The 144,179-nt window shown below is 40.2% G+C and overlaps 1 protein-coding gene across 1 annotated transcript; it reads right to left on the bottom strand.

The window, feature by feature from the left end:
• Positions 1 to 50,142: 50,142 nt before the first annotated feature.
• On the bottom strand, positions 50,143 to 126,723 carry LOC126436886 (membrane-associated protein Hem-like; the record flags this gene model as incomplete). The annotated part of the gene is made up of 12 exons (XM_050090476.1): positions 50,143 to 50,391; positions 52,687 to 52,776; positions 54,624 to 54,847; positions 63,915 to 63,999; positions 72,667 to 72,848; positions 80,909 to 81,002; positions 89,937 to 90,165; positions 95,287 to 95,389; positions 100,373 to 100,620; positions 105,176 to 105,312; positions 110,384 to 110,503; positions 126,591 to 126,723. Coding segments are annotated over 12 exons (1,759 nt in total), but the record flags the coding sequence as incomplete, so codon positions are not given.
• Positions 126,724 to 144,179: the final 17,456 nt, after the last annotated feature.

The following is a 144,179-nucleotide window of genomic DNA, read 5'->3' as shown; positions in this document are numbered from 1 at the left end:
AGCGGCAAGATTCGTGACTAGTACATTTAGCCATCGCGAGAGCGTTACAAATCTCATAGAAAGTTTGAAAAGTTTGAAGTGGAACACACTTGCAGATAGACGACGCGCTAAACGAAAGGGGCTGCTCACTAAATTCCGAAATCCGATCTTCGCCGAGGATGTAGCGCATATATTATTACCACCAACTTTCAAATCGCACAATGAATACCATTCAAAGATAAGGGAAATTAGAGCTCGTACTGAGGCGTTCAGACAGTCGATTTTCCCTCGCGCGATCCGCGAGTGGAAAAGACGGGGGGGGGGGGGGGGGGGAATATGACTTTGACGCGGATTGTGCCCTCCGCCACACACCGCTTGGTGACTAGCGGAGTATATATGTAAATGGTAAATGTAGGTATGCCAGTGCAAAGATTAATCTGACAGCCTTATGTTGTTCCTTATGTTGTTCCTACAACATTTCGTTAGCCGCCGATTTTCGTCCATACCTTCCTTTCTAGTTGAGACGACGACGAATGGTTGACCTCCTCACATTTAGGTGGAGGATGTTCCTAATTTCTGTGCTAGTTCTGAAAGGGTTTCAATCACTGCGGTGGAGTTTACCGTTGTCCTGATCCCTCACGTTAGTCCGTGGAAGTCCAGGGTGACGACGACGGTTGACGTGGCCTTCCTCCGCCATTCTCTTCACCCAGAAATGTATCGTAGATAAGAATGCGACCCTTATCAAATTTCCTGAGCTTTTAAATTTCACAGTAAGAGCCTACTGACAAGGTAGGAGGAAACGAAGTGCGATACAAGGTGGAGAGCACTTCCTTTGCTTCAGAAGTCAAAAATGGTTCAGATGGCTCTGAGCACTATGGGACTTAACATCTGAGGTCATCGGAACCCTAGAACTTAGAACTACTTAAACCTAACTAACCTAAGGACATCACACACATCCATGCCCGAGGCAGGATTCGAACCTGCGACCGTAGCGGTCGCTCGGTTCCGGACTGTAGCGCCTAGAACCAGAAGTCAAATTCATTCACAATTAGTTTAGGAGGACAACGAGAATTATTAAGTATTCATACATTAGTTCCTTGTGATTATTGTTTAGAGTGTCATATAACTGTATTTTGTCTCCAAACATCATCCGTTGCAATATTAATGACACCGTTTTCAGAGATCAAAGGTAAAATTTAAGTTCACGTTGTGATGCAGGTCATGTTGCTCCTACTACCGTATTTTAGTCGCCAGTGTTACCCCACAGATCACGCCAAAGATGTCTGTAACAGCGTTTCATACAAGTGGTAGGATAGTGGAGTAGGTAAAGCACTGAGTTTGTGCTATCTTGTTATCGGATTCTAAATCTGCCGCTTCTACAAATTTTAATTCGTTGTAAACAAAGAAATGTTAGTTTAGGAGGAAAACGTCAATTGTAACGTTCGAAGTACTCGTAGTATTGTAAACATTTGTGTATATGGCTTACAATGCTTGATGCAGAAAGATGAGGATAAACAGTCTTCCCTGGTTACCCTGTTATAAACACACCTCAGTGTGAGGATGAACTCAGCCTCCCCTTGTTAATCCTTTTATATTTTTAGCAGTACCCCCCTCCCGCCGGAGGTTTGAGTCCTCCCTCGGGCATGGGTGTGTGTGTTGTTCTTATCATAAGTTAGTTTAAATTAGTTTAAGTAGTGTGTAAGTCTAGGGACCGATGACCTCTGCAGTTTGGTCCCTTAAGAATTCGCACACATTTGAACATTTTAGTAGTACCGCACTCTTAGATGTTAAACTCGATTTCAACTAATGATTTCCACAGTTACAGGAATGCCTCTTAGTCAAAGTACAATGCGGTGCTATCAGACGGAAACATTGACCAGGGCCGACTGTGCAAACTTTGTTGTCTGTGAACATTGCCGCTTAAGACGTTTTAAGATTAAACTAAATTCCTCTGTCTAAGACAGCGTTAAAAGAAGTCCTCTTAACAGCACTAAACAGCGCTTGCTGAAGCGCTTACTGGCCGCTCTCGGCGGCATTTCGCTGGTTAGAAGGGAAAAAGCTCACTGACAAGAAAACTAATCCTCCAGAAGGAAACGAGGCACGAAATGAAACCTCTAATGTTGGGAGGTCATGTGACTTTTATTTCAGTGATTATAAAATCATATGAAACGAAAAATGAAGTTGGCAGTGCTAGCACACTGTTTGCGTCAATATGACGTTGCAGTAGCCGCGCGGGATTAGCCAAGCGGTCTTAGGCGCTGAAGTCATGGACTGTGTGGCTGGTCCCAGCGGAGACTCGAGTCCTCCCTCGAGCATGGGTGTGTGTGTTTATCCTTAGGATAATTTAGGTGAAGTAGTGTGTAAGCTTAGGGACTGATGACCTTAGCAGTTAAGTCCCATAAGATTTCACATTCATTTGAACATTTTTGGACGTTGCAGTACCTAGTACAGAGCCAGTTCAGGTCAGGAATACGCAGCATTGGAAGTAACAGCACTATTAAGTTCTGCTATTCGTATGCTTTGCTTGCTCACGAAATTACTGTTACAGTATAGTAATAGAGTTCAGTGATCAATTGCATGTTTTCCGGAAACAAAGTCCAGTAGTAAATAGTCTTCGCTACATCATTTTACTGAAACTCGTGTTCCACAGAGCTGGAATTTCTGGTTGGCGATTAAGTGTAAGACCTCTGAGTCGGATGTGAGATGTGCAAAGTTGATATAATTTTCTACATTGGTGAAGTGTATACCACAGTTATAGTTATTCCCCAAAAATGTGAACCTGGACCAAGTAGAATGAGTTTATTGCAAACGAAAACAGTTCCACTTCTTTAATATTTTCTTCCTTGTTCTACTTGAAATAGATGACGTCGACGAAGCCATCCGGATAGAATGATCGTGACATTTTACAAAAGATACTAACATCCGCTTTGAAAGTAGCGTTTACCACCAGTTTTACAAGCTTAGTTGCTAAGCGCATGTAAATGAAGTAACACAACGCAATATCTGTAATGAAGTAATGTCTTTATCAGTTAATTTAGTTTCAATGTAAGCTACTAATAATTGGATGTGCTCGATATTAACCTAAAAAGCATTCCTCAACATGGAAAGAACTAAATAACTACACTCCTGGAGATTGAAATAAGAACACCGTGAATTCATTGTCCCAGGAAGGGGAAACTTTATTGACACATTCCTGGGGTCAGATACATCACATGATCACACTGACAGAACCACAGGCACATAGACACAGGCAACAGAGCATGCACAATGTCGGCACTAGTACAGTGTATATCCACCTTTCGCAGCAATGCAGGCTGCTATTCTCCCATGGAGACGATCGTAGAGATGCTGGATGTAGTCCTGTGGAATGGCTTGCCATGCCATTTCCACCTGGCGCCTCAGTTGGACCAGCGTTCGTGCTGGACGTGCAGACCGCGTGAGACGACGCTTCATCCAGTCCCAAACATGCCCAATGGGGGACAGATCCGGAGATCTTGCTGGCCAGGGTAGTTGACTTACACCTTCTAGAGCACGTTGGGTGGCACGGTATACATGTGGATGCGCATTGTCCTGTTGGAACAGCAAGTTCCCTTGCCGGTCCAGGAATGGTAGAACGATGGGTTCGATGACGGTTTGGATGTACCGTGCACTATTCAGTGTCCACTCGGCGATCACCAGTGGTGTACGGCCAGTGTAGGAGATCGCTCCCCACACCATGATGCCGGGTGTTGGCCCTGTGTGCCTCGGTCGTATGCAGTCCTGATTGTGGCGCTCACCTGCACGGCGCCAAACACGCATACGACCATCATTGGCACCAAGGCAGAAGCGACTCTCATCGCTGAAGACGACACGTCTCCATTCGCCCCTCCATTCACGCCTGTCGCGACACCACTGGAGGCGGGCTGCACGATGTTGGGGCGTGAGCGGAAGACGGCCTAACGGTGTGCGGGACCGTAGCCTAGCTTCATGGAGACGGTTGCGAATGGTCCTCGCCGATACCCCAGGAGCAACAGTGTCCCTAATTTGCTGGGAAGTGGCGGTGCGGTCCCCTACGGCACTGCGTAGGATCCTACGGTCTTGGCGTGCATCCGTGCGTCGCTGCGGTCCGGTCCCAGGTCGACGGGCACGTGCACCTTCCGCCGACCACTGGCGACAACATCGATGTACTGTGGAGACCTCGCGCCCCACGTGTTGAGCAATTCGGCGGGACGTCCACCCGTCCTCCCGCATGCCCACTATACGCCCTCGCTCAAAGTCCGTCAACTGCACATACGGTTCACGTCCACGCTGTCGCGGCATGCTACCAGTGTTAAAGACTGCGATGGAGCTCCGTATGCCACGGCAAACTGGCTGACACTGACGGCGGCGGTGCACAAATGCTGCGCAGCTAGCGCCATTCGACGGCCAACACCGCGGTTCCTGGTGTGTCCGCTGTGCCGTGCATGTGATCATTGCTTGTACAGCCCTCTCGCAGTGTCCGGAGCAAGTATGGTGGGTCTGACACACCGGTGTCAATGTGTTCTTTTTTCCATTTCCAGGAGTGTATATGAGCCAAACGACAGCTATGTCATGCGACTGATGCATCCTGACACATCAGCAGAAAAAATGGTCAAATGAATTGCGCCAACATATCCATTCCTCTCTAGAATGCATCATCAGTCTGCCAATAAATCGTACCTCGTTACAGCTCCATCGCAATCGACCACCCAATCCATTCGCTGTTATCCTTTAATGCAGATGCTGAAGAGTGTAAAATGCAGTAGTCAAATCTTGTGTACCACTGTTACCTCAATAGACGTACAGTTGATTGTCGCCTCAACAGAGGACCCACAGTAGACCTGAGTTAACGTTCAAGTGTGGATCCGCCACACGTTATATCCGGAGCAATGTTGAGAAGTGGATCCACAATATGCTGTGCAAGGTATAGGGTTTGAAGGTGGATCTGCCACACACAATGTCAGGTTCCAGAAAGGTAACTCGTTTCAAGATATGAGAGTGCCATAAATATGATTCACTTGTTGCTGTAATCATTAAATGACATTTCCATAGGATCGAAGACAGGTATGTGGTTGAATGGAAAGACATGATTCCAAATCCCAAACAGCATTTCTAGCGGATAGCGTAGCATTACGGATCTGAAAAGCTAGTCTACATTTCTTACGATCTCAATCAGCACACCATCTACTGTTTGTGATCCTTCTGAATCAACCATTGCCTATAGCCCAGTAGATATATCACCTAACCTTAGACATGGGATTGAGACAGAATCCGTTACAAATACTGTAGAAATATCTAGCTGCATTGGCATGAGGGATTTGCAAATATTGGTTTCCTACCACATTCCTTAGCCAAGTCAATCTCTAAATTGGGTAATTTTATTATGAGGTTGCACTATTGGCGACGTGTAAGCGCACTGTAGGTCTGATACTATATACTCCAGCGATCGCCGTCACGGTATTTGTCTGGACAAAACACCACCTCATTCAGAGGTACCTCGATTTGTAAAATGGGTATAGCTTTTAACATGGATACTTGTATGCACCTGCAGAACCAAGACTGCTTGTGACAGTGGCATACAGTAGTTGTTGGGATCGAGTTTTTTAACTTCTGGTGGCTTGTAAGACGAATAAACCTCTCTTTCTAAGACTTATGAGACATGTCCACCCATGGTTGATTTCCTCTCAGTATTATTACGTATCGACAGCGATCAGTTATTGACGAAGTATTATACTGTACTTAGTAGTAGGGGGTGCGTGACAAGTTCGCATTTGAACATCAGGCTTATAAAATATGTGATTGTGTTCCGACATGCGCACAGGAAACGACTACGTCCAGTCGTAAGGAAGGTATGGATTTGACGTGGAGTACTGTAATGGCAAGGGAGGAGTATGTCAAGTCATAAGAATGGGTACCGATATTTCCATTTCCAGAGCCACAGCCGAGAGCAGGACGTATTTCCGATACTTCACTCATTGTCGATTGTCATTTAACTGAGACCGCAATGGTAAAATTTAGATGTAAGTACAGGGATCAAATATATATGTCAACGATTTCATAGTATCATTCTGTTTATGCGTGCTTGGCCTGCAGCGATAGTGACCTCTATGGGAATGATTCACGTTTCCCATTAATGGCAGGAGCCGTCCGAATGCAGAGGCCTGTTGGAATGTAGTTAACTTTGTCGTCCTCTAGATGACAGATTAGCGAACTAATACTTAGTATGTGTTGAGCAGTTTTGTGATCGCGTGGAAAATTGAGAAGACTGAATAAGGACATGTGTTTGCGCTGGACCATTATTCCCTCCCATGTGGTTCAGTTGATTGCTTCTGCACATTTCGCGCCTTTATTTAGTTGTGGGAACACGGATTGTGGTGTGTGCATCTAGCAGGTGAAAGACATGTTTGCTGGTTCTCTAGAGATTAGTTTGACTTTGTAAGTTATAGGGATGATTTGGAATCTATTACAACACCGACATCGGTATTAGCGAGTGGAGATTTCCTTTATTTTTCTCTTGTCGAGTTTCTTTCACATATAGGTCTTCGCAGATGGGATAAGCGCTAAAGTTTCGGGTTTATAGAGAAATAATTTCCAGTCTCTATCTTCGGAATTCTGTTGCACGAGCGATCGGTAGGCAACTGCTGTATGCTTGATATCGAGAAGTACCGCGAAAATGGTATAATATCTCGCAGGGAAATATCTAGTAGTCCGAGGAGTATATACGGTGCTCTCTCTCTTCATGGTATATGTACAAATGATGTCAAAGGGATGTTTTTGTATGGTGAGGATATGAATTGTATGTTTACTACATCGACGGTATAATTGAGTAAGAGTCTTTCCGTATTTGACGATATGTGGGACACTTTGCAGCGCTTAATTATAATATGGTGATCTGTACAAAATACAATCACAATGCTCTATTATTTCACAACATATCCTTTGTGCCAGAACACAGGAGTGGCTGCAAACTACTTCGAACAAGAGTGTAGGTCAGGTGTGTACGGAAAGTTCTGAGAAAGCAAGTGCTCAAAGGCAGGTTGAAGCAGACCATCCATCTCTGGCAGGGGTGCCATCACCCATCTGCCACTGTGCTATTAGTACATCTCCAGACATGTGGCTGTAGGATACAGAAAATTCGGGAGATTTTTCTCTTCTGTATGACAGTGCTTCGAATTCTACTTGCGCAATTGTTCTGATTTCCCCCCGACTGTGCTTAGACAGTGATCTCTTTCCAAACAACAAGAATGCTTTTATGATTAATGGTATTTTTGCATGAGTGCACAAGCCTTATAGCGGTGTGAACTTTTAACATTTCTGAAACGTATATTCGCAGCACGACGAACATTTCGCCGCAAAGTGTTAGCCGCGCTGGGTACATGTGCACGCTAGACGCAGCTCGCAAGTTCTGTTTCGATCCCGAGGAACAATGTACCCTGTGCTATTCTGGGAATTATTGCAACATATCTCTCTCTGCGCTGGACCCTATGCATCATCGCGCCGGCAACTGTACCTAGATGAATACGTATTTCGACAGCAATTTCTCAGGTGTCAAGTATGAAATAGATTCCGGCGCCTCATTCTTGTGGGACCTGAACGGTTGCATCGTAGCTTCCCGGGGACCACCGATGCACTCCAATTCCAGTGTTGGTGACGGGCGTCAGGTGGCGGGATGTGTTTGTTATTAGCGATCTTTTGTTTAAACTATATTCCTTCTACGTCTATATCTGAATATATACTCCGCTAGCCACCAAGCGGTGTGTGGTGGATGACACTATTCATGTCAAAGTCATATTTCTCCCCCCCCCCCCCCCCCCCTGTTCTACTTGCAGATCGCGCAAGGGAAAAACTACTGTCTGAACACCTAGGTACAAGCTCTAATTTCCCCTATCTTTGAATGGTGATCATTGCGCGATATGAAAGTTGGTGGTAATAATATATGTTCTACATCCTCAGCGAAGATAAGATTTTGGAATTTAGTGAGCAGCACCTTCCAGTTAGCGCATTGTCTATCTGCAAGTGTGTCCCACTTCAAAGTTTCAATGAGATTTGTAATGCTCTCACGATGGCTAATTGTGACAGTCACAAATCTTGTGGTTCTTCTTTCGACCTTCTCAGTCACTTGAATCAAATCCATCTGGTAAGGGCCCCCCATATCGATTTAATCAATTTACATAAATTTTTTATCTCAATGTGGTGTTACCAGTACAATAATTAAGGGGAAGCTGTGTGTGGGTGGGTGACATGGAGCAGAACAGTAGGCAAAGTGCAGAACACTTAGTTAATTTGAATAATTTTTATGTAAAACGCAGTACAGTAGTTTAAGGAGGTGGATCAGAGGGAAGAATGCGCGAGAAATGGCGTTCAAAAGCAAGTGAAATTCGAAAAGTATACCAGAATATGGTGGGAAGAGATAACTAATTACTTAATTTGGTATCAAAGGTGGTACAATAGTTTAAGGAAATGAGGGTGGCATGGAAAACCACTTAACAGAACAATAGGTTAAGTGCCGACAAAGACACAAAGACTATGTTAAGACACCCAGAGTAACATTAGTTTATGCAACATGTTTGTTCCATGTAATTGCTTCTTGTAAGACCTAGATGTTTCCAAACAGCAGAGAATGATGAGCAAGAGAAATCCAACCCCCACTAACTGAATTTTTTATAAATAAACGATATATCCTTTCCATATATTCCATACATTGTGTAAATTGTTTAAACAATATTCCATTCAGAGCACTCGATTTCCCTCCAAATGACTGATCAACTGAGTCTTTTTCCCACCGTTTTGCAGTAGGGAGGAGTGACTGGGAGGGGAGGGGGTTTACCAGAGGGGGAGAGATTAAATAATTGATCAACTTAATTAAGTATTCAATCAAACTGATAGTAGTGCCAGGGGGTATTCCAGTAACTCAGGCCTGGAAGTGTACCTGTAGCAGCGAGGGTAGGTTTCCTGGGGGGGGGGGGGGGAGTGGGAGAGGGGGGGGGGCAATAGGTGAAGTGTGGTGACATGGAAAACCACTTAACAGAACATTAAGTTAAGTAAGACTTATGTCTGCCCTATCCAGGACAGGCTGAGTCTTTTTCCAGCCAATTCCTAGGAAGAGGAGGCAGTCGGATGACTTAGGTTAGTGGAGGTAGCTCAAGTGCCCTTTTTTCCCGCCATTTTCTTAGGTTAGTGGAGGTATCCGTGGTATGTTGCATTGTCCTGATGAAAGTTGGATTTCCCGACATTTTCTGGGGGAGGAGTGGGGGGGAGGGAATTTACCAGTGGGTGAGAGGTTAATTAATTGATCAATTTAATTAAGTAGTTAATCAAATTGATAAGAGTGAGAGGGGCTATTCCAATAAGGCAGACCTGAAAGTGTACCTGTAGCAGCGAGGGGGCAGGGGGTTGGGGGAGGAGGAGGGGGCAGAGGGAACAACAGGTTAAGTGCCTGTTAATCAAAAGGAAATGGGGGTGATATGGTAAAGCACTTAACAGAACAATAGGTTAAGGACCTGTCAGTCAAAGGAGAACAATAGGTTTGCCCCCGAGTGCACACCTGCACCTGATGTAGGCAACCCACACTAACAAAATGCACCAGAACATAGCTTGTCCCACTACTTCTGTCAAGTCTGTTCCTCATTGAGCTACTGTTCTTTTCAGTTTTGACAAGAGTACGTGTTGTGTTCAATCTGGCTCTTTAGAAATTCATGATTGGCTGGTTGATGTTATCCGTGTTAAACCTGATCAGGTAGATACTGTTTACTTATGATTTGTATGCATTCTTTGTGAAGTTTTATGATGCCATTCAAGTAGAGCGGATTCCCTCTCAGGTTGGTTCTAAAGGGTTGTTTACACTTCGAGATGGTTCCGTTAGTCAAGACCTCCTTGAAAAGGCGGCACTAGAGTACACTTCAGTTAGAATTTATAACCATCCTACTGAAGTGGACGATTAATTTCTTAAAACAGCATTGCTTCCGTTTTGAGTAATACGGCATATCCATTGGGAATGCTGGTCAGCACAACATCGCTTCCAGTGTTATAATGGTATCTGGACTGTGGACACGTGCGTTAAAAAGAACAATCCTTCCCACTTAACTGTTTGTGGTTACTGGATCCATGTTACGTATGCAGGACAAGAAGTAACATGTTTTCTCTGTAACGAAAGTGGTCATCTCAGATCTGATTGTCCGTGCCGTACTACTGTTCTGGTGTTGTCTTATCAACAACGTCTTCCTTTAACATTAGCAGACATAGTGTCATCGCAGCCAGCTGTCAGTCAGTCTCCAGCTATAAGCGATGTAGGGGCAACATTACCCCCAACTCTTCGCGAATTTCCACCGTTACCGGCGCGTCCATGAGGGGACGACGGCTCCTGCAGCGCAAGTCAAACGCCAGCGGACAGAGGACAGTACAAATTTCGAGAACGCCCCACTCCAGTCTTGTTCTTCTGATACGGCGTTGACAGAGGGTGTACCTTCTGGCGTTAATGAGCTGTCTACTGACGTTAATTGTGATTCCAGTATTACCAGGGATGATGTAGCTGCTTCTGTCGATACTGAAATTTGTGCTGAATCTGCGTCCCCCACTTCACCCATAGACATGACGGCTCCCGTGAGTTCAAATGTTCCCGCAGAGACGTTGCCTGCTGGCCAGTCTTTACAGTGTTCCAGTGAAATACCACCCCTCCTCCACGCTGAGACGGTGGAGCAAAAGGATTCTGCGGGTTCTCTTCCTGATGATCAGGAGATGCAATCCGACACTGGCACTGCATTACCTGTCTCTTCTGTACCTGATGTTAAAAAATGGTTCAAATGACTCTGAACACTATGGGACTTAACAGCTAAGGTCATCAGTCCCCTAGACTTAGAACTACTTAAACCTAAGGACACCACACACCCATGCCCAAGGCAGAATTCGAACCTGCGACCGTAGCAGCTGTGCGGTTCCGGACTGAAGCGCCTAGAACCATTTGGTCACAACAGCCGGCTACCTGATATTGCTGTTAGTCGTTCTGAGTTGTGTTCCCGATTTCCGGTGAGTGCAGTGGCGATGGCTCCTCTATCAAATTAGAGCTTGACGTGCCCCCAACCCTTCCACATCAAGAGTGTATATTTTCACGGAGTGGTGTGAAACAGCGTTTTCAATCTGCAAGTGCAGCGGCGCGTCGTATAAAGAAAAACGAGGATTCCTCGGCTTCCGGTGGGAAGGATTAGAATTCTTTCCCCCGCCTCCGGACGTTGAGGAGAGCAGAAGGTGGTGAGTGCTTTTTCCTTAGTGTTGTTTCATTGACCTTACATGTGCTAACGGATGCAGGCATATACCTTTCTAACCCTCATTGTTAATACGAAATGTTCCCAATTACGGCTTGCTGCGTTACACCAGTTTATTTACGATTCCCAAGCTGATATCGTGTGTTCACAAGAGGTGTTATTTTATGCGTTTCGTCTTCCTGGATACTCTATGTTTTTCAATGTCGCGCCTGAAAATTCTACCGGTATGGCTTTGCTTTATCGAGATGGAATCCCGCTGATGGACTTCGCAACGCTAGATGATGGTTGCGGTATAGGCTGTAGTTTTTATGACCTCACCTTAATTTTTCTTTGCGCTCCGTCTGGATCTGGTCGTTCATTCGATCGCGCGCGGTTTTATAAGGAAGAAATAGTTTATTTACTCCGACGGAACCCGCGCAAGGATTTGTTGGGGGGGGGGGGGGGGGGTGATTTTAACTGCGTCTTACGTCGTGTAGATCAGATCCCCAACTATACATTTTGTCGTGAACTTAATGATATGATGACGTCCTTGCATCTCCAAGATGCTTGGGTTTGCAGATATCCTACATTGGTGAGGTTTACGTTTTTTACAGCTACTTCAAGAAGCCAACTGGACCGCTTTTATTTATCTGACCCCATATGTAGTCAGCTTCTATCGATTGATGTAATTCCTGCCAGTTTCGCCTATCACTGTGCTGTTTCAATGACTTTTAACCACGTCCCGAAACGGGTCCATCTTTCGCGCCCTTTATGGAAGCTAAACACTCTACATCTCACGGACCCCGCTCTGGAAGGCATCATCGCAGACGTATGGCGGCGGACAACCCAGTCCCAGGCGTGTTATTCCTCACTTCTAGAATGGTGGGTTACCTTTGCTGAACCCTGGATTCGAAATTCGCTCAAGCATTTTAGCTCTGAAAAAGTGGCTGAAATAAGGAGAACTAGGGAATTTTATAATGCTGTCCTTCGCGATCTTTATGATAATGCTCGTGATGTCCCCTTGAGAGTCGTCGACATCCACCGTGTGAAGGCAAAACTTCTACAACTCAAACGTAGGCAAATGGATGGTGTCCGATTGCGTGCCCAGCCTCGTTCAATCGTACAGGATGAATTGACCTCTCTCTGTCATCTTCTTCGGCTTCTCAAGCGATCTCAAAGGACGTGTCTTTCTACCATTAGTTCTCTAGATGGGCGTGAGTGGTCCTCTCAATCTGATATCATGCGTGAACTTTACCAGTACTTTTCCGAACTCTATACTGAAGTGGATTCAGACGGTCCACCGTCTGTTGATCTTACCTCCCTCCTTGATAGTGTTCTTACGCCAGCTCTCCAGGAAGAGTTTTTCTCTGTATTCCATCGCGATAATATACTTGATATTGTGGCTCGTTCTCCCTCTCACAAATCGCCTGGCTTCGATGGCCTTCCCAAAGAATTTTATATTCGATTTTGGCCCCTGATAGGAGATATGGTAACTTCTATGGTGAATGAAGTATTCCACGGATGCCTTCTCCCGCCCAGCTTTAACGTTGCTAAAATTGTCCTGATCCCCAAATAGCCGGGACGTTTGCGTGTGGATCAGGTCCGCCCGATAACTCTCTTCAACTATGATTATAAAATAGTGGCGCGAGCGGTAAATGGCCGACTATTGGTATTGTTGGCTACCATCACCGCGAGCCATCAAAGTTGCCTTCCGGGCCGTACTCTCCTGACTCCCGTTGCTGAATGTCGTGATTTAATTTAGATTGCTTCCACCATTCCCGTGCCAAGCGCTTGCTTTTCATTGATTTTCACCAAGCGTTCTACCGCGTTAATCCGGATTCCTTACGCGAGTATTGATGACTGTTGGTTTTAACGATGCTGCACGACGGCTGTTTAGCTCTCTAATTACTGGTATTCGGGCGTCCATTGACGTAAATGGCCGTCTTACTTCCCCCATCGCGGTGTGTCAGGGCGTCCTTCAAGGGAATCCATTATCTATGTCGCTCTACGTGCTGTTTCTGGAACCCATATGTCGGTCTATAGTTGCTCGTTTGGGTGGCTGGTCGCTGTTGGGAGAAAGGTTTATCGTTCGTGCATATGCTGACGACGTTGTGGTTCTTCTCCGTACCCATGATGATATACTAATGCTAAAGCAAGTTTTGGATGCCTTTTGTCGTCTTACGGGAGCGTGGGTTAATGACCAGAAATGTCGTTTACTCAGTTTGCGAGGATCTGACGCTGTTGAAATTCCGTGGGCTTTGAAGGTCACCCGATATCGAAATGGTTCAAATGGCTCTGAGCACTATGGGACTCAACTGCTGAGGTCATTAGTCCCCTAGAACTTAGAACTAGTTAAACCTAACTAACCTAAGGACATCACAAACATCCATGCCCGAGGCAGGATTCGAACCTGCGACCGTAGCGGTCTTGCGGTTCCAGACTGCAGCGCCTTTAACCGCACGGCCACTTCGGCCGGCCACCCGATATCGATCGTTAGATGTTATAATTGACAGTTGTTCGCTAAATATGGCTACGATAAACTAGAAGTCTGTCACGGATAAGATTCAGGGAGCAATCATTGATCACGAGCGTCGCACCCTCTCACTTCTTCATAAGGTCCGGGCCATGGAAACGTATGTGTTAAGTAAGGCTATTTTATTGCACAAATCTTTCCGCTTCCCGCGATGATGTACGGCAAGTTGCAAAGTTTAACTGTCAGGTTTATCTGGCGCAACTCTATATTTCGCGTGCGTTGTGGGGTCATGGCGCGCCCCTGTCTGCTGGGAGGTTTGGGCCTCCCTGACATTCGGGTTAAGGCTTCTACCTTATTCATCCGTCGCACCGTTTTAACATGTCTACGCGCCGCCTGTCACTTACAGCTCGCCTTCATGACTGTATCCGACCGGCGAGTTTTACACTTCCAGTAGATATTGGTAGGATTAGTTATAAACTATGGCCTGTTAAGGAATTTTTTTCTTGAAATCAGTTATTTAGGAATAAATATTCTTTCCCAAGCGAATCTCTCCCTCAAAATGCTGTTAAGCCGCTGGCCAAATCCTCATAGTATTCCCTCTGTGGAAGCCCTGTCGCCAGAAACGAATTGGAAGATTGTTTGGTCTAACTTTAGTCTCCCGATTTTCCCGATGGAAGTGACGTCCTCGTGGTACCAAGTTGTTCATGATATTGCACCTACCAACGTGCGACTTTTTCGTATTAGTCTCAATGTGACGGGTCGTTGCGATCGTTGCCATGAAACTGATACATTTTATCATTGGTTGATCTCCTGCGGTCATGGCCATTGGAAATGGCTTCGCCGACAACTGGCTTTTCTCCTCAGGACGTCGGAGGCGGCTATTTCGGGGGAGATTCTCGTGCGTCCCGATTCAACCTTCTTTCCCCGATCGAAGAGCAATGCCATAGTGTGGCTTGTTGGTCATTATGTCCACTACGTGATGGTGAGTGGATATGACGTAGATCCGTGTGTCTTTTCCCAATAATTGGCCATAGTCATTGGACGTGGCTCAGGATGCCACGTTATCATGAGCTTTTTTTCTAATATGCTGTATCTTGTTTTTCACCGACGATGAGTTGGATGAGTTGAAATCCCCCTCTTCTTTATGAACACTCTTGTTTGGATTTAGATGTTCCACGATGTAGAAGTGACGGAGGAAAGAAGATGTGGGCACGTTAAAATTAACGCCATATTCCTTCACATACGTTTTTCTGATTTAACCCTTTTGTTTTTTGTCGAAATGACTTCCTTTGTTTTATTTTAATTGATCGCCTTAAATAAGTGCTTTGGAGGGGAAAAAATGCAGTGGACAGGGTTTTGGGTTGGCATGCGGGAGGTCGAGGGTTCGATCCTGGGTTGTGTTGCATTTTTTTATTTGGTAATTTCATTCCGATATTTTAAAAAGCTTGGAAATTCCTTCGTCGTAAAATTCGGCCGCCTGCGCCTTCAACCACGTGGTTACCTCTTTTGGGACAGAAAAGGTGTGATTTTTGTGGATTTCCTGGAAAGAGGCACTACAGTAAACTCTCAAAGGTGTTGCCAAACTCTGCACAACCTCAGAAGAGCAATACAAAACAAGCGCAGGGGAAAGTTGGGCTCAAAGATCTTGCTGATTCACGACAACGCCCGGGCCCACACGGCAAATGTCACTCGTGAAGTTCTCGAATCTTTTAAGTGGGAGTTGTTTCCTCATCCGCCGTACAGTCCCGACGTGGCACCGAGCGACTTCCACTTATTCCCAGCAATGAAGAAGTGGTTGGCTATGCAGCGTTTTGATGACGACGCACAGCTTCAAGAAGAGGTAACCACGTGGTTGAAGGCGCAGGCGGCCGAATTTTACGACGAAGGAATTTCCAAGCTCGTCCATCGCTACGATAAGTGCCTTAATTTAAATGGCAACTATGTAGAAAAGTAGTATTTAAGCGTGGCTTTCACCTGTACATAAAAAAAAATTCAATACTTTATTTATTTTTAATTCCAAAACGTAATGTACTTTGTGGATAGCCCTCGTATAATACGTGTAATCGGATGAACTTTTATTAAATTTACAATGTTATTTGGCAGTCTACAAATTTTTATCATCACAAATAATATAATATTCATAACTATCGACTAGTAAACGACCAAACGCATAAAGTGATACTGAAAAATAAGATGGCTGAAATGGTTAAGGCAATTGCTCGCAGCAAGTTGGAAATCCATGTTCCCGTCCTCGCTCGGCACTAATTTTCGTATGTCAGAAACAGTTGACATCATTCCAGATTCACAAAACATGAATCCATTTCATAATATTTGCAACTACTCCTGCATCACCAGGCTACAAAACTCAAGTAATGATGATGAAATGAACTTAGATTTCAATGTGGAATCTGAAGAAATATATTGTTGTTGTTCTTCAGTGATAAATGTTAGTGGAAGTTCTGTTCTGAAAGATTGTGTTGATCAACTTGCTCTGCAGAACATTTCAGAAAGTAAACATTAAGATCAGTTAAATGCTCCACAAGCACAGACGTCAATTCTTCATTCAACTGAAAGTCATCATCTTTTAAAATCATGTGAGGAACAGGGAAAATGTAATTTAAATCTTTATCATCCAACATTTTCTTCCACAATGCTAGTTTCTTTCAAAAGCCTGGCATTTTGTTTTCCAGCTGCAAAATGTTGGACTGCTTACCCTGGAAGGATGCATGAATTGAGCTTTTCAAATATATCACAAAGATACATTAGTACTGTCAACGAACTTCTTGGAACTCAAAAGTTTCTCTTGAGTAACATAAATATAACGTTCATCCCTAAGTTCATACACCCTTTTCAAGACATTCCAAGTGAAAACCAATGAGAGTTACTGTAATAAATTAGTGAAATTACCTCAACCATGCGGCGCTAGGAGCAATGTGGCCTGTGGTACTCTGTCATCAACGGTAAAGACACATGTTGCCCAGAAGCGTCTCGTGTGAGTGCGCTTTGGAGTTCTGTGATGTCAGTATATAATAGTAAATGTATACTCGAAAACAGAAGCAGCTTTCACCTGCGTCCGGCGGCAGCAGCTCATGGGTGTGACAGTGCGTGTGGTCCTAAACGGGCGTCTGTGTGTGGTTTGACAGCTGACGGCTGCATCACTTCGCGGGGGAACCGGGCGTGACAGAGGGTGCTTTCGCGTGTCTGCTCCAGGTCTGTAGACTGTGCTATGCATTATTTCGACAGTTTATGAGTACTGAGTGTGTCTACACATCACTGTGCTGCATTATTTAGGATGAGTCTGCAAGTGTGTACTGAAATTATTTCGTTAATTTAGGAGCTGTTTGCGTGTCTAGAGAGCGTTATTTAGAAGTAGTTTTCAGGTCTGTAAGTTGTGTGAGATGGCCCCAAGCATGTCAGAGTGTTTTGTATCAGTGTGATAAATGTACTCCATCCATGAACAAAATGTTGCAAAATAAATAGAGTGCACTTCTTCCTTACTCCCCCCAGCAGCACAGAGCAGGCTGAGTCATCTTCGCGCCATTTTCCCCTACAGACCACCCTCTTGGATTACGTCACTGGAGGGATGACAGCACCATCTGGTGGCATTACTGTGTGCTAGGTCAGTTAGACTCTAGATCTCGTGGTGGAGACACTGCCTGCAAAATAAAAACTCATGTTCAGCACAGGCAGAGTCGTTTTCCCGCCATTTACACCCACCATATAGGGTTACGTCATGAAACGGACGATAGCGCCCTCTGGTGCTGCCAATGTGTTCTAGGCCTCGTGGTGAACACACTGTTTGACGCCATCTTGGATAATGGTACTTGCGTCAACACCTGACATCATGGCCGCCGTCTTGGACGACAGTGCCCTCTGGTGGTCGCACTGTGTACTGGGTCAGTTGGAGTGCAGACCTCCTGGCGAACACACTGGATGGTGGTGCTGCCTCTAATTGTTTAAATAAAGACTGGTGCATGATTTGGACAGTTGACGATTAGCAAGCATGTTTGCAGAGTCATTTAAATGGATTATTATTTTTACAATTTACGAGTTGTTTGGCTCTCTGGGCGTAAATGTATTGCATTATTTGCGAGTGGTTTGCAAGTCTGTAGGCTGTACAGTGCGTTATTTTTTATGGTTTACAATTAGCAAGCCTGTGTGCAGAGCATTATGTATGAGTTATGGGCTCTGAGCACTATGGGACCTAACATCTGTGGTCATCAGTCCCCTAGAACTTAGAACTACTTAAACCTAACTAACCTAAGGACATCACACACATCTGTGCCAGAGGCAGGATTCGAACCTGCGACCGTAGCAGTCACGCGGTTGTATGAGTTATGTGGAGTAGTTTGCAGGTCTGTATGCTGTGGGGCATGTCAGAGCATATGTTCTGTATCAGTGTGATAAATATACCCCATCCCTAAATAAATTTCTCCAAAATAAATAAAGTACACTCCTTCCTCTCTCCATCAGCCTAGTGCAGGCTGAGTCCTTTTCCCACCAACCCCTAGGAGGAGGCGGCAGCTGGGTGACTTAGGTTAGTGGATGTGAGCTTTGTTTCCCACAATTTTCTTAGGTTGGTAGCTAAAGGCCAAGTGACCTTTCTTTACTGCCAAAATTGAAACTTGGTGCCAGTTCCTAGAAAGAAGTGGCGATCGGGTGACTAAGGTTAGTGGAGGTAGGCCAAGTGAGGTATCTTCCCGCGATTTTCTAAGCTTAGTAGAGATAATGGCGGTGTGATGCATTATCCTGTTGGAATTTGAACTTCCCATCATTTTTCTGGTGGAGGTGGTGGTCGGGTGACTGAGGTTAGTGCAAGTGTACTATCTTTCCCACAGTTTCCTTAGGTCGGTAGCAAAACACCAAGTGACCTTTGTTTACTGCCAAAATTCAAACTTGGCGCCAGTTCATAGGAGGAAGTGGCGGTCGGGTGACCTAGGTTAGTGGAGGTAGGCCATGTGAGCTATCTTCCAGCGATTTTATTTGCTTAGTAGAGATAAATGTGGTGTGGTGCATTATCCTGTTCGAATTTGAACTTGGCGCCATTTTTCTGGGAGAGGGGGGGGCGTGGTACTTTCCCGCCAAAAGCCGCCATCTGGGATAACGGTTCCTGCGTCATCAGCTGACGTCATGGCCACCATATTGGATGACATCACGCACTGTTGCCAAGTCTAGACAATGCTATCTTGGATGACGTCATCGACACCGTCTTGGATACATCTGGTAACTATGCAGAGTGAGCCTGAACGGGCTTTATCCCAATACTAACAACACTTGCTAATCCAACAGATATCACTCATAGCCCACACGTTGTTCCTTCATTTCGAAATCAAATAAACCAAAACATTAGTTTTATGAAATCACTGAGAAACCCCTACTGTAAGGACACAATACCTCTAGGGACCATGACACAATGTCTGAAAACCCCTGGCATGTAACGAAACTTTACTTATGGTGCATATAGCAGGAAGACTACATGTTTAAATATGTAGGTGATTTTAGTATATACAGTAGGTGTGAAATTTAGTACACAAAACTGTCACCTCTGATACGAACACTACCCAGTTGGGTATCAAGTTGAACTGAGCTCGGATAGAAAATAAGTTATGGTTGTAAAATGTAAACTTTCTCGGTCGAAAATGAGACAATTAGTCGAATGGATTTCACCTCAAAACCTGACGTTTCGTCCCTATCCGAGGAGGACATTCTCAAGGGGGATCGTAGCTTTTCTGAAGGTCCGATTTACACCCTGGCTCGCTACTGGCTACAGCAAAACTCCGCTTCCACACAGTGGCGTGACGTCACATGTTTTGGCGAGCGCTATTGGTCTTGTCGACTCCCGTCGTTCGCTGTTGCTATCATCCCATGGTGCAAGACTGGTACACATCTTCCTCAACATCGGAATCCAAAAGTAATTCCGTTTCACGCCCTGCTTCTTCCTACTGAAATTCCTGGGGTGTTTTACAATCTATATAGCCTCTCTGAATAGCCTTTCATAGTAACCGCTTGAGGCTGCCCGTACTTGAGTCCTATCAAAATGAATGTGGTTGTCTCCTGGCTGCAAAGCATGTTCCGCACAGCTGACCTGTCAATCTGCCCTTTCTGCAATTGCCCTTGTGCTCTTCTAGTCGTTTTTTGACAGTTTCTTTTGAAGTAACCACGTACACCGCCCCACAGCTACCAACTACACGGAATCCTATAAATTCCAGCCTTTCCCAGCGGTTGGCGAGCATCGTTAGCCGGTCAGTCACGTCCTTAATGAATGGCAGGAAAACTTTCGATTACACCGGCGCTTGAGTATCGCTGTGGTTTCTAATATCAAGTGTAGAAGGAGGCATTCGCAGTATGGACAAGGCTACGGCTGAAGAAATCCGTATAGAAGCTGTAAGAGTACTGTCTCGTACAAAGCCTCCAAATAGTAATTTAACTATGGGTGAGAGGAATGCCATAAAACGCATGGATGAGGACGCTAGTGTTATCACCCTCCCCTCTGACAAGGGAAATGCAACGGTTGTTTTGAATGTGACCAACTATTATAATAAGATTCGCGACTTATTAGATCCGCAAACATATAGGAAACTAAGTAAAGGCCCCAGTGACAAAGTTATTAGAACTGTTACACGGTTGATACAGAAGTCCTCTATCGAACAGAGAGCTCAGAACAGTCTGTTCAATTCAGTTGTGCCAGCACCAAGACTTTATGGATTGCAGAAGGTGCAAAAAGAACATGTCCCTCTAAGGGGGGTAGTGAGTGTTATTGGTTAGCCCACCTATTCAATTACCAAGCTCTTCACAACATTATTATGACCGTATGTGGGCCGATCGGATTCGTATATCAAGAATTCGGGACATTTTATCAGTAAATTAAACGGCATAGTAATACAACCGGACGACGTATTAGTTAGTTTTGATGTGGAGTTCCTATTTACTATGGTTCCAGTCAATGAAGTGTTGCAACAGCTGAATCGTATTTCTCCTCCCGATGGTGCAGAACTGTTTAAATATTGCCTAAAAACAACGTATTTCAAATGGAACGAAGAGTTCTATGAACAGACGGATGGGGTCGCTATGGGGAGCCCCTTAAGCCCTGTTATTATGAACTTCTTTATGGAAAAATTCGAGGAGCAAGCACTGGAATCTGCGAACAAGAAACCGAATATTTGGTTCCGTTACGTGGATGATACGTTTATTTTGTGGTGGCATTGCAGGTAGGAACTGAATCGTTTTCACAAACATCTGAACGGGATCAATCCGAAGATTCAGTTTATGGGGAGGACGCATGCGGAAGATTAAGTTTTCTTGATGTGCTAGTTTTCAAGTCAGTAGCTTGGACCACACAGTTTACCGAAAACCCACGCACACAGACCGTTACCTACACCTGGATTCGAACCACCACCCACAACAAAAGCGAGGCATCATAAAAATGTTGGCGTATAGAGCAAGGAAAACCTGCGAACCAGAGATGCTTGACACAGAATTAAAACATCTCTCCAATGCATTGCTCAAAAATGCCTACTCGCTCGCTGAGGTGAAAAGAGCGTTAAGACCACCGCGTAGAAATCATAGCGATGCTCAAGTGCCGGTGAAATCACAAGTTTTCCTGTCATTCATTAAGGACGTGACTGACCACGTAGGAAAAATCTTGAAAAAGCAGAATATCGCAGTAATCTACATAACCATACGGAAAATACAAGATCACGTAAAATCGGCCAATGATGCTCGCCGACTGCTGGAAAAGGCTGGAATTTATAGGATTTCGTGTACTTGTGGGGAGGTGTACGTAGGTACGGTACTACAAAAAGAACTGTCAAAAAAACAACTGGAAGAGCACAAGGGCAATTGCAGAAAGGGCAGATTGACAGATCAGTTGTTGTGGAACATGCTTCGCAGGCAGGAAGCCACCACATTCATTTTGATAGGACTCAAGTACTGGCAGCCACAAGCGGATACCATGAAAGGCTTTACAGAGAGGCTATAGAGATCGTAAAACACCCCAGGAATTTCAACAGGAAGGAGGAAGGCGCGAAATGAAATGACATTTGGATTCTAGTGCTGAAGAATATGTGAACCAGTCTTCCACTTATGGGATGATAGCAACAGTGGACGACGGCAGTCGACAACGGCCAAATGCGCTCCGAGGGAGCGGAATTTTGCTGTATTCAGTAGTGGACACTCAAAAAAGCTGTATTATCCTCCTTGAAAATGTCCTCCACGGATGGGGCCGAAACGTCGGGTTTTAAGGTGAAATCCATTTGACCACGGCATAGCAGGCCGGAACATTTTGTTAATTATGAGATATGGGTATGTCACAACATGTTGTTTCAACTCTGTGCCAGAGTCTGCCAGTCATAGTTGCTGGTGAGTGATGGCGTTCTACTCTCTCGACAATCCGTGATCAATGGGTGAGAATATAGAGAACGTGTTGGTCAAAGCAACAGTCAAACACTTTTTGTATCGAGGTAGGTCAGGGTAGCATGGACAACACTCAAATTTAAAAATTGTTGAAAGATCACAGAGAGCTTGAAGACAGGGTTCAGCCAATAGCCTTAACATGTCAGAAATGTACCTGCTGCTGTCAAAATTGAAGGCTATGTGAACCAGAGGTGGTTGTGTTGTGTAGCCAATGCGGCTTCATACCATCACGTCAGATGCTGGAACTGTAAAACGATGATAAATGCAGTCATTCCCTCGGAATCACACACCCATCATAATGCTGTACGCAGAACCAGGCATCATTTGAAAAGACTGTGTGGTGTCATGCATGTCACTGAGTGCACCACTGTCAGAACGTCTGTGTTGCCACATCAGGGGAAGATTAAAAAAAGATGGTGACCATGTTGACAGTCCATGGTGCCCCAGTTTTCATCACGCTATTGGCGTGATTATTTCTCTTGCTGAAAATTATCCCATTTCCACACTCGAGGTACCTGAAGTGTCTGTATGATCCAGAACAGCTGAGTGAACAATATGTCTGTCTTCTTGTGTGCTATTTGTGTGGGGCTTTCAATGTCCTGCATGGTGTGCAGCCATCCATATTTAGGTTTTCCATTATTTCCCTGCATCACTAGAGGCAAATGCCAAGATAGTTTCTTTGAAAAGGCATGGTAAATTTTCCTCCCCACTCTTGACACAGCCTGAGCTTGTGGTCTGTCTCTAATGATCAGTAAGATGTTAAACCCAATCTTCCTTCCTTCCCTTCCTGAACAGCATTGGATGTGGCCTTTCCGAACCCATTGATTTCATATTCACACGACAGTTGTGGTATTCTGACCAATGTAAGCAGCAATATCAGAATACCGTAAACCACAGTCTTAATAGGACACCATCTGGCCACCATCAAGTTCTGACACATGCTGGTAGACACTTTTCCTTCTTACACAGGACATAAGACAATCTTCTCACAAACAACAACATTCAAATGCAGTTTCTGAATGAAAAACTCACTGTATAATCTTTCCTTATACACAGGAAGTAAATGGTACTACCGCTACCTATTCTGTGTGGTGGTGTTGAAGACATGAACTCAGGACGTTTGCCTATCATGGGCAAGTGCTCTACCAACTGAGCTACCCAAGCATGACTCACAACCCATCCTCACAGCTTTACTTCCGCCAGTACCTTGTCTCCTACCTTACAAACTTCACAGAAGCTCTCCAGCAAAACTGGCAGAACTAGCACTCCTGGAAGAATGGATATTGTGGAGACATGGCTTTGCCACAGCATGGGGGATGTTTCCAGAATGAAATTCTTTCTAATAGATTAAGTTTATTGGAAATGCAAATAACACAAATCCAAGAAAATGGTCATCCCATAATCATATACTCATGAAGAACATGTATTATCTAGGCAAAGCAGTTGACACATCACACATCTTCTTCTTGTTCTTGGTCTTAGCTCACATCTTCACAGGGTCAGCACATTGACATGGATTTGGCTATGTTAGTGATAATGTTAGTTGCAGCTAGTATTATCTCATGTGAAAGTGTGAGAACGTTTTTGAAATGGTTTCTGAGTCATGTAACTGAGATGGGTCATTGGTATCAGTCCAGTATTTACTTAGCTGGATGTGGGAAACCACCTAAAAACCAAATCCAGGCTGACCAGCCCTCATTGTTGATCCACTGAGTGAATCTGATCTAGGGCCGTTGCACCTCCCCAAATTCTGTAAGTGACTTGCTGACATTTTTGGCTATCCAGGAGAGACTGATACTTCAATATTATCCTGAAATATCACATGATTCATGTATGGAACATGGAAATAAGTAACAGTACAGTATCACTGCCCAAGATTCACATTCCAGCTTCAGAAAGCTCTCATATGATAATCCTAAATAATCTGTGCTTTTGTTATTGATGCTGAGTTTGGTACCTATGTCTGTGCCTTTGTACATGGTGACATTAATGGTTTGAGTTTAATGATCATCAGAAACCTGCTTTTCTTGTCATATGTTGACAGAGTGCTTTCCATATGGAGCACAAGGTACTTCCACAATTGAATCCTCAAGCTGACTTTGACTTCTTGTTAATTAAGTGTTTCATACTGATTCAAATTTAAATCATAGGCTTTATTTTACTTGGTCATTTTCAACCCGTTTTTAATCACATCTCTCATAAAAAATGGTTGTGTTATGACAACAGTGAATATGTAAGCATGCTGAGAGTGAGCTGACTTCTCTGGGAAAAGTTACACACAATATCAGATATGCTGCATTTCAGATGTGATTTATAGGTATCATCTAATGCCAATTGTGATTACTTAACTGTCTTGTTACTAAAGCATTTCATATGGCAGTCAGTTATTCAGGTCCCATGTAACACTGCAGGTCTGAACATTGTGAAAACTAGTTAGTATACTGGAGTGACATAGACAGAAATGAGTAATACAATACCTGAATAATGGAATACTGAAAAACTGTCAATTATTTAAAAGCAAAATTATTGCCATTCAAAGTCATCATGTTCCCAAAATTCAGAAGTCTTCACCAGTGTTGGATGCTGAAGTGAGGCTCATTGTGTCATCTCAACTAGTTCACTTTATGCTCAGGTTGAAAATGGTGTCATCAGTTTCTTCAATAGATATTGGTACTCCTCTTCTAACACAATACACATCTGATACATTGTGATTATAGTCCATTCTGAAACTGAAGCTTTGTCACATGGCACATGGAAGAGAGAAAAGATGTCAGCATTTAATGCCTAACTGACATCAAAGTCATTAAAAATGAAAGATGATTTTTGTTGTTTTCTCATGTTTTTCCCTCTTTTCTTCATCCAGTAACCATATAAGACTTGTGTCAATCAGTTATCATTTTACCCTACTCACAGTCACTGATTGTAAAAATCCCATTTACACCCCAAAAAACACTGGTTATAACATTTCCAGCAGATAAAATCTACTTCCCCTCCTTTGATATTCATCCTAGTGTCTTCCATCAACTGCTATTACTGCCATATTGAATGAGATGGTGCAGTGGTAAAACACTCGATTTGTATTCAAGATGGTGGCAGTTCAAATCCCCATTTGGCTACCCAAATTTGTTTTTTCTTTGAATTTCCTAAATCATTTAAGTCAAAGGCTAGGAAGTTTCCTTTTTTAGGGCATGGCCAGTTTTCCTCAACAACCCTATCTCTAATGGCCTCATTGCTGATTAGATGTTAAACTATATGTTTCTTCTTTATTTATTGTTATTTCTGTGTCACATCTAGTGTGAACTTGTGGGTCCACTCTTCCACAGTAACAAACTCGTGCACAAAATCATCTGAATTCTTTTGAAGGTGGTCTGGACATTCAAATAGCTTGTGCATTTCAGGTTCTGTAGCCAGTACATATGATAAAAATCCTGGATTTCCACCTTGGCTGCACTAAGTAAGCAAGGTATATATTAATTCTCTGAATATATGACTGATCTTGATATGACTAGTATGTACAAATATTTTTCTGGGTCAGTTGATATAACAGCTAAATACAGAATGTATTGTAAGCTATATTGCATGTAAAAAGATAAGGATTGGTAATTCCATATCTGTGGTTCATGTTTCTGGCACCCAAAGATATACACAGTGAGGGGTAAATTATGATCTTCACAAATCAAACTTGTATCCTGCCTCACCGTACAAACAAACACATCAGTTAACCATCGGCTTGGAGAAAGTCAGGAAATATAATAGATACTGAACAGTAGCAAGTGCACCCACAGCCATTTGTCATGAAATCTGAAAACTATTTTGCTGTTGTCATGAAATCTGAAAACTATTTTGCTGCTATTCTCCTAGCAACAAAAATGGTGGTAGTAGCTTTGTACCTTCAATTATGATGTTTCTTCTCATGTTACCAGCCAATGTAAAAAGTCATGAAAATGTCAATATAGAAAGTATTTGCATGTAGCTGAATGCTCCATTCCTTACAGAAACATAACAAGATGAATCTCATACAAACTACACACATTCAATTATGAACATAGTAAGTAACTGGTACCTATTGCAAAGTGTTAGCATCACACGTCTAGTTTTCCAAGATTTTTAAGTTTTATTTTGTAGGAAATTGTCCACTGTTTCGTCCACCCGTTGCCTGGGTATTCTCTTACCAGCATTTACTAGTTTTAGTGCTGCCACTGACCGGGCCCTCTGTCCCATAATATGCATGTGAACCAGAGAGGAGTTAACAGTAGACTGCTTCTTTCCTTCTCATCCCATCTGGTAATTCTCCCCTGACCAGCGGTTCTGGGTGACTTTTCCAAACTCTACCCCTTTTCCTAGACCTCTCCAGTCATTTTCCTTTGCCCCTCTTCCTTCCCCTTCAACCCTTCCACCAGAAGAAGGAGCCACTGGCTCCAAAAGCATACCTAATTATAACCTTTTTTTATGTGCATGTTCAGCCGCCATTTGTTCAGTAGATTTTTTATCTATCCAGTTGCATTGTCAAAAATTGATTGTTTCCTTGTTATGCACATAATATGATGTTAAAATGTTAATAAACTTCCATTTTACAGTTCAGTTACTTCATCTAAAATATCATTCAGGTAAGTGCAGGTTTGAATATATTAACTAATTAGCCTCTATCAGATTTGCAGATTGTTTCTTTTTTATGCCAGTAGTTGTGTGCACATTGGCTCTGATATGTATGAGGACTCATTGTCAGTCATATTAGTGTCTTTTTTGAACCTTGCATGAAAGTTTCATTTGGTCTGACCAATGTAATATTTATTGTATCCTTCACACTTTATTTTATATGTACTGGATTGGTCAAAGTTTAAAGTTCCTGTGTTTTATGATGCTTATTCATTCCCACCTGTGTAAAAACATATTTGTAATTTGATTGTGCATCATATGTTTGTGATTTCATTAGATACATAATAAAAGTAAAACAGAATAGTGTATTGTAATTTAGTTCCCCTTGTTTGTTTTTCAAATGTTATATCACCATTAATTTTCATGCATTGAGTTTTAAGTTCTTTACCATAAAGTTTTATAGTCAGAGTCAAAGTGTATGCATTGTTTTTCCACCACATTTGTAAGGGTGTTAGTTACCAGTTCAGGTGGAAATATGGTCCAAAAATTGCTGTAAAATTCATTTTATAATTTTTTCCTGACTCATAATAAAAAGAGGGCATCCATCTTGCACAAAGCTTTTGCATAGTAAATTCTTCATGTAAAATGTACTATACTCTGTCTTCTGTTATGCTCATGGTTTCACCTATTTCATTTATCTCTAACTGCTCATTTCCAATACTATTATGAGCACTTCCTTGATGTTTTCATAATTGCAGTCTTGTGTATCCTTCATGTTTCATTCTCAAGAGAAATATGATCTCATTTGAATTCAGCAGCACTTTCTTTTAATTGTTAGAAATGAAGGAGTAGACACACAAACTTTCATTAACTTTGGATGGATAAGTGCTGTGAACAGCCCAAACAAAACAAAGAATTTAATGATGACATGATACTGCAGTTTCTTTGTTTGAACAAAATAAGAAAAACATAAGACTTTAAAAACCCAAAAAAAAGAATCTTCTGCAGATCAACTTGACATTTGATTTATATTTCCAAACATGTAGCATCACTATGACAATAAAATGTCTTTGATATGACAGTCATTACTGTGCCAGGATGATTTTCTTCTTTCCAATACCATTATGAGAACTTTCTTGATGTGAGACTAATTGTAACTCATATGGGAGCTGAACAAGTTAATTTCAACAAGAGAGATATACTATAGAAAATGAACTCAAGAGTACCCCAGAAAATAGGTTATCAGATGAAGCATGGAAAGTATAGCAAAATGTCATCATGAATTAGGATTTTGAAAACAGTACAAGAATGGATCTTCTTGGAACAGCTTATGTGGTGTAAACTGTAAAGGGTATGCCTGATACTATTAACATCTGTAAAAATATGTGAGTGCTCACAATCATGCCATAAGCTATCATTAAAGTTGAAGATCTCCACTGATTCTGATAAAGAAACCTGCTCATCTGCTTGGGAAGTGTATGAAAGAAGAATGGTTGTACAATTGTTTAGAAATCAGAGTAAAAACCACAGTGCAGTGGGAGTTACAATACATAACTTAAGGAGTAAAAATTTCTGAATATGCGGTAGTTCAAGATGATCATAAAGTAATTAGCTTCCGTGTGACAGTATTATTTATGATCCAGAACGCTTTTTTCACACATCAGCAGCATATACAATGTTTTTTAACATCCTTTTGTAGATGACATAGGAAGCATTTAATTATATGTTACTTACAGATAATTTAGATCTGACAATACGTGAGCCTCTGTCATTTAGAATGATAGTATGAGCCACCTCACCTCGTATGAGCATCTGACAGCTTGCACCAAAATGCAAAGCGTGCTAAGATTACTTTCAAAGTCAACTGTGCTCAAACTTATTGGCACTCTACCTTCTCCTTATGGGATCAAGAAGAGTCCCCCACTCCTCCATATTTTTGTACCAAAATGAGAGTTATTATGCTAAGTTATTCTGGGAATCTTATAACTCCATGTCCAAATGCATTAGAAGCAAATCCCATAATTCTTTTTTAGTCTGCTCTGACGAAATACAGCAAGTTTGGAATGTCTATGCTTCTCATCAATATGTATTTGACACTGTTCAATATACATTACATTATTCTGAAAGCCAATCTAAGAGCAACATATAACTTTCTACCACTATAGTTTTGACATTTTAACCACTCATACATCTCATTATTTAGTATTGGGTTCTGAAGACACCGATGTCGAGTATCCTTTCATCATTATCATCATCATCATCTAAAAAGCTTGTCACAAGTGACCTATTTTGGAACTTCTACTTGTAGTCTGCACAGTGACCACACTTCATGCCAGTGAGTCAGTTACTGTAATAATGCCAGCACTTTTAAGTTTGTTTCACTATGAGAAAGGAAAATAGTGTTCAAAAGAATAGTTTATCAGCCACTGTAGACAGATGCATAATTGGACTATCCTGTTAGGTGTCTGTAACCAGCCTAATGCCCTCATGACTGGCAGCATTTAGAATGCTGATGTATGATGTCCTTTATAATCCACAAATAACAACGTGGTATTCTGTTTGGAGCCTTTTTTAATTCTTCTTGTATCTACAGGAGACAGGACCTGTCTTTTGTAATAGACAGTCTCCACACACTACTGATGGGGGCTTGTCCAGTTTATTCACAACAAGAGATACACAGGGTGAGTCATGAGTTTTTCGCTAGTTGCTGGAGATATTCCATAGGTTATTTGGAACAAAAAATGTAAATACAGTAATGTGATCAGATCCACAGTTAAGGAGCTACAACAGAGTTCTGAAACATGGCATGGCGTATGGAGCACTACACTTGTGTTCACAGGACACACGATTAGTCTTAGATAGGCAAGTGCAGCAAGTGGTTCATTTGCATAACAACCACATTACCGATACTGCAGTCACTGTTTACTGTTGTTATTTCCTGTGTATAGTACACTTTCTGATGCCATACAAGTTTTCATTGCAGGAGTGTGGAGAGATGGTGTACATTTTGGGCTTCTGTGATGGTCAAGCAAAAGCTGCTGTTGCCAAATATCACCATCAGTATCCTAATTGTAGGATTCCGAGTGCCAAAACATTTAGTGGAACATATTGAACATTACTAGAAACTGGTACCCTTCCCAGTATTCGTATCCACTCTGAAAGACATCATGACATTCAAGAAGAGGAAAACATTCTTAATTCAGTAGAGTGCTGTCCTTATTCAAGTGTGAGACACCTAGCTACCCGATTGAATGTTTCACAATCTAAGGTAAGTAGGATTCTTCATGAGAATGGACTGTATCCTTTTCATATGGACTGTATCCTTTTCATGTGCAGAAAGTTCACCATTTATAGCCACATTATTGTGCCAAGCATTTGCACTTTTATAACTGGGGAGATTGGCAGCTCTGTCGCTTCATAATATTCAGTGATGAGGCATCCTTTACAAGAGATGGTATCAACAACATGAATAACCTGCATGTCTGAGCAGACAAAAATCACCATGTCATGGTAGTATCTCAATTGCAACACAGATTCAGTGTCAGTGTCTGGTGTGGTGTTCTGTGTGACCAGTTACTGGGGTCGTTTATTCTCCTGGGAAATTTAAATGGTCAGATGTATGGTAACTTTTTATGAGAAGACTTACCGCAGCCTCTTGAAGATGTTCCTCCGGAAACAAAATGCCACATGTACATCCAACATGATGGAGCACCTGCACACTTCCACCACATGGTAACAGCTTAATCTTAATCAACAATTCCCACATCGATGGATAGGTCGCGGGGGCCCTATCAACTGGCCTGCCAGATCCCCAGATTTAAGATCCTTAGATTACTGCATCTGGGGCTGGATGAAAGACATCATGTACGAATTTAAGGTGGAAACATGAGAAGAATTGATACAATGCATTTTTGATGCCGCAACATCAATAAGGAACAAGCATGTGAAATTACGAAATGCTACTCATGCGGTTCACTCCCGTGCGAATATTTGCCTTCAAATGCAGGGAGGAAATTTTGAACACTTGCTTTAATCCACTATGAATGCAAAGGACTGCTATAAAATTGTTTAAATTAATTATTATGTGCATTTTTGTTAGTGAAATCCTACAATAAAAATTTTTTCTGCCATTTTCCTGAGTTTTTCAATTGCTGTAGCTCCTTAATTATGGATCTGATACATTACTGTATTTACATGTTTTGTACCAAATAATCTAAGGAATACCCTCCAGAACCCAGGGGAAAACCTCATGATTCACCCTGTATACACAGGAAGCTCCTCGGAAACAGTACAAGCTATCTTAAGTCCATACTCCAAAGCAAACTATATTCCATGTCATATCAAAGTTCCGCTTATGACAAACAGAGTCCACAGTATTGACACATTAGCCAAACAAATGGCACATTCACAGAGCACTCCACACATCCCAACTGACTCAGACCAGCCTTGGGATGGCTTATATGCTGGATTCTGGGGTGGTCTTGTTAGCAGGCACTCGTGATGACAAGAGCCCTCTGGATAGTGATACCACAGCTGTTGAATAATGTTGCACTAGCTATTCAGTTTCTATAGAGAATCAGAGGGGGGGGCAGTTGCTACTACATCCTCAACCCCGCCTGACAAACAGCAACCACTGGTGGAGGAAGCACAAGAGCCTAGTGTGGAGTGTCAACCACAAGGAAAAGTGACAGGTCAATGTCCACAGATGTTAATGTGGAAGACTGAGGTAGGATGTAGGATAAGGCCCAATGGAAGATACATGAGTAAAGCAGTTGGGTGCTGACCAGGAGGGCGGAGACAAAATTGATTTTGATAGTCCCATAGAAGTCCATGAGCCCATGGCGAACGAACACCATCCTGTGGATCCAGGTTGTGTGGCACTTGAACTGACAGGCCCTCACCAGGGTGCCCACCCCGAAGCCGATGCCTCAGTGAATGTGTGTGCTAGTGGTGGGCACAGCATATCTAAGAGAGTGTGGTGAGGACAGCCACGCAGCTGCTCCGTTAGGCTGTGGTCCTTGATTGGGGTGGCTCTTTAAGTTGCATTAGGTGTGGTGCGGGATCTAATTTCCTTATGAAAGATAAAGAGCTTCATATGACTCTTGGAAGCTGGGTGGAAAGGCACAGTTTGAAGTGTTGTACCTCATTGGGAGTGTAAAACTGTTTGAAATCATAGGAGGAAAATGTCATCCCATTATCAGAAAACAAGGTGTGTGGGATGCCTTTTTCCAAGGTGGTGGTAGTAGTGACCTAAGACATGTTAAACACAAAAGGGAATTGAGGATCAATCATGAACAACCACATGGAGCCCAAAAATAGGCCAGCAAAATCTAAGAAGATATGCTCTCATCACAGCACCACAGTGTTGTTGCAGGGAGAGAACTGCTTGGGAGGTGCAACTTGACGAGTTTGACAGATGGAACATTAGCAGGCCAAATCCATTATGTCAGAGTCAATATGTTGCCAGAATACATGTTGTCACACCAAACTTTTCATACACAACATGCCCCAGTGGGCAGTGTGCAGGAGGTGCAGCACTTTCAGATGAAGAAAGAGAGGAATCAGGATGTGACAGTGGTCCTCAAACAGGACCCACAATGGAACCCCTTGGTTTGGGCATTGGTGATGCCACCATGGTCTGTAGTAATGAAGTTCTCAGGCCTGAGAAGTGTTCTTGGACACCAACATTTTACAAAGTAAGCAAGGAAGCATAACATCGAATGTGTTCTGGTGGCAACTGCAATGTCTAGCAATGTTAATTGAAAGGTTGAAATGACTGAATACAGATTATAATGACATTATAAAAACCCAAATTCATGTTGGTCAAAGGCTGGATTGGGTTCCTTGAGGAATCAGGATAGTGCATCCACATTTGTGAGTAATGTCATTGCCCGACAGTGGATGGAATAATGAAAATTAGACAAGTACAGTGCCCAGTGCTGGAGGCAATGGACAGTCCAGTCTGGTAAGTGATAGTTAGGGCTAAATATGGAGAGTGATGTGTGATGATCATACAATGTAGGCTTTCACGGCTGGTGTTGTCTTCAGTTAAAACTTGGGGGTCGAGAGGCTGTGGTCGATGTATAAAATTTCCACCTAATGTTTTGTCTCCATCTGAGGGAGACATCTTCTGAGGTCGTCTAGCTACTGCAGTAGCAGAAGATGGCTCCCGCAGATGGAGACAAAACGTTAGGTGGAAATTTTATACATCAACCATGGCCTCTCAGCCCAGAAGTTTTAACTGAAGAATGTGAGATGATTTGTTTACAAGCTGAAATTTCAGTCCTTAAAGAAATAATTCAAATGTTTGAACTGCATAAATGATGGCAAGGGCCTCCTATTCTATTTGAGAATAGCACTGCTGAGAAATAGATAAGGCTTTAGAGGCATATGCAATACAGTGCTCAATACCAGCAGGGTATTTATTGGGCTGTCAGATTTGAGGATACTTTGTAGTATTTGAACTGTAAAATGCTGAAATATGGCATTGGCTGAAGAGACCTTGAAAGGTAACCAATTATAATGTTAAAGCCTCTACAGCATATTTAGCACTAAGCAAGCTCGTGATTTTACATCCAAGGGGATTTGAAAACATGCCTCTGTGAGATAAAATTTATTGAATAAAGTGCTGTGACCTAATTTTGCAAAGCATTCAATTGGGGTTGGTAGGATAAGTTTCAACTTGTGCATGTATCATTACTTTAAAATCACCACAAAGTCTCAAGGTGGTGTTGGGTTTGCATATTGTTACCAGTGGAGTGGCCTATGACAATAGGGAATAGGTGTTAACATGCCTTGATGAATGAGACTGTCCAGCTCTGTTCTGAGGGCATACTTTAGAGAAAAGGTTACCACATGAGCTTTGAAAAATGCAGCTTCTCCCATAATCCAGGTGAGAAGATTTGAGCGTATCTATCACAAAGAGTCTTCAAAGTAGTGCAAGGCCCTTCAGATTGCATGGCATACACTGTTTCATGAACCATAAATCCTAAAGCATCAAAAGAGTCTATCCCAAAAAATTGTTCATTTTGGGGTCACCTACCACCAAAAAATTTACTAGATGAGTGTCTTGGTTGTAAGTAAACTGGAAACTTTCTGGCAAAGGCACATGGCGGCATCCAAAGGTTCGAAGACTTGTCTTGGCTGCCTGCAAAGGTGACTACCCTAAATTTAAGTAACTGGGTTTGTTTAATAAGGACACAGAAACACTGGTGCCCAAGAGAGTATTTGTCAAGGATGCATCAAAGTACACTTGACAGCAGAAAAAGGCCGTGGTTGAAATTTGAATTACACATCATGTTAGGCAGGAGCCAGTCACATTACAGGATGTACAGATCTGCTCATACAAGCAAAGAATGCTTGTAATTGTGAGCGCAGTAGAACAGTCAACAACTTTTTGACACTTAGCATAAGAACACATCCCACAAAAACACACACAAGGAAACTGTGTCGTCTCTCGTGTCATTTGTGGCATTGCAGACCTAGTGAAGGCACTTCATTTTGTAATGTGGAGTAACAAGTGGTAAGAATTACCTACATGTTGGCAGCTTTACAATAATGCATTTGTAGATCAGTGGCATATCGGCAGTCTAGTGGGCAACTGCCTGGCAACAAGGTTTGCTTTGGATCTGGGTTAGTGCAATTTTTTGGTGTTACTCCATTAATTTGTTTAATCTATAGAAATCACAAAATTAACAGAACAAAGAGATCACAGTTCTGATTAAGATATTTTAGGCTCTCAAAAGGGCACAGCATGTTGCTTCTTTACCACTTAATAGCCCATCCAGAAGCTTTCAACTTCAATGATTGTCCTCACACTGCAAGGAAGCGAGTCTGTGGGGTGGGTAATAAATCTTTCATTTTCTGCCACATCCTCCCAGGCAGCTAGGGTGACATAGCAAAGATCATCATGGTTTCATGGCATGGGGTCAGGCCAGTTTTTTGCATGGTCCAGTTTTGCCTCTTCCCATTTTTTAAATACAGTTTAGGTCTGTGCTGGAGGAGACTAATCCAGAAGATAAATCTCATGCTGTTCTACAAACCACTCCTGCACAATCACCGACATGTGTATCTGAAACAGATTACTCCATTAGGATATTTGTGTCACACTGATAAGACCAAAATATTACTTACAATATAATTATACTGGGCATCAATGAGTCAGCCATCGATCCTGTGAAGTATTCCAAGTCTGAAGGAACACAGCCAGCCCCAAACTGCCATAGATACATGCCCACTGTGAGATAACTCATAGATGTATTTAGGGTTGAAATAGGCACTTTGCAGCCTGTATACTCGTACTGGACCATAATTCAGTGTGGACAATACTGACCCATTGGAAGATATCATGTTTCAACAGTCATTATTCACACTGTCCCCAGCAATAGCTAACCGGTAGAGTTGATGATCTTCATGGAGCCATTCCTTGATGATGATGATGATGATGATGATTCTAAGTAGTCTAGTCTCCCAAAGCCAGTACCATACCATATCCACTGATCTGGCTATTATAGAAGGAATGGCGTGCCTGTTGACCTAAGTTATCATGACAGACCATCAGTCTATTACTGTGTGATATCAATGAAAGTGTGTGAATAATTCTCAAGTATTATATCAAGCAGACATAATAAATTTAAGTTTCAAGTGATTCTCAATCATTTATAGCCAAAATTCCATTGCATCTTCTGTAGGAAATTAGCTGCACATCATCGAAATGTGTTTCGTGTAATACAAAGGAGGCTCCATAAACAACAAGTTGTTGAACCAGAACAATGTCTCTCCCATGGCAAAAAAAAAAAAAAAAAATCACATGGATTCAGACATAAGACACTTTACGTATAAGCTCTATATGTAGTTTATTCAGTTACAGTGACCATTTATGAACTTACATCTGATCAGTTAACATGCACTGTATATATAGATAAAACCAGCATATTCCATTTGCAGAAAAGATTTTGTGCCTTCTTGGAACAGATCTGGAATACTAACAAGATCAGTTTAATGCAGTTTTTGTAGTAATGTTTCCTTATGTGCATGGTAAACATAAATATATGCAACACTGCATTTCATTCACGTCAGTGCTGTGCTGTATTTTAAGTCTAGCTGAGATTTCTATTGGCCAATTTTTGTGGTTTCAAATACACATTTTCTGAGATTTCTGAGAAGTCCACCACTGGGGGCACACAGTGGGCATGTGACAAAGGAAAAAATATTTGCAGCCAGGCAATGGTGCTGCTGCTGGCATGGCACATAACAGACGGTATAGTTGTTTACAGAGTTGTCCTGATCCAGAGCAGCTAAGGCCCCTGCTGAAGGAAGCATAACATCTAGTACAAGCAGAGCAGAGAGCTGACTGCCATGACATCTTCTTCTGTCATAAACAAATTTTGGGCTGCACGTGTAGTTTTGTGGGTTCGCATTACTTGTATCAGAGAAGGGTTTCATTTCTTCAGTATATGGTTTCTCACTGAGTTTAGCATAAGACGCACTTTAACTTCCAGGACTAAAGAGTCCACATAGTTCTGCCCACACAAACATTTAAAGTTGCAATTCCTACTCAATTCATGTATGTCAGTGGCCCAGTATACATAAGATTGATTGGGGCTCTTTTTTTGCTACCAAAATTCTAATCTTGCTCCAGTAACAGTTTTTTATTAAAAATGTTCTTGCAGTAAAGAAAATAGTTTGGACAACTCTAGTTCCACCAGATTCATTAATGGCTCCAATTTTTGTATGAAGTGATACAGTGCAGGGCTGCCTGACAACAACATCACCTTTTGTCTTCCCGAGTCAGAAATTTGACAAGCCAAAAGAATAACTGCAGTAATTGGAGGTAAGCTTACTATTATCCGCTTTGTCCATTAAATGGTGGAAAAGAAGTAAAAACAGATGGTTTGGGAGACATTCCTGCTAAATTCACTGATGTTTTCACTAACTGTAATAGAGCTGTCATTAGCCAATTGAAAACCTGTACTCTCACCTAATTACAAAAATGTTCACAGCCTGATGAACATTTGTTGGCAATGGGTTCCAAGCTGTCAATACTTTTGTTAAAAGTGGTCTACACTCATTATCGGTGAGTGTTCAGCCCAATTTATTCACGAGAGATACATACAAGACGTTCCTTGGTAATGGTACAACCTATCTTAAGTCTGTATCACAACGCAAAGTCTAGTCCACACTGTATCAAAGTTCCATCTATGACAAGTAGAGTCCACAATATAAACATTTTAGCGAAACCAACGGTGCATTCATTGCACCCTCTACAGATCACATCACAGCTGACTCAGACTGGTACTGAGCTGGCTCATGTGCTGCATTCTGGCATTGTCTCTTTAGAGGCCAGTCCTGATGACAACCACTCTCTGGATAGTGGCACCAGAGTGGCTGACAACAATGTTGCACCAGTTATCGGTTTTCTTAGTGACATCCAGCAGCACCACTACATTGTCAATGCTCCATGTTTGCCTGCCAAGGCACTTCAAAACTCTCAATGATTTTTAAGCATTTTGTTAATTGATGTCTGTGATATCTTGATATGATATGGAACAGACTCATTGGTTAGCACAAATGATACAATTCTCAGTGAAACGATACATAATTTCTGAACAATTACTATAATGGTGTTAACTCATCTCTCTCAAAAATTATATTCACGAGATGTTCTTAAGCAAAAATACTTTCAGTTTGCTTTAAACTGGATATTTTTCTCCATTAGCATCTTTAATTTATTATTTTTAAGGTTAAATAATTTAAAACTTTCTGGCTCAGTGTCAGCTCAAATTGTGTGCAATGGTGGTTTTTATTCACAATACTGTATATGAACCATCATGAAAACTGTAACACCTAGAAATAGCAGTCAAAATAAGGATTTGGAAAAGAATATGAGTAATAAGAGTTTGAAATTGCATAGAAATGGGGAGCACACCAGGCCAACAGTGCACTCTCTTTTGTAACTGGAAAGATCAGTACTGTGCAAAGCTAAATCAATGAAGACCAGTCAAATGAAATGGAAATGTGAATACATTGCCAGTATTCCTCAGTGATGTCAAGGGTACAACAGTATTATAATGGCTGGTATAGAGCATGCTGCTATAAAAGTGACTTTTCTGTGGAAGCAGTGGATGGAGGAAGGTAGATATTGCACCATTCAGTCTAATCACAGCATGACCACCATCTTGTCTCCTTTTCATAACCACCACACAGCTTGAGCCAAAAATGTGGGTGGATAACTCTGTGTCCCCAGTTTAAGATTTATGATGAGGAATCTGAAAGCTATTTTCTACATCTACATGTATACTCACAAACCACCATAAGGTACATGGTGGAGGGCACTTTGTACTGCTACTAGTCATTCTCTTTTCTGTTCCACTCTCAAATGGAATGAACAAAAAAAAAAAAGTTCATACATCTCCTTAGAGAACCTAATTTCTTTTATCTGGTCTTTGTGGTCCTTACGTAAAATGTGTACTGGCAGCAGCAGAATAATTCTTCAGTTAGCCACAAATGTCAGTTCTCTAAATTTTCTGAATAGTGTTTTGAAGAAAGAACATTGTCTTCCCTCCCGGGGTTCGCTTTTGAGTTCAGGAAGCATCTCAATAATAATCAAGTGCTATCTCAATAATAATCAAGTGTTAATTGAAACTACTGGAAACAAATCTAGCAGTGTGCCTCTGAATTGCTTTGATAGCTTCACTTAATGTGACCTAGTGGGGATCCCAAACACCTTGAGCAGCACTCAAGACTCGGTTGTTACCAGTGTTTTATGCATGGTCTCCTTTATAGATGAGCTACATTTTCTGAGAATTCTCCCAGTAAACTGAAGTTTGCCTTCCCACTAGCAACCTTATGTGCTTGTTCCTCTTCATATCACTTTGCAATGTTACAACTAGATATCTAATATATGTGACTGTCAAACAGCACACCACTTGCATCCTCCAACAATTACTCAACAACAATACTTTCCCGTACACTACAGTGTCATCAGCAAACAGTCGCAGACTGTTGCTCACTTTCTCATATTGGTTATGGATATACAGACCAAGAGCACTGCTGAAGATAACTCTGCCTGTGATGAACACTCACCATCCAAGACAATGTGCTGTGTTTTATTACTTAAGATGCACCCACATATTTGGGAATCTATTCCATTCGCTTGGACCTTCATTAACAGTCTGCAGTGGGGCACTGCATTAAACACTTCCCAGAAATCTAGGAATATGGAATCTGCCTGTTGTTGTTGTGCGTACATGTTTCCCAGGATACTGTGTGAGAAAAGAGCAAGCAGTTTTGCATGAGCAATGTTTTCTAAATCCATGCTGATATGTGGACAGAATCTTTTCTGTCTTGAGGAAATGTATTATATTTGAATTTACAATATGCTCAAGAATCCTGCAGCAAACCGATGTTAAAGATGTTGATCTGTAATTTTGCAGGTCTGTTCTTTTACCCTTCTAATATACAGCAGTCTCCTGCACTTTTGTGAGTCATTTGTGAATTTGCACTGGGCCAAATACTGAAGGTATTCTCTGTAAATCTGAACTAGGATTCCAACCTGACCTTGTGACTCACCTGTTGTCAACACTTTCAGTTGCGTCTCAGTACCAGGGATGCCCATGTCTGTGTGCTCCATATGGGAATCTGTGCAACAGTCAAATGACGGAATGTCTGCACAATCCTCCTTCATTAATGATTTTTTTAATGTGAAATTTAAAACATCAGCTTTCCTTTCATTGTCTTCTATTGCCATACCAGAGTGGTCAACAAGTCACAGGATAGAAACCTTTGAGCCACTTACTGATTTCTTAGGTTCTCAGCAACATCTTTTACTAAGGTATAAGGATGAAAGTTGTGGTATGGTTTGCACATCAGTCTTTTTATGGCTACACGAATCTCTCCTAACTTTTGCCTGTCAACATTTCCACATTCTTTTTTGACCCAAGAACGCAAAAATCTCTCCTTCCTCCACATTTTTATAGATTTTGTTATTAAACTATGGTGGGTCTTTTCCATCCTTAATCAACTTACTTGGCATAGTGTCATTTTCAATCCATTTACAGTTTTCTCATAATACCTCCACATCTGTAATATCAGAACTAAATGATGTCTATTCATTGTCTAAGTAGAATACTGGGTATATCTGCTTCCCTTGTCTACACGTTTGACTCACATATTACTAACTGGACATGACTGGGATATGGTTAGTCAGTAACTTGTTTCTCATGAACCTCCAGCAACCACTGTTGACACCGTGTTAGATCGGTACACAAACAGCCTAGAGGTGTCTCAAAGTCAGATATTGTGTACAGTTGCAGGAACTTACCCATTTCTGTATTTTCATGTACCTAATATGTGATACAAGGTCCATTTCAGTCACACATACCCTCTTTCATCTTGTAGTTTTCACAAACATGGATCCACAATTCTTTCAGTATCTTATGCAATCTACACTAGAATATGTTACCACCTTAAAGAGGCTGCTAAGTGTTACACGGTCGATATATCTAATTTAGTTGCTCCACAGACTACTACACATTATGGAATTAGAAAGAAACATAGATATCTCATGCCACTCAAGCACAAAATTTAAAACTTAATTAAGGCTGTGGCACTGACGAAAAAACTGGTCACTCATACACATTAAAATTTATGTATACCAACTTAGATAGAACAGAAGGCAAGCTCACAGCTAATTACAGGGATTCCCCTTAGCTGCAAATAGAATACAATTAACGGAAATATGGGATACAAACATTCATAAGCAAAAAGAACCATATACTGGTGGGATCTCTTCCCAGGAATCTATGCAACCACAAGAAGCACCTCACATGGAGTCTGGCAAGACCTTTTTCTCACATCTCTTTGGCATCAGGAAAGAATGCTGTGGCCAGGCTGTTGACTTCATAGACGTTACCAGTCACTTCCACCCTTTCAAGCCCCCATTGGCACATCACACACACCCTCAACAGCAGTATTCAGTATATAAGAGGTTGGCACAGGAAGTTATATTATTTAAGCCACATCCCCTCTTGGGTGCAGTGTCCCCCATTTCATCTGCCATCAATTCTAATGTGGTTTAGTACACAGCACAAACAGAAAATATTTTTTGACCTCTGCAAAGAAGAAGGGCATCCTGGATGTTATGGAGAAATTTATCTGCTGGGGACAATACTGTATTGTCTATACAGCAAGGAGGGAATCAGAGGAGATAAGGAATTTTCACACCTGATTGCCTAATCGACTCTTGCACATGGAGGACTATGTTAAGTTCAGTACAATACAGAGTCACTAATTTGGTAGGTGACTCATGAAGATACAGATGCATGTAGTTGTACCAAACTGTCTACAGTGAACAGGCGTTTTTTGTATTGACACTCAAACTGATTGATAAAGTTTCTTGCTTTCAAAACCCCAATAAAACGATTGGTAACCATGTGGTCAAAATTATTTACAAAGTACATTACAAGAGATATATTATGATTTACTGCTAGGTTGAAGACGATCCTTGCCAGATTTTAAATGGGAAGACGAGATGTTAAAACTTAACATACTGTTGCTGACAAGGTTATTAGAAACAAACTCAGGCAGTGGAAAGATGGCAAAGAAAATCAGGAAACCATGGAAAACCTACATCTGAATGGCTAAAGGGGAATTTGAATGCCTTTCCTCCCAAATGGAAGTCCAGTGTGGTTTTAAAAGAGGGGCCATGATAGCTTCTCTACACAAGGTGGGTTGTTTCCTCTCAGACTAAATTCTGTTATAAAACCTGAGGAGCACTACTTGTATGTTCTTTTCCACACTGAATCCTGCCTGGTCTTGAGGTGCAATTATGAGAGGCAGCCAATGGAGTATTAAGTTCCCACATGTTTGGTGGTAGACCTCATCGTTTCTTGAGTTTAAATTTGGTTTATTCGTCTCCGTGGTTTGGTGGTAGGTACAAAAATTCAAATTTTGCCTCTCAAAGGATGTTGCGTCATAGAAATACTATGCCATCATCTGGGAAGTCTCTTGCGGTTACATTGTGAATGCCTTGTTTCTCAATGTGACCGTCAGTTGAAATGCCCTAATTTTTGTTTTAAATGTGCATTACTTTTGAGAATGAGATTTTCACTCAGCAGTGGAGTGTGCGCTGATATGAAACTTCCTGGCAGATTAAAACTGTGTGCCGGATCGAGACTCGAACTCGGGACCTTTTCCTTTCGCGGGCAAGTGCTCTACCAACTGAGCTACCCAAGCATGACTCATACCCCATCCTCACAGTTTTACTTTTGCCAGTACCTCGCCTCCAAGCTTCCAAACCCTACAGAAGATCTACTGCGAACCTTACAGAACTAGCACTCTGAAAGAAAGGATATTGCGGAGACATGGCTTAGCCACAGCCTGGGGGATGTTTCCAGAATGAGATTTTCACTCTGCAGCAGTGTGTGCGCTGATATGAAACTTCCTGGCAGATTAAAACTGCAGGAGAGCTTCTGTAAAGTTTGGAAGGTAGGAGGCGAGGTACTGGCAGAAGTAAAGCTGTGAGGATGGGACGTGAGTCATGCTTGGATAGCTCAGTTGGTAGAGCACTTGCCTGCGAAAGGCAAAGGTCCCGAGTTTGAGTCTCGATCCGGAATACAGTTTTAATCTGCCAGGAAGTTTCGTGCATTTCTATTTCCCACACTCTCATGTATGAAACAGTGTGGATAATGGTTTTCAGATACTCTTGCCACAAATCCTTTTTTATGTCTGTTTATCCTTCTGGCTCTACTGTCAGTATTTGAAAGACCACTAGGTTCTCTGTAGATTGACCGTTCTTGAACCTTATTAGTGTCAGCTGCCTCTATCCTATTGCAGCATGACAGTGCTAATTCCACTGAGAGGCAGGCTTTCTTCTGTGCTGTGCTGGAGATTTTGGTATGGATTTATTGGTAGCTATGTGGATTAGAATGGTTGTGTGTTCCTTCTCATCTTAGGCAATGTCTTTCTTGCATCTGTCTAAATCTATTTAGGGAAACCAAAGACTACTTAAATCTGGATGGCTCGATGGAATTCCAGAGCATCCTTACCTACTGTGTCAACTCACTTGGTACAAACTCTGTGTTGTAGCCTCCAGAAGTGCCAGTTCTTCCTAAAACTGAGCAAGGTGCCACAGTGGGCTCATATTCGGGAGCAAGGCGGTTCGAGTCCCCATCCTGCCATCCAGTTTTATTTATTTTTTTGTCCCTAAATTGTTTAACATAAATGCTAGGAGAGCTCATTTGATCCCTTTATTAGGACACAGCCAATTTCCTTCCTCAATCTGAGCTTGTTCTCCATCTCTAATGACCTCATCATTGACAGGACATTAATTCCTAATCTTCTTTTTGTTCTTCCAAATGTCGATTACTTGGAGCACGTTGTTATTCGGAAGCCATTTAACAACTGGCACCCAGCAAAATCCCTCAATTACAATGTGCACTTTGCAAGATCAAATATTATCTAAAATTTCAGCACTGCTGAATGAGCTCTGTACACCCAACATTCCATTTCTCTGGATTTCACAATGCAAAAGGACTTGTAAGCCCCATGTCTTGCATACTTCAGCTTAGCTCACTCACTCAACCTTGCAACACATGCACATCACATCAGCATATGGCTTTTACACAGCAAAGTTACACAGCACACTGTAGGGATTAGAACATCTGTACATTTGGCTCAAATTATCTATTAGCAAAGATAGAAAGATACATTTCATTGAAACAGTTTGGAAATCTCATTAGAAGCCTATTGCCAGATAGAAGGTTAGTCTCTCACAACCCTCGTGGATCTACTCTTAAAGGCTCAATGCATCACATATGCAACAGCATGAGGACTTCATTCAATGGCACATTTACAATTTTGTAAATACACAGTATCCACACACAGCACCCACTAATAAGAAATTTCTTTTATTTCGTTCTTTGTGGCAATTCCCTGTCCGAGTCTCTTCTATGGAGAAAGATCAACGTTAGGAAACTTTCTACTGCATTACATTGTGGCATCTGAATATGCTAACATCTTACAACAGTAAATTCTATCAGTTTGCACATGGTGTCTCACTCATTGTTTGAGAATAGGCCTGCTTACCTTGCATCTTCCAAAGCTGTCTCATTGTCCTCACTGGCTTCAAACATTTCTATTTTTAACAGGAAAATTCAGTGGGGCTTTTTTGATCGCTATTACAGTCACTACAATAATGTTCCAAGTCTTCAAGGAAAAGGATGCTACCTTATTTAGGGGCCCAAGTAAAATAAGAAAACAATTATATCCATCAATATAACACAATTGTATGGGGCAGCCCATCAGAATTCTTAAATGAATATAATGATCACGAGGTCTGATAATACTATCTCAAACACCAAAAATATTACACAAAATTTTATTGTATTCACTTATGAATCTTTTAAAATTAAATTAACATTTTGCAGATCCAGATTACCTGCACCTATATGCATACCAACGAGCTAGTGTACAGTGCACGGCAGATGGTACCTAGTACCACTGTTAGTCATTTTCTCTGCTTTTCCACTTACAAATAGAGCGAGGGAAAAAATGACAATCTATATGCCTCCAAATGAGCTTTAATTCTCTTATCTTGTCTTTGTAGTTTCTACATTAAATGTGTATTGGTGACAGTAGAATCATTCTGTAGTCAGCCACAAAGGTCAGTTCTCTAAATTTTCTCAATAGCATTTTGCTAAAAGAATGTCTTCTTCTTTCCAGGGATTCCCATTTGAGCTCATGAGGCATGAAACCTGCTAGTAACACATCTAGCAGCACACCTCTGCATTGCTTCAGTGCCTTCCTTTAAGTCAATCTGGCAAAAACACTTGAGCAGTACTCAAGAATGAATCACACCTGTGTCCTGTATGCAGTCTCCTTAGTGGTTGAGCTACACTTTCCTAAAATTCTCCCAACCAGAAATTCTGTCAAAGTCAAAGTAACCCAAAGACAATAGTTTCCTGTATACTATAGCATCATCAGCAAACAGTCACAGACTGCTGCTCACCCTGTCTGTCATATCATTTATGTACGTAGGGAACAAGAGTGGTCCTATCACATTTCACTAGGGCACTCCTGATGATACCACTGTCTATGATGAACACTCACAATTAAGGACAATGTACTGGGCTCTATTACATAATAGGTTCAAATGGCTCTGAGCACTATGGGACTTAACATCTATGGTCATCAGTCCCCTAGAACTTAGAACTACTTAAACCTAACTAACCTAAGGACAGCACACAACACCCAGCCATCACGAGGCAGAGAAAATCCCTGACCTCGCCGGGAATCGAACCCGGGAACCCGGGCGTGGGAAGCGAGAATGCTACCGCACGATTACATAATAAGTCTTTGAGCCACTCACATGCCTGAGAACCTATTCTGTACACTCAGAACTTCATTAACAGTCGGCAGTGAAACACCACATCAAATACTTTCCAGAAATCTGGGAATGTGGAAGCTGCCTGTTGCCCTTCATCCATGGTTCATAAGATATCATGTGACAAAAGGGCAAGCTGGGTTCGCATTTGCATCACTTTCACTAACATGAAAACAGCTAGACTATCTGATACATGTTCACATCACAATGACTGGTGCAAGACTAGTATCAGGCTGTGACTGTTTCCTACCTGACCTCACAGGATGCACTTCCATGATAGTCGATATTCAATAGTGATATAATTCATTTGTTATTGTCTGCAAGTCAATTTTTAATAAGTGACTTTTGGCATCAATTCTGATGTGGGGGTCACTCAAGGACAAATTATACCACTCTCTGAGCTTTCCCACACTCTGTAGTGGGTGAAGATGTGTCATTTGTAAAGTGGGTAGCCTGTCTCTCTACCAGCTCACATGGGTATAGCAGTGATTGCAATTCTATATTATCATGTCCACAAATGAGACTAAGTAGTCGCTCGCAATAATTCAATACAACACTTTAGCCCTCATTCACAACAGGATAATATGGCATATGTTCTGGACCAAACAATCTGCAAAAAGATACACTGTCTGATCAAAAGTATCCAGACAGCTGTTAGTGGACATTAAGGTGGGATGTGTAAGCCCTTCATCTTTATAATGGTTTGAACTCTGCTGGGGCACTTTCAATGAGGTGTCTGAATGTCTGTGGGGGGATGGTAGCCCTTTCTTCCTAAAGAACTGAAACCAGAGAAGGCAGTGATGTTGGACACTAGGGTTTGGATCAACACCAAATTTTAAATCATCCCAAAGGCAAAATTTCCTGGCAGATTAAAGCTGTGTGCCAGACTGAGACTCGAACTCGGGACCTTTGACTTTCGCGCCAAGTGCTCTACCAACTGAGTTACCCAAGCACGACTCATGACCCGTCCTCACACCTTCAATTCTGCAGAAAGGCAAAGGTCCTGAGTACTAGTCTCGGTCTGGCACACAGTTTTAATCTGCCAGAAAGTTTCATATCAGTACACACACTGCTGCAGAGTGAAAATCTCATTCTGGCATCACAAAGACATTCCACTGTGTTCAGGTTGGGACTCTGATCAGGCCAGTCCATTTCAAGAATGATATTATCCTCAAACCATTGTCTCACAGATGCTGCTTTATGAGAGGGTGCACTGTTATGCTAGGAGCATCAGTCATCAGCTTCAAACTGTTCCTCTATCGTACACGATACACAATGGTGTAAAATGTGTTATACGCTTCCACATTTAGCATTTTCAGATGTGCAATAAAAGGACCACATCCTAACAACAAAAAACATTCCTTGCTGTAACATCACCTCCTCTGTGCTTCACTGCTGGCACTACACATGATTGGAGGTAATGTTCTCCATGTTTTTGCCAAACCCAAATCCTTCCAATGGACTGCCATTGGGCATAGCATGATTCATCACTCCAGATCACTCATTTTCAGTCATCCACCATCCGGTGACATCATTCTCTACACCACCTCAAGTATTGTTTAGCATTGAGTACTGAAATGTGTGGCCTATGAAGAGCTGCTCGACCATTGTACCCCATTATTTTTAATGCCTTATACACAATCATTGTGTTAGATGGACTGCTGGTACCAATTTGGAACTCACAAGTTACTCCTCCTACTTATTTCACATTTTTTTTTTTTTTACAACCACCCTCTGCAACGCTCGATGGTCACTATCTGTCATTACATGAAGTCTACCTGGTCTTGGTTAAGCTGCGTTTGTTCCTTAGCGTTTCCACTTCACAATTACATCACCAGCAGTTGACCTGGGCAGCTTTAGAAGGATTGAAATGCTCCTGGTGGATTTGTTACTCACGTGACATCCAATGACTAATCCACACGCAAAGTCATAGAGCTCTCTTGACCAATCCGGTCTGCTGTTACAGCTTCCTACTGACAACTTCATTCTGAAGACACGTACCAAAGGACAGAACCTGAATGCACACCTACATGCACACCAAACAAGGATGGAATTTTTTCCTCTGTCTGGAGGACTAGCAGCAGCCTTCTACATTGCAGATGCATTGTCACATGACACAGTGCTTGCTCATGTGTATAGATGGCAGTCCAGGTGTATCTCTGTCACTACTGTCACACACTGCTACATCAACCACATTCATCCCCCATTGTCTTGCCCTCACTGTGTGCCATCCACATTGTCAGAACAAGACTATGAGATAAATGATCATCAAGGCAAAAATGTAATGTTGTTCCAGGTTTCCCACCACCACCACCACCACCACCACCACCACCACCACCACATTTTTTCTGTACCTTCAGCTCATTATTGGAGGCAGAGATGGAAGAAGTCACAACCATCAGACAGGCTTCATCATAGTCATTTGCCACAGGCACCACGTAACTTTTACCCTATGCACACTATTAATTGCTAGGGACCGGAAAAATTTTCATTTTGCAATAAATGCAAATATAGGTGCGAATTCTGCCTCAAAATGCGAAATTACCTAAGAGATGCTATTTCATAGCAAATTGTATCCAGGTGAACTGTTTTATTAGAGACAGTTTGAAATAGCTTTATTTTCTGTATATAAATACCAAAAATGTAACCAATATTTGGTCATTGGTATTGCACATCATGTGGCAAAGCTCAATTTGGGAAGATAATGTGTGCAAGAATGTTTTTGCACACTAAAAAATGCATGACTGCAGCCACATATTGGTGTGTTCGATGCTCAGGTGCCATGCCAGTTGTGGGTGGTTGAATGGTCTGTATGGTATATACACCGCATAATGCAACATTGTACTCAGCCATGGGAAATAGCATCTTAGAACAAAGAAACATGTACATTTCTTTGTTTGCTAACATTCAAAACTTGATGTAATGCAGACACAAATGATGTGGCAGTTCTAGGTGTCAGGTATTTTGAACTGTGGTTGTGTCAAATACCACTATGGGTCAGGCCCTGAGCCACCTCGTTAACAGTAGTCTGTCAATCTCAACAAGCAATTGCGCAATTGCCATCCGCGAATGTTTTGTTCTGTGTGTTGCTTCTTGTTTTGTTTTCTTATTTTGAAATGAGTGAAGAGACTCATTCTGGTCCATTGATGGAGTTTGATTATGGCCCTCACAACACTAGAACAAATCAGCAATCACTGTGTCAATGTGTACATTCTGCTTTCACGAACTCAGGTGCAGGCTGCTGCACTGCAAAAGGGATGCTGGGATTGTTTCCCTGCATCACTCCTCTCCCCTCTGGAGGTCAAAATTCCAGTTTGTTTACATTTGTGGCCATCTGCAAATATATAGTGCCCGCATGCTGCACTATACTGGTTGGAAAACAAAACCTATCTCCTGTTTCAACAGCACAGAAACTCTTCCACTAACATTCGAATAGAGTTAATTTCACTTCCAATTCTACACTTAGTTCCCTGTCAGTTTTATCTCTAGCGTCGTCAAGTATGGGCCGCACAGCTACGAATCCCCACGAAAGGGCATAATTAATATTCTGTAGATTTTGTAATCACTGAATTGAGTGGGAAAAGAAAAATAATACTGAGAAACACCTTAAGTGAGACACACATTCAGTTCACTGGTGGCATGTGCAGATGCTTCTCGATAGAACAATCACTTGTTAAATCTTAAATACGCCAAAATATGGCCACAGAGGCCATTTCAAGTAGAAACCGTTGAAGTTTTAGCAAAAGCAAACATTCCAAACAAAAATTTCAGAAACCTGTGCTTTATTTTAATAGTCAATTTGAAAGCACTATGGCCTTGTCTTCAATCATGTAGTGTGACAACCTTTTATATTTGTGTGTCTAACTATTTACAAACAAACAAAAAATGCAAATTTTGCCAAAAGTGGATGTGAATTTCTCCAAAAATAGATGCAAATTTTGCCAAAAATAGGTGTTATATTTGCCAGTCCCTAGTCATGATATCAGGCATCAGCAGCAAATCCCAGGCAATCTCAACAGTGCTACATCTGTTCCAAGCATTTCTATCAATGACATAATGTCACATGCTCCAAATTTCCAGCATCTACTTCCTCTTGAATGCTAACATGAAGTGGTACTCAATTGCCAATGGCCATCTTGAGACTTGACCACAGTAACCGTTTTACATTATTATGACTCATATTTTAGTTACACTAAGCCCATCACCAATCCTCTTTCAACACTGTCAATTTTATCCTACTTTTAAAATCAAACCTGTTTTAGATGCTATCTCTGTCATAATCTTCATTCAACTTGTAATAAATGGCGACAGCTAGTTTGCTTTGAATTTCTGGTGGAAACTGAAATAAATTGTAGCTCATTTTGAAAACTTTGTAATTACAGGGTTACAATATTTTGTGTACCAAGTACCTCCCAACCTTATTTACATCTTTCATTTGCTTTCCCATATGAACTTTAAAATCACCCACTAAAAATTTCACAACATTATCAACCATCTGGACTGTGAATTACATTCCTCAACTTCATCTGGATTCATCTCAATTGTGGCATTTGCGCTGATGACTAGATTGAATTTCTTCTCACTTCTAGAGCATCCCTTAATTTGATAGTCACATCCCTTACTTATTTATAAACAAAAACAGCTGTCACCATAATGATATAGACTTCCTCTCACTACCCAATATAAATTTAAAAATTTTATTTTGCTTGTTCTTGAGATGTGTGATTACATTATAGAATATTTCAGTGTAACATAGGGTGAAAACTGTGTATATGTGTCTATAACAAAACAGTAAATATCTTCCCTCTACTTATATTCTTTAATACTGGTTGTCAGAAAGTTTCTAAAAAGCATCTTTTAAAACAAACAGCCAAATTTCTCAATATCAATGGCAGAAATTATTCGTTTGTGACTACCTTAATTATCAACACACATCTAAAATATACTTCTGCATGTGGTAGCAGTTAAAAATAAGCAAGATACACCATAAATATGGGACACCTGAACATTGTTGAAATAAAAAAATAATTCAACAGTAACAGAGGAAATTAAATAAGAGACCCAGCTACACAAAATTTACATTTTATTTTGGTTAAAGGCAGTGTTGTTGCATACAAAATCTACACATATCTGATGAACAGCAGAATAGTTTGGCATTTAGCATATCACTCGTTATTTAAAAAAATGATGTCCATTGTGCTTTACACTTGCATGTGCTCCTGTTTGTAAACAGCATGGTAAGCATTCCTGATGAGAGCATAAGGAAAACACGACTCCAACAGATCCATCGTAAGAAAAGGTGACTCTTGCACTATCTGCAACAGTATTAAAATAATGACAAATTGGATTTTCCAAATATATCTTTTGGTGCTACGTATAGCTTTCATCTGTATACACAAAGTTCTTACTTAGTAATGAAGAAATAGCTACTGAACTAGTGCATGGTTATGTACTAAAGCAGAGAATATTACAGTGCAATAGAATAGATACTTCCTTTCAAAGAACATACATGCTTAAAACACTTGCAGTCGGCAACATTTCGAAAATTGCAAAGGAAAAGCATCAAGGGAGCACAGAAAACTGGATTTGGAAGAATGACACGCTGACAAAGAATAAACATGTGAATGCTAAAAAAAAAATAAAGCGAGTTACATGTGACATTATTTTGTACAGTTCATTTTAATTCCAATATGCAAATTTCTCTACACACAGTGATTGCTGCTTCACATTATGGTATTGCATAATGGTGAGTCGCTTCATGATAAACTGCCAGTTTCGTCATGGCTAACCAGAATAGCCAGTTCCTTCTGACCATTGAAAGGACACCATGTATCTATGTCACTAAATGACTACCCCAGAATCAGTTGCAGGCTGCCTATCTAATGGCTTCCAGAGGCATCCAAAATGTGATTTTTAATATTTTGCATAATTATTGACTGAATTTAAAAAATTAACTTACTATCATAATCTACTCATTAAGAGGTATACTCATATGTTAAAAGCTTATCACACTAAGATAACTATTACACTTACAAACTGTGTATTTGTCTTGAGGCAATGTAACAGATGGCACACAAACACTCGGACTTTACTCATCCAATATTTAAGAACGAGAACACTTAACTCTTCCCACAAACTTTAACCTTAATTTCAAATCTTTACAAAACTTTTGCTCACTGACACCTGCCACAAAATGATGAATGGAAAAAGAAGTTTATTTCTTAGTACCTTTTCTCTGTTCATGCAGTAAAACTCCTGCATCAGATACAATGTTTTAATTTATTACTTATTTACTATCAACTTTTTGCAACACAATTTGAAGTCCGTATCCATACACACCACACTGCACAACACACAGTTCAGGAGATATGATGTCATAAACAGTGACATGCATGAAAAACTAGCTTTTCCTTAAACTGAAGTGCAAAATACTCACACAATATTCATCCAGTGATTCATGATGAGAACACTTAGGGACTTCCAACATACTATAAGCAGAATCTCAAACCTGCCCCAAACATTTTCTTACTTACACGCGTAACATCAAATACTTAACACATTAACTCATTTGTAAAGTAAGCAGACATTTGAAGCTGTTTTATACATGACAGTGAGATGCTTTAATGAATCAGGAGTTTGCAGGTCTTTTCTAGATGAAAGTGTTCCCCTGGCACATGCTTGAAGGTAGAATTAGATGAACCATTAATCCCCATTGGGCAACATGTGACAGCAGTTTTTACATATGGACATGATGGTAAGAAGACATGAATAGTAAAATTTGGGAGTCTGAATGAAAATTAAGGGGACAGCTTGTAGCTGTGTATGACTAGAAACAACAGTTTGGTGATCCCCATCATGATAAACTACATTGGTTTTAACCTATATCTAAATAATGGTGTTTTGAAGTAGTAGGAAACAATCAGACTTCAATATTTACTTTTTAAGCATCTTCTGCCTATACTGTGTTTTCTGCTAACATTTTCAATTGAATTGTTTTCAACTATTTCAACTCATTATGTTCCATAAACTAAGTTTTCTATTACCACTATGCTTTCTCCCTCTGACAAGATTTAGCTTTAATTGCCACATTTCTGCCTTTGAGTGCCGTTAATAATTTAGTCTTCAGTGCGGAAAATTTTTTCCATTTCTAAAGTTTCTGTTCAGTCTGAGATGTTCTGTATTATTTTTTGAAATACTAATACTAGTGCTTTCAGAGCACTTTCCATTTTTCATTAAACAAAAAATTACAACTCTAATTATTATGGTTGCAAGATGAAAGTATTTTTTAACACATTCTCCCCAAGAGTTCTTTCCTTATTCTTATTATTATTGCATTATACAGTCATGTTTATAGTTGAAGCAATATTACATAAACCCATATTTTCTCTGATTTTATCCATTAGAAATAGTTGGTGAAAGCTTGTGACTTTAAAAACAGTGGGGTTGGCTATAAAATATCTTTCTCTGTTACCAGTCATGATTATCTTTTTATCTGCATTTTGCATGACACATTTTGGGTAATGGTTACCATTTTCAAGCTTGTTTTTGTGTGCTGTGCCATTTATTTCTGATTCATGTTGTTCGTTAACACAGCTGTGCAAGTTACCTACCTGGTCAAGAAGTAGGTATACTGACTCCCTGTTTCGAATGGCCTCCTTATCTGCTTCTTGTCCAAGGCGTAACAAGCTTGAAGAAGCAAGCTGAAATATAAATTCCTTTTAGCATAAAAAAAGTAAAACATTAATGAAAATTGTAAATCATGAAACATTATCATCTTGAGTGGTAGAGATATGGGGTGGGGAGGAAGAGAATAGCAAGATGGAGGATTAGGAAAGATTGCACTGGTGTTGAGCATGGTGCTGTTTACTAAGGGAGGCCATGGTCAGGGAAAGGGAAAGGGAAAGGGAAAGGGAAAGGGACTGCTACGTGTTTGTGTGTCTATGTTGAGAAAGCAAGAAGATCCAGAGTAATAGAGTGGCATAGGAAGGAAGACGTGGATGGATAGTGTGAAGCATAGTAGCAGTAGTAGTAGTAGTAGTAGTGTGAGGCTAGCATGAGGACAGTGAAATGAAATGGGATTAGGTATGAGAGGTGGCAAGGGTAAGCAGGGGCAGGCAGAGGGCATTGAAACCACGGACTTTCAGAATTTAGAAAATCTTTGCTGACATGGGGGGTGGGGGGGGGGGGGGTTGGCTGCTGATGAATGGTGTAAAAGAATTTGTTATTTGTCCACAGTTAGAAGTATGTTTCATAGTTATACTTACAGAGAAAGCTGTGAAATAGTTGCAGTGATGATGTTACTTGCACAAGTGATGTGCCAATGACACGACAGGAACTGTGCATGTTAGTGCTGCCAGAGGAGGTGGCAGGGAACATGTATAAGACAGCTCTTACTACCAGATCTTCTGCAAGGATACAACCCATAAGAGGAAGAGTGAGATAGGGATAAACAAGGATACTGTGTAGGCTGCATGGGAAGCAAGGATACACTTCATTTCAAGAACTCATGAGTGGTAATTTAAGAATTTGTGGAGATTATGATTCATTGTTCCTACCCTGCACAGTATTGTGCAAAGAAAGGGTGTTCTTTTCTGGCAGATCAGCAGGTGTGTGAGGAATGAAAATTCGAGTTCAGTGTTTTGTCAATGATGGGGTCACAAGAAATGGAGTACAAGCTTAGATTGAGGAAGGAAATCAGCCATGTCTATTTCCAGGAAACCATGCCAGTATTTGCCTTAAGCTATTTAGAGAAATCACAGGAAACCTAAATCTAGATGACTGAAGAAGGAATTGGACTTCAGCCTTCCTGAGTGAGAGTCTGGTATTTTAACCACAGTGCTACTTAGCTCCGTAGATATACGAGAAGTGCTGGTTGTATGTGGCACAGGTCCTCTGTTTCTTGAGAAGATGGGAAGGGTAGACATGAGCTGTGAAGAATTCACCCTTAACTCCCTTTCCTTATCTCTTTCTGTTACTCTGGAATCTCCACCTTATACATGCAATATTTTCTTAAGAGTCTTTCCTAGCAGCTCTTTACCATGTACATTGTGTCCTCATATAGGTGCAGGCTTTACCCCTGTACACACATACATTTCTGCACCAATATGATCTTTCTGAGCATACTCCCCTCCTATTCATCCCCCTCCAGGTTCCATGCCTTAAATGCCTCTTCTTTTTGGTGAGTGGTAATCTGTCATTATTTTCATGCTCAAATTAAAAATAAATTTCTTTCTGTGCACTCACAGACTGTGAGAGCTACATCAAGTTAGTTGGTATTCCTTGCTTTATGAGTGAAAACTGAAACTCACAGTCCATTCTTTAATAGAGCTTTCTTAACTACTGTAATCTAATTCATGTTTCCAACTGAGGATGCAACATGTTTTTGGGATGACATCATTTCAGTAACATCGAGAACACATTTTTCTAAATTGTTTTGTCAAAGCAATAAATGTCCCAAAATAAGTAAAGTATTTTACTTAATTTTCAAAACTAACTTATTAAAATGGTGAAAATTTCTAATATAAATAAATAATGCATCTGGTCTTACAGCGAGGAATTCTTTCATTCGGTCTTCCATATCTCCCTGTCCACATATTGTGAAAAGTGCACCAAAAATGTTGTTTACAGCAGCTGCCATACAATGTATATTATTGGCATGTCCTTCCAGTGATGCTCGATAAAATGAATTTTCATTGCGAGCTAATTTTGGGATTGGCACAGCCACAAAAACCATCAGCAAACATGCCACTAGGTGGTCATCTTCTTCTGAATCTTTGAAACAAAAAGAAATAGCCATGTTAATATTTCAAAGTAATTTGCCCATTTAATACAAAAATATTCAAAAATTTTGGTCATTCAAATTATTTTTAAAAACAACAGGCTGGTTTAAAATAATATTTAAATCTTTTATCAATGAACACTACTCGCGTTACTTAATAAAAATAAAAGTATGAACTGTTACCTTTCCAAGGTATTGAAGCAGATTAAAAACACTTATGAAAGACAAATTAAATACATACATAAATAAAACCCTTTTGGTGAAGCATAATTTGCTTTCAGGAATCGTTAAAGCACTAGGTCTGTTGTAACGGTTCAAGTCAAAGAATTTAAGAACACTATTTCAATCAGTGTTGTAAACACTGTTGGCTATAAATTTGTATTTAATAAAACAAAATCACAAGAAGTAAGAGGAGCATCTAAAAATTGATCTAATTATACTTTAAAGACAGAGCAGAAGATGAAGTTTTTATATTTAAACTATGCTGTGTTTGCACTTCTTTCTTGGGTTTACTGAATTTAGGTTCTGTAGGTGAATTATTTCTTTCTTTCATACTGGTAACTTTCTTTTCCTGTAATTGTAAGTATAAATAACTTGTATACGGCTTTAATGCTAAGAGATGTACAGTGAAGCTAACATAATTTCACATGAAAAAGGTAAAGCTGCCATCAACCTAAAGGCTGGTTTGAACACTACAGTGGTTCTCTTGGCACAACTGCCTTCCGCCGACATTCAAATTGATTTACTCAGAAATTTATAGAAGGACCTACAGTTTAATCTGGTATCTAAACCAGGGTGCACATTGGCATTTTTCACAGCTACGGACATTGCCAGAAGTGAAATAAACAACAAGTGACACACAAAATGCTGGGACTGAATGGAAATAAATCCTGAGATCTTCAGATCCATAATCGGGCACTTTATCACTCAGCCACCAAGCCAAGATAATTTTACATATACTGCGAAATTTGTGCACCAGATACACACTGATCAGCCAGAACAATATTACCAGTGACCTACTACTGATATAAACTCATCCAGGTGATAGCTGCATCATCTGGCGAGGAATGACTGCTAGTCAGATAAATGCACAATGCATGTAGTATCTGTGAATGGGCTGTCCATGTGTAGAACGGGGAAGGTGTGTGATCTCTCTGAGTTTGACTGAGGGCAAATTGTGATGGCCAATAGACTCGGCATGAGCATTTCAGAAACTGCATGACTTATCAGGTGTTCAAGGAATGCTGTGGTTAATGTCTTCAACACGTGGCGGAATCAAGGTGAAACCACGTCCAGGTGTCGTGGGCTTGGGTGGCCACCCCTAATTATGGGTGTCGAACATTGTAGGCTGACCAGGCTGGTGAAACAGGACAGGCAGCAAACTCTGGTGGAACTACATCAGACTTTAATGCTGAGCACAATACAAATCTGACTGAACACACAGTGCACTGAACACTCCTAATGATGGGCCACCGCAGCCAATGACCCATGCATGTACCAATGTTATCACTATGACATCAACAGCTACAACTGAAATTGACACATGACCATTGGCACTGGATGTTGGGGCAGTGGCAGAGTGTAACATGGTCTGATGACTCCTGATTCCTATATCATCATGCCAACATGTGGCCTTGCTTCAATTTGAATAAGTGATTTGTCTGATGAGTCCTGATTCCTACATCATCATGCCAATGGCAGGGCATGAATCCGCCATCTTCCAGGCGAACAGCTCCTTGAAACCTATGATGTGGGAAGGAGACAAGTTGGCAGTGGCTCCATTATGCTCTGACGAACATTCATGTGAGCACCCGTGGGTCCTGTGGAGCTTGTGCAAGACACCGTGATGACCAATGAGTACCATACACTGGTTGGAGACCACCTACACTCCTCCATGACAACCATGTTTCCTGAATGCAATGGCATTTTTCAACAAGATAATGTGCCATGTCACAAGGCCAGGAGTATGATGGAGTGGTTCGAGGAACACAGTGGTGAGTTCCAACTGATGTGCTGACCTCCCAACTCACCAGATCTGAACCCATCTGGGATGCGACTGAACAAGGCATCAGAGCTCATTGCCTCCTCCCCGGAATTTACGGGAATTAGGCAACTTGTGTTTGCAGATGTGGTGCCAACTCTCTCCAGCAACCTACCAAGGCCTCGGTGCTTCCATGCCATGACACGTCACTGCTGTCATTCATGACAAAGGTGGACATACTAGCTATTGGTAGGAGGTCATAATGTTCTGGCTGATCAGTATGTCTCCTTAACCATCCTAAATTTTCAATATTTTTGTTTATGAATTTTTTTAGCCTGGCAAAATCATCATACAGGAGGAGACAACATGTGAAAAGCCATCAAAGTCGAGGTCCAAGATGATTTTTCTCTAGCAGCAGTAAAGTCATATGGAATTATAAAAACAAAACAAAATTGAATAAAAACTGCTACAGCTGTGATTTCATGTAAGTCAACAACCACAATATCACTATTATGAACTTTCTACACTGATCTGGCTTTACTCCAGATTCTGGTATTAGTAAGGCAACCAATGCTATTCCTAGATTTTAAGCCTATGTCAGTCATAAGACGTAGTTAACAGTAGATAACAGACACTTATAGTTAAGCAATGACACAGTGCTTTACAACTGCTTTGAAAAGATCATATATTTTGTTATAGTATCTGCTAACTTCAGTGCTGCAATATCAAAAGACCATACAAACATGTGAAGAATATGTGAACTTGTTTTGCACAACACAGCAAGAATTCCCTATCATAAACATACACAGGAAAACCAACCCCTAAGCAGTATTCTGCAAGGTAAAAAACTGTCATTACTCCACAACACGCTACAAGATTAGCAAGGCTGATGCCATCTGTGGACAGCAGCATTTTCTACATCTACATCTATACTCCACAAGTAACCTTACAGTATGTGGTGGAGGGTACTTTGTGCACCACTGTCATGAATGATTTGTGGAAAGAATAATTGTATACACAGGATGGGGCAATATATAGGATGATTCTTTTAGGAAGATAGGCACTCGGAACTTCTACAGTACACCACAATGTGATGTAGAACAGCTCTCTTGCAACATCTGCCACTGGAGTTGACTGAGTGGCTCCGTGATGCTTTCAAACTTACTAAATGAAACTGTAGTGAAACAAATCATTCTTCTATGGATCGTCTCCATTTCCACTATCAATCCTACCTGATACAGATACCATATAGAAGAGCAATATTCAGGTGCTGCTTGAAAGAGGTACTTCCTCTGTGGGTGGACTATACTTCTTGAAGATTCTTCCAATGAATCTCAGTCTGGCATCTGCCTTACTTGCAATTAGTTTTATGTCGTCATTCCACTTTAAATCACTCCATATGCTTACTCCTACTTATTTTATGGATGTGACTGCTTCCAGAGAATTTTCTGCAATTGTGTAATCACACAATAATGGGTCTTTCTGCCATTTACGCACAATATCCCACAGTTGTTTATGATGAGGATCTATTACCAAGCCCTGCACCATGTTTTGATTGTCTGCAGGTGTTCTTGTATTTTGCTACAATTTTCTAGCATTGTGTCATCTCTGTATATAATATCATCACTTGTGAAACGCCTTGAGGAACAAAACGTCATCCACTAGGTCACTTATATATATGGTGAAAAGTAACGACAACATCAAAGCTCTTAGTTCATCATTTGACTGGTGGCATAGCTGCCTTCACCACTGCTGATCAGGAAATCTTTGCTATTAGTCTCAAAATTTCGCATACTTCACACCAGAGTGTTTTCTTCTTAGACTGGCATGAATAGGAGGCTTGGTCACAACTCAGCACTGTGTTCGCTGTACCTGAAGATGTTGGTCAGTTGCACCCATGAAATACTGTGAGAAATTCACAATGAGATCTGGCATGTTGCCCAAGAAACATTTTTACAGTCCATAAATACTGTCTGGTTTCAATGCACAAGAAACGAACTGAGTGCACTGGTCTATTATTTTGGAAAAAGGCCATTTCTCTGTGTCAGACCCTGTTGTGCAGATATGAAGTGGCATCCTTGCATCAATCATAACACATGTAATAAGGACACCATCTATTTGGCAACTGTTTCTTATGTCATGGTTCACAGGAGGAGAGGGGAGAGACTGCTATGCTGAATTGGACAATTCAGTGTGCAACCACTAAACTTAATATTGATACCCAACATTGCACACTCTTGTTATAGAGTAGTAATCACAGGAACTGATCCTTAAATTATTACTGTGGCTATCTTGCAGGACTTGACAGTTGTATAATTCATAATTAAAATAGTCACTGGGATGCCACTGCATTTCAGTACCGGTCTCTGAGTCTGGAAGGGTAAAAGCCATAACTGGACAGTTGGTTTATGCAACCACAGCTAAAATACTCATCTTCCCATCACGCTGCAACATCTTTCTTGTGGACAGCACAGTTGTGTACAGTGTGTCACTGACAAGCTTTCTTGACTAAAGTGTCAACTTGCTTGTTGTTCTAGTACCCAGCAGAACACTATGTTATTCCCCTGCTTCGTACAGCTATGAAAAAACGTTGAGAACTGTCTACTGTATTTTCTCTGCTGGGGATACCAGCTGAACCGAGATGGGCATTATTCGAATAAATTTCTACCTACATAATTATTCAAATAAATACATAATTCAAAAAATTTTAAAGAGATTATTCCTCTCTGAACAAAAATAATTATTTGTTATTTATTATTCATAACTTAAATAATGAATAATGTAGAAAACCATCAAATTTTCCTTGTTTACTTGTTGAACAGAGCTCTGTCATCTGTAACCAGTGCTCATTCGTGTGGCTCAGCATAGTTTCTGGTTTCTGTTTGAATGTTTGCTAAACATTTACTAATAGGTGGTACAGGAGTATCTCTCAGTGGTCCAAAACACAAAAAAGTGGAGGGGGAAAGGTTGGGGGGGGGGGGGGGAGGGGAGAATGGGGGAGGGGGGCACGGTTCAGTGAGTTAAGTTGCAGATTAGGATTCTTAAAGGTCTGGGGTTCAATTCCTTGTTGCTCCTAGCACTTAATCTGTCACCTATCACTTCTTTCCCCTCTAACAATTTTGAATATAACAATGCCTAGTAAAGCAACGCATTGTTCAATCCATGTCTGAGTCAAGCACAGCTTTTGTTGCTTTGAAGCATAATAAATCTAACATAAGTATGCCTAGTAAGCAAATGGCCTTAGAAGTTCACATTACTGGTGCAGCCAATTCAACTACCTCTGTACTTGTCATTACTTCCTCCACTCCCTCCCTGTGCTAACAAGACAAAGATGAGAACACAGCCAACAGAGACTCTAATCTGCAATACTTTCCTCACTTTACCAAAATTGCTAACACTATGAAATCTGTGTGTCTCATGGATACAATTATGGAATTCTCTCATACTTGTAGAGCTACAAAATGAGTGACCCAAGTAATGACTCAGATGTTGCTTGTGGCTGACATCAACTGCCTTCAAATCTGAAGTCTACTAAAGCAGCATTAACTGAAGTGCATCACAAAACTAAACTAAACTAAAATTTAATGCTTTTTGGAATGCTGCTGGATGACATCTGAAATTAATAAAGTGATTTTGGAGAAACTGAGTAAGCTTTGCATTATCAGATTTTTCTTTCTTTCTCTACCACAAACATCACGCATTTAATAAAAACAGTACCTTGGAGGACACCATTATATTGTAAAAAAATGTGATTTACTGTCAGTAATTTTAGATATAAAGTAACAAGGGGAAAGGAAGGACCATAGAAAAAACAGGAAGGCATCCCCAGAAGCCCTGTGGGTTAAGCTGCCGGGAATGATAGGCCTAATAGTTCTATCATCAATTAGACGATTCCTTCATGCACAAGCCTGTTGTAGAGCCACCTACTGAAGGGTTATGATATAAGTTATGGAAAATCATCTTCTGGTCCCACACTGAAACTTACTACAGAGCTGACTAAATTCTAATATCCAGACAAAGTGGCAGCTGATCACCTGCTCTAAGGTCTTTTTCCATATAGCTAATAAGAGCAACACACACACACACACACACACACACACACACACACACACACACACACACACACAAAAATCTCTCCCACAATTGAGGATGAAAATTAAAATGGCTTCTTTTTACAAACTGGGGAATTGTCCTACATTGCGTATGAAGTTAGAAAGATTGAGGATGATTTTTAGCACTTTTACTGAGATGCCACAACACTGCCTAGTGGATTTTATCATGATCTGCTAATACGTCACATGCTACAGATAAAGTCACATAAAGCTCCCTCAATAAGAATGGGCAGCTGTTAACTTCATCATTTGTAGAACTAATGTTCCAACTGCTCCTCTCTGCAAGCCCTTGCAGGTAATGGAAGGGCAGATCCTGCCTGACAGTAGCAGTTATTTGAACAAAGTTATTTCAATGGTCTGTGTGATAGATGTCTCCTTTGTTCATATGGAACATTCCATTCCTCCTCACAGCACTAGTAGGACCCTCACACCCACCTATGAAATCTACCTGATCGTCTTGCATACCTGTGCTGATTGTCTGGAATGCTTGACTAAGTTCAGAAACTGTTGCCACAATAATTTCTTGCTGTTCTTGATAGTAGGACAATATATCACGCACCAAAGTTGTGTGTGATTCTCAGACAGTGTCAACTTAATATTTGTTTGCAGTGCTGTACATCTGACCCTGATTGCAGAGAATGATTCCTCACTCTACGAGGTAATATGCTGCCTTCTTAGCTATTCTAAAGACTTTGGCAATGTAACATTATTATTATGGTGGATCACATTGTTGGGCTCCAGCCTGTGGATCTCTCTCTCTCTCTCTCTCTCTCTCTCTCTCTCTCTCTCTCCCCCCCCCCCTTTACGCATGCACGCACGCGCGCGCCCACACACACACACACACACACACAACACACACACACACACACACACACACACATACACACACACACACACACTCTCTCTCTTTTTTAAGGCACTACTCAGTCTTTCTGATACTTATATCCAGATTGGGATTCACCATATTGGGGGGGGGGGGGGGGGGGGGGGGGGGGGGGGGGGGGGGGGGGGAACAACTGACAACAAATGTAAACAACAAATGTAATCTAAATGTCAACAACCATTGTAGGTGAATCTGTCAGTATGAAAACAGTAATGGTGCTATGTGTGTCAATAAACTGCATTATTAAAAGTCCCTAGTTTCTCTTTCCTTCTTTGCATGAATACAATTTACATGTCACATTTTATGCACCATCCTCTAATCTGTCACTCACAAAGACTGAAATGTGGAATGAGGGTCTTGAAATCTTCCTTCCAGCAGTTCTGTTTTCTTTTGCATATTTTTTCTTCAAAGGAGGCAGTAGTGATTTCATTTATGGGAACAAATTGTTGGATAGTTCTCAATCTGCCTGAAGAGCTGAATTTGTGGCCCTTAGCATAAATTTTCCAGCAATCTTTGTGTTAGTTGCATCAGTAAAAAAATGACTTAGCAGAAAGACCACCAATGTGTGTAAACCTGGTAATTACAAAATATTTGTGCTGGTTTCAACTGCTAAGGTCTTGGTAGTGGCATTCAATTTTTAAATGCTTATCTGGCCACAAACGCAAACAATGATGTCACTGAGGGAAATTTGAGGCATATATAGCTTCTCTGCCTAACCTAAATTTACTAAAATTTACTTGAAATGGCATATCGGGTTGGTGATGTATCTTAAAGAAGAGCCCTAACTGTTATGTGTTCATGTAATGATGGAGCATTAATAGTCAATAGGAATACTGCTGTCTTCTCCAGTTCATTATTCATTCTCTTTATTATGTTCTTGATACCTTTCCCTTCCTTATTTTCCAACATTTTTATTTATTTTGTATCTATAGAAATAAAATTCCTTCAAGAGGTAACACTTTATTATATTTCTGAAAGAGTGCAACTTATTTAAGACATGGAATTCTCCACATGATGTGGATACACTACACTAAGAGTTTCCATTGAAAGTGTTCCACAGTTAAAATGTTACATAGATTTCAGATTTCCGATAATACACTTCAGGTCTTTATTTAAATACAATGATAACACCTTTTCAAATGATCCTTTCTCTCTTTTGATCATGAAAAATATATTCGGAAAAATATTCAATGGTCCTGTCAACATTAAGCTGTTTCTTTTGAGCTTATGCTCTCTTTGCTGAGTGAGTGTTATTGTTTCCAAGAAAGGTGCCCCTGTTGCTGAGAGGAATAAGGATTTGTGAAGTGAGAACGATTTTGTCCCTATTAGCAAGTAGGGAAATAAAGGCCAATCCAGAGACACCTATATTATCTGGCCAAGCCAATTACGACTGAATATATTATGACACGTGAGTGTGGCAAGGGTCACAAGGGATGGTCACAAATATTCATTTTGCCTCAACAGCCATCTACCTCATTCAGTCTGAGGCTTTAGTATGGAGATTTCTACTATTCTCATTATCTACACAGGTAAACCAAGATCCCTGATTCCTGTTACATACACTGTTTCACTGTCTGCATGATGGTTCCTGTAGCCTGTATAGAGCTCACGGTAACAGATAATTGGTGGCTCTGACCCACACTGTGAAACCTAGATTCACCAAACTCAACCCAGTAATCCCCCCCCCCCCCCCACCCCACTTCCTACACCCCTCTCTAAGATACTTGACATCTGACCTGTCCAGGGGGCAACTGTACCTTATTGAATTACATGGCCATGGGAAGCATTACTTCCAGCCCCTAGCTGCTATAGTGGTAATGCTATAGCACATCCCGATCTGTCAAAAATCAATTATGCTATTTTACAGTTTAATCAACAATGAGGAACAAAGTTTGGAGGTATGTAATATATATGTTAGATGAATGCTGTCAAAAAGTGTGCCGCTGCAAATCATAAGTAAACAATCTTTCAACAGTTTCAGCTATGTAATAAAACCTTAAATTGAACTTCTATGGACACATCCTGGCATAAACATCATTTTTACAAATAAAGGTTATTAAACTTATTTAAATGTAAACACAAACCATTCTTTTGATTTCGAAGGGCAGCTACAAGAGTGGGATCAACCTTGCAACTCAATCCTGCTGCAGATGCCATTTCACTAACAGCCTGAAAACACAAATTCCATATCTTTATTAGTGATGAGCAATGAATGTCTCCAATCTAATAACAAGAAAATTCATACAATCTTAATCACTGATGTATATTAGAAACAGCTGCATTAGATTACCCTTTAACAGGGGGTGTGATCCATTAACCTCTGAAATGCTCTGTTGTAATTTGGGGTGTTTATTAAATAAAAAAGGTTTCATTTCTAGACATGAGAAATATCCATATCTAATTCTTAGGGCCCAATTTGAGTAAGAACACAGTGAGTGACTACAGAATTGTGGACTGCCTTGTCAAGCTGTAGAATCATACATATGGTTCTGTAGCTTTCACAATAAATCATCAAGCTGACTCACTATTCAAAAGAATGATATATCAGTATCTAATACAGGATAGATCATATCGTGGGGAAATGATAAAGATGGGTGTTATAATGGGGAAATGATTATGTGTTCACAAAACACTCAAATATAGCACAACAATGGAATCAAATTGAGTGTGTAGCTAACAGAGAAACAGTTAACCAGCAAATACAACAGTACTGAAACATGTTAACATTTAGAAGCTTATATCAGCAGACAGCCACTGTGTCATCCACACCTAACACATGCCTGCCAATGAAAGTTACACACAAAGTGCAACAAAAGCATGTTAATTAGGTGATTATAATTACAGTAATGTTTCTTTATGTGATAATGTCATTTTTCCCTTCACTTTTTCTCACTTCACATTCTGCAGGGCCATATGTTGTTCATCTCTCTTCCTTTCACTCCAAACACATCCATAACCACACAAACATAACACCACAATGTGCCATCACAGTCTTCTTAGACAACAGAGTTACACGTCTGACATGTCAGATACAGAAGCTACCAAAGAGGTGTCTAGTAAGAAGACTGGCATGAGGTTTTGAGCCACAAGGGGAGTAAGTACAAAGAAGGCCAGTGACGGAGGTTACTGCTGTGAGCAATTTCTACATAGCAAGAACTACGTCCTCTTGTCACACCCAGAGAGGAATATACTGCTGGTTTCTTGAGATGGTAATCTGCTTGGGGCCTGGGCACATTTGTCATGCCTGCACATTTTGCTTCGTGCCAGTGTAATTCTTCAACATGGTACTGCCTTTATTCTTTGCAATAGCGACACATGGTATGAACTTTAACCATGTTGAGTGCTACTGAAAATTTCAAATCTGAGGCATTTCATGCATTTGTGAGAATCCTTGGGAATACACTACCAGTCACTTGATACTCTTTCACCTCCACATCACCATTCAGGACTACAATGCATGCAGTGTGGCTCGTAAATCAGTGATCACATGCTCCCTGTCACTTTAATAACTTAAAAACACAAACTAATAGACAAAAAAGTGTTCTTCCATGACTAACACAGAAAAATTAAGTACCAATAAAATTCAATGATAACAACATAATACAGGGTGTTTCTGTCATTGATTATACATAATAATATGCTACAGGGTGTTTCAAAAAGATTTGTCCAATTTCACAAGACTATATCTACTATGCGAATAAAGATAGAAACTTGGGGCGGATTTTAAGTTCAACATCAAAACCAGAAGTTTATCTTGGTACCATCCATAAGTAGCCAGTTTATATGATTGCAGGTAGGGGTCTCCCAGATGCAGCTACAAAAAATATGGAAATACCACAAACACAACACATTACTATGCCTAAAACAGTGTAGGAAAACTGTACGCATTGAGAACAGCTGTCAGTCATCTATAAATGGATAAATACAGGTCCTGAATGGGTTTCAAAGGCATCTTACACCATTCTTCCTGTGAAACAGTGGCAAGTTCAGGTGACAATGATGGAGGTGAATAGCAATCCTGCACCCTTCTCTCCAAAGCAGACTACAAAGGTTCAATAATATTGAGATCTGGTTACTGTGGTAACCAGGGGAGACATGACAATTCATACTTGTGCTCAGAAAACCATTCCTGGATGATATGAGGTGTTTGAACAGAGGCCCTGTTGTATTGAAACACTCCATCAGCATTGGGGAACAAACACTGTACTATGGGATGGACCCAATCAACTGAAATGCTCACATAAGCCTTGGCAGTAATGTGACCTTGCAGAGTAAACATGGTTCCCAGGGAATACTGCAATATGACATCCCAAATCATCGTCGCCAAACCCCTGCCATGTCTCACCTTCGTAAACTTGACCAGAAGTTGGAAACAATGTGAAAGAAGACTAATCCGAACAAATGACTTTCTTCCATTAGTCCACAGTCCATACGCTATGGCTTCAGTGCCAATTTCCTGTTATGGGCAGTTGCATCACTGACTTGTGGTTTTGGAATTCCAGCTAGCCCTCCAGTTCCCACCTTAAGGAGCTCTCTTTGTGTTGTTATAGTGCCGATATGGTTTGCAAGGGCAAAATTCAGTTCTGCAGTGACTTTTGCAGCTATCATCCTTTTATTTTTCATCACAATCTTCTTCAATGCCCGTCCATCACGATCTCTCAACACACATTTTAAGCCGCATAGTGACTTAGCAGATGAGGTTTTTCCATTTTCCCTTTGTGTGTTATTAACCTTCAATATGGTGACTCTTAAACCACCAAACACTTCAACTACCTCTGTTACGGAAGGACCTAGCATACAAACACCAATAATCTGCCCATTTTTGAAGTCCTTAGCTCCATACAGCTGTTATGAATGCAACTGACACTTGCAATGTATTGAGGACACTGCATTATTGTCATTTCTAGTCAAATACAACAGTGCAGCCTGCAGGCTTGGCTAGCATTTGCATTTATGTTCAAGTATGCTTTTCTCACAGTTTTTTCCATATTTTTGTCCAACCCCTGTAGATGACTCACTCACTCGCTCGCTTACTAGAATCACATACCTGGATATGTTGGAGAGCTGGCATTTTTCACAACTGAAAAAAAAGTGTTATTCAATGGGATGGAGCACCACTGCATTGGCCCCTGCATGTAATAGCATTTCTTAGATACAAGCCCCCTCAGCAATGGATCGGCCATAAGGAGCACATGGCATGTGCAGTGTACCACTGGTCTGCAACGTCACCTGATTTTATTGTATGTGATTCTTTTTGTGGCGGTTTGTGAAAGACTGTCTATGTGCCTACCCTTCCAACAACTTTTGGTCAACCACAATGCAACAGCAGTGAATGCATTAACTCCAGCTGTGCTTGTAAAATTATGAGAGGAATTTGACTGTTGTCTAGATGTTTATCATGCATCTGGTGTAGTGCACATTGAACATTTGTAAAAGACAAATGAAAACTTTGATCCAAAACACACATTATTGTAAAAAGTATCTGAAGGTTGTATGCGCATGCATATAGAAGACACATCCTTGCACAACCATATGGTTTGATTGAAAATAAGAATATTGTATTCATAAGCAAGACCTTATTTTCATTAATGTGGAAGATACAGACTTCTGAAATTGGACGAATCTTTTTGAAACATCCTGTACTACCTTTGGACATAAATGCACATAACCTTTCCAGTTCAATAATTCTCATTATCACTTTCATATTACAATGTTTCACAACTTTAAGTGATTCTATTGTATTCTGTTTACATAAAATGTAAGTCTTAAACTTCTTTTCACATCCCAGGAAGGTCTAAAGAATATGATCATCTAATGTAATGTAATGCAATGCAATAATTGTGATATCCACACACACAACACTAAAACATAAAAAAAGATCTGCACTAGCTTGTACTGAACCTAGCTTAGGCCTAAAGATGTGTGAAATACACAGCCATAAAACTAATTAATAATCTATCAATAAAAATTAAATGTTTGAGAGACAACTTTAATGTTTTAAGTGACCACTTAAGGTCTTCATCCTGAACAACTCCTTTCACTCTTTGTAATGTGAGCAGTACAGTTCTCAGTCGTTAAAATACTGTAGAAGAAATAACCAATATTAAACATGTGAGATCATCAAAACCTCTTGTAAAAAGCTGGCACATCATAATATTAATGTCCACAATTTTCATTTATTCACTTGATATTTGTACTAAAAGGATGAATGGTGACATGCAAAAGCTACAACATGATTCCTTGTGCATGGAAAAGTAATATCACAAGCTGTTTGTGAACATGGAACAAGTGCTGTATGGTGTTAAAGTGTGTTCCACACACAGCATCAAGTCACATCACAATCACCATCATCAAAATCATAATCTTCATCACCACCATTGCCATAATCTGCTAGTTTCAGCAGTAACTACCATCATCAGTATAAACAAGAGCAAGATTTACTGGATATGACATTCAGGTACTGAAGAGTATCCACAGACATTTGAAGCCATGTTGTCTACACTTGTTGCCACAGATACTGAAGGGAGGATACACACAGTGAATGCAATGATCAAGTTCATTTCAAAGATGTTCAATTGGATTAAGATCTATAGAATTTGGCCACCATGGGAGCACTCTTTAGTTTTGAACATGTTCTTCCAGCCATTTGCAGAAACTTTTAACCCTGTAGTATGGCACATTATCTAGTGTTGTGGCTTGACAGCAATTCTGATCGGTCACTAGGGACTATGGATATCTGCTCCTTCCAGTGTGGGCTTCTACTCAACTACAGAGTCACCAAGCAGCGATACCCCCAGGAACTAGCACCCAGCACAGAGCTGATCAATTTTTTAATACTGGACTGGCAACAATAAATGATTAACTTGTCAGTTACTCTCAAGGTTGTGGTATTTGCCCTCAACAGTGATCCACAAACCCTGGAATGGCTACTGTAGTTGAAATCCAAATCTGGAACTGCGACTGGGACTTTATTACACTTCACTCGCTATTATTTTTGATGGTAAGCAGAATACTCTCTCTCTCTCTCTCTCTCTCTCTCTCTCTCTCTCTCTCTCTCTCTCTCTCAGGGTTGAATACTTGTTTATTACTCTTTATTGTCTAGTTATTTGTAATGTCATATACCCTTGTGACTGCATTTAGGGCAAATAAAGTATCAAGAATAAGAGATAGAAAAGATTATCTAACTGAAAGATATTACCCAACCAAGGGATGTTAACTATGGGTGAATATCAAAGGGCTTGTGACTGTGTCTAGGACAAATGAAGTACCTAGAATAAGAGAGAGAAAAATTAATTTAACTGAAAGACAGTACTCTTCCCAAGTAACATATAAACTATGGGTGAACATAAAATCTGAGGACAAATTTGTACCCAAATCGAGCAAGCATGCCTTCTTTGTAGATGAATGGTACGGAAATTTTCTTTAGACTATAATACCGCATCCTCATAATTGTGTTTTTCCACCATGGTCACAGAATGATTATTGTCCAATCTTTCTCCCTGGATGTGATCAAAGCCCATCTGTCCTATGAAGTAGAAAACAAAACTCATCAGAAAATGCTACCAGTTGTTAACAACCAGCGGTTCAGTTTCAGTAGTGCAAATACATTTGTGTCTTTATACCGAGTTTTCAGAACAAAGTATGCAGCACTATTTGCTGAAATAGTGTCGTAGGCATGACTTTCTCCTGCTCCATTACGATATTTCGCTCATACACTGTAGAATATCGGTGAGCTCTCAAACCCCACCATAAATAATACTGTTAACAACAGGCATCAATGGTAAGTGGAGCTCTCCACTGTTCAAAATGGTTGTTGACTTTAATGACACTAATCTACTTATGACACACTTTTGCAACAGACTCATGCAAATAAATTTGATGTTTAAGAAATACTGCACCCTTAGGTCCATGGCCCAGGTGTTATCCGTTTCGTAACCCAGACAAAATGCCTCCATTACCAAAGACAGCAGTGAGTGATATGCACAGAAACTGCTAGTAAGTCCCTCTATACACCTGCTTTGTCACTAGATATCATGTGAGATACAGTAGATATCATGTGAGATATGTCATGAGCTCCTTGTTCCAGGTTTCACAACAGTGTCACTAAACAATATACATTTGACAAGTAACAAGGTAGGAAACAGGACAAAAATTTTTTTTAATAACACTTGCATAAAGAACCATGCATAATCAGAATGAACCATTTCACAAAACTGTCAATGACCAAATAATAACTAAAACAGAAGATGTGTCAAGCATTTCCACACTGAATAATTGCAAAAATGTGACCACGTAAGGTGAAAATTATTTGCTTTTAATCACAGTATCTTTTTGAGTACTTCATTCAGTTTATTCTAGCACAAATTTAAATCTCATAATTTCAAGAAAGTCATGGATGCCCCACTTTGTATCTGGATTTTTGTTTTGGATGTGAATGGTAAGATTTTGTACAGTTGCTTACGAATTAAAAATACTCAAATATCTGGAAATCATTTGCAGGAAGTGCTAACAACGTAACTATAAACTGAGTTACACTTACATGAGATAAAACTTGAGCTCAGTATCTGGGAATCTCAAACTAATGACACACAATAGTGTAACTACCTTAGAGAATGATGTATCTTATGGAGATGTTGCTCTGCAACTGAAGGTCAAGGAGTGCATGACTAAAAATATAACCTACACAAACAAGGAGAAAATTTCTCAACCTGGTAATGATTATTCTTAAAATTTTCTTAGTTTTCAAAGTGGCTTATTTTACATCAATGCACTTTGCCAAAGTGAATAGATTTCATCTCTGGATTGTGATTTCAGGTCTGCAAAATACCTATTTATGGCTGTAAAAACAATCTGTGTAGCGATTAAACACTTCTAAGGTACAAAAAGTTTTGCACTTAGGAATGTAATACAATATGGTGCATTTTCTTAATATTTTCATCTTTTGTTGTAGTCTTGTGATTTCCTTGGTGTGGATCATCTTCAAAGAGAAGTAGAGCTACTTTAAAACTGAGTTGTCAACTGCTTACATGTTAAAAATTAAGAAGCAGCCTACATGTAAACCATCACCAGCTTTTAATTAATCTTTATTAGTGATAAACCATAGCACAGTATTTCAGTTTATCCATATGAACAAAACACCCATTTAGTTTTAAAGATCATACACATACAACTATTCTGAAGGTCAAGTGGGGACTGGACTGACAATATTATGACACATGTACCAGCAAAGAAATATAATTTCGTTTACATCCATACAACACAGGTGCCTGGCTGAAAAAGTTGATCTTTATCTTTACTGACAGTACACACTGAAAATGCTGGAGAAGGACCTCAGTAATAGAACAGGGCTTATGCGTGTATAAGCTATCTTTTTCATACACAACATTTACAAGCAGAATAGGAAGGGGTTCAAAAACATATCGGTTCCAAATATCCACAGCTGTACACTTAATAATGGCTTGTAGAGTGTAAATGCAGATGCTGTGTTCTGTATATTTCAATGCATTCCACATCATGAGTAGTTTTTCTCACAAGCAAATAAAATAAACAACTCTGCACGTTTTCAACATTTGATAGGAATGGAAGATGTTAGTCTTCCAAAAACTTCCTGCTGCTGTCAACCAGCTGAAAAAAGATATTTACAAAGATAAGAGAAAAGGTGATGGGAAACAGTGAGAAGTCCGGACAGGAAAATGCCTTATGTGCAATATGATGATGAAGAAGAAGAAGAAGAAGAAGAAGAAGAAGAAGAAGAAGATGATGATGATGATGTTGATTATTTTTGTATACCGCCTGGAAGGCGGCACGTGGGTCTGCTCCTGAAAACAAAGGTAGGCCAAAGCTAGGAAGCAAGGAGGAGCAGGTGAGGTACAACTATTGGCACTGCAGTGTGAAACTAAAATCACCTTTACTTAACTTTGCGTACAAGTAGTGGTTCGCCGACTGTGAAATAGAAACAATGTTGCTAGATCGTCTTCTTGGAATCAAATGGGTAGAATCTGCAGTGGCACTCGTAGAGCTCAACAAGGCCGGCTAGAGGGCGCTGTCGTCGGTGTCTGTCGTAGCGCCAACATAAGAACTTGCACCTACGCTGTGGCACCGTAGCTATCGATACCACAATGATAATGATGACGATGATGAAGTGCAAGACCTTTTAAATGCATAGCTAGCCTGACTAGTGTGCCACCTCATCAGCCAGTAAATAGAGTGATCACACACAATTTGTCTGTCTCATCTCTCTGTCTGTACTTAATATTTAACATTATTCAAACAACTTAAAATCCTGAACTTTCTACACAATACAATTTATTTGTTGATCACAGTTTTATCAGAGATGAGGAAGAAAAATGTTTCCTCAAGTAAAATTATTTTGGGAACAATTTGCTTGGGCATTACTACAGATTTATTAATTTTAGATAACAATGTGAAAATATGCTGAAATCCAGGATAATTTTGCCAAATGAGCAATTTATTTTTCTTTCATTAGTTCCAGATCTAAGTCCATCTCCATGCTGGCAGTCAGTTTTAAGGTAATTTACACATTTCTTTTGAAGGAAAGTGTTCATCTAAAATATACAAAGTACAAATTGCTTTCTGTGACATATGCTGGATCATGAGACAGTCTAACAGGGTGCACAGAGCAACTTTCACTTTGTGCCACTATAATTTTTTCTTGTTTTTATATTTCTACACAATTGTGAGAATCTCAATCCATTATAAAAATAATACTATTTTCTTTTTAAAAAAGAATATTTCAGTTTAAGCACTTACTTGTTACTACGTAAATAGAAGAAACACTACTAACAGATCTGTTTTACCCAAAACACTTGACATTACCTGAACAACAGCAACACTAACCATTGAGTCTCCACTAGGAAGATGGTTATAAAAATCAAGTATGGAGCTCAAAAGAAATGGTATTCTTTCTTCTAGAACATCTACTAAGGCTGATTGTGCTAACTGCCGAAAACTCAAAATCACCCCCACAATTGTCATCCTTTGCAACACATTGTCAACATCTAGAAAAAAAGAAGTAATATTTTCTTTTAGTTTTTTTACATAAGCAGCTTACATTGAAAGTAACTGTACTAATTAGTTTTAATTATTAGTTATTAGAGATTTTTTTCACAATATTACAATACAAGAAACCAAAGATGAGATTTACTGCCACACAGATTTTATGTTTATTGGTACCAAAATTTAAGAGAAGTTATTTAAATTTACAGTATGTAACAGGATAGCAAAGAGTTTTTACATTTTGAATGACAATGAATCTATTAAATCAATAGCAGAACTTCTATTTTACAGGTTTTTGGCCTCAGATTTGATAAGTAACACTGAGCAAGGTGGCACAGTGGTTAGCACACTGGATATTATAGTCTGGAAAAGAAGTCTCCTAAAATAACTAGCTTGTAAATTTTCTTTTACATTTTAAAGAAGGGAGAGACTAAGTTACCTTTTAACTCTTCCTCAAATTTAACGGTCTTTTCTATGCTTTTTATTCTGAGTAGTACCTAGTTTGTTTTCCTGGATTATCAATATGTTTTGAATATTTCCCAGACACTTACACCAGGCCTGAAGTTATGATACAAGTACTGCCACCACAGCATCAAGTAGTCACAACATAGCCAGCAGATGGACCAGAGTTGTAATATCATTGACGTAGCAAAAAGAAAGAGTCCCTGGGGCATGGGTGATCTGATTGCTTCACATTCAAGCCACACTTCTGTTGTTGCTTACGTGATTGGAACTGATGCCTTAGCAAAACAAGGATGGGCCAAGCCCGTATAAATGCTACTCATTTCTAGACAGAAGTATGCAGTCTGTCAGTCACCAGCTCCAAGTTGGAACCTACGCTGGTTTATGAGTCTCCACGGATCAACTAGGCACCACCGCTAAACTCTGCGGCTGCTACCTCCGTTCCTGCTGTTTGTGCTCATCCCGATGCTGCTGATCTGCTATGAGCCACAAGCTGCCTCTAGTCTGTGTGGCCATCACTGTGGCTGCGATCTGCTGGTGGAATCACCATCCTGGCCAAGTTGTGCCACCATCACTTCACTGGCCGAAGGATGCTGTGGGCAGTCACCAACAACAAGCTGCTCACTGAACACAGCACCTTCTCACCAACTGTATACAGCTTATGGTCTGGAGGCATTGGCTTCTCCGAGAATCATCACAACTGTTGTTGTTTGATGAGGAATAAATGAATGTTTTAAGAATCCTGTTTTCATGACAAAATGTCAGGTGACAACAAGACATGCACTTGCTGCCCCTCTGCTACCCCACCGACGGTAGTGAACTAATGGCTTCCTGAACTCTGCCACTCCAGTTCCACCATTCACTGTAGTGGCCAACCAACCTCGGCCTCTACGTTTGGTGTCAGACACTAGTATTGACATCTGTAGCTTGATCCAGGACCACATCTCCAACCTCAACATGTATTTTCGATGGTATGAGTTTTTTGAGTGAGGTTTTTATTTTTGTGGTCTTTTTATATTGTTTTGCATATGGTCATGTTGGATAGAATTGATGTGCATAGAAACATGAAAGTACAGTTTGTGAAACCTGAGGGACCTGTGAATTTGTCGCAGTTAAGGGAAACTACAGAGAATACTATTTACAGCCAGTGAGATGCCAACACTGTAATCTAGCGAGAAACGAACTATCTTATATGCAGTCTGGAGCAGCTACATGTAGAATTTGCCGACGTTATGGAGATGAGGCAAATATGTTCAGAATCCAAATGGGCAATGATCTGTCATAAGAATTAATATCTATTTTGTTCTTATGCCTGGGTGTTAGTAGTAGCTGTCCTCATTTGGTCAATTTGTGGTACACTTTAAGTGTGTTGTGGTTTTGGCAGATAGAATTTGCACAAATGCCAGTGTTTCAAACAAGAGTGATGGTGCAGGAAGCGATTGACTACTTGGTGGTAGAGGTAGAAGGCTGAAGGAAATTAATGCTGCTTTACCAAAGTAAGTCAATACTTTAACAGCGGGTGATGTGCATAAAGAGGGTGAACTAGCTTGGACAGTAGAGGCAAAAGCTCCATTCTGTGTACTTGTCTTTCTGTGGATTCAACTGCAGCTAATCTAGCGACCCCTTCTTTGGATAAAACAACAGAATGAGTCAGAATTTATTGACAATTTGGGAGTTGCTGGAGTCTGGGTGGTTGGTCAAACAAAATATGTTTGCACATGGCCCAGTTATGATTTTTGGGTGAAACAAAAACATATGCAATGTATCATGAGGATTTGAACAGGGCACATAAATTTGAACAATGCAAGAGTAGATTCTTTCAGCACTACCTCAAGAAGAACCATTCCAGGTTCTTTAGGCAGCAGCTCAATGGTATGTCTCAGAAACGAAATGATTCAATGAAAACATTCTCAGAAACTATGTGCAAATGTATAAATTAATACGAGATGAGGAGATGGATAAAATTATCCAACAAGAAGCAAAGCACATGTTTTTGGGGGAGCTCCCACCCAATTTGCCAAGAACAGTATGGATGAAGAATCCAAAGGATTCAGCTGCTGTCACTAAGAGTGCTACACAACTAGAGGAAATAGACATAGCAACACAGGTACGTGATAACCAGAGTGTTTTTCTGTCAGAAGTGTTACAGGTGTGGATGTGTAGACTACATTCAGAAATAATGCCACTGACTGCAGAGCAGGATTGTAGTGCAATGCCATGAGTGTGGGGTGGTAGGACACTGCGTGCAGGATTGTCAGAATAAAAAGCAAAGAGAGTGACATCATAGAAAGAGTCCATTAAATGACAATGGGAATTCCTCACAGAAAGATGGTACTCCCAATAGAGCGCAATGCAACTAAGGTGTATGCAGAGGCAGAGTGTTATGTGGTTGGCATGGTAAACAGAACAGAATATAAGCTTTTACTGGACACAGAGGCTCATGTGTTGGTAAGTAGTCTACACCTCTTAGGTGGGAACAGATTTATTCTCTGCAATATAGATTTATGTGGAACAATGTGGCATCATTGGGGTCAGCACTGTTAAGTTTCTGTATTGTAACAAAGAATTTTAAGGAATATACAAAAGTATTGCCCCTTATTGGTGAGGGGTACTGTGCAATTGTGGGCTGGATTTCCCGAGTAAGCATCATGCAAAGACTGATCTATCGCAGCACGCTATCGAACCCAGTGGGACATTATTCCCGCTTCAAATGACTGCTGCAAATGATGCACTGTCAGAAGGTTCGCCAATCATGATGGTGGAGCCAAGTAAACTGAATGCACCATCATTAAAGTTCAGTTCACATTACCACAGTAGTAGAAGGTATGGGAAAGTGTGGGTGTTGACCTACTGATGACGTTTTATGTATTACTGAGTTGTTGGAACACAACTGGATACATCACAACATTTTATATGCAAGAGCATGGCATGCATGCATGCATGCATGCATGCAGGAAGTAAATGGAGAATATGTGGTTCCAGTTTGGGTCTGACGAAGTGGATCTGTCAAAAGGGTTAACGATTTCTGATTCGGACATTCTAAATGATGACGACAATTTAGATAGGATGAGTGGAGACCTTTGCCACAAGCAAACCATCGAAGCATCTGCATTACGCAAAAAAGTACAGCATTGAAAAGGAAAAGAGATTTGCAGATTTGTTCAATCCTAGTGGACCAGTACCAGCGACACCCATGACACAGTGGGGAATAAGCCTCCTTTCTATTAAAAAGCGTACAGAATACCTTGGCACTTACATCCGTTAATGGAGGAATTCATCATATACTCTATACCAAATATAATGGAAACAATGGACAACCTGGGTCAATGTAATTATTTCTCCATGATGGGTTTAAAGAGTGGGTATCATCAGTTGGAATTAATTTTCGAAGACCAGTCAAAGCCCACATTTACTGTTCCTTGATGACACTACAAATATCTCCAAAGATCAGCCAAAGCCAACATTTACTGTTCCTTGGAGACACTACACGTATCAAGGGATGCCATCTGGGCTGAAGAATGCATCATCCATGTTTCAGGGGTTATTAGATTCAGTACTAAGAGAGTTAAAACCATATCAGTGTATGGTCTATTTAGACAACATTACATTATTTTCTAGGGATTTGGAGGTACACCCACAAGAGCTGGAGGAGGTATTTAAGAGGTTGTGTGTGGCTCACGTAACATGAAATATTGAAAAATGTCACTCTGCATCAACAAAAATTAATGGCCATGTGATTAGCCAAGATGGTATGAAAACCTACCAAAGATTGATACATGCTGTCAATGACTTATTACCACTGCAAACTGTGAAACAACTCCATTTATTTTTAGACCAAAGTATTTATTACAGAAAATCTGTCGAATGATTTGCTGAAACTGCTAGGCTGTTAATGCATTTGTTAAAAAAAGGGCGTAAAATACGGCGGACAACCGACTGCCATAACACAATTGAGAAACTGAAAGAGGCACTAACAACCAGTCCGGTGTAAATATTTCCAAATTACGAGAAATGGTTTATTCTGTCCTGTAATGCAAGCAACCTAGTGATAGGATGCATTCTAAGTCAGGATGTGAATGACAAGGAACACAAATGGCATACAAACTGAGGCAGTTAAACAAAGACAAGAGGAATTACTCAACCACAGAGAAGGAAGTGTTGAGTGTCATATAACCCATTTTCATTGTCACTTGTCCATTAGTAAATTAAAAATATAACAGACCATATGGCATTAAAGTTGTTATTAGACTGAAAGATCCTTTGAGCAGATTAAATTATTGGGCACTAAAATTAAGCAAACGTGATTAGGAGGTAGTACACAATCACAGTGGCAAACACAGCAACATCGATGCATTAAGTGGCAGTGGTTGGTAGAAGCCTTTCAGAGAAGCAAATAGTGCAGACCACTGATGAAGACTGCCAATTATTTAGGATGTAGTCACAGTTCGCTATGCACCACGCACTATTGTAAAGGATGATGAAGTTCAGGTCACACACTGTGGTACTCGCAACTCTGAGGAACGAAGTGTTTAAGGAAATGCGCCATCATGTGTTTGCAAGTCATGGGGGATGAAGAATAACTGACCACAGAATCACTGAACAATACTGGTGGAGAACAAGGAGACAGGATATTGAACAGTATGTAAGGAACTGCATACCATGTGCGCACTGTGCAAGGAGGATCCAGAACCTAAAAATATCTTTTAGATCACTCTTATCAACATCTACATCTGTACTACCAAGCTGGGAGTGCTTTATGTTCACTAGAAAAAAATTTAAAAACTGCAAATTACATTATCTTTTGTTGACTTTTACTTACAACTTACTTTTTAAAGAGACATTGATATGTAAGGAAGGTCCTGAAACTGCAAATATTGGATACAGCATTCACTGTGGAAAGTGACTTCACAGCTAGGACTTACATTTTTGGTTTAAATTTAACTAAAACATTTAAAACATTTATGGAATCTGATAGAAGCATTCATTAAATACAATAATTTTTTAAATAAAAAATTTTGAAATATAAAATAACTGACTAAATTATAATATTTTCAAAAGGCGGGCATAAAGTACTCCCTTCTTGGTATTGCGAGGGTTAAACACAAGTCAAAGTTGTCAGCATACATTAAAGGAGAAATCATGTAATAAAACAATTTATCACATTACTGGATTTCACAATTAAAGACGTGACACCAAGCTTCCCTCAAACAACGTTGATGTAACATACAACACAGGAGTGTATGAGTATTCTGGACTATGTACACTGACACCTTGTGGCCAATTGCTCATGATAAGCTTCAATAATGAGATACACTTTATGTGTAGTTCAAATAACGTTGCAGTAATCTTCATAAACCTATGCAAACAACAAATAGCAGTATATGAATAACAGGAAGAGAAACAAAGTTCTGTGTACCTTTTTACTTTGTGGATGGTTCATACAGAAGTCACTTAACAGAGAAACAACCAACAGTATAATAATTATGAACTGTAACAGTAATAATTACATGCTGTAAAATTTTTGTAGCAATTTTATTTATACAGTATATCAGCTTCTCAATATACTGGATAAAAAGATAGGAACATGCGGCCTTACAAAAATCGAGTACCTTTCATTTCTACATAATCATAGATGTAATATTTAAAATGGGATAAAAGTTACAGTAAAACCAGTATACAACAACAACATACACACTAGTGTCCACACACATTTCTCATTATTCTTCTTAGCAAATGCAGCAATGACAACATCCGAACAAAGAGAAAATATTAATATAAAACAGTAAAAAATAAAACAATAAAAAGGTAAAAGATGGGATTATGTACTAAACTGAGTTGGCCACTATTAGGTGTATGCACAAAATCCCAAAACCAGATTACATGGTGCCCCAAATCAGAAAGCTGGGAAAGCATACAAAGACAGACAGTCTCACAACATGCAACATGATGTTGATACATCCTTAAAAATCATCTCAAAATGTAAAGCAAAAGCCAACAAGCAAAAAATAAATATAAACCTAGTAATATTGAAATTAGGCAAGGCATGGCAAAGGGTAACATGGAATCAAACAGAGAGCACAGGTCCAAAGTATATGGTATGATATGTAGAAGCAGAACTATATGGTACAACACATAGAAGCAAACTATGAGAATACAACATCAATGTGAAGGAGCAGAAACATTTACTGCACTCTCTGATATTAACAAACGAAACACAAGAAATGCAACATGGCATGTAGTATTCCATCAACATTCTAGAGGAATTTTCAGTTTTGGAATTCAGTTTGTTTAGGATACCAGTAGTCTGTAAAAAATATTGCACATTTTAATCTCCTAGAGAGTGTCTGAACATTCCCTTATTCAGTTTATGAAGGATCTGAATTCTACTGTCGATGTTTGGGGCCTCATGCCCTACTTACCATATCTGTATGCCAAAAGACAAAACATTACTACTACTTGTAAACGCATGTGTTGCTTAAACATGTCATTAATGATTGGGCCTGTATGGCTTACATAGCACTTCTCTCACATTCCATAGCTGATCCTACAAACACCCAAATGTTAAAATGAAGAAATTCTTTATGATTCATTCTAACTGCTATGGAAATCCATGTTTCCAATTTCTTATTAATTTCATGTTATATGTAATTCAGATCTGACATTCCATGGCTCCTTTTCCCATTTCATTTGTTTTTGGATTATGCTAGCTATTTTACTTATGATTTTGTTTGAAATGAATACTGGAGGTGGTCCCTGATCCAAAGCTTCTTTACTTTAGCTATCAAGTTATTAATTGTACTACATGCCAACACAGAATCCACATTAAATTTCAAACCCCCTATCAAGCATTTTTATTTCAGCTGCTGCAAATTTTATGCCTTTCATGTTAACTACTCTGTGATAAAATTCTAAAGCACATTTCATTTGATGATGTACTGTGGTAGTATCATGACTGTGCTGTCTTGCCTCTCACTGATGTGTCGATTCCTTTTTAAGCCTATGCATGACTACTTCACCTTATCATGAAATTGATTTAATTGAAGGTTACATACTTTTGAGACAAATGCTTTGAATTAGATTCACCAACTTGACTTTGTTCCTCTGATACTTAGCAACCTTACCAAAAGCCAAGTGAGGCAATACTCCCAAAACTTTATCATTACATTTTTTTTCTGTGGTTTTTAAGAATAATAAATAGAAATATGTGTGGAATATTTCAATCCATCCAGTGGCATTGTGGCAGAATACTATCATTCAATCAAATGCTCATTTACTTGAAAATTGTCAGACATATTTGCAGAAAAATTAGCTAAGGATCCACAGTTTATTTTACTTCAATACACATACAGAAAAAAAGAATGATGAGTATCAATGTATTTTTTTTTAGTACTCACACTATGTTAGTGCTCGAGTGCAAGACTTATACGCTGAAATTTGACAGTAAACATTTTTGAATTGTTAGTAAAACTTCTGAAATATGAGAAGGTGTAAGCAAGTTTCTTTTGACACAGTTACAGGCAAAGCTTTCATTGGAAGAAACATGTCAAACATAATGCAACAATGGGTCTTTTTCGAGATAATATCAAGGACAACAACTTACGCTGCAATTTCTTGAACTGCTCTTTCATTATGTCTGGCTTGTCAAAATTAGTTCGCAGAGATACTAAAACATCCTTATTACCAGTTACCAATTTCTGAAATGGAAAAAAAAGTCGGATTTAATGAGGCAAACAACAAAGTAAAATTATAAACAACAAATAAGTATCATTCACACATTATCATGCTGAAGTAAGTAATCGTATATCTATATTCTGACATAATTGTCGTAAGGAGTGTGACCAAAATATAACTTACATGTTTATTTGACACTACAACAGTGAAGCCATTGTCACAGTACATAAAATATTTTCTTTAAAAAATGTGGTTACATTTCCGGTTTCAACGAACTACAACATCATTTTCAAATGTATAACATCAGTTGGAGAATATACAATGGGAATTATGAGAGACACATTTCACAAAAATTATGAGAAATAATGAGACCAGGCAACTGAGGCAATGGTGGCACAACCAAGACACTACAAGTTATGCCCAAGCTTGCCCAAACATTCATTCCATGTCCTAATGTAGAAGAGATAAAAACTACGCCAGGGTAAAAATTGCCAAGAACTCTTGCTACGTGTCCTGCTGTGACCTATGTCTGATATAAATTCAGAAGTCATAAGTGTATCAAGTACAGCTATCTTCCATATGGAATGCAGCACATAATTTTTATATGTTCTGAAAAAAGAATCTCAAAACACACTGTACTTCCATGTAGGACTGACACACTAGTAACCATATATATGGAGAGACAACCTGAAATACATCGACTGCCTGTATGTTCACTGTGCATTTCAAATTAAACCACATGCTATGAAGTTGGAGGCACTTGATGTGAAGCATTAAAGAATTATGTATTCACTGGACTATGATATCCAATATTCAGATTCCAGATGTAGGTGACTAATATTGAGTCAGTTTTGTAAGGTCTCAGATTATTATACATTGTACTGTATGGAACTGGGGACCTAGAAACGATGGAGAGGCTTCATCCCCGCCATAACCCTCAGTGGTTCACAACCCTACAACATGCTATAGCATTCCGCTCACCACAACGCCGCCTCACACTGAAGCCAGGGTTATTGTGCAGTTCGGCCCCCAGTGGACCCACCCGGGAACGTCTCACACCAGACGAGTGTAACCCCAATGTTTGCATGGTAGAGTAATTATGGTGTACACGTACGTGGAGAAAGTGTTTGCCCAGCAATCGCCGACATAGTGTAACTGAGACGAAATAAGGGAAACCAGCCCACATTTGCTGAGGCAGATGGAAAGCCGCCTTCAAAACCATCCACAGACTGGCTGCCATACCCGACCCCAACACTAATCTGGCAGGCAGATTCATGCCGGAGATTGGCACACCTTCCTGCCCAGAAAGCAATGTATTAGACCGTACGACTAACCAGGCGGGCATATTATACATAGTCTTTTCTCTTTCTGAAAAATTGTGTGCCCTTCACAAAAAGGGATGAAATGCAAAATGTAAGGAGAGCAGCATTCAGAGGCAAAACATACTGGAGATGGCCAATACGTGTATAACCATTTAATTTGTTTTTTTACAAATAAAGAAAAGAGAAAAGGTAATGATATATCATAGAGTTGAGGTATGCAGTGCGTTTTCTGAAATAGTTAGCTTTGAAGGAAGACATAATCCAAAAGTTAAGGAAAGCATCTCAACTATACAGGAAATCTATTATGTGAATTCCACCCAGGACCTTCTATAAACATTTCTTGTTTTATAAGATGTTAACAGGTTATACCAACAGAATATCTATGCAAGGTGTTAACAAATAACTACTAACACCAGAAATTACTGGTTCTTGCTTCATAAAGAAACCTGACCCACTGCAGAAAACATTATGGAAAGAGGATGTGTAGTAACCTGTAACCAATTAATTCATAAACAAAAATAAACTGTAAATCTGATAAAAACTGTGATTTTGACCAAATGTGAAAAAGAAACCTGAAACACAATAATAAATTCTGCATGGCATGCTAGGACAGCTTTGAAAGCATCTACAATATAATATCCACTTAGTGCAAATACTCTCTCTTCTTAGGTTTAAAAACAACTGAGTGAATAAGTTACTTAAAAACACTCTACAAAAATTGTGTGGGAAAGACAGAACATGCATTTAAAAAATTTTGAAAAGTCTAACTTCATAAACAAATGTTGCTTTGTTTCACTTACACCCCCACCCCCTTTGTAGGCATATTATATTACACAAAATCCCCCAATATTTAGTTCTCCACTTCTTTCTCATGTGACTGTCGCTTGGATACTTATAACTGCCTCTCAGTACCAAGATAGTACCAGTATATGCAAACAAAAGATTTATCTTTTTGTGATCCTAACCTTATATAAGTTAAACATATTTGCCTTCCCATGCAACCAATCACAGCTGATAAGGTTGGGCAAGCACTTACAAAATATAAAATGCAGTAATTGCACGGAGATCAAAAAATAACAGTTGGTGAGTGACACCTGACCCCGACTACTCAACTCACTGATACTTTAATCCAATCAAGGTACAAATAAGGCAACTATGAAACAGAACTAACAAGCTATTTTACTTCCTTGCTAAAGTTCTGTACACCATCAACAACCGAACAAAGGAAAAACACATCAATCTGAGACATAATTTACTATTCAATACTTATTTTAAGATGAACTGATGAATCATGTACGAGGGCTATCCACAAAATACATTACGTTTTGGAATTAAAAATAAATAAAGTATTGGATTTTTTTTTATTATATACAGATGAAAGCCACACTTCAATACTACTTTTCTACATAGTTGCCATTTAAATTAAGGCATTTATCGTAGCGACGGAGGAGCTTGGAAATTCCTTCGTCGTAAAATTCAGCCGCCTGCGCCTTCAACCACATGGTTACCTCTTCTTGAAGCTGTGCATCGTCATCAAAACGCTGCAAAGCCAACCACTTCTTCATTGCTGGGAATAAGTGGAAGTCGCTCGGTGCCAGGTCGGGACTGTACGGCGGATGAGGAAACAACTCCCACTTAAAAGATTCGAGAACTTCACGAGTGGCATTTGCCGTGTGGGCCCGGGCGTTGTCGTGAATCAGCAAGATCTTTGAGCCCAACTTTCCCCTGTGCTTGTTTTGTATTGCTCTTCTGAGGTTGTGCAGAGTTTGGCAATACCTTTGAGAGTTTATTGTAGTGCCTATTTCCAGGAAATCCACAAAAATCGTATTTCTACCGGGTTACTGATTAACCACGTGGTTGAAGGTGCAGGCGGCCGAATTTTACGACGAATGAATTTCCAAGCTTGTCCATCGCTACAATAAGTGCCTTAATTTAAATGGCAACTATGTAGAAAAGTAGTATTTAAGTGTGGCTTTCATCTGTATATAATTAAAAAAATTTCCAATACTTTATTTATTTTTAATTCCAAAGCATAATGTATTTGTGGATAGCCCTCGTATTTTCAGATGCTTCTGGGGAGAATAACACCACATATCATTATTTACATAAAAGCTGCAAAACTGCAGGACATCGATACATTATGCATCCCATTGGGCAGTGTATATTTAGCATTATCTCTATAGCACATGTTTTTGTACATTCTTCCAGTTTCATACTGCATAGAAAAAAAATTCTTTCACAAAGATGCAGATGAAACAGAAGGCAAGAGTGGCATCTATAAGGACCTGAAAATCCTTCATTTGATTAAAGAGGCAAAGGGGACGGAATATACAAGACTGCTCAATGACAAAGTATGGGAGAAAGATTATTGGTCATCAACCCACTGATGGTCACATGATTAGAAAGTGAAGCTCGGATTGGGCAAGCACAGGGAAGCGAATCAGTCACGTCCATTTGAAAGGAACCATCTCAGCATCCACCTTAAACAATTTACAGAAAGCACAGAAGACCTAAATCCGCATAGTGGATGAGACTGAGTCACATTCTTTCTCAACTGTGAGCAGTGCTAGAGGATTAAGTAGTAAACCGAACCAGAGCACAAGGTCAAGGGATAAATACTAGGCAAAGGTGAGAGGAAACTCAACTCTTCTCTCTTTGCTGGATATAAGACAGAGAAGGACAGAGAGATGCATAATTACATAGGGACTGAAAAATACAATCACCCAAAATTCCATCTCAAGGGAGACACAGCAGATTAATATGACAAGGAATTTATTCCCCCCCCAAATTTGCTAGCAGAAGAAACATCAGGTGCAAAAGCTAGTGTTTTCATAATATTCCATTTATATCTGTTACAAAATGGAATTATCTTTACATGAAAATATTCTATTAATTCTATATCAAGTTCACAGTATAAGAAGCATTGCGAAAAGACCCAGTAGATTCAGTAACATTTGCATTATTCAGCTCACTTATATCTATTTGAAAATTCTAGACCATCATTGAGTTTAGTACTGATGAACAACCTCTAATAAAATGGTACTCTGCTTGGCAGTCATCGAGGTTATAAAATTTCATGCAATCCACCTTTCTAGCACTATTCCAATAATCATACAGGTAAGGGAAATAGGTGGATTGGAAGTTACTTGGCTTTTAAAATGCTTTTCAATCAGTACAGCAGTGACATATACAACTGAAAACAAGTTCATATGGAATATTTAGGTAATATGACACTGGACTGACTCATAACTAATGGGCGCAACAAAGCATGTTATGTGAGATTGCATGTCATGAACAGATACAACACTAAATTTTAGTGTTGCTCGGGGAAATGTGGCAGGGTGACTACCTTCATCTCATATATTAATGAGTTACCACCTTCGATTTCTACACGTGATTATGTGACCTGTGGGAAAGCTTCAAATGAGGTAAGGAAGAGAATGCTCTACATAATCACCCAGTCAAATGACATAGGCGAAATCAATTTTATCTCAATATTTAAACTGTTAAATATCTGGTTCTCTTCTGAGTTGAAAAACTGACAATGCAGTCCTCATATCCACTTTATAAACACGCTGACAATACTAATGTACATACAGCAACAGATTAACAGCTAAAGAGAAGTCACTCAGGCATCAGAGACATGCCGTCCCTGTATATCCTCTTATAACAGAACTTACGATCACCATCTGGGCCCACAAGTTTAAGCAGCACTGACGAGAGTCCTGTGCAATATCTATTGACAACAGTCTACTTGAAACTGTTGGATACAATGCACAATATAAATTGAAGCTGCTACCACAGTTAAGTAAATCCTTTGACAGGTGGAGTTTAATAACATTCTTATTGTCACAATCCCAACATGATGATGTGGCTGAAAAATTTTAGATACTGCAATAATCCAATGAGTGGCCCATCTCATTGCAATATTCAGCCATCATTGATTTACTGGTCTCCAGCAGCAGTGTGTATCACTCATGTTCCATTCAGGAACAATTTATGTTATTTGTCTGACACACAATAGTCCACTCTCACTCCACTCTCTTGTATACTCTTTCCCTGCAAAGTATCATGTCATCCTTCATGTAACCAACACCAGTAACAATTTTCATAAAAGACTTTCTCTTTATTTTTGTGAATATTTTACCTATTTTGATAGAAAAACTCATGTATGATATGAGGATCACATAACTAAACTTTCAGTATTCAGCCCATTGATAATGGAGATCAACCTTCAGCTTACAGAAAGGCAATGTTTCATGCCAGCACTCCTGAATTGTGTCAGAATAATCTGAGGAACACTTCAAGGGCATGAGGGTGTTTGTGTGGCCTTCCAGCTAACATGATTTCAGGCTTATAAAGTACACCTGGTATACCATGGAGGGAGATGTGCCTGCCTTAGCTTAAGCTTCTACCATTCTCTGTGAAATGTGGTTGGCAGTTGAGAGATTATAGACTTGAATAGCTTCCCAGAACCATTATAAAGGTGAAAGGGGTTACAACATGCAAGTAAATTGCTGTGTCTAATTTGATTGTTCATGAGTGTATTCAGGAGTATGTGGATGATAGTTTAGCAGTGGACCCCATGGCAATGAAAAAATATATCAGTTCTTGAACCATTTCAGTTCAATTGATGTAAATATACAATTTACTGTGGAGATAAAAAAGGATGGATGCTTCTTAACTTGTTTGCCTTAGTTTGCTGCAAAAATGAAAGCACCCCACAACATGAACTCTACTGCAAGCCTACTCAAACTGTATCTGAAACAAGACATTTATCACCCCTTCAAGACACCTGTACAGGAGACATACATTACTGCTGTTAAGGGCCACCTATATGAGGAACTTGCACATTTTAAGAGAGTATTTAATGATAGTATAATTGATACATGTCATACAAAATGTGTAAGGTTTTCCTGTTCAAACAGAACACAGACCAATAAGCAGAAGAGGACAGGTTTAAAATGATGGATTTCCTACTATATGTGAAAAAAAAATCCTAACAGATGTAAGGAGTATTTCTGCCAAAATAGTTCAGATCTTCACCAAACATAACAATAAAGTAACATTTTGATCAGCACCAATGAACACTACCTTTTTTGATTGCTTGAAGGATGATCTGATGCTTAAAAAGACAGGTGTATACAATATCTCACGTAAGTATGGTCTATAACATGTAAAGCAAACAACACATATTGTTCAAGAAGTGTGCGGCATATTGACAGTGCAGTTTTGTGAAGCTTTGGATAAATCAGTAATGACCAAACACTTAACTGAGATAGCCTGCTATGTGGATGATGACAATATACAATTTTTGGTATCTAAATTCTTTTACTGCAATTCTGACATCAAAGAGGATTTATAATATCATTGTATGAAGAATTTACTTAGCTGCACAGATGGTTTTGATTTGGATAATGGGTGGGATCTGCTACTTTCAGTTGTCTGCTCTTAAAGGCAATAGCATCCTTTTGCCCCCATTGACACTCCTGAGTTACTTTTCTTCATCTGTTAAAAGTCGGTGGCTGCATGTTCGTTGGCACAGTCTGCAGGTTTATAAACCGCATGGGGTGATCATATTTTAACTTTCAACTCAGAAGATGGTTAGACATTCCATAGCTGAGTTATGTGGATAAAACATTAATCTGTTTCATCTTCATTCTTGAAACCTTACTGAGCAATTAGTGCCATGAAAACTTGACGATTGACATGTAGTCAAATCTCGATGATATTTTAACCTTGTACAAAGGTTGACAAACAGTTAAAAATATAGAGAAGAGCAATGCAGAAAATGTTGCATAGGAAAGTGTAGCACTTCACTATAGCATTAACAAGGCCCAACTATAACCAACCACGTAAGAAAGATAACTGAGAGATATGAAATCGAATCACCATGTATGTTTAGTTTTGGTTAAAGTAAATGGCAGACTTGTTTCATTTATAGTATGATTTTCTATAAAAGGAATTGTTCATATTATACTCCACCAATGACACTCAATTATGACTTGATTGTGGGAGTTCATTTCAGACTGGATTAACAGAAGATACAAAGCTACACGAGGAGAAGATTGTTGGTGTGGGCATTTTCTTCTGCAAGTATATAAACAGAAGATATAAAGCTACACGAGGAAAAGATTGTTGGTGTGGACATTTTCTTCTGCAAGTATATAAACACTTGATTCTGTAAATTCAAATGCCTGAGAAAATTCAAATGCCTGAGAAAGGTATTTCAACTTACAAACATGAAAGAAGGGAAGATTTACAGAACTAATGACAGTCAAAAAAATTATGAAAAATTCGAAGTGGTAGGCAAACAAAAAAAAAAAAGCAAGAAATTTTAATTTCAGGAGGTGTCTGCAAGTAAAATGCCCCTGAGAGGAAAAATAAAAAAGATTTTTTTGTCATTATGTGGTTTAGGAATGGGGAGATTGGCCAGCTGCTGAAGAGAAATAACATCAAATCAATCTTCCGACCTCCAGTTAAGACACACCAACTCATGAGGCCTGTGAAAGATAATGTAGATCTCAGAATGCTCACCATTTCCAAAGTACTATATATGTGCAGACAGTATTTTGTCAAGCAAGCCATGCATATCATACAGCAATGCTGGATTAATCATGAGAGGTGTCTGCAACTACTCTACACAGAGAAATTAGTTGTAGCTCAAAATGTTTTGAAAACAAACATAATGCTGTGTTCAGTGATACCTCTATTATTACAAGGGATAACAGTCTCTGGGATAGCACAGTAAAAAAAGTTAAGAGAGATATAAATATCCAATAACACTCTCAATAAAGAAGGTGGATTGGATGTAAGTACAGTGTAGAACATGGCCATCACAATGTTAAAGATAACACACCTGACATGGGACAAAAACACTGTCTTATATTGTGATGGACTGAGAACCAGTGACGTTGCAGATGGTAACATGGCTATACTTAGGATGAGGCAGTCAGTTACCACTTGACAAAGACTGAGGAGCACTTGGCCAAAAGTTCATGGATGTATACTCACTGGATGTGGTAAGAAATCCAAGAATATTTTTTCAACTGAGAGCATATACTCAGAAATACCACAAATGAGAAACATAAACAACAAAAGATGCTTAAACATGTAGAAATAAATTGTTAAAAACCATCTGTGAGTATCAAAAATAGGACCACATGAATAAGTATTGTCAGTCTAACAGTGAGATCCACTTCTTGTACCACCTTCACCCTATGGAAAATTGGAAGATGTCAAACTAGTGCTTGACCTTCTTTGTATCCATCAACAAGAAAATAGTAATATTCTGCTCTGGAAAACTTCTTCCACTCTCAAGAAGGAAGGAAGGAAGCTCCTGATTCACAGAAAACTCGTTGTGCTGCCAACATGGTCTCAAGTTATATATTAGGGGAATGAACTTCCTACACAGGATGAAACAAATTCTCATATCATCAGTGAAATAAAGTTTTACAGTAATGAATCCAAACATCCATAATTGGAATACAGATACCTTTCACAGCCAGAAACTTCTACGATTTTTGAATGTAAGAGCTGCTGATGACACTACAATGCCCACACTTCTTAAATCTGATTTCAATAAATTATATATTGAATAATTATGATTAAGAGAGAACAAATGCAGATAGTTACCTTCAGCTCTTGTACCTGACTGGCAATATGCCACATAAGAGTCTCATTCAGTAGTTTCATACCGTAAGGGCCTATTAATTCAGCCAATGCTCGTAGCTCATTTATGTCTGAAAACTCTTCAGCATTAAATGGAATTGCACCTTCTGCTGTCAGGCTAACAAAAGCACGCTGAATATTGGAGAAGCAAATATTGCCTGCACTCACTCTTCTCAATAAAACCTCAGAATACCTGTAAAATGTAACAACAGGACTATTTTTAAAAACAAACAAAAATGCTAAAAATCTGTCTAACTGCTTAACATCAAATACTGAGGTATCTCGTTTTTATAAAACCCAGAGTATATTCGGGTAGATTAAGAAGCGACCTTCAAAAAAATAAAATCCTGCTTATATCCGTTTCAGCACTGATAGTTGCGTGTTTGGCCACTAGAGAGCATCTGGTGCTCCATATATAGCCTAACTGTCATGTTTTGGTTAAGATGGTTGCCGCTAGATATTGTCTTTACTGTGTGCAGCTGTGTATACTTGACAACAAAACACCAGCTTTCAGACTGTCTCCTACATTACACTTAAGTAATGCTTTCGAAAAAGAATCACTGTAGTGATCCTGAGTCTGACATTGAATTTAGCAGCTCAGAAAGTGGCAAGTGCTCACCAGTGGTATGAGATGCATATATCCACAGCCAGCTCCTCCAAGATTTATGTTCACAGGAAATTGTTGCGAGATACATGGTTAGGCTTCATAGCTACACAGAAACTAAAAAATGACTTCAAGTTTCAGGATATTTTAGTCAAAATTCAGTGCATGGTATACTCAGGATTTTATTATTGGTGATTTTCAAATTTTATAACATATTATGTTAAGCTTCAACAGCTGTCTTTATACGCCTCTATCTACTGTTTCGTTATGGATTTTTTTTTTTTTTCATTAATAAGAAAATATCATTCTTTGGAATATAATTTGCAAAAAAGGGGTTAAAAACTGTACGCTTACAGGTTGTCACTGAATGTAAACTAGTAAACACTTTTGTACAAGAGTGAACTCTGTCTTCACTGACTGTGGTTATGCTAACAATTAAGAATTAACAAAGAGATACATTAATAAAATTCAGTGGGAAGACAGACTCTGACAAATGTCCTGGAAAATGATAAAGTATGTGGTGTTTCCATACTTAAGACATTTGGGCTATCATTGTACACTATTTCACAATCACAATACTAATTTAAAATATTATAAAACATAAGATCAAAACTTTTATTTAGCACATAGTATCTGTAATATTCAATTAAGTTTAACAGCCTTAAGATTCAGCATGTACTGCTTCACTTGTAACCTGAATTGTCATGATTCTTGCTTGCATGAGATCTGTAGATCTGGACCTGGAGTTGTATCATGGATCATAAGAAATACCCCCATGGCAATGCAATTTACATAATTTATGAGTCAGTCAAAACCATACCAATAAAGTTTACATAATGTAACAACATTCCCCTCCAGCAAAGGAAAAAAAAAAAAAAAAAAAAAAAAAAATCAGCAGTGACAGAGGAGGAGAGTTTATACCAAGAAACCATTCTTTTAAACTTATCAAGACTCTTAAAAAAAAAAAAAACGGTGTAAAATGTGGGGAAAATGTAAATGACGGGAAATTACTTGCTAAGCATAAACGTTATAAAACATCAATAAGCAATTCTGTTATTTGTACTGACCTTTAATTTGAAGTCCTTGGCCTTACACAAGTCTAACATTGCATGAACACACTGGGAGTTTAAAGAAAATCATAATTATTGATTTATCAGTTGTTTCTGGCGATTTTTTCCTGTCTTGTTTTCTAGTTCACAAACACATCCAAAAGTTCTGAGGTCTAAATTAAAATTTTAGCCAAAGTCCAAAAGTGATTACAAGGCCTGAACATATGTTGCGTACATATATATGACACCAAACAGTAGGTAAGAATTGTATCTAACAACGTATCATAAAACATGTTATGTTGTACGGTAAAAAAATTATTTTTAAGGAAAAATATGCAAAATGTAAAATAATAGCTGGGAATTGTTGGCACATTACGTATGACAGTGGAACCAATGCATTCTATAAATGTTGGCATGGCATTACCTGTATGAAGATAAGCAGTGGCACAATGAAATATAATTTTGTAGAATGTGATATTCAGCAAAATATGCAGTTAAATTTTAGCTGCACTGACAGGTCCCAAGGTTCTGTAAATGTTATCACGACTTTTCCTGTATGCAGATAGCAGTTAAATTTTAGCTGCACTGACACGTCCCAAGGTTCTGTAAATGTTATCACGACTTTACCTGTATGCAGATATGTGGTGACATAATGAAATATAATTTGTAAGACACGATATTCAGCAGAATGTGCAGCTAAATTTCGTTGTGCTGACAGGTCCCAACCTAACTGACACATCATAAACCAGGACACATTTCATTAGAAAGGCCAACAATGTGACAATTATTTTTGTAAGTATTATTGGTACTCATTTCAATCACAGTTATTTAAGTTGTGCTATTAGGCCCCAGTTAACCTCAGAAATCACTGCACATTCCAAAAAAAACCTGTACTCTATGCACTGTCTGTTAACGTCTCACTGGAAATCCATAAAATAATATCCCAACAATTCCCACATAGTTCATACATTTTCATACTACTGCTCTAGGTTATAGTTTCCAACTTTTCTTCTGTTGGGACTATACTGAAGTTTGGCTTAAAATAGGGACAGCCAAGATTTCAGCATGCAAACTGTGCACTGGCATGAGTGCCACAGCTGTCAATCATGTTGCCTATCTGGTAACATCCAGAATGGACTGATACGATCAAGCATCTGAGTGTCACACACATATCTTACACAAGTGTTCTTGCTAGTTAGGGTCACCTGGAGTTTTCACTATTTGTGCCACGTTGAACAATGTCACATTAGTAAAGATTTGTAGAATTGAAGACTAGACTACTTTTTGTTTAATCTGAGGTGGAAATATTTTTCTAAATTTCTCGATTGCATGTAGGCAGGAGAAAGGTTTCCTGCAAGCTGCAAAATTTTGTTCTTCCCAATTTAGATGCTCATCCAAAATTACGCCAAGATCTTTTACTGTTTTTTGAAATGCTAATTGGGTACCACTGACAAGTATCGGAGAGATTGATATACAATGAAAAAGGCACTGGACCAGGAACAGAACCCCAAGTGCCTCCAACAAAGAACAATTTTTCCCCTATGACTTCTCCGAAGCACAGCTGATTCGTTAACATTTGTTTTTTAAGTAGCTGTCGAATCACAGTATTGCACTGTTTGAGAAATTTAGTTGTTTCATTTTGGCACGTAATACACTGAAATCAACCATACTGAAAGCCTTGCTAAAATCAAGCAGTGTTAATGTTGTGTCTAGACAAGACAGCCTAGACACAATGAGAGGAAGCCGAAAGGCACGCGCTAAGCTAAAGCTGGATGGCGTGAGGTCTGAAACAGGATACGTAATGAATGCTATAAAGAAAAGTACGTAGCTGCTGGAATACTTAACTTTAATCCATCCTTGTGGTACATCTGGAGATTGTGGGGATACAAGTGAGACTCTTTAGATACATGCAATGTTACTAATGGCGCCTTGCTAGGTCGTAGCCATTGACCTAGCTGAAGGCTATTCTAACTATCGGCTCGGCTAATGAGCAATGCTTCGTCCATGTAGACGCTAGCAAAGTCGTCCGTACAACTGGGCAAGTGCTATCCCGTATCTCGAGACCTGCCTTGTGGTGGCGCTCGGTCTGCGATCACACAGTGGCGACACGCAGGTCCGACATGTACTAATGGACCGCGGCCGATTTAAAACTACCACCTAGCAAGTGTGGTGTCTGGCGGTGACACCACAGTTAAAATGGTATCTTCACACCCTGCAACATTTTCATTAAGTGAAATTTACAATTATTAAACTGTAAAACATTGGACTAACATTGGACACATAGAAAATCTGAAGTGGTCGGGGAGGGAGGAGTTGTAAATAGTAGGAAAGCATTAATTCCATGAATGTAAAAGTGGTTTTATATTGTATTTAATTTGATCTTAAACTATACAAAATGTCTCACATTGGCTTCAAAACTGTTTAACCATAAAGTTGAGCTCCTGCTAATTTTTTGAAGTACATGCAGTTTTTATCTGCAGTGAGGAGGTTTCTATAGGTCGTGGCAAGCAATCTGATCATCTAGAGACAGACTTCCAGCCAGCTCATTTATAACTGAAGTCCTAGTTAAGACTTCTAAAATCTTGGTTGGCCAAAATGTACTGCACTGGTCACAGCCGTGATTCAAATGGCTACTTCAGTAACATGGATAACTGATGCTATATTTTATATTGTACTTTTTACCAATGAAAAAACAGCTACATTAAGTTCACAAGATAGAAAAATTTTTCCAGCACACTGTCTAGTTTTAATGTATACATTTTAGAACATAAGTGTACGTGTGCGATACAGTGTCCAGAAGGAAATAATGTAAGTTATCGAGAGTCACTTCGTAAGTATTGTGAGACTCAACATGGAAAAGCATTAATATTAAAAACAATTAATTCCTGATCTGGTACACTTCACTTTCAATACTAGTAGGTGTGGGTTAGTGAATTAGTGGTTAACTATCAGACTATTATTCCCAAAGTCCTAGGATTTCTTTGTGTCACTTATCATTTCTTTCACCTAGGGCAATGATTCACCAATGTGAAAAACAACAAGCTACACTGTGGTTTGAAGTTCACATAAATCTATAGACCCCCTAAAACTGGCTGAGTAAGTCAGTTCAAAGGTCAGAGGAAGATCATACTACATATAAAACAATTATGCCTACACATCTATAGAAGCAGAACACCATGCCAGCCCCAGAAGACAGTGATTTCAACTCCCAATGATGATAGTGGAGATAGCTATTGAAAGTTTGAGTTTTTGATTCGAAATGATGTAGCTTGTAAACCAAGAAGATTTTATTGAAGCATGCCACTGTGAAGGACTCCGAGGACACATGCCTTATTGTTTCTGCTTAAGTTTTAACAACTTTTAAACATACGACCTGCTTTAGAGTCACAAAAGATAGCCATGACTGAATATGCAATAATATTATATTACTATTGTGCAAGTTTTGTGTTTTTATTGCAGGACACAAATTTTAGCCATCTGTCATTAATATGTTTTATGTCACTATGCAACAGCGAATAAAATTTGGTGATTAAAAAATAGAGATAGCTCTTTAAGGATTGAACATTCTGCATAGATTTTATGCAGAAATGTTATATGTACTTCATTGACAAATGCTTCTGTTTAAAAAAAGCTGACAAGGCTCATATCAAACTATACATACCATTGAGTGTATAGTGAAGCCACTGTTTTTTCACCATGACTATCCATATTTTGTGTTTGCTGCAGCAACGCATTGTTGAAGACTCGAGTAATGTCAATGTGCACTGCAGAAAATAATAATGATCATAATTAATACATGTGGAAAATACATTAAATGTCCCAATCAATAAAGTTGTAATATTAAGCATTACAACAAGTAAAATCCATAAATATACGTCAATGAAAAAACAAAATAAGTCAAATAAATGGGTAGAAGATGTAAGCTACATAAAAGTGAAAACATATGATCAAATGAAGGAGAAAATTATCATAGTTAAGCTGGAAAATGAAGGCAGTTTAGCAAAGTGCTAAAGTGTCTAAATAAGTAACACAAACAATGTATATTAGTTACACAAAATTTATGAAATTTTTTCACAACTGCAGCATCTTTCTGACATTAGCTGTATTAGGTGTGAAGATATTACCTATTGGTGACACAGGACTTGAACATGGATTTCCTGCTTGTCGAGAGTGGTTGCATTAACCACCTCTGCTATCTGAGCATGCTTCCATGACCAACCCAAACTTCCACATGTCATACTGTCTACAATCCTATCGCTCACAACTTTACATGGATTTCTGCGACAGGGTTTCAAGGAGGCAAACGTATTCAATGTTAGTATGACGATCATCATTTTGCCCGTCCGGGCTTGTAATACTTATTTTTAACAGTGTGTGAAGAAAAAGACATTGGCAACAATCTTGCAACTGTGCTAAATTTATGAAATATATTCACAACTGCAGAATCTTTCTGACATTAGCTGCATTGGTATAAGGATAACCTAATAAATTTAGTACAGCTGCAAGACCATCACCAATGTCTATTTCTTCAGGCATTGTTAAAAATACATATTAAAAGCAACGATGGGCAAAAGGACAATCATAATAGTCTCCTTGAAATCCTGTGGCAGAAGTCCAAGTAAAGTTGTAAGCAATGGTGTCCTAGACAGTATGACATTTGGAAGTTTAGGTCAGTCCTAAAAGCAAGCTCGGATAGCAGAAGTGGTTACAGCGACCACTCACAACAGGCTAGAAATCCTGGTTAGGGTCCCAGTTCGAGACAAATTTTCATGTGTCACCAATCATACCTAATGCAGCTAATGTCAGAAAGGCTCTGCAACTGCACACAAATTTCATACATTTAGTACAGCTGAAAGCTCATCACCAATGTCTGTTTCTTAAGACATTTTTAAAAATAAGTTACATAAAAGGTGTGCCATGTGTTTATTCTAATGAATAAACATTTTAACCTAATACTTAAAGTAGAGGACAGAATAAATAATAAAAAATTAAAGAATCCCTCCAGAAAAGGAATTCATGAACTGAAAAATTTTAAAAAACCTTCAAGGATCAAACTGACATAAGTAACATGCTCAGTCACAACTGAAGATGAAAAATAATTATATCCATTGTACATTTTTCAGGAGCTTCATGGATACATAATGAACATTCCTACTCATTTTTACTGTATGGAAGAAATTGAAATCAACTGAAAAGAAAAGGGTAGACATGTGGACATTTAGGGCATTGTAAAACACCTGTCCCAACTTAGCAATAACAATCTTACAAAGAGAACCACAGCAACAAGCCTGACATACTATTAACAATTAAATAATTTTCCCTGATTATTACCTGTTCAGTTTTGGGGAACTCATTCCGTCCATCTATTGGGAAGTGAGAGTTATCTCCACTACACGAAAGTTTTATAAGACAAAGAAAAGATGGTATATTTTTTCTGCTGTTAAAAGCAGAAAAAAATCACTTAACTGGATAACTATTTTGAAGAGAGCTATAACAAATTGCAAACAAAGGAAGCACACAAGCGAAATGCTGTAGCAACTGCATTTCTGTTCAGCATATGACTTTGTGAGTTAGTAGCATCAATAAAGGAATTTAAAAAAAATAAGTAAATAAATTACTGATGACTGCTGCTGGCATATTGGTATAGAGGACATCATAAAACCAGTAAGTCACAAAACACCATTATGAGCACACTGATGGTCCTGCCCCGATTGTCATTTGGTGCACATGCGATACAACTGCCTCCATTTAGATGACTTGCATGGGAAATGACACAAAATAGGCCATTTGGCAAAAGTTTGTGAATGCCGGTGAGCTGTGGGACAGTTGTTGGAGGTTCTAGTTTACTCCCTGTCTCCAACATCCCACAAGCATCATGCAAGCATATTTTGCTAATGTTGGTAGTGGATAGACAATTGATTGAGTTTCAGGTAGACCGGAGTAACTGTCAGTCTAATTAAATTAGGTACATACAGCCTCTTGGGTTGCCTGCATTGCAACAGCCACTATGTCAAGTTGTGCCTTATAGTACACAATGTATTCCTTTCAGTGCAGCGATTCTCCATCTCTGCACATTATAAGAACGTGGATCAGCAACTAACTTTGTAAGTAGTTACTACATCCTTGGTACAAAATATTTTTTGGATTAGTCATCTTATCTGTTTTTGGCTTCCAGATAATCGACAAAGTGCATTTAGTATCTTAAGTGGTCCCCATTCAAGATTTGGACTCTTTTCTGTAGTTGTACAACAAATTGTTTGAGAAAACCTTGGATCGGTCAAAATATTCAAGCCACAAGGCATCAGCAATACCTAAATTTTGTTGTCCCCACCCCATTCCTTTCACAATGCACAGCAAGGTCAATGCCGAGTTGCAGTGTTAGCAGGATCTCAGCATTGTTTCTCCTATTTCATCTAGTTAGTGGGCTGCCCCTCTGAGGGTGATTCAGAGGTCAGACAGCACTGTATACCTGTTTTAAATATGAGGTCAATGCACAATGTGTTGCAAACATGTTTCGAATTGCACAGCTGGAGGAGGAGAGGAGGAGATTAGTGTTTAACGTCCCGTCGACAACGAGGTCATTAGAGACGGAGCACAAGCTCGGGGTAGGGAAGGACGGGGAAGGAAATTGGCCGTGCCCTTTCAAAGGAACCATCCCGGCATTTGCCTGAAGTGATATAGGGAAATCACGGAAAACCTAAATCAGGATGGCCGGACGCGGGATTGAACCGTCGTCCTTCCGAATGCGAGTCCAGTGTGCTAACCACTGCGCCACCTCGCTCGGTGCACAGCTGGAGAAGTTGTTGGGAAAGTTGTCAGGAGGACAGTTTTTTACACTTATCGAACAGTGCGATTAATACTTGCAATTGCCATTGGATGCCACTTCTCAGAACTTTTTACTGTTCAATATCCCCTTGGGGCTTTACCAGTTTAATTGTTTGCCCTTTGGAATTTCAGCTGCACCAGGAATTCATCACGGATATTTTGTGCAGGTGGGTCAGGACATCCCCTGTTGCATCAACTACCTTGATGACCTCCGCGTCATGAGTTCCATGTGAGAGGAGCATTAACAAAATCTGCAGACAGTTTTCCAACACCTTGTAGAGAACAGCCTTCATTGAAAACTAGAAAAATGTAGACGTCTTCCCCCAAAAGTGTATTTTTTTGGGACATGCTTAACAAAGACAGCTTAGTCCCTCTGGACAAGCACATTGAAGCCACTGTCAAACTGCTGGCACCCAAGAATTGTGGGAGCTCTAGTCCTTGGGCAAGATTTCTTATTACACTAAGTTCATTTCCCAGGCTGTGCATATCTGCCATCCTACTGATTGGCTTCACCAAACGGGTGTCAAATTCATGCGGTCTGCGGACTGTTAACAGAATTTTCAGACTGTGTGTGCACTGCTCCCTATTTGAATTCCTCTGTGCTGTGTAAACCATTAACCTTTGTCATAGTACGGTGTTGGTATGGTTCTGTCGCACAGGAACCCAGATGGCACCGAGCAGCCAATTGCTTAAGTACTGAAGACACTTTATGGAGTGAACTGTAACTACTCATTTCTCCCCTCCAACGGAGCCAGCCAGTCAGCATTGTCTTCTTCAGTAGTTGAGCCATTGCTGGAGAATCCTATGTCATTGCTGGTTTTGTGAAAGAGGCTACAGCAAAGCCACACCATTTTCAGTGACCTCTTCAGGAGGGAGGGATTTAGACTCTCCGCCAGCGGACATCAAGATGGATGCAGATGAGCTGTCTCAGTTATCGCAGCAAAATAGTGCAGAATGCTATGACAGAGGGTGTGTGTGAACATAGTACGGGCAGAGCTGCAGACACAGATGTTTACTTGCTGGCAGCAGTAGGCCTGGTGTGGCAGTTCCTACGCAGACATCAACTACCTCGGACCTGCTCTATGTCTAACACTATACTTTTCACTCTGTGCTTCGTTTATACAGTAGCTCACAATGGAAGCAATTATTTACTCTGTGCTCATCTCTATGCAGTGTTCGGACACACTACTTCGCTATGCACCGACTCGTACATTGAGTTTCCTTCCCTCTTCCTAGGTTCAGCTTCCCAGGCTTGTAGTCAAGTTATCATAAGCTAGTATAGTGAAATATTGTGCTGACAGTGATGGTTCCACAGCACTGTCATCATGTCTGTACAGATACAAAAAAAGGGGGGGGGGGGGGGGGGGGAGAATATCTGACCTACAAATGTGGAGCAAAATGAGCATGTAGGGAACAATGTAATCACACTGCAATGCCAAAGATTTGCAATGTGAAGCTGAAGTAAGAAGCAAACCAGTCAAAGACTAGCTCATACAGTAAGAAAAAACAACATACACAAGGGAAAAATATACAAGAAGGTAATAATGAACACTCACGTGAATGATTTATTATAACAATTAATAAAATGAAAAACATTTTAAAGAGATTAGTGGATGGAAAATGAGTTAAACTCAACACTGGGGAAATCGAACAAAACACAAATTCCCAACTGAATTTTGAAACTTCAAGCAGCACTCATATGTTTACCACCCAAGTTTGAAAGAGAAACAACTATTCCTAATGCAAAAATTACAAAAAAAGAAAAAGAAAAAGTAGAGCTCTCATAAAGGTCTGTTCTTCATCTACTTCAAGGTAAACATACACGATACTAAGTGGGATAGATTATAGTGTTTTGTACATGATGACAAGAGTGATCGAAGAACAAAATTAATATTACAATATTGTTAAAAACCATTACTCACCATAATTCTCTACTGTCTGTAGTACATTCATATAAGCTCTAACACTTATCAGAAGTTCTGAAGGTTTAGCAATTTCACTAGTATCTGGATTGTACATCACCATTCCTACAAGTGCCCGTGCAAACCTTGTTTCCAAATGCTGTGTCAGATATTCACGGGGTGCAAAAGTGTAATCCCACACATTGATGGTTGAGCAATAGTTAATGGCAAAACATAGTTCAGTCAATGCCATGTGAAGTTTATCCATGCTAAAAATAAAAATTACAGTAACTCTTACTTTCTAGCTAATAATAGAAAAATTTAGTCAGTGGCACAAAAAGAAGAGGCCATACAAATTGGAAAATACATTTAAATAAAATGTATTAATTTATAATAATTTTTGGACTTAAGTCTGTTGTAGTATAGCGTACTATTACAAATTACTTTATCACAACAACTTGTACCAGAGACTACATCATACACAATATATGTTATTAAAGATCCTGAAATTGAATTTACTCAACAACTACATGCATGTTATGCCCTAAACCAAATAATTTTTAATGAGAAAGAAAGATATAATGTACTTTATAAACACATCTCTTGTGTATGGGAAACAACCTGATCCTATTGATCCATTAACCATATAAGCTCATGACACTGTTAACAAAATTGTTGTGTTTGTAAATCTTGTTATTGACATTTGACCATAAGAAAACTCATATTATGCCTTAGCGAGTAAGGAAAATGACAAGCAAAATGCTGACATTCCACACAGCTACCAACTTCTGCCTTAGAATTGAATCAAACGCTTTTAGATTCTTCTATATGGTACTGAAAAATCTTGAGTGAAGTACAAGCAACAGAATGTGAAAAGATAGCTCAAGGAAGAGAGGAACATTAGAGTTCAACATCCCATTAATAAGATCATTAGAAAAGGAGCACAGAATCTGATTGGAGAATGGAAGGGCAGGGAAATTGGTGATGTCCTTTACAAAAGAAAGGAAGGCACATCAGTGTTTAATGTCCTGTTGAAAACAAGGTCATTAACTTTAGAAAAGATTTATCCCACCTGTAGTGCTGACATATTTAGGGAAAGCATGGAAAACCCTTATCACAATGACTGGCCAGATATTTTCCTGGCTGTCCTTGCACACAGGTCCTGTGTGCAAACCATTAAATGACTTTGCTTCATAAACATGAAGTTAACCATTATCTGGTTAGTGCAAGCACACAAACTGTATAGTGCAAGCATTGAGTTGCAAATTGGCAAATAAACATGTTCTAGTTTTTCATGGTTATATAAACCGCTCAGTACCTGTATACATTGTGTGATTATCTCCACACATTCTATAGATAGTTTTCTTTAAATTTTGTATGGAAAGTTCTGATTGAGAATTACAAATTATTTAGGAATAAAGGAGACAACTAACCGAAAGGCAGAAGTGCTGCGTCATCGACAGGTACACAGACACAAGGTACAGAGCTTTGCCAGCTATCGGAAAGAACTTCCTTTTATAACCTTGTAGGAGAAAAACACACACACACACACACACACACACACACACACACACACACACACACACACACACACACACACACTCACACATGCACATGTCTGTCTCCATATATCGTGCTCAGTCAACTGCCAGCTCTTTCCTGTGCCAGGGTGAGTGTACTGGGGTGAGGTGGGCACCCCTGTACACTCACCGTGGGCCAGGAAAGAGCTGGCAATCGACTGAGCACAATGTAGGGAGACAGGCATGTGCGTGTTTTCCTATAAGCTTGAAAAGGAAGTCCATTTCGAAAGCTATTGACAATGCAGCACTTCTGCCTTTCAATAAGTCATCTCCTTTATTCCTAAGTAATTCTTTTTATTTATTTTTTTATTTTGTTATCCTGGTGGGCTAAATTAAATCTGTGCTCTCTTTAACTATATAGTGACCTTTGACTGTCACTGACCACAGCTTAATTAAGAGTCTGAATTTCAAACTCTGTGATCAAGCCCAATGGACCATATAATGCCAACTGGCTGCCACATCATTTTCTGCAAATGGTGTCATTGATATTGAGAAGCACATGGTCACATTATCTCAGCTGTTGACATCTTCCTGAGAACCGGAACCACAACTTTTCATTCAAACAGTTCCTCAATTGTCCTTTCCAGCCTTACCTAGTTCCCTCACCAAGGAGAAATTCCTGGCAGTACTAGAAATCGAACCTAGCTCCTCTGCATGGTTGTCACACATGCTGATTGCTTTGATACAGACACAGACAACCTATCCCCTGGCATGGCATAGCTAAACCCAGAAATCTGGATTATTAAAAACTTGATAGATTCCTTCTCATTAAATAGCTTCAGTTTAGTAATGAAAAAATTATTATCTACAACTTATAACTAGCCCTTTTTTTCTTTTTTTCACTGTCTGAGTTGGGTTAAAATTTTCAGTCTCCTACAATTCAAACTGTAATAAAAAAACATTAGGACCTCAAAACTATGAAAACACTTTTGGAAGAAACCAAGATGTCTTTATAAATCTGAAACTGTCAGGGACTATTAAGAAAGCATATTATAAATACACCAAGGCAACAAAACTCATGAGATACCTCCCAATATCATGTCCAATCTCCTTTTGCCCGGCATAATGCAACAGCTTTATGTGGCATGGACTCAACACAAGTTGTTGGAAGTCCCCTGCAAAAACACTGAGTCATGTTGCCTATAGCTGTTCATAGTTGCAAAAGTATTGCTGGTACAGGACTTTGCACATGAACTGACCTCTCAATTATGTCCGGTAAATGTTAGATGGGATTGATGTTAGGTGATCTGAGTGGCCAAATGATTCACTCGAACTGTCTAGAATGTTCTTCAAACTAATCACAAAGAACTGTGGCCCAGTGACATGACACATTGTCATCCACAAAAATCCTATCATTAAATGACTGCAGATGGTCTCCAAGTAGTCAAATACAACCATTTCCAGTCAATGATCAGTTCAGTTGGACCGGAGGACCCACTCTATTCCATGTAAACATAGCTCACATCACTATGGAGCCACCACCAGCTTGCACAGTGCCTTGTTGACAACCTGAGTCAATAGCTTTGTGGGGTCTGCACCACAACTGCATCCTGCCATCAGCTCTTACCAACTGAAATCGGGACTCATCTGGCCAGGCCATAATTTTCCAGTACTCTAGGGTTCACAAGCCCAGGAGAGGTGATGCAGGCGATATCATGCTGTTAGCAAAGGCACACTCATCAGTTGTCTGCTGCAACAGTCCATTAACAACAAATTTTGCTGGACTGTCCTAAAGGATACATTCATCATACATCACACATTGATCTCTGAGGTTATTTCACACAATACTGCTTGTCTGTTAGCACCGACAACTCTACGCAAATGCTGCTACTCTCCATTGTTACGCGAAGGCGGTCAGCCACTGCATTGTCTGTGGTGAGGTAATGCTTGAAATGTTGTATTCTCAGCACATTCTTGACACGCCAGATCTTGCAATATTGAATTACCTAAAAATTGCGAAATGGAATGTCCCATGCATCTAGCTCCGACTACCATACCGCTTTCAAAGACTGTCAATTCGAGTCACGTGACCATAATCATGTTGGAAAATTTTTCACTTGAATCACCTGAGTACAAATGACAGCTCCACCAATGCATAGCCCTTTTATACCTAGTGTACACGATACTACTGCCATCTGTATATGTGCGTATCACTATCGCATGACTTTTGTCACCTCAGTGTAAATACCCCAAGTTCACTGATGACTGACCTGTGTATGTATCATTTTAGGGTTGTAAACACTAACCTGTCTGCATATTAGCTTTGCAAGATGCCAGGAGCACTGAGTATGAAACAAATATTATTCTGTTGTCATTTTTAAACATTTACATTTAGTTTGCTAGACCATTTGTCATTAGACTGAGTTTGGTCCATTCTTGTCTAGAGAAAACTTTCTACTGCTTACATTAGTTGGACATAAATGTGGTTTCCGTTTCTTTTAGCACTCAATTTTCATTTCATCCAAACTAGTTTACAGAAGACATTAAGATCTCATTTATTAAATTTTGTTGCAATATATTACAATCACCAATACAATATTTTTATAGCTGATGAAGTTTAATGGAAAATTATATCTTGTTTAAACTGTCAAAACATCATGAATAAATTACTCTACTGAGAATATGCAACTGTCCTTAGTGAGCCAATCTCAGTTCTCCAGTAAATCTCTTTTAGTTTAAACATATTTTTAAGTCAATATACTAGACTGTCTGTCAACAGAATTCCAAGCAATTACAGGACGCATTTCTTCATATACTACGTTCGAGAAACTTTAACAAGTACAAGTCTCATGTAATAAAAAAAAAATTACAATTTTCAATAATACATATGAGGTAGCGATGGTTAATATTTCAGGTTTATTAAGTATTTCAATTAATGTTCTAAAAACTGGGATATTAGTAATAATGGAGTAAATAATGTAATATCACTTTACTGTGTTCAACTGAATTGGATCATGTTTCCAGTCAAAACACAAGCAGTTGTCCTTTACAAATAGGTACTTTTTAAGTACTAGAAATGCGTGACATTCAAGACTATCGAATTCTGAATTTTGTATGTCATAAAACATAAACAGCACAAAAATACTGAGAAAGACTATTCACATTAAAGACATTTTTCACTGATTTAATTGACTAGGAGTGACCCATATTCTTAAAATTATATATGAAAATGAAACTACCAGCACGTTACTAACTGCCAGCAAAAAATACTTCCATCATATAAATGTGGGGAAAAAAACCTTACGTGGTGAGTTCTTCTCTGGTTTTTCGATAGCTTTTAACTCCAGGTTTGGCTATTTCTGGAGAACTCTTCTTATTCTTGTCTTTCTTTTTTCTGTTTACAACCTGTGATATTAAAATTGCACAGTGTTTTGGAAGTAGCTGAAAAATAAAACATAAACTTTGAGAATTTTAAAAAGTTAATAGGTTGTTTTAAATACACTAAGAAGCAAATTTCTAAGCAAAAGTCTTGGGAGATCAGTTATCAAGTCTTTCACACTTCCTACAAGACAAAGCTGGAATTTGATATAGCTTTAGATTAAATCTAGTATTGTTGAGAGAAGTTGCATCATTTCATTTCTTCAAGTTCATCATGGACTGTTAGTGAATCATCTGTTGTAATCAATGTATCTGAGTCTTGTTCCTGTTTAATTAACTGTACTATTCTTGAGCTCACAGAACCTCCTTTTTACTAGTGAATGCTTTGGTTACTAATACTTTATTCCTAGACCTTTTTTATCACATTCACAACATATATAAACATATTTTTTTGCTTCTTTCTTGGTTAGTCCCCACATCTTCAAACAAAGTCAAACTGGACTCCAAACTCAAATCATTTTAAGAATTTGTGCACACAAGAGCATGATGAAGAAATTTTAATTGTTTTCTACACTGTCCAATCACATTAGTGAGACTACCTGTCAGAAGAGAGACGCTCAGTAACTCGGTACAGACTTTTGTTGAAGTTTCGAGAACATACCTTCACCGAGGAGTGAAGAAGTATATTGCTCCTTCCTACGTATATCTCATGCAGAGACCATGAGGATAAAATAAGAGAGATTAGAGCCCACACAGAGGCATACCGACAATCTTTCTTTCCACAACCAATACAAGACTGGAATAGAAGGGAGAACCGATATAGGTACTCAAGGAACCCTCCGCCACTTGCGGAGTATAGATGTAGATGTAGATTTATAATCTCAAAAAAAAGATTGTAACTTCAACTTGTCTTGCTCTGAACACAAAATGCTTATAACTAACAACATTATCTGTTAGTATTTAAAGGCCCAGTGTTGAAGACATATTAAAAAGTAAAAGTGGAACTGGCACTCTGAGGGTATTGTACAAACTTAATTATGTATATAGATGATAGTAATGACAATAGTAATAACAGTAATAATTAATAATAATAATAATAATAATTGTGTGTAGCTCAGGGACCTGGTCCAAGTCTTTCTATCAAATACCACTTTGGCAACTTGTGAGTCCCTAACATACCCTAATTATTCTACAGTTTAACATGGAATCTGAACCTGATTCAAACCAGCAACCACTCAGTTTCCAGGCATGCCCTTTACCACTCGACCACCAGGCCAGATATATATATGTAGTTGATCTTTAGGTAGGGACAGGAAAATTTCACAAAAAAAATAATGCAAAAAATAATACAAAATTAGCAGTTTTCAGTGAAATAACACAAAATCAATGATTTTTATGAGATATTGCAAAATTTGACATTTTACTGTATAAAAATGTAATAGATTTGCAGGCAGTCGTTTACTAATACCCATAAATGGCAGTTACTGAATGTTAAAATCACGGTTTAACTTCTAATCATGTCTGAGGTTTATGTATTATCTTAAAACAACACTTCATTTCTGCAATACGTAGAACAAGCTTTGATGTCATGATGAAAGTAGCCCTGAATTTGCTGGAAAAAAATAAATAAATAAATAAAATAAAAAATAAACTGGCTAATAACAATGATTTTGAAAAAAACATGGAATTTGGCAAAAAACACAGAATTGGGTAAAAACAAACAAGATAAAATTTAGGGGAAAAAAGCCACCGAATTTGGCAATAAATAACACTTAAGTTGGAAAAAACACTGACGTTGGAAAAAAAAAAACACTGACTTTGGCAAAAAACCACAGAATCTGGCAACAAACAACACTAATTCTGGTGAAAAAACAATATCTAATTTAGAAATAACAAATACTGAATTTGGTAAAAAGCACCAAATTTGATAAAAAAAACACCACCACATATGGTAAATAAGTGCCAAATTTCGTAAAAAAGGAACACCAAATTTGGTAAAACAACATTTTTAAAAAGGTAACACCGAACCTGGCAAGAAAAAATATCAGCAAATGTGGGGGAAAAACCGAATCTGCAAAAAATAAACAAACACTGAATTTAGCCTTAAAATAAAACAATTCTTTTCCTATCCCTATCTACAGGTTTTGATAGTGATTCTATACGTATAGAAATGAGTGACTTATGTGCCTGTATATTTTGATTGCATTGACTTAGAACCTTACAGTTTTTGCACCACCAAGGGACAAGAGACCATATGTGACATAAATGTCAACCTGATACCACTTGCCATTCCTGAGAAACAAGTGTCTTACCAGTCAGACAGATACACAAACAGACAACTATGTGATCCTTTAGGGGTTCCAGTTTTACCTATTGAGGTATGGAACTGTAACATTTACTAATAATGTCGGCGGAAGTTGGATCTTTGTTGCTTTCTGCAGTGCTATAGAACTGGGTCCCATTACTGCCATACATCGAGAGTGTAGACAACATTTGGGTTCTCATTTTGGTACCTTGATCAATGTCCTCAACTGTATAGGATGTCTTCAAAGATTTTACAATAATCTTCCAAGTATAATTAATTACCATCCTTATACATGAATTTCAGAAGAGTACAAAATGCAGGAAAAGATGTCCTTTCAAACTATCTGGGTGCAGTGTCAACAACAAATCACTTTTAACTGTGACACAGTTATTCATTTCACAATACTACTCAACCACAGTTCACATCATTATGATATTGGAATAGATAAAGAGTTTGAAGAAGTTGAGAAAAAGAATGCCAGGATTCACAATGTTTCAGTCTGACCAAAACAGTATTACAAAAATGCGATAATTTTTCTCATGTAGCTACACACCATATTAAATGGTCTACAACAAGTAATATTTTTCTTGGTGGCTAGTTGAATATAAATGTAAATGTAGATGTATTACAATCTAGAGAGCTCCTATAGTAATAGTATAATACAATGTTTTCTGTTTGCATTATAGGTGCAGATAAAAATGCCTGATATAAGCAACTTTCAAGAGATTATGTTAAAGTATACCCTTTGTCTAGTACCTTCCGCCACGGAAGTCAAACACGCGGCACAACAAATGGATGTGGTCAACCCATAGAGGGCTCCGCCTCCGCGGCAGCTATTCCGCACAGCGAGGGCGCCACCGCTAAGCCACGTGCAGACAGCGGCCAATAGTCGTTCCCTCCGGTTTCGAATATAGGGACCCGCTTTGCCCTAGTCCAGCCAGTCTGGTACTCACTCTGGACTTCGTTTCTATCTCGGCGGTACTGCGTTCTGGTCATTGCTCGTTGTTGACATTTGCCTGGCTCTGGTTCCGAGTGGATTTACGTTTGGTGTTGTGGTTTCCAGAAGCCTCCGTTGTTTATCTCTTCCTCGTTGTGTCGCTCATAGTCGGTCATGGTCGGTTGTTGTCAGTTGTCGTTGGTCTGTCATCCGACTCGTCCTGTGTTTACCTGGTGGTGCGTGCTCCACCGCCGGCGGCTTCCACAAGGCGTTCCCGCTTTTGGTTGTGGTTACTACACTTTGTCCTTTAAGTTCTTGTAATATGGATCCAATGAGCAATTTCTAAGCAGCTGGATTACATTGTAGCAAGTGTGTGTGTGTTTGTGTTTGTGTGTGTGTGGGGGGGGGGGGGGGGGCGGGGGGGGGGCGGTGGGGGGGGGGTGGCGGGGTGTGCACATGCACGGCAGAGAGAGAGAGAGAGAGAGAGAGAGAGAAAAATTCAGTACTCTTACTCTGTAGGCAAATGACATTTCTTCCTATATAAAGGGAGATTCAAGACAAAGTCATTTGAGATGGAGCACAAGTTCAGATTCAGGACAGATGTAAAGAAAATCAGCTAGCCTACACCATTTCAAAACAAAGTCATGGCATTCTCCTGATGTGATTTAGGGAAATTACAGAAGACTTGCATCAGGATGGGCTGACAGCAATTTGAATCACAGTCCTCCTGGATGTAAGTCCAGTGTCTTAGCACTGCAGCCACACACTAGGTTTCTCACCATATATTACTCGCTAGTTTCATCAGTGAGATATTAAAGACACCTAACAGTGTGTCGTACTCACTCTCGCACAGATCATGGTGGAAAGATGTTGCAATATGAATTCCACAAGACACCTGATGAGTTAGGGAGCTATCTTGATCCATGACCACTCAACCAAAGAGATTGGTCAAAGCTGGGTCCAGCACACGCACATCTCAGTTTACGCCAACCAATAGGATTCTGATGCAACTGGGTAGTGATCAGAGTATGTGCTACCCCACTGAAGGTTCAGGTCACTTACAGGGTGTTGTACACGATAACAAAGATGCACATGATTGACAGTCGTATCGGGCCTCCTATTTTACACTATGTAAATACATTAATGATCTGCCTCAATGGTGCCTTGCTTGCAAGCAGAATGCATGTCGTTCTCCTCACAGTCACACTGTCATTGGCGTGTATAAATTTATATAACGATTCACCACTCTAGATGACTGTTTTCCACGTTTCAGGGATCCAATGGCTTGGCTGTGCCCATATTCATCTCTGTGAACTGTAATGAGTAGTGGTACAGACACGATGGAGAGATAGTTTCTGAACAGCAAAGCAAAGAGGATATTCTAGATGGCATGGATGCTCACTGACTGCTATTCACTGCAGTGGTGGCAGCTTTGTTGCATCATGATCCATCTACACACTCTTACAAATGGCAGTTGTATCAAACACAGAAATTGTTTTTAACTAAGTTGCTACATAAAGTAATAACAGAAACAGAAACCTTTTGATACATTTTTACTTCTGCAGTTACAATCTCACCTAAATAAATTTGTTAATAAACCCATGGGACCTAATCTGTACACAGTATCCAGTCCACCAGACTAATTGCACATATACAATGCTGAATAATGAACAGGACATGAGCTAAGACACTATAATAGCCAAAATAAATTTCCAAAACAAGTAACTTTTTTCTGATGAAAATTCCTAACACCAAAAGAGTGTGTGATATATGAAGCTAGCAAAGAAAATGTATTAAGTTTTTGTTATGTAATATACAGATATTTCATAATGCTACCTCTAATGAAAAGTACTAAACTACAAGTTTCAAGAAGAAAATATCTCAAAATTTACCTTATCACTCATTATACACTGTTCATCACATATTGTTGTTATTATATTCTTTGCTTCTTTTGCCATTTCTTCCAAGAATAAATTTACAACTGACAAACTTCTCTCTCTGATGTGATGACGCTGAAACAAAAGAAAAATTTAAAATATCACTCCTTCTTATCAAGACAGTTCAAAGTGAAAAATGACGCTAACAATTATTTCTGAGTAACTCAATATTTTAACTCCCATATCTATTAACTGCCAAACAAGAACAAATTTAACAAAACTGAACAAAGTAAAACTCAGTTAGTTATCACTTGGAGACAAACACTACAGCGAACTCTTTTTATTTCACTGATGGATTTCTTATCATTTTTAAAGACTTTTGAAGTTTCCCACCTCAAGCGTTTCTGACAAGCATTCACATTATTTCATCTTGCATAACTGGCCAATATTGGCTTTACAGTTCATTTTCAAGCACAGAAAATGTCAACATATTCTACAATTATCTGATTATAAAATGGTGGATATAGCTGACCAGTAAGTGAGTACATAACCTGCAAGTATTAGAGTAAAAACCATTAAGCTTATTGCATGCAGTAATAGTCATCTTCATGACTAATGTCATGTTACTATATGTGCTCACTTTCATTGTTGAACATCAACTGTTAATTCTGATACTTACATGTTATGTGCTCACTTTCTGACTGGCTGTATCCTCCATTTTATAATCGGATAATTGTACAATACATTGAAACCTACGAAGTTTGGAAATGGCCTGTAAGGCCAAAATTTGCAAATCTTGCAAGATGTAATAAAGTGAATACTTGTCAAAAAATAGCTGAGGTGGGAAACTTCAAAATGTCTTTTAACAAACATACGGCTGAGGTGCCCCACATGAAGAAATTGGTCTTATCAGTTAATTTACAGAGCAATGTTTTATTCACTTTCTTAAATGTCATAACAATCAGTTTTCAAACTGCTTTTGATGGACAACCTGTCAATATCACAACCACTAGTTCTATTTGTCACCACCAAAAACAAAGATACCAATATGTACTGACAAGAAGATTGATGAAGTGCTTGGTGAGGACAAAAGAAATTGGAATCAATAAGTAAATCAGCATTGGTATTATATGAAAAATTGCTCAATATGGTATACTACCTAAAGGAAATTGCTGCTTATAAAAACAGTAACACCCAGAAATGCCAGTCATGAGAATACAACTAATTATTCAAATTAGTCACGACGCAAATGAACTTTTATTTCCAGCAACAGACATGAATATTACGTAGTACTCTGAGAATGTTGGTAGCGAATGAAACGTCCACATACAAAAACAGAAGTAAGATTTTGCTTGGGAGCAATTGTTTGCCTTCTCTTAGTACAGGAACTTCATAGTCATTTGTATCAAATGCTACACAAATTTTAGGGTGGAAACTGGTTGTGGTACATGGTAAATCACTCTCAGAAAAGCATGTTTCACACATAGTCAATCTGTGACATACAGGGTGAACATAGATCCACAGAAGGAGCAGTATATTTTCTTTATAAGACAACTCTTAAGGAGAAAAGAGAGAGGGGGAGGAAGAGAAAAGGAGCATGAGAGAGAATGAGAGAGAGAGAGAGAGAGAGAGAGAGAGAGAGAGAGAGAGAGAGAGAGAGAGAGATAGGAGGGAAGGAAGGTGGGTTGGAAATTGTCTGGTTAAAATACATCACAGGATACTGTTGCAGTGTAAGAGTCTGTTTCATTAGCACAATGTATTTAATGTATCGCTGAACAGTAACCAAACTGCTAATGTGCGCGTGCACCCACCCACCTGCCAACCCACAAATGCACGCACACATGCCTGGGCCCCTACATAGTGCCAGCTGGGCACACAGTGCCCAGATTGCAGTTCAGCAGATGGATGGCTGTGTTACGTCAGATGGGATGCGTAGAGGGAGACAGAGGTGGGAGGTACGAAGAGGTACACTACAGCGAACTCTTTTTATTTCACTGATGGATTTCTTATCATCTTATCTAGTGGCTTTGTGGAAGGCAGCCAATTTGCTGCCTATAAATGCATGAAGGAGGGATGGCAGGTGAACAGGCCAGGGATTTGATGCACAGGTATTGAAGTAAGTGGGGAGTGGACATGTGAATTGGGAAAGGGTGATAGGACAGAAGTAGGGGAAGTGTTAGGTGGAAGGTCTGGATGTGTTGCAAGGATAACTCCTATCTGCATAGTTCAGAAAAGCTAGCGGTGTATTGAAGGATACTGATGGCCTGGGTTGTGAAGCAGCCACTGAAATGGAGCATATGGCATTCAGTTGCACGTGTGCCACAGGGTGGTCAGCTTTATTCTCGGCCACAGTTCCATGGTGGCCATTCATTCTGGTGCACAACTGGTTCGTTGTGATCCTGACAAAAAGAGCTGTGAAGTGACTGCAACACATTTGATATTTGACATGACTGCTTTCACTGGGTTGGGTTGTTTTGGGGAAGGAGACCAGACGGCGAGGTCATCGGTCTCATCGGATTAGGGAAGGACGGGGAAGGAAGTCGGCCGCGCCCTTTGAAAGGAACCATCCCGGCATTTGCCTGGAGCAATTTAGGGAAATCACGGAAAACCTAAATTAGGATGGCCGGACGCGGGATTGAACCGTCGTCCTCCCGAATGCGAGTCCAGTGTTTAACCACTGCGCCACCTCGCTCGGTTGCTTTCACTGGTGGCCCTGCCTCTGATGGGATAGGGTAAGCCTGTGACCGGACTGGAGCAGGAAGTGCCAGGTTGGTCTTGCACCTGCGTCTTCCACAGTCCTGTGGCAAGAGGTGGGGAGAGGGAGTGGCATAGGGATGGACTAGGATGATGTGCTGGTTAGGCGAGCAAAAGAACACTGCTTCAGAAGAGGTGGGAAGGATCTTGGGTAAGACGTCCCTCATTTCAGTACATGATGATAGGTAATCAGAGCCCTGACAAAGGATATTATTCAGTTGTTCCAGTTCAGGATGATTCTGGGTGACAAGGTGAGCACTTGTAACTGATTCTTGTTGGTGGTGACAGGGTTAGGGGTTTGTGAGGCTATGGGGTATGGCACAGGAAATCTGTTTGCAGACTAGGGTTGGGGATAGTGCCTACTTGTGAAGGCTCTTGTGAGACCTTCACCATACTCATATTGGGCAAGGGAGTTCTTATCACTGCAGATACACCAACCATGGGTGACGAGGATGTATGAGAAACCACACCTGGCCACCCAGATTTAGGTTTTCCATAATTTCACTAAATTGCTCCACACAAATGCTGGGATGGTTCCTTTGAAAAGGTATGGCTGATTTCCCTCCCAAGTCCTTTCCACAGTCCTAGCCTGCACTCCGTCTCTAATGACCTCGATGACAACGAGAAGTTAAATTCAATCTTTCTCCCTTCCCTTCCCTTCCCTTCCCTTCCCTTCCCTTCCCTTCCCTTCCCTTCCCTTCCCAGCTCTATGAGAGGGATTTTTTGGTGTGGAAGGGATGAAAGCTGTCGAAACGCAGGTACTGCTGGTGGTTAGTGGGTTTAATATGGACAGAAGTAATGGTGGAGCCATCAGAGTGGTGGTGGTCACCACCCAGGCACGCGGCAGGTGAAGTGGATGGGAGAGAAAGTGCTGAGATTGTAAAGCAATTGACCCAGAATCCATATCATGAAGATATCATCAATGAACTTAAACCAGACAATGGGTTTGGTATTTTGGGAGGAGACAAACGTTTCCTCTAGATGGCTCATAAAAAATTTGGTGTAGGAGGGTGCCCATTGCCTTGCCACAGATTTGTTTGTATACCTTCCTCTGGAAGGAGAAGTAGTTATGTGTTGGGATATACATGGTAAGGTGTATGTGGAATCTGAAGGACGATGGGAGAAACAGTGTCTTATGGCAGCAAGGTCATGGGCATGATGGATGTTGGTGCATAGGGAGGTGGCATCAACAGTGAGGAGTAGGGATCCAGGAGGAAAAGGGGTGGGAATGTGGAGAGTTGGTGAAGGCACTTGTTAGTATCTTTGATTTTAGTGATCCCACCCCAGAAGTCCAATATAGCCCCCAATCCCTACTGAAATCCTTAGGCCCAGCCCAGTACCTCTCCCCAAGTCCACCTCCCTCTTCACCCCAATGCCACCTCCCAAAACTCACCCTTTACACACTTCCCAAAATCCAAGAACCCAACAATCCCGGATGCAACATTGTAGAGGGTTATTGCACTCCTACTGAAAGAATTTTCACTCTGGTTGAGCAACACCACCCATGGAACGCCTGTATCCTAGGCTCTCACAACAAAGATACTAACCACTTCCCTCACCTACTCTCCACCATTCCCAACCCTTTACCTGCTGGATACCTACTCGTCACTGCTGACCCCACCTTCCTATACACTAACATCCATCATGCCCATGGCCTTGCCATTATCGAATGCTCCCTCTCCCAGCATACTTCAAATCCAAAACCCACTAAGTTATTCCACATACATGTTACCAATTATATCTTGACACACAACTACCTCTCCTTTGAGAGAATGGTACATAAACAAATTCGTGGCACAGCCATGGACACACACATGGCACTCTCCAATGCTGATTTTTTATGGGCCATTTAGAGGAAACATTCCTGTCCTTCCAAAACCCCAAACCCCTTATATCGTTCAGATTCATTGATGACATCTTCATGATCTGGATTCAGGGCCAACACACACTGTCCTCATTGTTTTATAATCTCGACACCATCTCTCCCATCTGATTCACCTGGTACTTTTAAGCCCAATATGCCATCTTCCTTGATGCTGAAATCCATCTCTCTGATGGCTCTATTCACGTCTGTCCAAATTTAACCCACTAACCACCAATAAAACCTGCATTTCGACACCTGTCATTTCTTCCACACCAAAAAACACTTTGCAAAAAGTCTGGCCACCATTATCTATCATCATTGCCTGAAATGAGGGACACACTGCACAAGACCCTTTCCACCCCTCCTAAAGTGGCGTTTTGTCATTCACACAACCTACACAACATCCTAGTCCATCCTTATGCCACCCCCACTCCCAATCCCAATCCCTTACCATAGGGATCACGTCCCTATGGAAGACCCAGGTGCAAAACCTGAACAATCCACTAGCCTAGCACCTCCTCCTACACCAGTACTGTCACAGGCTTATCCTATCCCATCAGAGGCAGGGCCACCTGGGAAAACCACCATGTCGTACATCAACTATGCTGCAATCACTGCACAGCTTTTCAGGTTAGTATGACAACAAACCAGTTGTCCACCAGACTGAATGGCCACTGACAAATTGTGGCTGAAAACAAAGTTGAACTCCTGGTGTCACAACATGCAGTTGAGCACAATATGCTAGATTTCAAGGGCTGCTTCACAGCCTGGGCCATGTGTATCTTTCCCTCCACTACCATCTTTTCTGAACTATGCAGATCCGAGTCATCCTTGCAACCCATCTTTTGCACGTGTATCCCTCCTGGTCTCAATCTCTATTAACCCACTATTCCCACACCCTCCACTCAACAGTTTTCCCTTCCTCTGTTCTATCAGCCCCTCCCAATTCACGTCTCCATGTCACCTTCATCATGTTCCACTCCCCACTGGCTCTGAAACTCGTGCATCACATGCATAGTACATGCACCTATCATCTCTCCCTCCTGCATTCCTAGCCAGAAAATTTGCTGTCTCCCCAACCCCACTAGCTGCCCACCTGCAACTGCTCTTTCTGCCTCCTGCATCTCTCCGCCTCCAGCCACCCTATCTGATACAACCTCCACCCCACCATACACCATCTGCCAAACTGCAATGTGGGCAGCATGGACCGTGTAGGTGCACAGGCACGTGTGTGTGCGCGTGTGTGTGTGTGTCCTGTAGCTAGAGAAAAGGATTTATTCTGAAAGCTAGCAAGATTTCTTTGTTTTTTGTGCATATCTGTCAATGACTCAATGCTTCTGCTTTTTGGTGAGCAGTCTCCTTTAGGGGCAAAATAGTTATATTCTGCTAAAACTTTCCTAAATTTTGTACAATTCCGTAAAAGTGCTGATGGGCAGCTTGTGTTAAATAACAGTATGCAATTATTGTGTGAACTCAGTGACAGTCACTGAGTAATCCATGACGACTCCAATGTATAACTAACTCCATTCTGTTTCAGTCACGTGACTGCAAAATGTTGTAGCGTACTGTCAATGCACATGGCCCTAACCACTGACTCCATGACTGTAGGTAGATTCCCCAGTATGGATGACTACTTGGAGGCAGTAAAAACCAGACAGTTTCATGCCATCACACACTGATGTGAAGTCCTTCAGTTGCTCATTACGCTCTCCCTGCAACAACGTACAGTGTAGCTGAAGAAGCTCTCTCATTTTAAGTTCTCAGTCTCTTACAAAAGTTCACAAATTGTAGACATTATTTTGTAAAATGGCAGTCAGTTTGTGTTAGTCCTGCACTGTGTGCAGCTAGATGTTTAAAATTAAGCAGGTGGGTGATGTGATACATTCCATTTTTGTGTCTCTATGTCCATGTAAAAGTAAACTGCGAACATAACCATTTTCTTATGAATAAATTGTCAACCAAAATATAATAGGATGATAGAGACCAAGAGATTCCCTAAAGAAATGCAGAACAGAGCAGTTTAGGCAGACATATACTGCAGCTTCAATAGCTCTGCAGATTTTCTTTTGAAGTATTATACAAGTAAAAGAAGTTACTATTTATATTCTAATAACTTTGTTTGCACCTAATATATGCCTTTCCTCTCATGTAATTATTGACTAAGATCAGATTACCTGTAGCTGAATCTATAATCACTATTAATCTTTGTGCTGTTACATTTGTGCTCTTTGCATTCTGTGCTGAGTCGGCTATTGTTATGGTTATACTGCTCGCCTCATGCCAGTGCCTGTCCTCCCAAAAGGCATTCTGGCCAATAATTTTTCAAAAATTATCAGGTGAAAAAATTTGATTTATGGACAACCTGCAGTCTGATATATTCAATTGATAAAGAACTGAATTTCTTTTCATTATCCATCATACTTACAGAGCTGCATCAAATTAAGTATAACATTGCACGATATTTTAAACATTTTGCAGAGGTAAAAACATACTGTGTAAACCTTGTGTATGGGTGGTTTTAGTTCATACAGTGCAGTGAATGAAATGTAAATAAGATATCAAAATTTTATTAAAACTGAGAGCAGAAGGATATCTCATTTCATTGTGTAGTTATTAGATTTTACACCTGGAGGAGGATCATGCGCAATGCACCCATTCACATCCTGGCGCATCGCAAATCATGGTCATATAATCATCATATCTCATAAATGATTCAAGATATCAAAATGAAATTTTTTCACACAATGAGGCACATAAATTGTATGATAAATACTCAAAACGTGTTTATTCACTGAGATGTGGAGGTAACTCATCCGCAGCAGTGAGAGTTCGACAGCTCGGGACACATTCAGACTTCCATAGAGCACTGTAGGAAAACCCAAGCAGCGCATGTAGACATTTCCACAACACCTGGGGAACAGCATAGCAGTTCATGTGTGCATGCACACAGCAGTGAAAGGGTTAAGTGAGGGTTTCTGATCATATAAAAAGTACAATGGTTCATCAGCACATTTCTACAATGTTAATTGTAATTCAAGGGTTACTAGGCCATTAACACCATGCTGATAAAAATGTACTTACTTACACTTCATTAATGTTAATACATAAGTTCACTGTAGTCCTTTAATGTTATAGTGCATCTCAAATTCTGCATATGAAGAACAAAAGTACATGTCGTTGCAGTTCACTAAGATTAATGTCGATGTTTATTTATTCTTGTAATGTCACAATACCCTTAATATGGTACTACATATGAAATACAAGCCATAGTTTTTTATATATATAACTATCAGTAAGAGTTCATAGATCACATACGGTTAAGCAGCACGTATCTGTGAAGACAACTGTAAACATCTACTGGATTCTCTGCTTAATTATTGACAGCTACATGTTCTCTGCATATTATACCAAATCATCATTGCATAAATCTACGAGCAGTAAACAGAAATTAAATATCTAGTTCATCAGTATGCAGACTGCACATCACATAAATGCAGGTAACATAGAAACAGACAGAGTACTAAGATTACTCAGCTGTATACATTCATTTCATCTTTCATAACAGGTTTTTTTGAGTCATCAGTCTTCTGACTGGTTTGATGCAGCCCACCACAAATTCCTCTCCTGTGCCAACACTGACATTTCACAGTACTTCTTGCACCCAATGTCTTCAATTAGTTTTTGTATCTACTCCACCCTCTGTCTTCATCTACTGTTATTACCTTCTACAGCTTCCTCTAATACATGGAAGTTATTTTCGGATGTGTTAACACATGTCCTATCACCAGGTAACAGTTAACACTGTGCAAATGTGTTGTATTTGACTATTTTGTATATATGTATGTAAACTGTCAGTTCCATTATTCACTACAGACAAGGCTATTAAAAACACCATCATAGGTGAATGAGGCCTCATAATACAAACTGTACAAAGTTTGGAACTACAGTATTGTGGTGGTTAATCCATTGACAGAAGTGAATGAGGGGTTCAAAATCTCATGGTCCCAATGCCTGTACATGTTCTTTATGATAGGTGTGTAACACCTGTTCCACCTGTATGCTCCACACTGTATCCATTGAACTGTGTGTTTCATGCGCAAGTTGAAGGGTGCTTATTGCTGGGCCATTGGACACACAATCCAACATCATCTCCTCAAAGTCTGGTGTTTGGACTTGTCTTTTGTGGGAACTTTGGCCAGCTCTCAGTAGTGTGAATGACTCCATCTCTTGTAAATGGGTACCCATAGAGATAAACTTCTTCCAATACAAATTATGCCTAACAGAAAAGCGTTCTCTGTACATTCATGCTGTTTTATGGGCACTACCTCCTGCTGTACCATAAAGTAAATGCATGCCTGCCACCTCTTGTGATGAGTAGTGTTCTACAGATTATGCACTGCACACAGTAACACACCTCACCACGGGCACATCACAAGCTGTCTGACGCAATGCACAACTGACACCAGGGATAGTGGTGTGCATGAGGCACAGGTTAATGCACCGGTGCAGCACATGCAGTCATCACATGACACACATGCTATGAGCTAAGTTGAGTACAGTACAACTGTTTGGTGGTCAGGAGCATACGCTGTTTATCACCCACAACCTGTTCCAGTGTACAATAAAACACTCGGTATCCTTGCGAGAGTGTGGCAGAACTGCATCACGCACCACTAAACTACATGCATTGCGACTAGCGGTCTTCGCTTTGATGAATTATGTTGTTGTTATGCTGAGTATGCTGTGTATGTCCATAACACAATAAATGTGCATTTCTGACCATTAGTTCCCTACCTCAAAATAATCGGGTGTGGACTCACTATCACCTGTTTCAATCTGGCACAAAAGGTTTGAGACATGCTGTACATTTTATTTTTAGTGGGACAAAATTATTTTTATGATTTCATTTTTGTCTTTGCCACCAAAGTAAGAGTGGCGTCATATACGTTGTTGTATAACAGTTGTATGTGAAAGTGTTAGATTTATGTTAACACATTTTTGTGAGCATGTTCATCACAATTCATTGCATCAATAGTCATATCAGCAAAGTTATCTTGTGTATTCTGTTTATTATTGCACAGGTTGCCTGATGATTATTTCAATAAAAACCAGCAGCAACGTTTCATCAGCAGCAGTGTTACACAAAAAATTGTTTTCTTCAAATGTTAATGAGCTATGAAGCACCACCTGCACCAAATGTATTAATAAAGTCTTCTGTGGTTCCATTAAGTGGCTACATATTAGTCGTGACAAGTAGTCAGAGTTTTATTGGCAGAATACTTAGAAGATGCAACAAGTCCACTAAACAGACTGCCTACACTACACCTGTCCATCCTCTGATAAGAGTATTGCTGTGTGGTATGGGATCCTTACTAAAGCACTGCGACTGCATGGCAGAATTGCACGTGCAGCACTTGCTACCTATCATTCACTTTGCACCTGGCAGTTTCGACACACAGTAGCACATGTCACACACTCACTGAGTGACAAGCACTCACTGACTGACAATAGCTCGTGGCTAAGTAAACACAAACTCTATACAGCTTCATCACAATGTTGTGGCACTAATAAACTCACCAAGCACTGGAGTGCAGTTGGAAGTGGAATTTCTTTTTAGCTGTTGATTTTCCATGTTTTCTACAGAGAAAATGTACGCTGTAAAACTGAGATGTAGCAAGTATTACAGCAATGACTGAGTGTGATTATGTATAACTAACATTATAGTGATCATGAAATACTAAATGTAATTGATTATTAATATAACCAAGTGTTGTCCGACAGAGCTGACAACATCTGTGATGATGCAGCCTGTAGTTCATTTTCTAAAATAGAGGAAGGGGGAAGAAAGGGAAACGAGGTAGGTATGAAATCACTGCTCCATGCTGCACAGGACACTGCAATGATTAAAGCTGAAAATTTGGGCTGGACAGGGACTCAAAACCAGATGCTCCGTTACTCCAGAATGGTTGCCTCAATCATTTCGGCCACCTGGAGACATTTTCTATCCGACCCAAATTCTCAACTTATCACACACTGCATTGTAGCATCCCTCATCCATTACATCTCCTATACACAAATACATGATTCCCATAGGGATTCAAATGACATTTGTGCACATTCACCGAAACATATGTCATAGAGCTGATTCACTTGATTACTATATTAATGTAACTGAGTTTTGTCTGTTCTGTCTGACAGATGGAGTTTAGTAACAGAGCTCAAAGGTCAGATAGCCTCCATCAGAGAGCTGCCAATCAGGCTCTTTAACGTGCCAGGTTTGATGCCACCAGCCCATCCATGGAAACTCATGAATGTGGCGGACCTCCACTACGTCACCATTACTTGGCCTAACTGCAGACTTGTCTGCCTGTAAGAATGTTGTGATTGAATTAGCTGGTTGCTACTACAGGGCACTTCACAGTGTACAATGGCTTCGGGCATGGCCACCTCAACAGAACCAGGTACGAAGACTCTGTGAGTTGACATGAGGTTGTGCCAACTGGAGACGAGGGAGCACATTCCAAATGTATCAGTTAAGTTTTACTGTAATTCATCTCCTTGTTATAACAACCCTCATCTCCTTGTTATAACAACCCTCATCTTCAATGGATTCCACACTACCTATCCTGCTAATCGAACCCGTAATTCCTGGGCAGGATAGTGGTTACGTCATCCTGAACGATCTAAGCAATGCTACCTCATCTCTCAACAACGGATCACAGAAGTAGCCCATTATAAATGCTAATCCCAGATTCATTGTACTCTTACCCATTCATTACTGATAGTCCTCTGGAGCTTAACTGCAATTTCTCCTTCTTTTGAAATTAGCAAAGGATATTCAAAATAATCACTTTTTCAGTTGTGGCTTTTTCATTAGTGAAATAGATCATTACATCATTTTCATTAACAATATGCATGTCACACTAACATGCATGTCTAAAACAATCTACAGCTTATGAAATATTTTCAAAATTAAATAGCTGACTCTGAATTATTTGACATCAGCTGTATTAGATACAGATCTACTACCCAATAGTATCATATGAAATTATGTGCCTGGCTGGGATTCAAACCCAGATTTCCTGGTTATCACAAGCAGTCGCCTTAACCACTTTGAGATCCGTGCATGCTCCCTGGACCAATCCGAACTTCCATATGTCACAATATCTACATTCTTATGTCACAAATTTTCATATGTCACTACCGCATAGTAGATCTATACCTAATACAGCTGATGTCAAGGAATTAAAAGTCAGCAAATTTAATTTTAAAAATATTTCTTACAGCCATGGATCAACAATATTTTTTTTTCTTTGAAATGTGCATTCAGGTATTACATGCCTAAGTGGGCATATGATAGTAACAACATTGGTCTCAATTCCTTGTTGTCTCATCCCCCATGTTGCAGGAATCCAAGTAATGTTATGAGCAGTAAGTAACCAATTTAGTGGACTACGATAAGGATTTAAACAGGGTGACATATGAAAGTTTGGGTTGGTTCGGGGAGCATTCATGGATGACTGAAGTGGTTAAGGCAATCGCTCGCAATAAGTGGGAAATCTGGGTTCCAGTCCCAGACTGGAAGAAATTTTCATAGGTCACTATTGGGTAGTAGATGTATACCTAACACAGCTGATGTCAAGCAATTCACAGTCAGTGAATTAATTTAAAATCTGTTTATCCTTTCCACAAAAATCATAATTTCCAGAATAAAAATTAATAGATGGCGCTGGTTTGAATAGGAAAATACTCCCAAAGCACATATGAGGGAATGCTTGATAATGTATAAAGGTAGATAAACTCATACCCCTTAAGGATTGTTGGGAAGGCAAGTAGTCAACCATGCATTTCATGAGTTCACTAATATGAAGGCTGCCATTCCATTCATTGGTGCAAGAAGCTTAGTGCCCAAGCAGACAGGGCCACTTAACAGTACACAAGTATGAACAGTCACTGCTGACAACTCTTTTACAAGAGATCTTTTGCTTGAACAAAACTCATTGAATGGTTTAGCAAGTTAACTACGGATCTCAGATGACCTCCTTGCACCATCACATCTGTGATGGTAGGGCATCACCAGATGGCAATGTGACCAGCAACCTTGCCACCGCTAACAGTGTTCTTCACAACTCACTGCACCTGCTTACTCTGCTCAGTTTGTAACCTGCTCATCAGTTATACTCTGTTTTACAACCTTAGTCAAAACACTTGACTTGATTTTACTGAATACAGTGCTAGACTCTCTTCACAATATTTGTCATTTACTTGCCTCACCAATCTTGTACATTTTCTACACAGCTTTTTTTTTTTAATCCTAAGATACTAGCTGCTTGTGCTATCTGACTATCTCACAGTTATGGTGCTATCATGGGATTATCACTATTGCCAAGTACATAGTTAACCTATTCAAATGTGCAACAATGTCACTCTCCCAAAAAGGCTCTCAGTGGCATTTGGCTTTGATGGTTACATCAATATAATTATCAAGCTTCATGAGTCAACCAGTAAATTTGCATCAATGAAAGAAATAATAATAAGAATGGCCTCTGGATTATCAAGATCATTTCCTATTTTAAGTAGAACTGATATTATTATTTGTTCAAAAATGGCTCTGAGCACTATGCGACTCAACTGCTGAGGTCATCAGTCGCCTAGAACTTAGAACTAATTAAACCTAACTAACCTAAGGACATCACACACATCCATGCCCGAGGCAGGATTCGAACCTGCGACCGTAGCGGTCACGCGGTTCCAGACTGAAGCGCCTTTAACCGCACAGCCATTATTATTTGTCTTGCGACTTGGTTGTATATGGTAATAGTTTCTGTCAGTACTTCACAACTACAAAAATGAAAATTGTTTATTTTTCCACTCACACGTCACTGAGCCCAAAAGCTTGAATATTCTATTATGATGTAATACCTGGAGCCATAGGAGATATTTCCTGTTAAGCTATTTGATATTTTGTTTCCTATTATGTAATGACTGTTATGTTAACTGCTGACACATTTACATTTTACACTAGTATTTTTACATATACTACAATGTGTTTTTGTACAATTTTCTGTTTTCCTGCTTTGCACATACACAATGGGTTAAGTCATCAATGACCCATCTAAACTGTTTGTCACATATAAAGACGTAATGATGAACACTTCCCCAGTTGGTCTATCCTCTCATCTAATTTACAATATATGCTGCACATTATCATTTTCAGATCACTAAAATATGTCTACTGCATCTTTTTAATCCTTCAGTCATATTGTTTCCTGCATTACACTGAAATATATCACACTCAGGAATATTTTACGACAGTGAGAAAAAAATCAAAACCTGTAACCATCTTGTCATAATTGCAATTCTGAATGTAAATAGTACCATATCTAAATTTCAGGTAGCTGTTACGTATGATACATTCTGTGCAGACAGACTGAGAATACTCTGTGACAGTGCCTGTGTGCTCTCTGTCTCTGTACCGTGCCACACACTCCAGCCATAGCCTACTCTGATAACTGGGGGCAAGAGCTGCATCAGGTGATTGTTTCTGCTTTTGGATCTCCTTAGAAAAATTTATATGCTCGAAAAACTATTGCTGTCACTACTTAACATAATACTTGTCGTATTTGCCTTATGCCACCAATACTGAACACTACAGCAGCTAAGGACTGTCACCATATCCACAATAACATGAAAATTATGCTAAACATTCTATGCACACCTTGAAGCACACATAACATACAGGTGCAGAAGAATGACACTACTGGCTGAAGTGTCGCATGGAATGCTGACCTTCGCATTATGTATTGTCCCTGATGCACCTCCTTATGTGCACACCACTATGGATCTGGGCCAAATCCTTTAACGATGAAAACACAAGTACATTAATTTTAATTTCATGTTACCTGCACTAAACAGCATACATTCTTTTTTGCCTGTTTCCATGTCACACACAGTTTCTGTGGAAGTTAATTTTTTCAGAAATTAAAAAAAAATAATAACAATTAAACTAAACTAAACTTTGCCTGAACAGGCCATGAAGGACCAATGGTACCAACCAGCTGCCATGTCATCCTCAGCCCAAAGGCGTCATGGTATGCGGATATGGAGGGTCTTGTGGTCAGCACACTGCTCTCCTGGCCATACATCAGTTTATGAGACCAGAACCGCCACTTCTCAATCAAGTAGCTCCTCAGATTGCCTCACAAGGGCTGAGTGCACCCCACTTGCCAACAGCGCTCGGCAGACCAGATGGTCACCCACCCAAGTGCTAGCCCAGTCTGACTGTGCTTAACGATGGTGATCCTGATGGGAACTGGAGTTACCACTGCGGAAAGGCCATTGGCTTATTCAGAATGAAGCAGTGGAAATTACTGGAAGAAACTGCAGTTTCATTCTCTGTCAACTAAAAAATTTCAAGATTGGATAACTAAACAATTCTCAAAGTTAAAATGGTTGTTTTGATGCTTTAGGTATTCTACATACTCTCCTCCCACTTGAGTACAGTGTACAGAATGTTCCTATAACCATGTGAAACTCTTAGGGAAGTCCTTCTCTGGGGTGCTGTTCAACCTGTGCAGCACATTGGCAGGAATGTCAGTTATGTCATCAGAGTGTTGACCATCACATGAATTTCTGCACTTTTGTCATTTTGTGGTATTTACGTTTGTACTGATAATACTACATCTCATCACCTATAATGATTTTTTCCAGAAAAGAATTGTCTGCAGTTTGAATTTCAATCATGTCATGGCAGGCATTCATGTGTTGCTTTTGTTTGAGAGTCAAGATGTGCAGAACCAACTTTGCACACAATTTTCTCTTCTTAAGAAATTCTGGAGAATGTATTGAACACTTGATTTAGAGATGCTATTAGACAGCTATTTGTGACATGTTGACACACTACAGCCACATGTCCACTACTTAATACTGCTTCCTCACAACTGACTGGTCAAAAACACATTTGTTAGTTCAGATATTAGTTTAAGCTGACGTAGCTTATATGCCAGGAATAAAATAAGTCTCAGCACTTTTTGGATGGATGGTGTATATTTTGTGATAAAATTATCACATACTGGTTAAGATCACAACTGTCTCAGCAGCAGTAGCTGCTACAACAAACACACGGGCAACATGTGATGTGCATGCAAGAAATTTTTTCCACTCATTATAACTTCTTCTATTGCTGTTTTCTTCTAAATCTTGTTGTTGTGTGGGTGGCCACTGCATTTCTTATTTTTCTCTTCTTTTCTCCAAAATTCCCAGCAATATTAGAAACTGTTCTGTATTTCATTTGAAAAGTTCCATTTATCTGCCTAAACCATCATTCTATAGATCATTTTTGCTGTTTTTGTGAGTAAATCCCTCCTTGTCTTCCCCTGGACTGTCATGCTCACAATCAATCCTCCATGAATTCACTTATCTTTTTCTGCAATGGGTTGATATCACACTAAAAGACTGTACAAAATTAGGCAGACAAGAGTTCCAACTAAAACAACACTACCTCTAAAAATATAATGCAGATGTGCTGGTATCAAAACTGTAGCCTCATGCCCCACAAACAAAAAATTCTACTAACAGTGAAAATATTGTGATAAGTTTTCTAACCTCCTCTGGGCATAGTTCATGTGTGCAGCTTTGGAAGTGTCCACAAATAAGAGGAAAGGCCACAATGTATCGATTTTGTGCGGGGAACTCCAAACACATATGAAATTGATCTTCAAAGATTTTGCTGTAGAAACTGAAACAAGAAATAATATTTAGTAACTTTAAAGCACACACATGAAACATAAAGAACAATACAATTTACTATGACTATTTATGGGACTATTTATTAATATCACCACTGCATATTAAGCTGGCACAATAGCAGAGATCTGAGACTTGCCCTGTTGAAAGGGCTTTAACATTTCATGTAGGAATTACTTACACTCTGTTTTAACATTATTTATTTTAATGCCATCATATTTTATAAGGTGTCAATGTTTACTTTCAATATGCTTGAAAAAGACAAAATGTTGAAATTGGAACTGGAATGTTTTCAACAGCCATAAGTAGAATAAGTAATAATTACATAATGGCTGTGGACCAAGTTCTCATCAAAATTTTGGGTCTGAAAATACACTCCTGGAAATGGAAAAAAGAACACATTGACACCGGTGTGTCAGACCCACCATACTTGCTCTGGATACTGCGAGAGGGCTGTACAAGCAATGATACCACGCACGGCACAGCGGACACACCAGGAACCGCGGTGTTGGCCGTCGAATGGCGCTAGCTGCGCAGCATTTGTGCACCGCCGCCGTCAGTGTCAGACAGTTTGCCGTGGCATACGGAGCTCCATCGCAGTCTTTAACACTGGTAGCATGCTGCGACAGCGTGGACGTGAACCGTATGTGCAGTTGACGGACTTTGAGCGAGGGCGTATAGTGGGCATGCGGGAGGCCGGGTGGACGTACCGCCGAATTGCTCAACACGTGGGGCGTGAGGTCTCCACAGTACATCGATGTTGTCGCCAGTGGTCGGCGGAAGGTCCACGTGCCCGTCGACCTGGGACCAGACTGCAGCGACGCACGGATGCACGCCAAGACCGTAGGATCCTACGCAGTGCCGTGGGGGACCGCACCGCCACTTCCCAGCAAATTAGGGACACTGTTCCTCCTGGGGTATCGGCGAGGACCATTCGCAACCGTCTCCATGAAGCTGGGCTACGGTCCCGCACACTGTTAGGCCGTCTTCCGCTCACGCCCCAACAGCGTGCAGCCCGCCTCCAGTGGTGTCGCGACAGGCGTGAATGGAGGGACGAATGGAGACGTGTCGTCTTCAGCGATGAGAGTCGCTTCTGCCTTGGTGCCAATGATGGTCATATGCGTGTTTGGCGCCGTGCAGGTGAGCGCCACAATCAGGACTGCATACGACCGAGGCACACAGGGCCAACACCCGGCATCATGGTGTGGGGAGCGATCTCCTACACTGGCCGTACACCACTGGTGATCGTCGAGGGGACACTGAATAGTGCACGGTACATCCAAACCGTCATCGAACCCATCGTTCTACCATTCCAAGACCGGCAAGGGAACTTGCTGTTCCAACAGGACAATGCACGTCCGCATGTATCCTGTGCCACCCAACGTGCTCTAGAAGGTGTAAGTCAACTACCCTGGCCAGCAAGATCTCCGGATCTGTCCCCCATTGAGCATGTTTGGGACTGGATGAAGCGTCGTCTCACGCGGTCTGTACGTCCAGCACGAACGCTGGTCCAACTGAGGCACCAGGTGGAAATGGCATGGCAAGCCGTTCCACAGGACTACATCCAGCATCTCTACGATCGTCTCCATGGGAGAATAGCAGCCTGCATTGCTGCGAAAGGTGGATATACACTGCACTAGTGCCGACATTGTGCATGCTCTGTTGCCTGTGTCTATGTGCCTGTGGTTCTGTCAGTGTGATCATGTGATGTATCTGACCCCAGGAATGAGTCAATAAAGTTTCCCCTTCCTGGGACAATGAATTCACGGTGTTCTTATTTCAATTTCCAGGAGTGTATGTTGACATCACATGCAATCTGTATCCACTCTTTTTAGTTCCATTTGCCTCATGGTTTATTTGTGCCTACTATGGAAGTATGGAAGTTGTAGGGCAACTTGCTCTGATTTCATACTTATTTATAGTTTACCACTCTAACTGGAGCTCACACTATGACCTGTCCCCATATTCTCAACACTTTTGGTACCATACAGTGATGCTAAATAACAACATATATCACATATGATCAGTATGAGAAATTTTATTAGTTGTGTTCTGTATGAGTCAGAACTTTTAATTATTTTTGAGCAGTGTGGATTTTAAGCAATGAAAAAAAAAAAAAACACGCAAAATTGGGGCAAATGAGAAAACCACATATGGTTGGTTGTCATTCACCCAGATCTAATTGCAAAACTGAGGCACAAAGGAAGGAAAAAAGTAAATACTAAGACAGAAAAATGAACATATGTCATAATCATGGCCTTGACTTGAGAAATCTTACAGCTGAAGAAACAAATCACAGAAGTGTATGCTTACATAAAGTGAACCAAACATGATCTCACAGCGATGGCAATAAATGAAATAAACTGGTTATTCTCTCTACCACAATTTGTTGAGCCTTTTAATGCCATTTGCAAGACTTGGCATCTGTACTTTGTGCACTGCTTTGCCATGTCTCTTGCCATGCACTGGCTGCTAAATACTTCTGATGTATTAATCATTTCTCATTTTTTTAATCATTCCAGGCTTCAGACTGGCAGTGGGAGAGTTAAAGAGTATTTATTTGCAATATTTACTGCAGTCTAGAACAAATCGCAAAGCATAAAAACAGAATCGACAGAAATCGCAGGATGTACAGTGCAATGTCATCTGTTGAATTTGCAGCAAATCACAAAGCTTGGTGTGAGTACCCCAAAAGCACTAACACAAAACTATCTACAAAGTTGCATACTATACATTGAAATGCTTTTTTTTATTACAGAAAATGACACTGTGTGGCGAGATACCACTAGTGATGCTCCAATTAGACAGGCATCATATTCCACCACAGCTAAATGACAAATAAAATATGTTTCAACAACTGCTGTGGTAGCCCACTGTACTAAGAGTGTTAAATATATGTGCCACAGTCGCAAACCATTAAACTACACAAAATTTCAATGAAACTTATTCTTCGAAGAATTCTCAAATGTTAGTCTGAAAAATTCTTGGACTGGATTTGGAAACAAATCAATTTTTCCACTTTAATTTCCACACAGTTAATTGCTAAAGCTAGTAATTCTTTTATGAAATGTTTCTATGGACAGCTTCAATCTTACACATACTGTACTTTAAATGATTTAATGGGTTATGAGTGTAACATTACATATTAGGTTCCCAATGCTCACCCAATTTTGTAACGGTGATGGTTTTATTGTGCCAGACTTCACTGTTTATTACTGGACTGTCATCCATCCTGTTGCTCTCTACAGCACCAAGCGTTGGCCAGCTACAAAATGGGATGAACAACGATTGGGGGTCATGGAGACTAAGATGCCAAGATGACCAGGTAGCATCACTGGACTGGATCATATCTCAAATGACACTATTAGTGAACATTTCAGGGTCACACCAATCCAGAAGAAAATGTGAGAAAGCTGTTATATTTTGCTGCTTGCAAAAGATGACACCATTGGAAAGACTGCATACACAGTGGAAGTCGCAGGGAAGAGACCCAAGGGTCAGCCTAGACAACAATGGGCTGAAACACTGTAAAATAACCTGAAGGCTGTAAATCTTCATACAGACATGATCCATGACCTAGCAAAATGGAGACAGGGAATCCACTCAGTGGACCCTGCCACCAGGTGGGACAAACCCTATTGAAAATGAAGAAGAAGGATTCACTGTTTAGGGTATCTCTGGCCTGCAATCTGTAAGTGAAGTCTGCTTGTTTATTACCCTCTTTTTAGGATAGCTCTGGTCTGAAATCTGCAAGAGAAGCCTGTTTCCTTTAATATCCTCTTCTTCTGTAAAGTTTGGAAGGAAGGAGATGAGGTACTGGCAAAAGTAAAGCTGTGAGGACGGGGCGTGACTTGTGCTTGGGTAGCTCAGATGGTAGACCACTTGCCCGCGAAAGGCAAAGGTCCCGAGTTCGAGTCTTGGCCCGGCACACAGTTTTAATCTGCCAGGAAGTTTCATATCAGCGCACACTCCGCTGCAGAGTGAAAATCTCATTCTGGATCTATCACAGGCATGTACGATAGGGTCCATGTCTGGAGAACATGCTGGCTACTCTAGTCAAGCGATGTCATTATCCTGAAGCAAGTCATTCGTAAGATGTGCATGATGGGGGCACGAACTGTCATCCATGGAGACGAATGCCTTACCAATATGCTACCAACATGGTTGCACTATCAGTCGGAGGATGGCATTCACATATTGTACAGCCATTACGGCACCTTCCATGACCACCAGCAGCATATGTCGGCCCCACATAATGCCACCCCAAAACAGCAGGGAACCTCCATCTTGCCGCATTCGCTGGACAGTGTGTCTAGGGCGTTCAACCTGACCGGGTTGCCTCCGACAGTTGTCTGGTTGAAGGCATATGCGACACTCATCGGTGAAGAGAATGTGATGCCAATCCTGAGCGGTGCATTCGGCATGTTGTTGGGCCCATCTGTACCATGCTGCATGATGTGGTTGCACAGATGAACCTCACCATGGACATCGGGAGTGAAGTTGTGCATCATGGTGCCTATTATGCACAGTTTGAGTCATAACACGTCATCCTGTGGCTGCACGAAAAGCATTATTCAACATTTTTATGTTGCTGTCAGGGTTCCTCTGAACCATAATCCATAGGTAGTGGTCATCCACTGCAGTAGCAGCCCTTGTGTGGCCTGAGCAAGGCACATCATCGACAGTTCCTGTTTCTCCGTATTTCCTCCACGTCCAAACAACATCGCCTTGGTTGACTTCGAGACGCCTGGGCACTTCCCTTGTTGAAAGCCCTTCCTGGCACAAAGTAACAATGCAGACATGATCAAACCGCGGTATTGACTGTCTAGGCATGGCTGAACTACAGACAACACGGGCCATGTACCTCCTTCCTGTTGGAATGGCTCTAACTGATCAGCTGTTGGACCCCCTCTGTCTAATAGGCGTTGTTCATACATGATTGTTTACATCTTTGAGTGGGTTCAGTGACATCTATGAACAGTCGAAGGGACTGTGTCTGTGATACAATATCCACAGTCAACATCTATCGTCAGGAGTTCTGGGAACAGGGATGATGCAAAACTTTTTTTATGTGTGTATTAAAAGCAAACTAAAACATCAAGGAATGTGACGTTTCCATGAAGCAGCTGGGAATACACCAGTGTTTTCAAGAAAAGTCAGTTGAAAGTTAGCAAGAACTGGACTGAAGAAAGGGAGGAGACACACAGAAAATGAACACAAAAATACTAGGTGTGAGTTAAGACTCAAGGAAAGACATAGGTGAAACAATGTCATCCACTGCTGGCAGAAATGATAGAAGAATATCATGCCCAACATGGGTATCATGTACAATGCCTATAAAATGTTAGCATTACTTTACACATGGGGTAACTTGAAAAATATAAACATGTAAATATATGGTAGAACAAACTGCTAATGTTAACTTCAGTAAAAGACCAATAACACTAATTCCATGGGCTCTTGCACTCTGCAGTGTACACTGACACAGTTCCCACAAACCCATACCATTGGCATATGACAGAACTTCTGGTGATCTGATAGGTCAAAGATAAGAAGAAAAATAGAAAACAGATAAAAATAGCAATGCACAAACAGAAAATGAAATTTCTTATGGTCCAACAAGCAATTTCAGAAGGGCAAATCTTCTGGATTAAATCCTGAAGTGATAGCCAGTATAGTTTGTTGGCTGCTTTTCAGAATTTTCATTAGTTATCAATACCCATAGTTACAATATAACCAAAATATGACTAGCTTTCCAAATGAAACTTTCTCTGTGATAGAGTATGCATGAAGTCATCCTCTGTGAAGGATAAAAACTGGGTGCAGGAATGATATTTGGAACCATAACTTTCCCTTTGACAGCCAACCATGTCTTACAAAATGACTTGCAGATTCAAACTACTAGTATCCTTCTCCTACTTATACAAATATCACCAAGACTCCCTCCTGCAATACTCTGGTACTTCACCAATGAACACATTCCCCCCCCCCCCCCCCCCCCTCTTTTCCCCAGGAAAAGATATCCCTGAGTGAAGTCCAGGCCATTGCTATCTCATTCCTTGCTATTCCCTTTCCCCATGGATCCTACTTCTGAAAGACGTGCACATAGACCCTCTGTAAAAAGGCAGGCTGAAACTCTACACTGAATTATGAGGCATGTAGATGGATCATGCATGAATGGTAAATATCTGGGTTCAATTTGAAGTTTTATACAGAGTTTTCATTTTTTACACAAATTAAATGTGACAAACGGGATTCAACAAAAATATTACACAGCAACTAGTATGAATTTAGGTAATTCCTCATTCAGACTGATATGCTTCTTCACCACATTTATAAAGGACCAACCCATTTCATTCACAAATTCAAGACTGTGCAAATAAAGAAAGCATGTTACTCGCATAGTCCAGGTCAGCGTGTGGGGGCTTTAAGCAATGCAAAGAATATCCTTGTGTTACTTCATGGGACAGCACACAGTCCCAGCCAGGAGGCAGCATTGACCACAGCAGACAGATAATGCCTGCCTAACTTGTATGAATGAAACATTCTTTGCTCACTTCGGCACAGCAGGTGGTTGACGCGCTACACTGCATGAGGGAGCGAGCAGGCCACATCACCTGTGCAATATCTTCCGTTTCCAAGAAAACATCAACAATCCATGCTCTATGACATCAATACAAAGTCTGGGCCAACAGCACCTCTCAACAACTGCAAATGAGGTCCCAAGATCTCATCATGATACCTGGTAGCAGTTAGACTTTGCTGATTTACCCGTACAATTTCATGAAGAGGTGTTCATCAAGTGGTCAACATAATCCCTGCCCACACAACAAGGATCCTCCTAAATATCAGTCTCTTTCCACAATATTTGGGTCCCAAAATCATGTTCCATGTTCCCTCCATATGCGAATCCATTGAGAATCACTCTCCAGACTAAATTGGGACTCATCTGTGAAAACAACATTGGCCCACTGTTCAATCACCCAGGTAGCTTGTTGAAAACTCCACTCTACAAGTTCCCTTCTGTGAAGACGCATCAGAGGTAGACACACAGCAGGTGTCCAACAATAAAGGCCACTCTGCTGAAGCCTTCTGCACACCATTTGCCCTGATATAACACGTCCAGTGGATGCTGGCGAGCTCACATGCCAGTTGTCATGCAGAACTAAGGTGGTACTGTCATGCTCTCGCAGCCAAATAATGGTCCTCTCTTTTGAAGTCACATGTGGTTGGCCCTGCCCTGGTCTTCAGTATACAGTTTTGGTCTCCACACACTGTAGCCACATCCAAGAAACAACAGAATGATTCACACTAAGCCATTGGACCACATCATTTTGCGACTGTCCGGCTTCCTTTCTATCTCTGGCCCTTCGCAGCAGAGAGTCTGGTAGGCATCTTCTCTGTGTCATATCGTACTGCCTGCAACTGTCTGAACAGTGATTGTGGATGTGAGACTACCTGGCAAACACTATCCCGTTTGATAGGTGCCCTGACGTCATCGTTGGCATGGTTGTCCATTGACTGGAATGCCATCTTCCATGCAGAACATAATCATATGAACAACTGTTGACAATTTGTATGATTAGATCATGAATTAGACACAGGACAGGGAAATAGTGGTTTGTTGCTTCAATTTTGGCCACCAGTATAGATTGTATGTAGCACACTCACTTCTTTTCTTGTACACAAATAATACAGCCAGAGTGAAATATTCATAACATCCATTATGTCCCATAAATGTTTCGAGATATCAAAATGAGTTTTCGGTAAATTATAGTAGGGGACTATTTTCCCATATGGTTAACATGCATAGCTAGAAATTTCTTGTCTACTGTGATATACGAGTAACTATAGATTTTTTTTCAATTAAATAACATAATTTTTTTGAGGGTCATTGATAGCTAATGAAATGAGAATTAGTGTGGGTTTGAAACAGCATAAGTGAAGAAATTACATCTTTATTTTCATATCAAGAATAAGCTTTTTCATAAGCTATTGAGCTGATCAGTCCTCATTTCCTTATTTAATAATACACTATTTCAAGATTTTTTCATGAATGTATCTGTTAGTGAGGTGAAGCTGTGTAAACTCTGCTGTGTTTTCAACATCTCAAACCGTTTAAGGTACAAGTGATGTTACCACAATTTCACTCTGGCTGCATCATTTGCATGGAAGAACAGGAGTTAGTGCACCACATACAATCCACTTTCTCGAGACTGGAAGTATATATAGATGTCCGCTCATGTTTAAAGAAAAATTCAATATCTTAATTACATTTCATACGCAGCAACGTATGACTTAACATGTACTGAAAGTTAAGTCATAATGACTCCTATTTTTCACTGCAATCTATCTGAATTTCATGTAGTGTGACATTTAATTACGAAATATCGCAATAGCTATGTCCATAAACTAAATGCTGTTCACTGTGAATATGACAAATGAGACTACCGCATGGGAAAGAATATATCTATTTTTTAAGAACAGTTTCTTCAATGTCATGTGAGAAAGCTTGCAGGGCAGCCAGAGTGCACATGATGTTCTACTGACACTGGCACTTCTGCATCCTGACTAGTGGGCAAACCATTGTTTACTGTGTTCACCTTCGAGCACACATAACTGCATTTGGTCATACATGGAGTCGGCACAAAGACCAGCAGCTTCCTCTGTGTTCTCAGACTAACAGTAGGTTCCAATATGAAATACGCATAAGCCAATGTACCAGGAAACAACAGTAAACATTTGGCAAGAGACTGCTAATATCTCATGCAAAACTGGCAGATGCTAACTTACTTCAAGCGGAAAGGTAAATTTTTATGAACAGTATGGCTTATCACTCTTGCAAAAACTAGTTCTATTATGGAATTGATATATTTTCCATTTCACCACACACAGAAGTAATATATATTTTTGAGCAGCATCTAACTACTGCCAGCCTAATTTATTTTTTACAGCAAAAATTGAAAAAAAAAGAAGAGTAGTATGTTCCCTGGATGAGGAGGTTATCAGGTAACCCAGTAGCACGCAGCCATGTCCTACCAGCATTTGAGCCAGAACAATTTGTGACATGGCACACAAGCTAGCTAAAAGAGAGCACCATGCACCAGATTATGGATTATGACACTTTGGTGAGCTACAAAAGCTACACTACACCTTGAAACAGAATGTATACAATAAAACAATCATTCAGAAAATCATAAAACGTGGTATAAAATCGAATGAGACAATGAAGAAGAAGAAGAAGAATCACAAATCCCTCAATTGTCATCATTCCAAGCCATATAAGCTGTAGGTGGGATTCTCTGCCAAGTGGCAACATGTTAGTCTTCCACAGAAGCAACCAAATTTGAGATATGGTGGAGCCACTACAGCAGTTGATAACAGTTGAAAATAAGTTTATGAATATGTGACTATACACTGGTCTACGTCAGTGATACAGAACAACCTAAGAACACATTCCCGGCAGAGGATGAGCTTTACATACAGATTGGTCAATGTAACAAACTGGTGAGAAACAGCACACAGCTCATACAATTTATAGTAATGAACGAGATCAGAATATTCACAAAAAATCCAGAAAAGTTCACCAACCAACATTTACTAACTGCCATCTTGTCCGGCAGCAATTGCACTAACAGCCTACCAAGTTCCTAAATATATTTATACATATACTGTGGTAAGCACATCATTAGAGGGAAACGGAACACTGTCTGGGCCAGTGCTCCATTAGAAAGCATATAGTGTTGTGCTACTGTCTGGTGGGCTCATGGAACAGGTTTACCTTTCTTTTTTTTTTTACCCCATTCAGCATTTTTTCGGTATCTGAAACACTTTCAGTCATTTACAGTAAATTCACACAACACAAATTCATTCCCTGCGACACACAAAGCAAATTCATTTTTACAAGTGTACATGACATTTTCAAATTCCACTATCTGCCAGAATTTGAACCTATAAGCTAAAATTAGTCAACCCAATATTTTTTTGAGAACTGGAGTTAAATAACAACAACACAAAGAGGACAGATTGCTACTCACTATATTCAGAAGGTGCTGAAGGGTGACACACACATCGAAAAAAGACTGCTAGATATTAAATAGCTACTGGAAGAAGTTCTCCATCAGAAATAGACAGAAGATAAAAAAAATCTACTCACCAAGGAGCGGCAGGAGAACAAATGTATAAAAGGTATTACATATGCAAGCTTTTGGAGCCAGTTGCTCCTTTTTCTGGTGGAAGGGTTGAAGGGGAAGGGAGAGGGGTGAACGAAAAAGACTGGTGAGATTTAGGAGAACACTGGGTCAGGGGAGACTTACTGGATGGGATGAGAAGGAAAGATAAATTGTTGGGGACTAAACGGGCAAGATTTGAATATTTGAGAACTTAAAGATGGAAGATAGACTAATATGCTAGACAGATATTACTGCTAAAACATTGTGCATGAGTTAATAAGAGCAAAAAGCTACTTGCATTTTATGTGACAGAGGGGAGAGGAGGACGGTGAAAAACAGACAGGTCAGAAAATGAAAGATGTAGAAAACTAAAGCAGAATGATAGAGGAATAGTTACTGTGAAAAAATACTGAGACCAAAGAAATTAATTTAAACTAAGGCCATGTGGGTGGCAAGAACCAAGGGCATGTTGTAGTGTTAGTTCCAAACTATGGAGTTCTGAGAAACTGGTGTCTGGCAGAGGAATCCAGATGGCACGTGTGGTGAAACAGGCACCATGGTCATGACTGTCATGTTGTAGAGCATGTTCTGCAACAGGATATTGTGTGTTACCAGTATACACCCTCTGCCTATGCCCATTCATCATAACTGATAACATAGCAGTTGGTATATTATGACGTGTCATTTAACAGGTGGCTCTCCCTTTGATAGTATATGTTTTGCCAGTTACAGGGCTGGTATATGTGGTGGTAGGAGTGTGCATAGGGCAAGTCTTGCAGCAGTGATGGACACAGTGGTAGGAGTCATTGGGTACAGAGAAGGGTGCAGAAGGAGCACAGGGTCTGACAAGGCTACTGTGGAGATCAGGAGGGTGACAAAAAGCTATTCTACATGTGGTGGGCAAAATCTCTGACTACATGGATCTCATTTCAGGGCATGATTTTAGAAAGTCATGGCCTTGTCAAAGTAGCAGATTAAAACATTCAAGACCAGGATAATACCGAGTGACAAGTGGTGTACTCCTAAGCCATTTTTTGGAGGGATCATCAGTACCAACATTGGATGTGATGGCCCAGGAAATCTGCTTTTGAACTAGGCTGGTGGGGTGACTACATCCAGTGAAGGCTGAGGTGAGAATGGTGGTGAATTGCTGTATGGAGTCAGGATCTGAACAAATGCATTTGCCTCGAATGACAAGGCTGTATGGAAGGGAATGTTTGACATGGAAAGGATGGCAACTGTCAAAATGTAAGTACTGTTGTTTGTTAGTAGGTTCAATGATACTGTGGTTTGTTGGTAGGTTTAATGTGAACAGAAGTGCGTAGCTGGCATTGAGTGAGGATAAGTTCGGCATCAGGGAAAGCAGCATAGGATTCAGAATAGGACCATGTGAAATTTAATTGGGAGAACGTATCGAGAGATTCCAGGAATTTTAACGGGTCAGCCTCACCATGAGTCCATATGGCAAAGATGTCACAATGTATCTAAACCAAACCAGAAGTTGAAGGCTTATGGATCCCAAGAAAGCCCCCTCCAAGCAACCCATGAAAAGGTTGGCATAGGAAGGAGCCACCATGGTTCTATGGCCATACCCCTGATCTGCTTGTATGCTGCCCCTCAAAGGTGAAGTAGTAGTTGGTATGCATAAAGTTGATTATGGTTAGCAGGAAGGATGTCATAGGTCTGGAATGAAGTGGGCACTGACAGAGGAAACGTTCAGCACTAAATAGATCATGTACATGGGGTATGTTGGTATACAGGGAGGTGGCATCAATGGTGGTAGGAGTGGGACGGGCACAGATTTCAGACAATCTAGGAAATTCTTGATGCAATAATTTACCAACAGCCGTATGTATTGTAGAAATTTATTTTATTTTATAAACTTCTATGTGCTACCAGTTTCGGCATTAGATTGATGCCATCTTCAGGCCTCACTCGTCATAGTCGTAAAATCGCTATACACAGAAGGAGCCATATAACTGGATCCGTGAATCAATCGTTCTGTAACAGCTCTTGGTAACCAGGCAACACGAAATGATTCGTATCTTTAATATAGAAGGGAAATCTCTGTACTATGGGTTGCAAGTGTTGATCAACTAAGACAGATAAACATTTGGTGAGTGCTTTGAAGCCAGCCACTATAGGATGGCCAGTATGATTAGGTTTGCGGATCTTAGGAAGAAGGTAAAAGGTGAAGGTACATGGTTTGGATGGGGGTAAGGAGTTCTATGGATTGAGATGTTAGCAACGGCGATGAGCCTGAGGTTTCAAGGAGGGACTGCAGGTCAGTTTGTATCACAGGGATGTGTTCTTGATGGCAGATGCTGTAGGTCGATGTGTCAGACAGCTGGCGCAGACCTTCACAAACATACTCTTGTCAGTTAAGTACCACAGTGGTAGATCCTTTGTCTGTTGGGAGGATAATGATGGATCCATCAGCTTTTAGCGAACACAGATCATGGAGTTCTGCAGAGGACAGATTAGGGACATGTTGTAGGGACCTGAGGAAGGGCCGTGAAGCAGTGCTGGATGTGAGGATTCTTGGAAGTTTTGTAAGGGATGATTTTGAGGTAGTGGTGATGGATCAAGATGGGATCGTGGTCAGAAGTGTTCAAGACAGGGATCAGTGTCAGGTTTATTGCCGGAAAGGTTTTGGAATTAGGTTGCAAAATGATACTTCCAGCTGACAATATGTGTGAAGGAAAGTGGATTCTCACCAAAAGCCAGCTACACATTTCCGTTCACATTAAATCTACAAACAAACAAGAGTACTTACATTTTGACAGTTGCCATCCTTTCCATGTCAAATGTACCCTCCCATACAGCCTTGGCATTTGAGGAACATGTATTTGTTCAGATGCAGAATCTTTAGAGCAATATACCACCATTCTCACTTCAGCCTTCACTGGCCGTAATTACCCACCAGCTAGATTAAAAGTAGATTTCAAGGGCCATCACATCCAATCCTGGTACTGCCGATCCCTCCAAAATCCAACTTAGGAATACACCTCTTGTCATTCAGTACTAATCTCCACAATATCCTGGTTTTATTTTCTTTTATTTACACGTTAAGTTCAGTAAGATCAAATTGAAGAGCAAATCTCCAAGGTCATGGAACGTGTCAGTACATGAAATTATATACTAGCAACACACAATATACTGTTGCAGAGCATGCACTACAACATGACAGTCATGATCCGTGCCTGTTTCACCACATGTGAAATCTGTGTTCTTCCCCCAGGCACCAGTTTCTTAGAACTCCGCAAGTGGGAACTGGGACAACAACATGTTGGTTCTTGCCACCCACCTGGCCTTAATTTATGTTAATTTCTTTGGTCTCAACATTTCTTCACAGTAACTATTCCCTTCTTCACTCCATTTTATTTTTCTATGTCTTCATTTTTCTCACATGTCCGTTTTTTGCCATCCCCTTTCCACCGCTGTCACATACATTGCTTTTCGATCTTATTAACTCATGCACAATGTTTTAGCAGTACTCTCTCAAATCTTGCCCAGTCCAGTCCCCAACAATCAATCTTTCATTCTCATCCTGTCCGTTAAGTCTCTTTTGACCTTTCTGAACTCTAAACCTTTTCCTAAACCTCAGCAGTCCTTTTCCTTCGCCCTTCTTCTTCCCCCTTCAACCCTTCACACATATATATTCACTGTCATCTCTGGCTGCTATGGCCTGACTGCGATTCTGTATCAGGTATGCAATGATCTTTGCTGGGGCTGGTAGTGGTGGTACAGAAGAAGCATGAAGAAGGGACGGGGAGGAACAGCAGAGTAAGGGTGGGGGAAGATGCTAGTGCTGCTTGTGGGAGTGTGCAGGGACATGGACAGGACAAGATAGGATAGCAGGCTTCTAGGTGCAGCATCAGAAGGCTGCGCTGGAAGGGGCGCGTTAAAGGGGAGATGAGGGAAGTAAAGAATTTTGGGGGGGGGGGCAGCTGGCAGGATAGAAGGTCAGTCTGATAGCTAATAACATATAGCAGTCTTTTTCAGTGTGCCTTTCTGCCATTCAACAGCCCCTCTATATGGTGAGTAACAATTATCCTTTGAATGTTTCATTATTCCACCCGACTATTTCACTGTTTCTAACTGGTATTAAATGTTCTTCTTCTCACTAATTAAATGGAGTCCTGTCTACAGTGTTAGTTCACATAAATTACTCTTCGTTGCGACTCGACGATCATTCAAAGTGCCGCTGTGCAATTACGCGCCTCCTCTACGTGCAGCGCTGTCTGCCAGCCATGCAGCAGCCGCGCCACCTAAGCAGCCAGCCGAGCAGCAGCCACTAGACTAGGACTCAGTGCTCATTCGAATGCTAACGTGTACACATGTCTTACTTGTCGACTTACTCTGTGACTTATATGTGTTGTTGTGTCGTTCCGAAATATATGTGTTAAACTTGAAGTTCTAACAATTGGCGACGAGGTACTGGATTTTTCCTTTTCACCGTTGACTCACAGGGCTCCATGGCTACTGTCGAGCAACTATTGCAAAATCTCCTTGAACAGCAAATGCTTCTAACAGCGGCGATTCGCGATTTCGTCGCGGCGTCAAATGCGGGGCGTTTCTCGTCGTTGGCTATACCTCCTTTTCCTCCTTACGACGAGATGGCGGAAGACTGGTCTGATTATGAAAAACGTCTTCGACAGCACTTCTTGGCATTTCATGTCACGGACGAACAACCATGTAAGTCTCTGTTCCTTTCCTGGATTTCACCTCAAATGTATCGGTTGTTGTTGCAATTGGCTCCTTTGAAGGATCCTGCGTCTTTGTCCTTTGCTGAAATGTACTCACTTCTGTCTGTCTATTTTCAAAACCAAACGCATGTGGTAGCCTCTCGTGTTGCCTTTTATCGTTGTCAAAAAACAACCAAATCAATCCTATCGCGCTTTGGCTGCTGAACTTCACGGCCTCAGTCAGAAGTGTCAATTTGTTACTGACGTTCACAATGAATCCTATGCCGATTCCATGGTACGGGATGCTATTATCCGGTCGGCGCCCGACAAAGAAGTTCGGCAACGTGCCCTTCAGTTGGCGAATCTGACTCTAGATGAAGTTCTCTCCATTGTGCAGTCTTTTGAAATTTCTCGTGCCGTTAGGGCGCAAATAGAGGCATGGGGTGATGTCGGGGAAATACAACCTCTGTGCGCTGTTGACGACGAGTGCGGCGCGTCCCCGCCAGCCGATGTGGCCGCAGTGCGCTCCCACGCGCAGCCTCGGCCTAGCCGTAAACAACCCGCTAAGAAACTGCAGCAAAAGCCCCGGCAACTTCCTTCATGTCCGTGGTGTTTTACGAAACATTCACTCGAGGATTGTCCCCAACGTTGGGCTGTGTGTCACAATTGCAAAAAGAAAGGTCATGTGTCTTCCGTTTGCAAATCCGACCGCATACATGATGTTCATGAACATGACGCTGATTCTGATTCTGTGTTGTCTGTCAATTGCACTTCTTCCCTTTCAGGGAAGTTATTCCTCACTGTCCAAATCCTTGGTCGAGATGTTCGCATGCAAGTGGATACCAGTTCTGCTGCCACTATAATTAATTCTCAGGCGTATCTTTAATTCTCAGATGTATCTTCAGATGGGTTCTCCACTCCTGTCCCCTGTCACTCGGCAATTACGGACATACAATAAACAGAAGATTTCTCTCTTGGGACAATTTAATGCTGAAGTATCTTACAAATCCGTCGTTCGCACTGTTCCCATATTTGTGGTCGACCAGAGCAACGCAGAAAATCTTTTTGGTTTCGATGCCTTTCGCGTTTTTGGGTTCTCCATAGATGACTCTGTCAATATTGTCTCTGACGCTATTCCTTATGCTCAACTGGATTCCTTGTCGACGACATTTTCGTCCCTTTTTTCTCCTGGATTAGGCCGTGCAAACGACTTTGAAGCTCATATCACGCTCAAACCCACTGCTCGGCCTAAATTTTTTCGGGCTCGGCCCATTCCTGTGGCCCTTCGTGATCTGGTAAAACGGGAGTTGGATCATCTCACTGCTTCAGGGGTCTTGCTTGCTGTCACTTCCAGTAAGTGGTCCTCTCCTGTCGTTGTAGTTGCTCAGCCAAATGGTGATATTCGTCTCTGTGGCGATTTCAAAGCCACTGTAAATGCTCAATGCCCCATCGACACTTACCCTATGCCCCATCCTGAAGAACTGTTCACTAAACTTGCTGGAGGCCAGTATTTTTCTAAAATTGACCTGTCAGAAGCTTATCATCAATTTCCTCTCGACGCTGCTTCCCGGCAGTTTCTCGTCCTTAACACGCCTTTCGGCCTCTATCAATTTCAATGCTTGCCATTCGGAGTTGCTAGCGCCCCTGCTCTCTTTCAGCAATTCTTGGAACAATTATTGCTCCCTGTCCCTGGGTGTATCAATTACATGGACGACATTGTTGTCACTGGCTCCACCACTGAAGAACATCTTCAAAATCTCCGCACACTTTTTCATGTCTTACAGACTGCCGGTCTTAAGTGTAATCTTCAGAAATCACAATTTTTTCAGGCATCTATCACGTACTTGGGGTTTCAACTCTCTCGGGATGGTATTCGTCCGCTTCAATAAACTGTCGCTGCGATCGATGCCCTTCCTCACCCTACATCTGTTAAGGAACTGCAGGCCTTCTTGGGGAAAATAGCATACTATCACAAGTTTTTACCATCTGCGGCTTTGGTGGCTCAGCCATTGCATTGCCTGTTGCATAAAAACGTGCCTTTTCACTGGTCCGTGTCATGTGAAGCGGCTTTCCAGAAGTTGAAGACTATGCTGAAACAGGCCCCGTGCCTGGCTACTTATCGACCTGGCCAACACCTTGTTCTTGCCACAGACGCCTCTCAATACGGGGTCGGTGCAGTCCTTGCGCACCGTTTTTCTGACGGTTCGGAACAACCCGTTGCTTATGCCTCCAAAACGCTCACGGATGCCCTACAAAAGTATTCTCAAATTGAGAAAGAAGCTTTGGCCATCATTTATGCTCTTCATAAGTTCGGTGTTTTTCTCTATGGCTCAAAATTTCATCTTGTTACGGATCACAAACCACTTGTTTCCTTGTTTCATCCATCAACGTCACTTCCCGACAAGGCTGCACACCGCCTCCAGCGTTGGGCTCTTTACTTGTCCCGTTTCAATTATGAGATTCATTTCCGGCCAACGGCTCAACATGCAAATGCTGATGCTCTGTCTCGCCTTCCCATGGGTCCTGATCAGGCATTCGATAGGGACGAACTTTTGTGTTTCCATCTGGATGTTGCCGAGCAACGGGTT

The sequence above is a fragment of the Schistocerca serialis genome, unplaced genomic scaffold (genome assembly GCF_023864345.2).
Source record: "Schistocerca serialis cubense isolate TAMUIC-IGC-003099 unplaced genomic scaffold, iqSchSeri2.2 HiC_scaffold_1251, whole genome shotgun sequence".
In the NCBI taxonomy this organism is placed as follows: domain Eukaryota; kingdom Metazoa; phylum Arthropoda; class Insecta; order Orthoptera; family Acrididae; genus Schistocerca; species Schistocerca serialis.
The sequence above is the reverse complement of the archived record's forward strand: the minus strand, read 5'-3'. Positions and strand labels throughout refer to the sequence as shown.